Source organism: Calliopsis andreniformis, unplaced genomic scaffold, assembly GCF_051401765.1.
Source record: "Calliopsis andreniformis isolate RMS-2024a unplaced genomic scaffold, iyCalAndr_principal scaffold0048, whole genome shotgun sequence".
In the NCBI taxonomy this organism is placed as follows: domain Eukaryota; kingdom Metazoa; phylum Arthropoda; class Insecta; order Hymenoptera; family Andrenidae; genus Calliopsis; species Calliopsis andreniformis.
Window position 1 is genome coordinate 819,901 of NW_027480457.1, and position 133,087 is coordinate 952,987.

Here is a 133,087-nt window from a genome sequence, read left to right on the forward strand (position 1 = left end):
GAAAAATAGAGAAATCAGGAGAAGAATATTGTTGCGAGCACCGGGTACATCTCCATGGCCTGCTACGCTCGCAACGACGAATAGGAGGACGTTCGAGGAACAACTGTCAGACAGAATTCTGACAGCTGTCAGGAAGTGAACACCACGAGTTAAAATACGAGTCGTTTACATTGTATCTAAGATTAGTAATACTACGAATAATGATAATATTTGTAAATAAACAGACTGTGATACAGTGTAGAATTAATTACGATGCCGCGACGCGTTCGAGATTGCAGTGCGCGCGGGAGCCGCCGGCGGCTCCCCAAAAACGCAACAATGGTGTCAGAAGTGGGATTCGGGCCCCTTCTGCACGCTCGCGAAAGGGGACGGCCGACGGGGCATCCTTCAACGTGGGACAGGGGATGGTCGACGTGGCATCCCCCAACGTGGGACAGGGGATGGCCGGCGAGGCATCCCCCCACGTGGGACAGGGGACGGCCGGCGAGGCATTCCCCTACGACGGACCGGGGTCGGCCGACATGGCGATCCCCTACGAGGGAGAACGACCCATGCAAAGGCTGCTCGAAAGATTTCAGCAGGCGCTTTCAGAACAGCTGGAGGAGCAATGGGAAAATTCAGAGCGACGTTGGACCGAGGAGCGGGCACGGTGGCAAACGGAAAGAACAGCGAGGGAAGCCTTCAAGAAGAAGATGGGCGCACGAGTCGATGATTTGCATGGACAAATCCAGGTGCTAATGCAAAAATTCACTAGGTTAAGCGGCGCCGAGTCTCGTGTCGGGGTGGAGGGGGGACACGGGGCGGCCGTGCAAGGGGTGGTTAGTAGTGTGCCCTCCTTGGCTGCGGCGGCCGTGCAGGGGGAGATTAGTAGTGTGCTCTCCTTGGCTGCCCCGGGACCTTCGTCCGCCGCGAATCACCCTTCGCCGGTCCCTCTGCCTTCGTCCGGGAGTGTTACTGAACACCGCGTGCCCTTGGGCTTGGGGTACGCGGTGAAGCCGAAAGCGTATAACGGGAAAGAGTCCTGGGAAGAATACAGAGTACAATTTGAGGCTGTGTCTCGGGCGAATGAATGGGACGGGGCCAGGAAGGCTACGGCCTTGGTCGCCTCCTTGGAGGGTTCGGCGTGGGCCATTTTGACGGCTCTGTCTGCTGCCGAGTTAACAAATTACGAGTTTCTAGTTTCGGCCTTGGAGCTCCGCTTTGGAGCTAAAAATTTAGCTAGTTTAAAGTACGTGTTGTTTCAAAATTGTCGGCAGCGGAGAGGGGAGTCCCTGACGTCGCTGGCCAGGGAGGTGGAGAGGCTGGCGGGTGCCGCGTTTCCGGAATGTCCTGCGGAGACGCAGGACAAATTGGCAGCCTCCCAATTCATCACGGCCCTGGAGAGCGACGAAGTCAGGAGATCGCTGCGTCTGAGCGGCTTCGCCTCGTTGGGGGCCGTAGTTTCCCGGGCCCTCGAGGTAGAGGCCATGGAGGCACTGGCGCGAGACGAGGCGCGACGAACGGCACCCATACGAGGATATAAACCGCTCGCGCGTTTGGAGTTACAGAGTAGCAAAAGAAGAGACCCGGACCGGAGTCAGGAGACTACGTCAGCTATGAAGAGGAGAGCAGAAGATAAGGGAGCATGCTGGAGCTGTGGACAGCAGGGCCACATGCGTAAGAATTGCCCTGAAGCCAAGCGCAGAAAGGCGGGAAACGCGAAGAGGCCGGCGTGAGGAGGACCAGCCTGGCCTACGCGACAACGCGTCCCCCCATCGTGGGAGTTGTCTCGTCAAGAGAGACGAAGAGGACATCACTCATGGACACCGTGGTCGAGGGACACATTGAAGGAACGGCCTGCCTCATCGTCCTCGATACCGGCTCCTCAGTTAACCTCATAAGAAAAGGAGTATGTTCAATGGGGAAGCTGAACCGTACGAGATTGAGGATTCGCTCCGCCGTGGGAGAAGACATGCCAGTCTTCGGGAAAGGAACCCTTCAACTACAGTTGGGGGACTTTCTGAGCGAAGAGGAGTTCTTCGTTGTAGCGATGACGGAGCCATGTATTTTAGGCATGGCATTCTTAAGCAAACACCGGTACCAAATTGATTTAGCCCGGCGAGTGGTATGCCTCACAGGAGGAATTTCGGTTCCACTGAAGGGGAGAGAAGAGGAAAGCCGAAGACCTCAAGAGGAAAACCGAAGACTTCAAGAGGAAAACCGAAGACTTCAAGAGAATACCAGAATATCTAAAAGAACTTTTTGAGCGATATTCCATGGAACTGACAGCGAATCAGCAGAGTCGATTCGCTGATTTGCTTGAAGAATTCCATGATGTGTTTGCAAAGAACCTCGATGAGGTAGGCAGGTGTGAAATAGTTCAACACCGAATAAACACAGGAGACCATGCACCGATCAAATAGGCGCCAAGGAGATTGCCTTGGAGATTGAAGATGTTAATCAACTATTAGAAAAGATGGAGGCGCAAGGGGTAATCGAAAAGTCACAGAGTCCCTGGTTATGTCCGATAGTCCTAGTGAAAAAGAAGGACGGTTCGACCAGATTTTGCATAGATTATCGTCGATTGAATGAAGTTACGAAAAAGGACTCTTATCCGCTGCCGAGGATTGAAGATACCCTTGACGCTCTGGCAAACTCCACCTGGTTCTCAACAGTTGACCTGCAGAGCGGATATTAGCAGATTGTCATGGACAAAAGGGACCGGGAGAAAACAGCTTTTTGCGTGAGAGCCGGACTATGGCAGTTCCGAGTAATGCCTTTCGGACTGTGCAATGCTCCCGCGACGTTCGAACGACTGATGGAAACAGTTCTCCAACGGTTGAATTGGAGAATCTGTCTGGTATACTTGGACGACATCATAATCCACGCGAGGACCTTCGATGAGGAAGTGGAACATCTACGCCAAGTATCTCAACGTCTTCGGAACGCGAAGTTATTAATGAACCCGAAGAAGTGTGATTTCTTAAAAGGGGAAACAAAATACCTGGGACACATCGTCACCGGAGAAGGAGTCAGGATAGACCCTGAAAAAATACGAGCCATTGCAGAATGGCCGGTCCCAGCCAATATAAAAGAATTGAGAAGTTTCTTAGGATTCTGCACCTACTACCGGAAATTCGTGAGGAATTTCTCGGATATTGCGAAGCCGCTGCACCAGTTGACGGAAAACAAACAAACCTTCATCTGGACGAAACAGCACCAGAAGACTTTCGAACGGCTGAAGAGTTGTCTAATAAGCTCTCCCGTTCTCGCATATCCCATTGAAGGAGCGGATTTTATTTTGGACACGGATGCCTCAAACGTGGCCATTGGAGCAGTGTTATCACAAGTACAAGAAGGCCAGGAAAAAGTAATAGCTTATTTCTCCAAAGTCCTGGGGAAGCCAGAAAGAAATTACTGCGTGACCAGAAGAGAACTGCTTGCGGTAGTGAAATCCGTGGAACACTTCCACCACTACCTCTATGGACGAAGGTTCCTGGTGAGAACTGACCACGCAGCGTTACGATGGCTAATGTCCTTCAAGCGTCTTGAAGGGCAAATCGCTCGATGGATAGAGCGATTACAGGAGTATGACCTCGAAATCCGACATCGAGGAGGAAAGGCGCATGGGAATGCAGATGCGCTGTCAAGAAGACCGTGCGCAGACACACATTGTAAACCCTGTAGCAGAAGAGAGGAACAAGACCAGAGGGAAACGACGAGGATTTTACGGACGGCCTGTGAAACTGGAAACGTCGAAGACTGCGGCAGCGATTCTACTGGATCACCTGTCGACAGGATGTCGTGGAGTGGTGCCGGAAAAGTACCATTTGCATGGCGAAGAAGGGACCGCGAGAAAGAGGAGCCGGCGTGATGCAGATCTACAACGTTGGAGCTCCGTTCGAGAGGATTGCGGTGGACGTCGTAGGACCCCTTCCGAAGTCAAGTTCTGGAAATCGGTTCCTGCTGGTGGTTACCGATTATTTTTCAAAATGGCCAGAGGTAATCCCTATGTTAAATCAACGAACTGAAACAGTGGCCAGAGCATTACTAGTGCACGTCGTGAGTTGACACGGAGTGCCCTTGGAAATACACTCAGATCAGGGGAGGAACTTTGAGTCCACCGTCTTCAAAGAACTCATGAAATTGCTAGGAGTTAAGAAGACGAGGACTACACCCCTGCATCCGCAATCTGACGGTATGGGGGAACAGCTAAATCGGACCTTACTACAATATCTCTCCATGTTCGTCGCCGAACATCAAAGGGATTGAGATGTGTGAATCCCGATGTTCCTGTTGGCATACAGGTCAGCCCGACATGAAACCATCCAGATGACACCGTCAATGGTCCTGTACGGTCAAGAGTTGCGTCTTCCTATACAACTGTGGAGGGGGCTACCGCCCCAAGGAAATGACGCCCAAACGGAGTTTGTTTCCCAGCTCAACGAGAGGATGACAAAAATGCATGAGTTTGTCCGACATCGTCTGTGTTTAAGTAGCGTCAAGATGAAGGCCTGGTACGACAGCCACGCTAATACCACCACTTTCGTGCCAGGTGAAAAGGTATGGTTGTTCCAACTGCGACGAAGAAAGGGCAAGTGCCCCAAGCTACAGTCGGACTGGGAAGGGCCGTATGTCGTTGTAGAGAAATTGAACGATGTAATTTATTGAATTAAGGGCACCACCCGAGGCAAGTGTAAAGTAGTACATGTGAATCGCCTCGCGAGATTCAGCGAATAATCCATTTCCCCAGCAAAGAAGAGAGATATCTCCGAGAGAAGAGGAACAAGAAGAAAGAAGTGCTCAAGAAACGTCAAGAGGCAAGAGGAGCTGGGGAAAGCAGGAACAGAGCTGAGACGCGGGCCCCTGGTGAACACGGGGAGGGGGGAACGCCAGGGGATCGTTGGCCGGGTCTCTTCGGTAAGACGACCTAACCCAGGTCCACGCAGGCTCCTGGAGGGTTGCAGAGGACGTCGCGGCCTTGAGTTCAACGGGCAACACTCCCTCTCCAGGCAGGGAGGTGTCCGAGACGAGCCCACAAATTCAAAGGACTCCAGGATCACAGTACAGGAACGAGAAAGGATGGGGACATGGAAAGCGGAGGAGTATTTTCGCCGGCAAGTGCAGGAAGAAGGACCAATAGAAGAAAGAAGAGAACCGACAACCAACCTCGTCTAAGAAGAAGAAGCGCCATCGCAGAAGGCTAGGGTGAATCTCCCTTCTCGTCTCCTCGTTCAACCTCGCCGTCCAGGGGTACAACGGCTACCATCGTGTGCCGCCCGGGGTTCGCAGTGCGGATCGGCCGACAGCGGGTGAGGGACTTAACCGTACGCAGGTCTGCTTCCCCACACCGGAGAAGTCTCGTTTTTCCGGGAAGGCGAGCCTCCGGGGCCGGTCCCTGGATATGTGGCGCACCTTCGGATCTATAAAGAGGTCCCCTTGCCATACGGGGAATAGTGATTCCCTGGTGGGAAACAAGGAGGTGCGTCCGGCCGAGGTATGTTTCGTGGAGAGAGACCGTAGGGAGCAGGGCCCGAGAAAACAGCAAGAAAGAAGGACGCAAGTATCAAGAGGACGGGCGAGGGCAGAAGAGCGAAGAAGAGGAATACGAAATTGGTCTTAGCACACTGCGCCTCGCCAGGGTTTTGGCATGGTTTTTTCCTGGGACCGTGGACAAATGTCGAGGCGCAGCCTGGGAAAGGCCATGCAGGTATAAACTTTCTTGTACCTCTTTTTCAGGCAGAAATACAGATGCCGACTTGGAAGCCTGCATTGAGCGCGATCGGGACGCCCGCTTTCCGAAGGAGGGGAGCAGTGTTGCGAACACCGGGTACATCTCCATGGCCTGCTACGCTCGCAACGAAGAATAGTAGGACGTTCGAGGAACAACTGTCAGACAGAATTCTGACAGCTGTCAGGAAGTGAACACCACGAGTTAAAATACGAGTCGTTTACATTGTATCTAAGATTAGTAATACTACGAATAATGATAATATTTGTAAATAAACAGACTGTGATACAGTGTAGAATTAATTACGATGCCGCGACGCGTTCGAGATTGCAGTGCGCGCGGGGAGCCGCCGCCGGCTCCCCAAAAACGCAACAATATTATTTACTGTCAAAAATTTGAGTTAAACATAGAGAATTTTCATAAAATTTTGGTTTTTTTAGTATCATGTCTAAACGAGTTTGTTTTTTGACATGCAATACATCGTTTCTTATAGATTTTGTCACGCTGCTTTCAAATCCGTTCGTAAAATTTATCTAGCACTTCAGGATTTAGAGAAAAATTGTTTTAACTGACAAATTTTGATTAAATTTAGTTTTTCGTTGAAATAATTTAATAACATGTTAATTTAGAAATGTATGCATACTATATTTGTACACTTCAAATGTAATTTAAAGGATGAAATACTCTTAAACATCGACATTGTGTGAAAAAAACAAACAATTATATTTCGTCGGCGCTTGACTCCTCGCTGTTGCTGCCAACAGCACTTTCGGTTTGTATTTGGCTGTGAAATAATTTAAAATAAATATTAATTTTTCAATAATCTGGCTTATATTTGTGTTCAAAATAACGTAAATATGTATCCTTTCTATCTTACCTCTCATCAACGAATTTTCTAATTTCAGATGGTATGGGACGTTCTTTAAATAACTTTAAACGATTTTCTATTAATTCTAACGATATTTTTGGATCTGTTAAATATATTGCACGATTAAATGTATCCAGCAATCTATTTTTTGTCATATTTTTCTGGTACTCTTATGTTGGCTGATAGTGTGCATGAGAAAGCGTGTTCTGAGTGAGCACTTGAGAAAATGTAGCAAGTAAAGGTGGTTTACAAATCATTATTCTTCAATAGTTATTATTTACTATAAACAAACAATTGGAATTGTTCCATAAGTTATAGTTTAATCCACTAATTTTGCACGAAAGTACCTTACTTGAGTGAGAATTAGGCATTCCCTCATAATTTGCAAGTGCCGGGTTCGAATCTCGTGGTAGCTTTTAATTTTTTTTTTTTCAATTTTTATTTTAACTAATTCTAATTTTCGTATACTTTTTCACAGATTACAATTATACCACTCAACTCAATTCACCAATTTATTATTGGGACTAATTTTGTCAGTTCGAAGGTCATTTACTACCATCTGTTCCCGCTCCCGCTCCTGCTCCTGCTCCCTCCCCCTCTCCTGCTCTCTCCCCCACTCCTGCTCCCTCCCCCGTTCTTGCTTCCTCCCCCGCTCTTGTTCCCTCCCCCGCTCTTGCTCCCGCTGCCGCTTCCGCTCTTGCCCCCGCTGCCGCTTTCGCTCCTGCTCTCGCTCCCGCTCCCACCGCGTCTGCTTTAGAGAAAATTGCGAAATATAAAAAAGAAGTAAGTGGAAACATAAATAATATAATCACATTTTATAATGAAGCGCAAATAATATAATAATTGCGTTTATTTTTTCCATTGCAGATAAAGGATCTGAAAAAGGTCGTATATGGAGGCTGGTCATCATGGCAGGGGGGGGGGGGGGGGGGGGGGCTGGTCGGTGGGGTTGCCGACGGTTCTTGGGTTCGCGGTTCTGCCGGGATCCCTAGGGCTTGTTCCTCAAGGAACTTGATCATCATTAACGATATTTCAACGTATCCCAAAGGATTTTTCAAAATTTTGAAAATTGTCGATTTTACAGCTGTTTGAAGTTAAGTGCTAACTTTTTTAAAAAAAATTATAGCTATTGAACTTGTAAGCGGATGGAGATGAGCTTTACAATGCTTATAGAAAAAGCATTGAAGTTTGTAAAAATAATTATTTCAATTAAAAGAAATTCTTTTTTAACTATTTTTTTGCAATTATTTTAATGTAGGTGTTTAATATGGTGCGCGATTTTCAAAATTTGAAAAAAAAAAGGAGAATGTACTTCGACCCTCCTCCTTGATGGACAAACTTACAAAAATATGGACATTTTAAAATTGGCCCTGTACAAATTGTCGAAAGTTGACGCCGTGTCGAGTCGCACCGCCGCATCGGCCGCGTCGTCGCTGGCAGCTAGGACGACTCCAGCAAGCGAACGTGCGTTATTTGCGATCAAGGCGGCTTCATCCGACATTATTCTATATTCTCTCGAAGCATTTGCAAGGTTTAATACAATCAATAAATATTGATAAGTCACTCTTTGTAAATGGTATTTATTGTTCAAAACATAAATATAGTTTCTTAAATCTTTGCTTTCATTTCGAAGATTTTAGTATTATGGTAGAATTAATTTCAATAGGCGGCTCAGGGTCACTCAGCCACTCACGCGCCTTTCTGGTGGGTTAGGACGCACTTGCCGCGCGTGTAAAATATCCGTGAGCTCACTTCTCTATGCCACCAGAAAGGCGCGTGAGGGGCTGAGTGACAGTAAGCCGCCTGTAGAAATTAATTCTACCATAGTGACAGTGAAGTGCAATAAAGTGCGTGCTTGCGTTGCCGTCTACCTGCTATTGGCAGGTCCTAGCCTGCCTGAGTTTCATCCGTCACGAACCAGAATCGACACAGTGACACATTGGGGCATGTGTTCAAGGAGCAGGTGACTCTGTCCGAGTCGGTGAGTTTTTATTTTTTTTTTTGTCTATGACGTCCCGGCATTTTTCAATATTTTTTCCCCGGTTTTTATTTTTTACAACCTTTTACAATTGACCTAAAAATCTAAAAAAATCACATAACATGTGTCTCAATAGTTAACATGTCCCTGATTTTTTTCATAATTTTTCATCCAATAGTTTAGAAGAAATTGAGCATTGACGTAAATATTTTGAGTTTCTTGTACAAGCCTCGAGCACGGCGAGTAGTAAATACTACGCATAGCTTGTGTACCGTCCCTGGTCGGCCGAGCGTTCGCCATTCGCGCTCTCTGATTGATCGGTGTTTTTCGTTAATAATTTCCCGGAGGAAATTTTCGTTAAGGAAAAAGTTGGTTAGAATTACCCCAGGAATCACCCCTTCTCGGGAGTTACACTTATTCTGGGACACTCTGCATTCAACATTTGATACGGAACACGAAATGTGCCATCACCTATCCAATGAATTAAAAATAATTTTATGTTAGTATTGAATTGAAGAAAAATTATTCAGTAAAATTTTACATGTTACACAAAGTACAATATATGTATTCGCAGGCACATTTTGACCTCATTACATAAATACTATTTTAATACAAGCGATGCTATTACATCCACAATTTAAAGATTGGTTTCAAGAATTCGAAAAAAAGCAAGAAGCAATCAATTGCTTGGAAGAACACATTACGCGTAGAACAGGAAATAATAATAATAATAATAATAATGGATATAAAAAAACGTAAAATATAATGATAATGGTACGTACTACAATTATCTTTTAATTAATAGGTTTACAATTTCCAAATATATGCTTTTATTAATAGAGTACACTTTATTGTATAAGTAAACCAAAATCTAAATTATTCAAGTTTTTTAACAGTAAACTTAACGCTGCAGAATGCGGCACAAATCGTACGGGGGATAAATTTATTGAACGGAAAGACGCGGAAATGAGAACGTGATAAATATTACGTTTAGGGAAAGCAGCTTCGATAACCTTAACCTTGACATATGTTGTCAAGGGCACCCTCCTGTGTGACGTTGAAAAGGTTTTAGCCATCGTTGGTTTTTGTTAAAAAGTTATTAACAAAATAATTATCATCAATATGCTACTTTTGATAGCCATTTCTATATATTTTCAACACTCGTTAGGTCCAAGTTAGGGGTCCAAGTAACGGGATTATATATATATTTTTTTATCAATAGATAGTACGTTTCAAGACGAATTCAGTAAACATTAATGTATACACCTTTTTTCAAATAGTTTTTAAGATATTACGCGTAAAAGTTTACTGATTTTCGGTGGAAGAAACTCTGCGAGACCAGGAAGCACAGTAGGGAGTCTCGACTCTCGACCATACTTAAGATGCTACGGGTTAAACCGTGCCTCTTGAAACTGATACGAAGAGACTGTGGTAGGAACGGCAGGCCTAAATCTTCCACCAAAAATCAGTAAACTTTTACGCGTAATATCTTAAAAACTATTTGAAAAAAGGTGTATACATTAATGTTTACTGAATTCGTCTTGAAACGTACTATCTACTGATAAAAAAAAATATATATATAATCCCATTTAAAAAACCAAACTTAACTTTCATATCTCTGTAAACAATAATGATAAAAAAAAATTGTTACGGCCAATAAATCAGCCCCCTCTTGCCATTCAATTTCATATAAAAACTTTTTTCGTATCTTTAATAGGTTAGCAAATAATCGACTGTCCAGGATTTCGTGGGACATACTGTATATGCATATTGACAATAAATATTTCACCAAACCTTATTCAAATCCGAGGCGAGCTCGCTAGACCCTTTGTGTCCCATTTAAATTCCTCACTAACAGCTAAAATCTTTCAGCGTACGAATCTCAGAATTATTCAAGCTAAACATCAAATCGGGTAGTCTATTACAGTCATGATCAGCGACGCAGGTCTGTGAAGCTCAACTTCTCCTCTTGACCTGGTCCTGCCTCTACCTTGCCCCAGAAGGTGGATTTCACCGGCACATATCGCTGATTCCGACTTTAGGCACGTATTCATTCTCTGCTGTAACCAGATAAAAAAATGGGAACAGGCAAGAAAGTGAGAAATAAATGCGGCCGTATCAGTAATTTATGGTTTGTCGCATTGCCTATTTCCTTGTTTACTTGCGCTTGTCTATGTTGCCGCGACGAAATGAAAAACATAATGAAAATAGCAATGACCAACAATACATATACAGTATTTTCGTGATAGTGGTACTAATTTTGGAACTGATCCGGTACCACTATCAAGGAGGTATTATGAATTTCGGCGTCAAATTACTTCAAAATGAGGGTCGGCGGTTTGCCTTTTTTGTAGAAAAAAACAGTAATTGGAAGAGAGAGAGGAATTGAGAGTCTAGGTCCTGAAGAGGTTTAAATGCCTGCGTATCAGTGAGACAAGACTAATGTAACGTCATTAGAAAGTATAAACTTTTTATTTTTGGTTTCTTGTGAATAAAAATTTCGTCGACATATTGGGGAGAATTTTCTGATTGAAATATCAAACATGATATGATTTGAAGTATATGCACCGGTTGAGCAAATGTTAACATTTGTTTCATTACATACGTATTGCTCTTTGTAATTTACAAATGGTCCAAATTATGTCATGCTTGGTTTCTTTTTCGCTTGCTGTAACATTGAAGCTAAAGAACTTCTAAGTGACAGCGGAAACGAAAAGCAAAACAGTTCAAAGAGTACAAATTCAGTTTATGAAATCGGTAACGTGTAGGGGAAACGATTTTGCGTTTTTGATTTCCTTATGTCTTCTACTCACATTGATAAATTCATTTTTTGTGTTCGGAAAATACTCTCATACAATAGTAAGTAAATATGATCGAAATCATATCATGCTTGGTACTATTTTAATCAGTTTGTGAAATTGATGAAAAACTAAAAATAAAGAAATTGTCATAGTACATTAATATTGTCTTACTTATACACAACGCAGGTACACTAGTGCAGGCGAATCAACACTAGAATTTTACCCAATTCAAGGGGTCCCCCGTTAGGAGTGGGAATAGGCCCGATAACACTAACGCGTAGCTCTAGAGGCCCGCTATCAAGAGTATACTGTCGGATAAGTAGTACACTATACAGAAATGTGACTACTTATGAAAACAACACTGTGTTTGTTCTGTCTTGTATGTAGTATATTTTAAATACAAACAAGTTAAAGGGATAAAAAGTAACAAACATTTTTATAAATCTACAAAACAATATTTTATAAATTATAATATATTATTTTAATAGTTCATAAAATTGAGTACATCTTAATCTTCATCTAAATCTGTAATAGGTAATCCAGCACATTCACTATGCCTGATACCAAATGAATACATAGGCGCCCGTCTACTACCATCGTACTGTGGATAATATTGTGGTCCAGGACTAAAATCTATGTCTGCCATGGGGGATCTCCACTTCAGACTAAATGCTGGAGCACTACGTCTTACAATATCAATATTTACATTTCTATAAGCTGCTGGTCCAGGGCCTATATGTTCTTGTTTTATGTCATGATAGCCACCTCTATAATATAGAAATATAATTCATTTTTATTATTATGAAAAACCTAACTTATCTACTGAATATTTCTTGTTATTGAGAAGTGATTCTCTTGTTAGAGGTCCCAAAGCTGTAGCCGCAATTCACCCAATCGTAGCATGGTCGTAACATCATAAGCGAATAAATATCATCTTTGCGTCGCGAAACAATGAAAACAAACAATGCGAGATTTTTCTAAACAGAAGAGTAACATTCAGCGTCACTTTTCATGTTACCACGTGCAACAATGTGTCTCGTATGAGGGTCGCTAGAAGTCTGACTTAATTAAGGAGCTCAAATTAGTACCTGCCGAAAGTTGAACAAATATTGGTGAGGAACAATCTTCTTCTGAAAAAGATCGCATTTTTGCTCCAATTGTACAAAGTGATTTCTCGTATGTCGAGGAGCTTTTAGACTTCGTGTCTTTACGTGGTACAACAACAGGTGTAGATCTCTTCAGTGCAGTAGAAAACACTATTCGAAAATTTGGCACTGCCTTTTCCAAATGCTCTGCAGTGGTAACCGATAGTGCGAAAGCCATGACAGATACCAAGATAGGACTCTATGGGCAACTTAAAAATCGCAATTTCAAATTTGCAATGATACACTGTATCATTCATCAGGAATCGTTATGCGGAAAAGAAATTAAATTATCTTTCGTCATGGAGCAGGTTACAAAGATAATCAGTTCTATTAAGGGCGGCAATAAATTTCTTTCTCATAGGAAATTTATTGAATTTCTTGAAACGTAAACGCTGTTTATACTGATGTTCACCCTCGTTGCAAAGTTCGCTGGGTCAGTGCAGCGAAATCTTTAACCAAATTTTTTCCTATAAGAAAAGAAATTTTTCTTTTTTTGCAAGAAAACCCAAATATAAATTCAGTCGAATATTCTTAATTGTTAACAGATGTGAGCTTCTTTTGTGAACTCTCATTTGTAGTTGACTTCACTAATCAGTTAAATATACATATTAAATTTAAAATTGCAAAAGCCTACCCAAAGAATTTCACAATTATATAGTCACATCTATTCCTTCCGTAGAAGACTAATCGTTTTTTAAAAACATTTCGAAAAAAAAAACTTTTTCTTTTTTTTTCTTTTTTTTCTTTCTCTCTCTTTTTTTTTGAAGAACTAGATGAAGGATATAAATACTCAGCATGGGGCGAGAACAAAAAATATTAGACTCGATAATGGAACGGAATTTACTTTTCAGTCATTTAAAAGTTACTGTAAAACTAAAGGTATTAGATTACAGTATACGAACATATACACGCCGCAGCAAAACAGTACATTAGAAAGGATGAACTGGACACTAATGGAAAGAACAGGAGCAAAATTTATTGAGACAAATTTGGCTAAGTATTTATGGGAAGTCGCAATCAGATGTTCATTGTATGAACTCAATAGATGTCCATCAAAAGCAAATTCAAATATCACACTTGCAAAAATATGGTATGGAAAAATGATATAACCAAATTAAAAATTTGTAGGAGTAAGGCATAAAGAGTCATCTTACCGAGACATAGCAAATTGGATCCAAGGGTTAATCCAGGAACAATGGTTAACGTATGTTCTGTTCTGCGCGCCTTCTCTCGGTGGTGTATAGCGTGACTGTGTTCTGACATTTTGTATCAACAATAGCACTATTCATTATATTCAGTCGTTATATTTACACAATCACGTGTGTTTATTTTACTGCATCCTACAATATTCTAACAAAGTATCACTTTTGGATCTAGTAGAATAAAACCTTATTTTTCTTACTTGTCCATTTTATGAAATTGGATAGTTGATAGGAAGAAATAGATATACATATGTTGAGTTAAAAAGAGATAGAGGCAGGTTAGAGGGAGATAGACAATGGCAATACAGCACGAAATGGTGGACCTAGAGAGGCGTCAGTAGTGTAACGTCCCTAAAGCGATGCTACGTTTCCATGGAAGAGCGGCTATCCGATGGACGAAAAGTAGGGTTCGTGTGGCGTGCGGTTAAGGAGTTAAAATCCAAAGCTTAGATCTTTCTTGACATTAATTTATTCAGTAAAACCCTATTCTAATTCTAACGTAAATACAATACTAATGCCTATTCTAATTCGTTAAATATTTATAAGAACAAATAAGGTTAATTATTATGTACAGACGAGGTTATGTTGATCGTAATCGTTATGGGATATACTTCTATCATTTATCTCGATAACGCGAGAGTTAGGTTATGTGTCTATGCTTAAAATTCGTAAATAGAAGTTAGGTTATGTGTCTAAGCTTTTACATTCGTGAACAAGAGTAATTATGCTGTTATTAATTATTAATCCGTATTAATTGCGGTAGAGGATCCTCTATTTTAGACGATACGCAGTGTAAGTGTGTGTGTGTGTGCAATAGATCTTGTCTCGTATGCCCTGGTCGCTGCCGAAGTTATAGGTGGCTATAACCTAAGAGCGGTCTCAAGGTTTCATGAAACATATAATCTTTGCTTGATTGCCTAAGCATCCGTAAGCCCTTCGTTATCTTTTCTACATCAGTCGCTACCTTGGAGAAAAGACTCTTCAGGAGCGGTCTTAGAAATGCGTCCGACTAGGAATGGCTTCTAGCGCTTGTTGGCAAGCGATTCGTCTGCCTACGGCAAGCACGAACTCTATATTAAAGGAGCATCAATTACTATTTGGTAGAACGGTCGCTACCCCTAAAGGAGCGGTCTCGATCTTTAGTGTATCAGCTACCTCCAAGATGTCGCCCGTACTGCACTTGCTTAGAATCGTCGTAGTGCACCTGTCATAAAGTTACTCAAGATTGAACCTGTAAAGGAGCATCGAATACTCTTGATCTCTGGAAAACGGTCGCTACCCCTAAAGGAGCGGTCTCGATCTCACTGGACGAGTATCTCAGCTGCCTCCCAGATCTTCGTCTATTCGGAACCTGATGCCAGAGAGAAGTGTGTTCCTGCTGCTTTCGCAGCTCCTTATATACCCGCCAGTCGGAGTTCGCACATGCGCAGTTGTTCTAATTCTAATGGCGCTCTTATTCTAATAGTGACTGTTTTAATATGAAAAGGTACGAAATATGTTATACTTATATGAGAATGTAATTAAAATCTATAATATATAATGTGTGTCGTAATACAAAAATGTCTATTAGTAAATGGATGAACAGAATACGCGCTTATATACAGTAATAAGATAGAAATAGAAAGAGATAGACATATTTACAATAAGATGGAGAGAGACAGCGATAGTAGAGAGAGATAGAGTGAAATAGGAAGAGACAGAGACAGAGTCGTGGGGCGTTACAGTAGCGTAAACTCGAATTTGTTCGAGACCATAATTTCTGGTAGCCTTTTTTTCTGTGGCGTTGCTGAATTCTTTATCCCGGCTGTACATTTGTCGCATCGACAATTTCCCTTAGAATTAGGGGAATTAGCAGCACTGGATCCAAAGTATTTTAAAACTTTCCAAACTTGATGACACGGATCTCCATCCGACAGGTTCTTATGATTTATAAGTGATGGGACTGCTAATCGGGTACTGATATTTCTGTCTATTTGAGCTCGGATTTCTTTAGGAGCAGTCTATGATCCAAAATTGTTGGCCGGGTCGGGGTTATTGGGAAAAATCGAGAATTTTCGGCTCACAGAAGGGGCTTGACGGTGATGATTAAAATTGTCTTTTGTTTCATAGCCTTCGAGAGAGGCTTTGGTTTCGGGAACGGCAGCTGCGGTTCCGGGAGCGGCTTTGGTCTGGAGGGCCGTTCTGGTTTTGGAATCGGTCTTAGTTCCAGGAGCTGTTTCTTTAAATTGAAATCTGTCAGTATATAAAAAAAAAGAAATTGAAAAAGTTTTAAATAGTGGTTATCAATCCTAGAACATATTCTGGGATAGGAAAAATATGAGCATGTATCTGGATTAATTCTTCCAAAATTTCTAGTTTAGTAAGAGAAGTGCGTTGTCTCACTATACGACTCAGCATGTTAACGTCTTCTTCAATGCTGTGCTTTCTTGCCCTCTTCTTATACTATTTTTGGAAGCTACTAAAAAATTTCTGGGGCTTCTGGTTGGTTCGGTTGCTTTTCCTGCTTTCTGGTTGATCTTGTTGTGGTTTTTCGTAGGGACTCTTGATATGCTGAATTTCTGCGCACGGCACACATCTACCCGTTAGCCGTCGGGTGCACCTTGATTGCGTTATCTTACGAGCACATGTCGCAACGACGTTGCAGAGAGGTTATAGGGGTAAAATAAATAAGCGGAGCTTTTCTTTTTTTTGTCTCTTTTTTCCTTTTTCTCTTCTCTTCAGCGCAAAAAAGATAATGGCTATATTTTTCCATTTACTATTTTCTAACCGGGATGGGCCTCCCAATCTTTAGGATAGGGACATCCCTGTGGTCTAGGTTGCTAAGCGTTTGCTGGCATTCTCCGCAGTCTATCATCATGAGAAAAGCAAATAAAATTCGACAACGGAAATGGTATATGGTCATGCTTCGTTTGGGTACTCTGTGGTTTTCCTTCCATTTACTATTAAACATGGTTCACAGGTCACCCCGAAAATTTTTTCATAAAAAATACTTCCGCTACCGCTGTTTTCTTGAGACAGAAATAGTGCTCAAGATGCAAAACCATACATTATATTTTTATATTTCTCTAGAGAATAATGTATTATACGTCGTACCCTTTTATTATTATTATTATTTTTATATTCTATTCGTGGTTTTCGCCCATTTTTTGGCTGTTGCAGCAATTTTTTGCATTTTGGTTAGTTTCGTTATCTTACCTTTTTGCATCTTAGGATAGAACAACTTTCTTGATCCTGTTCATATAGACATCCTTAATCTTTCTCGGTCCAAAAGAAACTTTTACATTACTATTCTCTATGACATCGGCAGTCAGGTAACACAAACATGTTCTCCAACATTGAATATCATGGGAGTGAATCTTCTTATCGTAGTCGTATTTTTGTTTATGCTCTGATTGTTCGGAATTAGCTCGTGATATTTCTCGACGGAAATGTAGGTTGAAAATTAAATTGTCTACATAATCGGAATAGATGCCTAGGCTATCGTTCGGCAGAATACTTTAGGGTAAACATGCCTTTCTGACGAAAACAAGTTCGTGTGACGTAAATTTTGTTTCTTCGTGTGTCCTGGTGTTATAAGAAAACATTATCCGTGCTTCAAATACTCGATGAAGACATGATGATTTCTTTCGATGGAACCATTTGATTGCAGGTGAAAAGCGAAAGACCGCTATTGCTTGATCTGGAAAAACTGTGCAAATTTCCTCAAAAGGGATCCTTTTAAATTAGTACCCTGATCGGTTAAAATTGTTTTTGAGCCCCAAGTTCATATACAGGGTGTCCCAAAATTATGGTAAAAGCGGAAACATGCATATTCCTGGTGATAAAAGAAATCGAAAAGTCCTTTACCGTTTTGAGATCCGAGACTCCGTTTCCGAGATATAAGTAATTGAAGTTTCAGAAGTCGACTTCCGGGGCGCGCAGTTTAAATCCCAAACGTCAGTGCGCGCGAGCGTGCTAGTTGACAGTACTACTCTACTTGTTTCGGACGTCCTTTTCGCGTCATGTACCACTATTATTAAACTATCACTACACTAAACTATACACTACACTTTAGAGTAAATGTTCAAAAACGTCTCCTCCAGTTTCAACACACTGTCTCGCTCTTCTTATTAAGGAAAGGTGCACACGTTGTACAATTCTTTCTGCCCGCACTTCGGCAAACGTACTAATTATGCGATCGCGTAGCGTATTTTCCGAATCAATTTCGACTGCATAAACTTTTTGCTTAATGTACCCCCAAAGAAAAAAGTCAAGCGGGTTAAGATCAGGAGATCGCGGTGGCCAAGGGATCGGTCCCGATCGTCCTATCCATCGTCCTTCAAACCGCTGATTTAAATATTGGCGGACTTGTTGACCGAAATGCGGCGGAGCTCCATCCTGCTGCAATAGCATTTGTTGCCTAAAATTTAGGGGCACATCCTCTAATAATGTAGGCAAATGGTTTTGCAGAAATTGTAAATATTCTGCTGCCGTTAATGATGGCGATAAGAAAAATGGTCCTATTATTTCAGTGCCTATAATTCCAGCCCATACATTTATTTTAATAAATGGAATAGGAAAAGGGATAATTCACGCCGGCTCACACGTGTACGGGGAGGAGTAGGACTGTCAGGTGCACTGACACTGAAGACCTGATTTTGGACTATGTAGAAGAAAATCCAAGTACCAGCGTCAAGTAATTGGAACAATTGTTTGGGGTACCACACTCTACCGCTCATCGCATATTGAAGGACTCCGGTCAGCGATTGTACCATATTTGCACGGTACAGGCATTATTGCCTACCGATTTACAGGCAAGGCTATTATTCTGCCAATGGGTAATCATTGCCTACGAAGAAAATCCCGAAATGTTGAATAACATTTTATGGACGGACGAGAGCACCTTCACCAGGTCCGGTGCATTTAATAGGCGAAATGAGCACCTTTGAAGCTATGGCAACCCTTTTGCGACCAGGAGCCTTTCCTTCCAATACCGTTGGAAAATAAATGTATGGGCTGGAATTATAGGCACTGAAATAATAGGGCCATTTTTCTTATCGCCATCATTAACGGCAGCAGAATATTTACAATTTCTGCAAAACCATTTGCCTACATTATTAGGGGATGTGCCCCTAAATTTTAGGCAACAAATGCTATTGCAGCAGGATGGAGCTCCGCCGCATTTCGGTCAACAAGTCCGCCAATATTTAAATCAGCGGTTTGAAGGACGATGGATAGGACGATCGGGACCGATCCCTTGGCCACCGCGATCTCCTGATCTTAACCCGCTTAACTTTTTTCTTTGGGGGTACATTAAGCAAAAAGTTTATGCAATCGAAATTGATTCGGAAAATACGCTACGCGATCGCATAATTAGTACGTTTGCCGAAGTGCGGGCAGAAAGAATTGTACAACGTGTGCACCTTTCCTTAATAAGAAGAGCGAGACAGTGTGTTGAAACTGGAGGAGACGGTTTTGAACATTTACTCTAAAGTGTAGTGTATAGTTTAGTGTAGTGATAGTTTAATAATAGTGGTACATGACGCGAAAAGGACGTCCGAAACAAGTAGAGTAGTACTGTCAACTAGCACGCTCGCGCGCACTGACGTTTGGGATTTAAACTGCGCGCCCCGGAAGTCGACTTCTGAAACTTCAATTACTTATATCTCGGAAACGGAGTCTCGGATCTCAAAACGGTAAAGGACTTTTCGATTTCTTTTATCACCAGGAATATGCATGTTTCCGCTTTTACCATAATTTTGGGACACCCAGTATAAAAAACGATGAACGTTTTGACAATATCTTTGAATGTGGGCTCCATTAATAATACCATAACGGAGTCTTTAGTGAGGTTACCTTGGATTGTAGAAATGTAATTACGATTTCTTTCTGTGTAGGTAAGTGGTCCTAAGATATCTATGGAGATTTTATCAAATGCATCCACATTAGGGCTGCTGGAAAACCCGAATATTTGAGCAGCTCGTAATCCGAACCGAGTTGAAACTCAGTTTCCGAGTCGAGCGAGCACTCGACAGAGGCGACCGGCTCGAACGAAGCAAGCGCACAGTGGGAAGAAACGCTGAAAACGCGATTTAAAATTCTTACGTACGTATTTCATTGTTTATCATTATAAAAATGGTCATTCTAGGGGTTTTTCGGGTCGTAGAATCTAATTCTGGGGTCGAAAATTTGATTACATTAAACTTCAGTCCTATAGGTGGGAGGAAAAGTCGATAAAATAATTTTATATTTTATTTAATAGTATCATCTGATTCGGTTAGATTGTTTGAAATTGGATACAATATCAAAATTAGAAAAAATAACATAGTTAGCCTTTTAATTAAAAAAAAAACGTACTGAGCGCGAGAGAAGTTATTAGTTTCAATCTATCAAGAAGTTAATAGTTTCGAAAAATTTGTTATTTAAATATTTAAAAAGTTTTCATTCATCTATAACTATTGGGAATATTAAGTCCTCTATTACCTTACTTCCATGGATAAGGATTTTATGCACTGATACTGGCATATAGTACCAATTATAAAGCGTAACATATGTTTCACAGATTTCCTGACACAGTTTGTCAAATTCTTCGGTTCGGATTTCGTATCCAGAATTAATTGTTCTTAAAATTATGGCACATTTTTTAATTAATTCTTCGTTGATGTCAATTATTTCCGCTGATACTGATGGATTATTGAAAAATCTCCTTGCCGTATTCCCACATCGACAGTACATCAACAGTAAGTCCCATTTTAATGCGAAACCTTTGTTGCACAATTTTTTTTCTTTCATTAAACATGTCTTTATGGTTTTGTGTTACTTTCCAGGTCTTTAATTCTATCCTATACGAAATATGAAGGAACCATTCAAAGAAGCGTACATACGCATGTACAATAATACGGAAGTGCCAAATTTGTACATATCTGCATTTTCAACTCTTTCATTTACTGCTGTAATATTGTTTATTTGTGAAATTGTCGCATGGCAGATGTAGCATTTCATACTTGAAGTGTTTGATAAGGCGTTACAAACCTTTCCATCTACCATAGTTAAAAACAATGAATAATTCACAATTCCCAGTGTCGAATGAAATGAATTCAGATCATTAATTTGTTTTTGAATGTATTCCTCCTAATTTCTTGTGATTTCAGTGGATTCATGTACCCACTGTATTCGCACAGGTCTGCAAAACCTCTTTAATAAGGGTCGGGGGTTCCTCCAAATTGTACGACCTGTCACGGATTCGACTAATCTGAGAGAGACCATAGAAATAATAAACACATTGCTGCTGTCTTCTAGCTCTGCATCTTGATATCGTTGCTTGTAAGAAGAATATCCGGAACTCCCGTCGAATCCTCATTTACAGTATAACGTAAGGGCATTTGTAACTTCCTCTCCTGAAATTGTTTTTACTATGCTCTCACAGGTTTGGTTCAATAATTCTTGCAATGGGACATCACATTTACTTTCCGTTATGCTAATTCCTTTTGGGTAGTATTGTTATTTGCATTGTATAATTTTATAACAAGATGGATATAATTTGCTTCCATGAGACATAGCAATAGACCTCAGATTACAATACGTTTCTTTAGTCAAATTATGAGATAATAAGACAGATAAAGTTTTGTTAGGGGAGGGTTATGTGGGCAAAGTGAATAACGTAGACCGTAATTCAAGAATCGACAAACAGTGGAAGACTATATTTGAACTATGAGAAATACATGTTGCGCGTATCGTGGTTGTTACGAGATAGATGAACGATGCTTGCAAGAGAGGCCGCGGCAGTGCTCGAAGATACGGGAGTGGTTCCCTATGATGCCGCTAGGTGCGCAGTGGTCCGGCATGAGAATGTGACGTGAAGGCATCCTCAACAAGCTTCTTCAGGAGTCATAGCAGTTGGCTTCATTCCGACATTTTTCCAAATTCTTAAAATTCGTTCAGATCTTGTTGGAGTTGTTCCTGTGCATTATAAAAGTAAAGCTGCAGAGGCATTATCGCCTACCGCGCGCAATTTCATAGCAGTGGCATATGTAACTTCAACATTGGATGTTGAGTTGTGAAGATTTTCAGTTTTTCTTCGTTTGGTAACTTCACTGCATTCCTCAAACTGTTTGCTTGGACGTCCCTTTTGCTGTGTTTCTCTCGCTTCATTTGATGAAGTATCGGAGAATTTGAAAGAATTGAATTACAATCAATTTCTTGTGAGAGCCAAACTTCATGTTTTTTTAAAAACCGATCATTTTTGCGATGGCACTGATTTCAAAATCTAAAGTACGGTTTATTTACTTAAACCGAGTTTTTACGGTTTATTTACTTTACGACTTAAGAGGTCATCAATCGAATTGTAATCTCCAATTAAAGCTACTCGAGAAGCTTGTCCAAAAAGTTTAGTTTTAATTAATTGTACCAATCCGTACTCCGCATTTGGAGCAATCATTTGCCTTGTACTGCGACAGCTTTTTGCAAATTGATAAGCGGCTAAATTTCTGTCATCAAAAGAAGAAACTGTATCTACAGCATTTCTAATGCTCATATCTGGAAAAGCAGGTGTATTCTAATCAGCTGTTGCATTGCCAATGTTCATCTACAACCGCTCCAAATAGGTGACCTACATTCAGATTGCCGGGCGATGCCATTATGATAAATAAAATTTAAATTGCGCAGAGAATCAATTCTCGTTGCCATAACTTGTTCATTAGTACTCACTTTTATGTTAGAGTAGGTTCCACAAAGCTATTATCCTTAGATATTAAGCTTATTGTGTGCTGAATTTACCGAAATCACATGCGATTCTATATTTTCAGTTACACGGGGTGTGAAGTATTCTAACGGATGTGAACGATCCAATGGATGCTGCCGTCAAAAATTATACAGGGTGTTAAAAAAAAATCATTCAATATTTATATGGTATATAGGATACATTTTACTGAGTAAAAAAGCTTTAGTAAACATAGGTCGAAAGGTCAACCGTTTCTGAGATATAAACATTTTTGTTTGCTAGTATCATGATTGACTTACTACTGAATTTTCGATGTTTACAGAAGATTTTCCACGTGTCCACCTTCCATTTCTACACACGCTTAGCATCTTCGTTTTACAGAGTCGCGAGCTCGCTCGAAAATTCCACATTTCTGTCGAATTGTTTGACAAGCATGGCGGTTTCGGTTACATAATTCTTCTAAATCATTTATCGGCGAGGAATACATTAGGCTTTTTAAATATCTCCATAAAAAGAAGTCCAAAGAGTTTAAATCGGGGGATCGAGGAGGCCATGCAACTGATCCACCACATCCAATCCACCTTTGACCGAACACCATGTTTAAGTGGTCTCTCACATTACGCACAAAATGAGGTGGTGCCCCATCATGCATGTACCACATCGATAATCTTTCTGCCAAAGGCATATCATCCAAGTACTGAGGTAATGTATTCACCAAGAAGTTGAAATAAGCAGCACCTGATTTGGGAGTATTACAGGGCCAATAAGGCGATCTCTCATAATGCCATCCAAACATTTAACGAGAAACGGCGTTGGTGATTTGTTTGAATAAATGCATGAGGATTCTCTTCCGTCCATACGTGATTATTATGGAAATTTGTAATTCCATTTCGCGTAAATGCAGCTTCATCAGTAAATAAAATGCAAGATACGAAATTCGGATTCACAGCACATTTTGTGAGTAGTCACTGTGAAAATTCTGTTCTTGCCTGATAGTCCGGTAGAGTGAGGGCTTGTACCCGTTGGATATGGTATGGATAGAGTAACTGCTCATGAAGCGTCCTCCAGACCAGAGTAGTACCGATTCCTGTGGCATCGGATATTTTTCTTACGCTGGTTCCGGGATTTTCTTCTACAATCCTTAAAATACGATTCTCCGTATTGGGTGTCGATACAGATCTAGGTCTGCCAGAGTTTCGATGGCAAGGTGTAAGTGAGCCTGTTTCACAAAGGTGTTGGTGAAGTTTTTGAAACAGCATGTGAAAGGGAACCCTTCGATTAGGAAATTTTTCCGCGTAAAGACGTCATGCAGATAAAGCACTTCCATTAGCACGGCCATACATAAAATGCATATCTGCCATTTCTTCATTCGAATAATACGCTGACATTTTCACGATACTTTGTAACTATGTAATATCTACAATCGCCGATTCACAACTGACTGATTCTCAATGAAATCTACTGTCGGCACTTGAATAAGAACATTCAGAACGCGGTTTGTAAACACTAAAGTAAACATCGCATGCGATAGAAGCAAGTAAGTCAATCATGATACTAGCAAACAAAAATGTTTATATCTTAGAAACGGTTGACCTTTCCACCTATGTTTACTAAAGCTTTTTTACTCAGTACAGTGTATCCTATATACCATATAAATATTGAATGGTTTTTTTTTTGAACACCCTGTATACGCAATCTGTAACGTCCCTAAGACAATGCTACGCTGTCAATGGAACAGCGTAGCTACTTCGAGGTGGTCGGTTGCTTTTTATTTTTACATATTGCAACAATTAAAGAACAATGGACATTCGTCTGCTTATAACGAGCAGGAACATTTAAAAGAGCAGCATGTTCTTAATCGCTCTAGAATAGTCGCTACTCCTACAGATGTGACCTCGATCTAATCGGACTCAATACACTAGCTACCTTTAAGGTGTCGTTCGTACTGCACTCCCTTAGAATGGTCGTAGTGCAATTGTCAAATAGGTTACGCAAGCTTAAAGCTGCAAAAGAGCATCATCTACTCTTTATCTTTGGAAAACGGTCACTACATCTAACATAGCAGTCTAGATCCCATTAGATGAGTCCTGCAGCTACTTCTGAGATCTTCGTGCTTTCATAACCTCATGTTAGGAAAAAGTATGTCTCGTGCTGCTTTCGGAGCTTCAGCAAGAGTTCGCGCATGCGCAGCAGCTTGCTTTTAATGGCGCACTTATTCAAACCGGCTTTTGATAAATTACGCATTAAATATCCTATGTTTTATGAAAATACAATTAGAGAATATTGTGGGTGATATAGTAAAAAATACAAAAATAATAATGGGCTTTACAATAAGTTATACAGCGGGTAATATTAGTAACACAATATTATTGTTGGCGATGGCGTAAGGAATGGTGGGCCTAGAGAGGCATCAATAGCGTAGATTGCACGGGGCGTTACAGGGCATGTATATGTCCTATGTACATTCTTTTCCACATGCATGTTCTTTTCATTCCAAAGATCTTGAAAATTTTACAAGTGTTATCGTAAGAGATACAACAAAATGTATCGAGACTTTTTTTTGTATTCGTCCTCCTCGATTTATATATATTGCAAAATGACAAAATTCTCTTATTATTAGTTTAACATATAAACATGTTAATTTTAAAGCATTAATACTGCAAAACGAAGGCAGATTGGACAATATGTTATTGGACAGTTAATAATTAAATTGAAATATCCTATCACTCCTTGAAATTTGGAAACGTATACATGTTACAACTTATATACATTTCTACTTCAAATATGAACATATAATACCTTCTTTATATGACGTATTTAAAAGTCATAAGAAGTAAACTCTGATCTTCACAAGGCTGTCAAAAAACTGGTATACACAAATATACTCTGACTTGTGTTGCATTCGATGATATAATGTCTTATTTTGTTGCATGCAAAGTTTCATGTGGATATTGTTGCCTAGTCACGTGTTATTTTTTTTCCATCGGTTGAAGCATGTCAACGTTGACCCGCGCGCTATTCAATATCGGCCTCTAATTTCACCATAATGTTACGACCGGATGGATTGTGGCTATTGCTTTTGGAGCTTCTAACAAGAAAACTACCCCATTTAATATCAGGCTCTTTATACTATACCTTTAATAAAACAAAGTTAAATAATATAAGGTGTAGCTATAACATAAAAAATATTTTATACACTTTATAAACTTATACTAGCTTGTACGTAATGAATTATGCTATTTTGAACGAAAGAAGATATATCTTTTCAGAGAAACATCCTAAACATACAGAGTGGTAAAAAAAGGGTTCATGACTTCAAGGGCTTATATTACCTATTAAGAGGCACAAAAAATGTCTAATCAATATAGGCCCTACAATCAATCCTTTCGACGTTCAATTAACTTTTGTTATTTAAGAATATTCAATATTGTAGATGAGTCTCTTCGCAGCAAATGGAATCTAAGCAGTAAATAACTAACTCGGTTTAGAGATATCAATTCAAACTTGTCAACACGAGGTCAGTAGTATCAGCAAAAATTACTTCATGGACACAAACATAGCACAAATTTTCACAACTCATTTAGTATTAAGTGTGATAAGCACTCGGGTTATTAACACGAGAACTCTGGAGGTTAGTACGTGCGTATTTTTAACCATATGTCAAAACTGCAGGTTTTTGAAAATATACGTAGCATGTATTTACATATTTCTTTAGGTGTATTTAGCATTAACTAAGAAATGGATAACGTTTATAAAAAATAATATATCTGAAAAATATAATTGTATCCGTCATTTTAACAGCTCTCATAACTCTAGTGTCAACAATGTGGATATGGATAGCAATACTAAAGTAGAAATAATAAATGTGCATTTTATATATGGTCTATTTAATGAAAATGTTTCTTTAGCTCGGCGTTTATGGTACGTTTCCTACATTATTCACAATATTCATTAACGTGTATGTGAATCTGGTTCTTTTGCGTTAAATCATACTGTCTCCATGCGACCACGACGTGCTTTCACCGCTGATAACGAAGAACGTGTTGTAAAAATGATAGAAAAATATCCAAGAGCGAGCTCACGAATGATTTTAATGTCTATAAATACCAATCATCCGTTGGTTTTACGAACGCTGCATGAAGAATTACTCCACCCATACCATCTTCAACACGTGCAAGCTTTAAAACCTACTGACTATTCGGAAAAATGAACATTTTGCCAATGGTTATCAACAAAATGCATTGAAAACCTGATTTCGCTTTCAACATAAGCAGGCTGGGTTTACAGGAGATGAGATTACAAATTTCCATAACTGTCATGAATGGTCAGTCGTAAAGTCTTATGCTATTATCGATTTAAAACACCAAGAAAAAATTTATGTATGGAGTGGAATTTTAAACAATTACTTTTGATTGAATTTTTACATGAACTCCTGTGTTCGGAGAGATGCATTTGGTTTCGATATACTGGTGCTTTACAATACTATTCAGATAACATGATGTTACACTTAAATGAAACTTATAGAGAAAGGTGAATAAAATAAGAAGGTCCAGAACGATGGCCTTCTCTGATCACTTGACCTGAATCCTTTAGATTTCTTCTTGTGTGATCATTTAAAATCAACGGTTTACTCGTCGTCGATAAATAATATGTTGGATTTACGATCATGAATAAAAGATACGTGTTGTACAATACAAGGCACAGACGTAATATATGACAATCTACTGTTCGCGACACACTTGAATGCAATCGAGACGACATAAAGACAAGTAGAGTTCCTCACTTGCTTCACCAATTCCGATATTCGATACTCCCGTAGTCACAACGTTTCAGCTCAAGACGTCACACGCTGACATAGCAGTAGGATCCGTGATAATTACGTGCAATTTTCCTGGTTAGTGTCATCAGAACTCATATATACGTTTTTAATTGAGTTATAGTGGCACATACATTACACATACGACTGTACCGGTATCATTACACATACTTGTTATAAAAATGAAGGTGCACTTCATAGGGGGAAACATGATTTTCGTGTAGCTTGTGTTAGAACTTGTGAATTTCAACAGGAATAAGTTCAAATAAGACTATTTATTTTCTACTACTTTATATGATTCACACTTTCTAACTTAAACAACAATTAAACATTCAATGTTTCGTATATTTTATGATTCTTACAGATATTTCACAAGCACGCACACATATTTTTTGTACATTTTTCAAAAGAGCCCTTAACGGAAGTATCATCCACGCCATTAACAAGGTGTGACGTCACACCTTCGTCAATTTCGTCACTTCCGATCTCACATTATTTAACAGCGTGTGCAAGTAGCGTCAAAATATAAATGGCTGCGAAATAAGTACATTTTTCTTTTTCTTTATGTGTAAACGGATTATGCATTGATTTATGTTCAAGTGATACATATGCAAAAACATTGAAAGTATACGACTGATTTACAATGTGTTATAGCTCGCGTTATGCTGACGCATAACCGCGCCAAACTGCCTAACTTTACGCAAAAATGGTGAATTCCAAGATATTCGACAGAATGTGCTGGATTTGGCCTCCTCGTTTTGTCTTTCGAAAGGTTGCTGATCGCCAAATAGATCGATGAGTTCGACGCACTTAAACATAGCCCGTCTTATCATACAGATCACGACAGTATCAAAGCTAATCAGTGCGTAAATAAACAGTAGTGCTGGCTAAGGACCATAAAATTCTATTTCATTCCCATCTAACGGCAATCGGTGGTAAAACACGCTAACTCTTGCAAGCAGACAACAGAGCGGCAACACACGAGGAAGTGATTAGTATTGGCATGAAAATAATAGATAATCTGTTCAATATTATTATACTCTTTAAGCCTGTACACAAGTAAGAAGGAAGACGGACCTGTACAGGATAATTAATATCAGTAGTATCGAAAATTATTGACGGCCTTATTGATCGTTTACAATAGATATTAAAGAAATGTAGATTAAATATCGATGAAATTTTGATTTCTAAGAACGTAGCATCGGCGAAGGGTTGGCGAAGCTGAAACAGTTAGCTAACGAATATTTCGATCTGAACTGTGAGCTCCCGACTCCAGGCCTTGACGAGCCTATGTCGAGGGGAGAGCAATACCTTGTCGTAACGCTAATGTGGTGCAGTGGACTGTATTACCGACGTTTCTTAACCTGGAAGAAATTGTCGATAGTCGAGTGGATAGAGAGAAGGTGGGCCTCTTCTCTTCGCTTTTGCACCTTATAGAAAGGCTCGCTTCGTACGAATCCCGATGAAAGCGGGGATTCACGAGCGCGGAGACACGCTATAGCTAGCGATTGCCAGTTCTGGTGGCTGATGACGGCCAGAGGCTCCACGACGTCGTTCACTTCACTGTATGCATCTACTGATCACACGGGGGTTGCTGCTAAACGGTGTGGTAGAGCACGAGTAACGCAGAGGTGATAGACACGCGCGTTAACTCTCTCTATTGTATTCCGTCGTTCAGGGATCTACCAGGAAGAGGTCTTGTTGCTCCTTGACGAAGACGAAACTCAGAGAATCAGGGCAGACCCCGATTCCAAGAGCGCAAATCTCGCTGAATTATTACCTTTTGACGAACTAGGTGCTCTGTCGTGCGTATAATACGTATTAAATCGAGCAGAGCAACTCCCTAGTTGCAGGGGACAGATGTTCAGCTGTAAAGCAAGTAGGATTTCAAGCGTCTGGCGACCAAACTACTTGAAATCGTGAAGACTGGCTACGCTGATGTTGCTTAACGACCTGTCGAACTGACTGGCCCAAGACTCACTGCCGAAAGACGACTGCTGCGAGAGCCGCGTGTGTCTCCGCAAAACGCGGAATTCTAATGTCATACGATTCACTCTCTCTCTCCTTCAGGCTTCGATGTCCCCACTCAACATCGGGCCTGGAGTTCAAAATCGTTGCTCAACAATGCTCACCTTGTTTGAACTTCAATTGTAGCGATTAAAAACGAGTCATACGACAATTTACCGTGTTTTGTTATAAGGGGCAACGGAATTTCCAAGCGAAGGCGACCTTCGGTTGGTCACGTATGTCAACAGACCACGAATCTCGCGGACGAGCCAAATGCCCGTTACATAACCGCCTTTTAAACACTTAGCCTTAGGCTTTTAGCCGTTCTTTTTCTTTGTGTAACATAACCAAACAAATGTAAAACAGCGGTTAAAATATTTAATTAACCACTACTTCCTCTTGTCAGTTATCCTAACTTAGTAACAAAAGAAACAACATTAGAAAGATACAACCAAATACAAAAGAAAAACGTTACGCATTATGGTCCTTTGCCTGGATTGTAATCTACGGTTTAATTTTATCAGCGACAACGACTGTTCGTAATCATTTGGCTCGTTTTCGTAGATCTTCTACGCTATAGCGATCATTTGGTAACACCGCTTGAACACGGAACGGCCCCTTGTATTTCGGAAGTAATTTCCTTCTACCCCCGTTGAGGGTTCACTGGTTATACGAACCAGCACCAGTTCGTCCACAGTATATCTGCGAGCTTCTTTTCGCGTTCTATCGTAACGTTCCTTCTGTGCATTCTGTTCTTTGGAAATATGCTTCGCAATATCTCTCTTTGGTGCATCCAAATCCAAACGGTCCATGTTTTCTCGTACAGCGTTCATTACCACTCCTTCTGCTACAGTTACGGTATCATACCCAATCAACGCTTTCATCGGTGTTGTATTAATGCTTTTATTGTGCATAGTATTTATAGCACTTTGCACTTTTTTCACCTGAACGTCCCAATCTCTTGGATCTTGACCTGCGGCACTTGTTGCCAAAGCATCAACAATAGTTTTATTGTAGCGCTCACATTGGCCGTTCGCTCTTGGCGTAGCCACTGCGTTGAGTACGTGTTTAATACCATAAACCGAACATAGGGCGACAAACCTGTTTGGCACATCAAACAAGTAGTTGGTTCGAAGTGAACCGTACCGTGGTGCCGAGCTCCTGCCGCGATAGTCATTTAAAATTGCCAGCGCATATTTCTGCTTAACCGCGGTTTTTGTTCATAGCACTCCAACTCAAATTCTGGACATATTATATGTATATACACAGATTTTCCACAGGATAAATAAAATGTTTATTTGTTTATTAACTTTTCAGTTTAGTTTATTAACATTACTTAGTAACATTATTTAGTAGAAATTAAAAGTATAAATATTTGCCAAATTTATTTACAAAATCATTAAATTAAAAGGTTAATCAATAAAAAATTTAATCAATAATTTTCCCGAGTGTGATATAGTTCAAAACATCGATCAATGTAAAGACCTACGTGCTGACTGACTTTGCGCTGACGCTGACGCGATTGATACAAGAATTCTTCTGACAATGAAACGTTAGCTTCATCGATCATATTAGTGAGAAACACATATACGCGTTTCTCGGCTCTATCAGTTGTTTTCGCGGAACCCATATTTGAGTTCCTCGGCCATCGACATGCATTTAGGTGGGACACATATATGCGTTTCTCGGCTTTATCAACTGTTTTCGCCAAACGCACATATGAGTTCTTCGGCCAATTTGATGATTTGCGTAAAACGCATATATGCGGCACTCGTCCGCAAAGAGTTAAGTTTAATAGTACTGTTGCGAGCACCGGGTACGTGAACAGTGCCTACTGCGCTCGCAACACGAATAAGAAGAAGACGGTAGAAGAATCGATCAAGAGAATTCTGACAGCTATCAGAGAGTGCGGATATACAGCCGAAACTGAATTTATATACGAGTATTATAAATAAAACCACCTTAATGAAGTGTTGTAAATAAACCGTCAGTGTATATATTCAGTGTATAATATCAGTTTCAGTGTAGCATAGTAAATTACGAACGAAATAGGCGCGTTGCGTGATGTTGTGGCGGTTGAGAGATCGTAGTGCGCGCGGGGAGCCGCCGGCGGTTCCTCAAAATCGTAACAGTACCTTTTCCGTATAACGGGTTTTCTGATTCTTCACCGGCTCGACGATTGTAAATTTGGTGAACGCATCTACTATCACAAGTAAATATTTATTCCCGTTTCGACTTGTTTCAAACGGTCCTACGTGATCAATGTGTAACGTGTGCAATGGAATCGGTATCTTTTCTATCGGATTCAACCTACACTGCTTTTTTCCTGAAGTATGTTTGTAATACGCACAGCTCAAACACGCTTTCACGTATTTGTTGACGAATTGTCGCATACCAGCGAACCAATAATTCCGCTGAATCCGTTTCAATGTTTTTTCCGAACTTAAATGCCCAGAATCGTCATGACACTCTCTGCAAATCTGTAATCTAGCATTTTTCGAAACAACCCAAGCTGTTTTGTTATCCGGTAGACATCGATATATAGTTTATTTTTCTTTAGCGTGTTAGATGCGTCAAGGGTTCCACCAGAGTCGCAATAATCCTTATAAATTTCCTAAAATAACTCGTCAGTCCTAGTAATTGACGTACCTATTTAACATTTTCAGGTAGTGGTATTCCTCGTACGGCATCTATTCTCTGCTGACCAGGCGTTACCCCTTCTCTATTTATTTTCCTACCCAAGTATTCAATGGTCTCCCGAAAAAAGGAACATTTCTCCAACTTGAGTGTCAATCCATGCATTCGAAAAGCCTCCAAAACTTTTCGTAATCTGTCGACTCCTTCTCCTATAGTATTCGACGGTATTATTACGTCATCTAAATAAGAAAATGCTATCGCCCCTTTTAAGGGTCTAAGAACTTTATCCATCAACCGTTGAAATACTGCCGGCGCGTTAGTTAATCCGAAAGGCATCCTTAGGAATTGATAGTGTCCTTCCGGTGTAATAAATGCTGTCTTTACAATGGACTGCTCCGCGATCGGTACTTGGTAGTAACCCGACGCTAAATTCAGACCAGTAAAAGACTGATTTCCTACCAGTTTATCTATTTGATCGTCAATGAGTGGTAAGGGGTATTTATCTTTTATCGTTACTGCGTTTAACTTTCGATAGTCCACACACATTCTATAGTCTTCGGTTTTCTTCTTAACAAATGTGATTGGACGGCGAATTGGACTCCCTAATAATGCCATTATCCAGCAATTCCGAAATTATATCCCGTACAACTTTTTTTCAAATTCTGCGAGGCGATAAGGACGATACGTAATAGGTTCATTCGTTAAACATCTAATCACCATCGATGCTGCATTTGTTCTACCCAGATCGTTCATCGATGACGATATGCAATCACGGAATTCTCCGATTAACTCAAGACATAACTTACGCTCTTCTTTTCCCATATTCCCCAAATTCAAATTGGAAATAATTGAATTTTTATCGATAACGTAAACTTCCATTGCAGCGGTTACCTGAGGTTTTTTACAGTTTTGTAAATCGTTAAATGTAGGTTGATTTCCTCATTTCAACATAATAACATGATCTTGCTAAGGGAAATCTCTTCCAAGTATTACATCATATGCTGTATACTCATCCGGAATAACAAAGGAGTCTACATCTGCGACGACATTCTCAACCTTTATCGTAATCGTAATTAAATATCGTGTTTTTTATGAGCTTCGTCTCAATAACAAATTTCTTAACTACAGATAAATGGACTATAGTACATGCACTTCCAGTATCTACTAAACTTTCTACTTTATGCCCGTTGATACGAACATAAATTTGATAAATATTACAATTTCCTTTTATATTTTGTATAATATTTACCCCTTTTTGCAAACAATCCTCTTGCTTATGTCTTAATTTCTTACACAAGCTATATTCTACCCTTGGCTTCCTGCAATCTCTCGCTACATGCCCCGGTTTCCCGAAGTTAAAACAATTAATTGGCTCATTTCTTTTAACCTGCTCCGTAGCTATTGTTTTGGATGTAGCTATTGTAGCCGGATGAATCATCCGATCGGTCCTCGACTTTTTCTCCTCTTTACCAGGCAATCCAGGCATATTCCCCATGGCACACATGAATGCATATAACTCGTTTGCATCCGTGTGTTTTGCAGACTTCAATGTTCTAGCTATCGTTTCATTCGGAATACCAAAGATGATCACGTTGACTACCTTTTCGTCCATTAAATTAATATCCAAATGTCGAACCAAGTTCATCTTTTGGAAATAATAATCCCCCAGAGAATGTCCAGGTTTTGCCTCGTACAGATCCGCATTCCTAAGTTACCGTGAAACCGGCATTGTCCAACGAAACTATGCTACTAGACAAACTTTCGTTTCCGCCCAGGTGGTAACAACCTTCATACCGTATAATAATAATACGGTATAATAATAATACCGTAATGTCTTCTTTGGACGGATCATACACCGGAATTAATTGTTCATCACTCGGATGTGCATAACTTGGAGATTTCGCACGAGACGTGGAACTACGCGCACTTCCAGTCGCCTGCTCTAAGCGATCAAAACGATCATCAACGCGTACGTTACGGAATCGCGAATCGTGTTTACGCGGACTACGCGATCGTTCCCGTGAAGTGCACTTCCTCGTGCTGCGCGAACGCGATCTCGATTCTCGCTGTCGTGGAGTACGCGATCGTGCCCGCGATTGCGATCGTTTGAAGAATTGTTCCAACACACTCTCCACTTTTCCAAGCCGTACTTCCACAGAGTTATGTGCACTCGCATCAGCACCATAACCATCCTGATTACACGTTGCACAATTCATTATAAATGATCCAAAATTCACAGTTCCACAATAATTCTAAATACAACTACTGTAGTCCACCAATACGGTTCAATAGTTCATACTCGGTACTCAGCACTTATTGTCTATGCACTATGCACGCAAGTATGTCCCACATCTGATTCGTAAGACGAAATCCGGGAATTTCTTGCAATAAAACTCAAGACGTTTTTAAGACTGCACGTTTACTGCACACGGCAAAAGTCGGTACAAGAATAGTCTATTTGGCCGTCTCTTAGCTGTGAGGACACCTTCGTCAGTATCGCCCCTTTCTATGTTTATGGTACCCTTAGAGATACCCTACTTGACTGCCGATGGCGAAAAGCCCGTTGACAAAAAGCACATGGCCTGTTTTAGTCATTTGTTTGCCTCGATTTCCTAATACCTCTTATTAAAAACATTTTTAACAATGCTATTACACTTCATTACGAAAAAGTAATTTTATTTTTAGACAAAAATTCAATTCTATTCTATTGTCTTTATTATGATTTGTTCACGTAATAAACTATAATACATTTAAAAATCATTTACTTATAATCATATCAGACTGTTTTATATATAAGTCTGACAAATATAGTCTTTTGGCAAAACCAGCTACGGGTCATTGAGGAAGTAGCTGTATTCAGATCACCGAGGTGCAGCATCGTAGGCCTACGTAACGAGGAAGGATGGGTAGAGACTGCTCAAAGCTTTAAAAGTGAGATAATAGAAATGTATATGAATTATACATAATATTTACATTAAAAGAACACTAAACCCCAATCAAGCAGAGTCCTATAATAATTAATTATCAATTCAAAAATAAAGAGGCGAGTTAAACATATTTTTTCAAATACCAAATATGAATCAAAAATTGTTTAAATATTTGAAAAAAATGTTTAAACAATATTTTGTGCTACTAGGGATATCAGTAATTATACTAAAAAATTGCTAGAATAGGTTATTTTAAAACTAGTTATTTGTGGATTAACACATCACTGTAAAACACGGTCCAATTACACTGCCCAAGAAATTTTAACTTTTTTTCGGACTTGTAACATTCAATACTCGTTTCTTATAGATTGTTATGCGCTGAATGCAAATTTTAAACTTTGACCAATTATTGTGGTTAAACTGTAATAGTTATTCAGTTGATTTCTGTGTCGGATTATTCTAGGAACATTCCCGAATACAATGATATACATTATTACTGGGTTATAAATATTTAAATATGTTTAAACAAAAATCAAAGGCAAAAGGACACCCGAAATGCACCAATTTTGGCAGATATTTTTCAATTTATTTAAAGAACTAAGGGTCTAGGAGAAAATTTGATTCCACCACGCGATGCAGCAGACATTTTTCCTTCGGAAAGCGTCGACAGAAGTTGTAAGTCCCGTTACAAGAACAGAATGTTACAAGTCCAGATGGCTGTTGCACAGTGTTATTAATGCAAATACAGACTATATGAATATGTGCAATATTGTTATATATTGTTATAAATTCATATGATATATACTAATTAATGCATTTCTAACTATTAAAAAATACTGACGTTACTGCATAGTAATAAATATACTTTCCTTTCATTTTTATTTTCTACCTGTATTCTCAATTAGTGCTACACATGTTTAAGAATCATTAGTGTTTATTTCGTACACGAAACGATAAGTACCATTTATAATCACACATTCACTGGCCTAAGACTGGTTGATGACGTATTTCAGCTGTTCCGTGTATCGATATATTCATGACCATTTCGTCTTTGTGTTTTAAAGGATTAGAGAAATGAATATGCGTGAATGTGTGTATGCCGGGGGCACGGGAATACGTAACAATAAGGAATTAGCAAAGAAGTCTAGCTGTTTCTCTTTTATGCACAACAAGGTGCTGGTGTAGAACGATGTGTAGCGCACGCTAATGGACTGCACTGTCGGTTCTTACGTTTCCGTGTGTGTCAAGCGCGCGCCGGGCTCTGGTAAGTGGCGCCACAGACTCTCATTCTTGCGAATACGTTAACAATGTTATAGCCCCCTAGATAGAAAAAAAAGGTCAACGCAGCGCAATCAACACATGATTTTGCTCAAAGTACTCTCTAAATTACATAAAAATACTTGAATTCCATGGCTGTGAATTGCAGATTGTTCTACTTTGCAACGCTCATATTAGTAAATATCAGCAGAATTTCGTTGCATCCGAATTGACTGCATTTCGTTGAACGTTTTTCTTTCGAACGAACCCTTTGTCAGCTCAAAATCTTTTTATATACGGATGAAAAGTTGCACAGTGTAAATTCATTTCTTTTTGCCTAATTTTGTTAGTAATGTTACCGCCCTGACATATTCGGATCTAACCCCGAATGCAAACAAATCTATTGAAATCATTAAAAAACGTCAAGTGCAGTAATTTAATCTTTTATCAAAATTTTATCAGTATTGTAGTCTGAAAAATTATCACTTTCAATTTTATCATTGGCAATACATATTTTTGGTGCTAGTTGTAGACGTTATACAAAACTCACGTTTGACTCCATGGTGTACGTCTTCATTTTTACAATAAGAAATCAACTCACAAATATCGTTGCTTATACTGCAGGTGGTAGTTTACTTGAGTAATAAATACTTGGTGAACCCTTTTGTAAAGAAAGTCAGCAATAATAATAATAATATAATTGTCTTGTAGTGATAAAAACATAAGTCAGAGGTAACGAACGTTTTCTCTGCTGCAGGCCGCTATCATACAATTTGCGGTTAACAAACGTGCCAGTGCAGCCCTCGAAGTGCCAGTTCGTCACGCCAATATATTTAATAAAATCAAAGTTTGATATTTACATTTTGCCAGAAATTGTAGCATAACGTAACTCATCTGTTAACACATTTCGGATTGTAATGATATACGATTTTTTCCTTAATATTATTATTACATATGTAACGACCCTCTTTCACGGTCTTCCCTCTCACTCTATCTATTCTATCTCTCTCTACCTATGCTACCTGTCTCTATCTATCACCATCTCTCTCTATATTTATATCTTTCTAATACTTTATTATTATATTACTGCGTATTCTATTATCTTAACACTAATTAATATTTCTGTACCTTATTTTTATATCATATATTATAAGTTTCAATTATATGTTAACATAAAAACAACGTATATCGTCCGATTTCATTCACGATTAGAATAAGACCGCCATTAGAATGTAAGACATTACGCATGCGCTAACTCCGACTAGCGGGTATATAAGGAGCTGCGAAAGCAGCAGCAGACACACTACTCTCTGGCATCAGGTTCCGAACGGACGAAGATCTTGAAGGCAGATGATATACTCGTCCAGTGAGATCGAGACCGCTCCTCTAGAGGTAGCGACCGTTTTCCAGCGATCAAGAGTATTTGATGCTCCTTTACAGGTTCAGTCTGAAGTAACCTTATGACAGGTACACTACGACGACTCCTGCGAAGAGCAGTACGGGTGACATCTTGGAGGAAACTGATATACTAATAGATCCAGACCGCTCCTTTAGAGGTAGCGACCGTTCTACCAAATAGTAATTGATGCTCCTTTAATATAGAGTTCGTGCTCGCCAGAAGCAGACGAATCGCCTGCCAACAAGCGGTAGAAGCCATTCCTAGTCGGGCACATTTCTAAGACCGTTCCTGAAGAGTCTTTTCTCCAAGGTAGCGACTGATGTAGAAAAGACAACGAAGGGCTTACGAATGATTAGGCAATTAAGGCAAAGATTATATGTTTCATGGAATCTTGAGACCGCTCTGAGGTTATAGACACCTATAACTTTGGCAGCGACCAGGGCATACGAGACAAGATCTATTGCAGACACACACACACACAATACACTTCACCATGTATAGAGGATCCTCTACCGCGAATGATATAAATAATCACATAACCTAACTCTCGTTCAACGACATATGTATTTTATTTGCATAACTCTTGCGTTATCGAGATAATTGATAGATAATTATAATCACATTCAATATAACCTCACATATAGATAATCACACACAATATAACCTCATATCATCTTATGATTTTATATAACCAAATTAGAATAGTTATCAATGTTGTATTAACGTTAGGATTAGAATAAGTATTGTTGAATAAATTATTGTTAAGAAAGATATAAGACTTGGATTTTAACTTCTTAACCGCACGCCACACGAGCCCCCACTTTTTCGTCCGTTGGAAAGCCGCTCTTCCATGGACAACGTAGCATCGGTTTAGGGACGTTACACATATAACAAAGACGAATTAGAATAACACAGATCCTTACTTCACGCTTATATCGACACAATTTCTTTATAACAGGGCCCACCAAGTATTTCTTAGTCAAGTAATTGTAGCATTAGCAATGATGTTTGTATGTTGATTTCTTATCATAAAAATCAAGGCGTCAAACATGAGTTTCGTGGAGCATGTAAAGTAGTACCAAAAATGTTATTTATGGGTGATACACTGTACCGGGAGAGATAAGATTAGAAGTAATATTTGCTGCAATTACAATATTGGCAAACTTTTGGTAAAAGGTTAAATTATTGCACTTGGCGTTTTTCACTGATTTCAATGGGTTTGTTTGCCTTAATGTCGTACCTTATTATTTGTTTTGAAAATTGATTGATTTCTTGTAGAGGATTGGTTTGTGTAGGGGACGCATATACTTGGTGTGCTTTGTGTACCTTTTTTTTCATTATAGATTATAGGTGACGTTCGGAACGGAACAGAAAATATCGAGCGTGGCCGGCCGAGACACCGAAGCATTACGGTTGCTCGAGATCTTGACGTTCGTAGGATTTCGTATTACCTCAGGATTTCGACTTGTTTCGGGATCAAAAATGGCAATTGGTGATTGCCACATCTTTACGATTAAGGTTCGATATGGAGTCTCGTTTCACATTTACCAAGATTCAATTGCTTTTAACTTGTTTTTTAACTAAATGTGTTCATCGCAATGATAAGGGATCCACACGTGATCAATAATATTCATCAATCTTAATTTGACATCAATATTGTCAACCTCTTTCAATACTTAAAATAATGGTGTCAATTAGTATCGTTATCAGTCCTTCCAATATCGACCGCACATGATCAATAATATTATCAATATCCATGAACATTAATCTTACAAGAGAACTACGTTAATTAGGCATTTTTTGTTTCTCTTGATAAGAGCTATAAACCCTTGAAGTGTTAGATCCTTTCTTACTATTCTTTATATTATATTAGCATTTTTAACTTTATATTATATTAGTATTTTTTAAAACAGCAACTTTTGCACAATACGTATTAAAAACAATAAGCAAACAATACAATAGTTCTTAAAGTATCAAATGTCTAAGTTGTTTAGTAAACAAAAATTATTTTAGTATAATCATTTAATATAAATCAATTGTACATACATAGAGAAGGCTCCTTGAGCTGGCTTGTCAGGAATTTTAGGCCCAATACATGATGGTAAACTATATACATTTGGACCAGGACCATCGTCACTAATTTTGGATCTACTCCTAGACTTAATGCTATAAGCAGGTGGTCTGACACTATGATTCATTGGAGGACACAATTCTGGATAGTGTGCACCTGGTCCTGGTCCTATATCTCTTACTGAAAAGTTATAAAGAACAAGAAGTTATTGTGTAAGTTTTAAATTATACATATTGTACATATTAAATGTATATACATGTATACATATTACATAGTATATGATAGTGTACATGTTACAAATTTTTATTTTAAATTAATATTATATTATAATAGTATATTCAATTAGATTTATTTCATATAGAAATCAAGATATAATTAAAACTTTAATGATTACAATTAAAAATAGTGGAATAATTAAAGCTAGTGGAACATATAGAAAATACAGTTGCTGACAAAATGATAAGACACCCCTGTACATGTAAAAGATTTCATATATATTTGGTAAAGTTATTAGAAATAAACTACGTTATAAATAAGGCACACCATTTCAAGGCTATACGTCAATGTAAACAAACAAAACTCTGGACACTGTTGTCTTGAAACTGTATCGTTTTGAAACTTCAAGCAAACAAAATGTTAATGCACTTGAATTAATGTTGAAGGTTGTTGTGCTAACTGTTTATTTTCTTTAATATCTGTACAGTTTAAGGTGCTAGAGTTAACTACTGTTGATCGCACCTCATGTCTCCTCGAAAACTGCACTCGGAAACCGTGCGCCCTCTTTTTTTTGTTTCGCGCGCGAGTTCTGACCAATCAGCCGACTTGTCGACTTACATCCGCACCCTCTATTTTCTTACTCACTAAGCTAAACTTAAGAAAAACCGCGGGACAACTTGGGGGAAGGCACCCTCATAGAAACCCCGATGACTCATCGGAATTTCCTCTACGCCCTCGCTCAACGGCGCGGTTGACCTTGAGGTCCATCGCCGGTCACGTGCTCGCGGACCCAGCACCGTTGGGCCTTTCAGAATTTCAGGGGTTTATGACGCCTGTATTAGCTACTGAGGCCTAAAACAAAACTCGACGGCAACATGCTTATAAAAAAGAAAGTAACGAAAATTACTTGGTTTTCTCAAAAATAGCTTTCCATAGTTACTGGCGTCCTAAACTATGTCATCATTTGCACGCCACATGTTTCCATTTGTGTGTGCCGATGTGCGCTATAGTCTGTTGAAGAAAGTTAAAATATACAAGTTTGCGCAAGTCTATTTTATAGAAGTTACTTAGCAATAGTTAGTTTATTATAGTTATAAAGTAAACTATGGGACGAGGAAATATGTTAAATGAAAATGAGAGAATTAAAATACTCCAGTTAAAGTGCAATGGAAAAAATCAACTACAAACAGCAAAAAAGAATTAAAAAGAAATTGATGTGTCATTTGTTGAAATGAAATAAAAACACCATATAACTGCATGTCTTCCGTGACTGCTCGGGAATCTTCGGCGCGAATCGGTTAACGGCTGCATGAGCGTTGGCACGCGGAAAATTGGTGCGAGAGAGCATGGATGATCAGCGTGCGAAAAGATGTGCAAGGACGAGTTATGCGAATAAACGTTCAGTTGTAGTCAATTATTAAAATACAGTGTGTGATCTTTGGAAGCCCCGTAAACCCAAAAACATGGAAAAAGTAAATTGAAAAGAAGACTTGCAGCCCTTTCTTCAAGGGAGAAAAGATTAATTTTAAGAAAAACATTAAACTCTGAACTTACACACTTAAAACGAATGAAATCTGCCATAAAACTGCCACTAACAGAAAAGCATAAGTCTACTCGGTTAAGTTTTGCTACAGAACATATTCACTGGAAAGAATAGTGGAAATGAATTGTATTCGCAGATGAGAAAAAGTTGAATTTGAATGGTCCAGATGGATACAAACAACTATTTCCATGATTTATAAAAAAAGCAAAGGCCTTCTCAGCAGAGGAAGAACAGAAATAAAATTAATCCATGACCGTAGGAATACTATTGGTTACTTTAATTTAGTTAAAAAACAAATTCAGACTTAGGCTTGTAAAATTTCTGAAAGAAAATAAATATTTCAGCAGGATAATACAGCTAAGCATTCCGCTCACATAGTGAAAAATTATTTTGAAGATGAGTAAATGAAGATTTTAAATTGGCCTGCAAGGTCTATTGACCTGAATATTATTGAGAACATTTGGGCAAGATTAAGTGGATTATTGTATGCAAGTCGGAAACAGTACCTGAAACACACAGTGCCCGAATCAAGATCAGTGACTTTAGAAGCTTTAGAATACTTGGATCAAAATGATATAAAACACCTGTATAGCAGTTTACCAAGAAGAATAATTGAAGTGGTGCAGCATAAAGAACAGTCTACACACTATTACAACTTTTGAAAAACTATTTAATTTGATTTATTTTAATACTTTTGTTCTTTTATATATAAAGCACCTTATCAGAACCTTATCATTTTGTCTACGCTAAATTTTTTTTTTTTTCGGTATAAATAACGAATGGATTGAACGACTTATTTAATTTTCTGGTGTATTAAGTGAAAGTTAGTACCTTGTTTTTATGCATATTTACATTCCATGTATATATACAAATAGATAGAAATCTTAAGTCTTATTGTTTTGTCCACCAATGTATACAGGGTGTCCCAAAATTGAGGGACATCGCCAAACATGCAATTTCTTCGTGTCAAAAGAAATGGAAAAATCTCTTACCATTTTGCAATCTGAAGCTTTGCTTCCGAGATATCAACCATTAAAAATCAGGGGCCCGACTTCCGGGGAACGCAGTTTAAAGTTGAACTAGTGAAGTGTAAGACAGGGTACGCTCGTACGCTCATACAGAAGGCACACGTTGATACAAGCTCACACATATTGCAGAGTTGATTGGGCTAGTTTAAACGTATCTAAATATTGACATAGATTTTCATAATATTCTTCACGTCAAAATGACACACTGTTTTGACATTAATATTTCTACACCCAGTCTTTCTGTAGTAAGACTAAACTTTATTTTACCCTTTTTAGGTAAACACTTGTTTCATTTTAAATACCTTTAACACTGAGTTCATAACAAATGTTCAAAAAGATCTCCTTCCGACCATATGCTTTTTTATTCTTTTTATTGTAGAATTGGATGCATTTTCACACAGACATTCTTGTCATTTCTCATGAATTTCTCTATTATCCTTTGACGTAATGTTTCTTCAGTGTCTATTTCGGTGCCGTAAACTTTGTGTTTAACGTACCCCTAAAGAAAAAAATGTAAGGGGGTAAGATCAGGAAATATCGGTGACCAGGTTACTGGTCTCGATCATCCTATCCAACAACCATCGTAATTCCTGTTTAAAACTTGCCTTATACATTGTGCAAAATGGGCTAGAGCTCCATCTTGTCGGAATACCATACCTCCGCACATTTAATGGAATATCTTCCAACAGCAGTGGCAGATCGTTCTTGATGTATTTAGATTATTCTCAAAAATATTTTATTTCTTATTCTAAGCTACCGTATAAAAATACCAGTATAGATAGTGCACGCCACATTCGTTGTACTTGTCCCAACCGTATCGACATATCGATGTCATATAAACGCGATAGATCGATATTATACAACATTTCTCTAATCTTAAAATAAAATAAATTAATCTAAGATCAATGAATTACAAACACAAAATCATTCGATTCAAACCTTGTAGGTTTTTTAACAACTCTTCCTGATCTTGTCGTGTAATGATAAATACAAGGCATGAGCGAAAGAAATGGTTAGCGCTTGGAGGTGTTATTTTTCTCGTTGTCAAACAGTTTCTGACTTTCTTGAGGTCGGCTCCTCCAAGTTACCCACTCGTGTGACCGAATTTCACGGAATTTCGACGTTCGTCGAAGCCTGTACATCTAAAGTAAACACTTGCATCGATGTGACTTCCGTGGTCACGCAGTCGATCTTCGTGCTGGGGGATAAGTCCCGGAACGCGATATGAGGTGGTTATCCTCGTTTAACGCCTGCTCCACCGTTGCTTAGTCTATCCCTACGTAATCATGGTGGAGCCCATGCTCACCTCCGCAGGTGAGTCGTTCGCCTCCTCCCAACATCGAAGACGTCCACTTCCAGATATGGCAGCCTCCTCCCACGTCCCGGAGGCGTCATTATCACTTCCTAGGCTGAGCGTTCCTAATGTGCTGCAGTCAGTCAAAACTAAAGCATCCTCCGTAAGCGAGATGCGCTGGATCTGATACTGGGCCACCAGTTCATTCCCGCCAATGATGTCATCACTAGTCACCGCCAAATCGCTGTTGACGATTCTCCTCCCATGCGTGGAACATGATGATGGATAACGTTAATTCTGCTATTTCGCGATGGTGCGCATCAAAGTACCGGTCTTTTCGCGGAAATCCGCGTGATCGGCTTTGTGACATGCATGTATGTCACTGTATAGAAAAAGAAACTTTTTCTGTTTTTTGTGTTCTAATAAGAATTTATTCATAAATGATCATTTAATTTATGGGGAAAATATTTAAATAGACACATACAAAAGGACAAATAAGTCGGTTGAATATTTTCAGAATTATCTTCTACGATAATTTGGGATAAGTAGTTTTGAAGTAAACACGTTCAAAATGTTGGGTATATTAATATAATATCCGAAAGTTACAGCTATATAATATCGAAACTTACAGCTGTTTTGCGTTAATCTGCTATTCTAGCCCCATAGAAATTTTTGTCGAAATCTTTTGTAATAAATGAAGTTGTATAAAATTTTTGTTAAAACTGATTGTTGTAGGAATGCTTTGTACATTATGGGGGAGCCATTAAGGGGGGATGATTCTTGGAGTGTTTCTAAACAACTTTTTTCTTTGCGAAAATATCCTCTGAAGCTTAGTTAACGAGATATTAACGAAAAACATTGACTAACCACAGAGTGTTCAGCCGACTAGTGACGGTGCACAAGCTACACGTAGTTTTTGCCTTCGCCGAGCTCGAGCCTTGTACAAGAAATTCAAGGTCTCTACGTTACTCTGTTACGTCATTATGTTATGAATAAGTAAACATACATTGTTCTCGTCGAAACTCACCCATTCGGAGAAGAATTCATCTGCTGCTTGAACAGCTGCACCACTGGGTCGCGCTGCCGATCTCGGTCGTTGAGGGATAAACGCTCTATTGTAATATAGTGTGTGTATTTTAGATTTTTAGATACACGTTTATATCTTTCATTAAAAGAAGTATCATTTTTAGAGTCACCATGATGCACAAAGTCCGACCGAGCAAGCTCCCCGCGGTGTACATCGGGTAACGCTAATGCCGGCGGCGCATAAGATTTCTCGTTTAATATCTCCAGATTGGTTAGCGCAAAATACATGTGTAGATAGTGTTTTGAAAATGTTTTAACGTCAACTATATGAATATAAAATAAAAAATATAGCATTCCATTAAAAAATGTACCCGTGACCTTCATACAGTTTTTCAAGGCCATCACAGGGTCAATTTGATATAGACATTATATGTGCCCCTTCGAACCCTACAAGTTTTGTCTTAACTATTTTTTTGTATCACCAATATTTCTCCAGATGTTGAAGCGTTCATAGATAAAACATACACATTGTATATGGAGAAGAGAAGAGGACAAAGTATAGAGCCTTGCGGTATTCCGGCGCGAATTGCTACTACCTATTTTAGCAAAGAACTCTCTATTTTTAAGGTAGTTATGTAATAGATGAATAATCCAGTTTGGGAAACCCAGATGAATAAGTTTTACAAGGACTCTTTTGTGCCAGACTGAATCGAATTCTTTCTCCAGGTCAAGGAGTAACATGTGTTCCGTTCGAAGAGGCAATCACGTTTATTGTTGCCAGATGTGGGAATCCGAGTTTCTCTTAAATACCTTGTGTATTCATCCGTACTTTAAAAAATTCCACATCTGGCAGAATAAAGTAATTTCGTGCTTTCCTCGAGCGGAGTTCCTCCCTAATAACCACCGAGGGCCGTATTGCCTAGCAATCGGTGCCTTCGCTAGCTCATCCTCTTCGGACTCTCAGAGGGTTGACGCCAACTTGCAGGACAATACGGCCATAAAAACATCCGGAAAAACAGAGGAGATGCATTCAAGTCTTGGATAAGAACGCAAGGAAAGAAGAGGCAGAGCCGTCTGAACTTCACCGCATTTAGAGTCGTCGTGCGGACTCACTGTTTTTCATTATAACATTTCGCTGACGAGGTCAATCCGGAATTTGAAATAGCCACTCAAGATTAATTTGGCGAGCGGCAAGACGAGTGTCGCGAGTAAACGATTAACCGCGAACCGAACAACATGGCAGCAATCCAATTGATGTTTAATTCATGTGTGATGAACTGAGACACCCCTTATGAGCTGCTGGATGGTTGAGTGTTTGTGTTTGAATCCAAACTGAAAATGAGGTGTGAGGGTAGTACCTTTGGACAGCATAGCGGAGAAATTTGTTCATCGTCGCAGACAACGGTCATATTTGCCAAACAGATGTTTTAGGACCTTTGGCGATTGACCTTCGAACGATATTTCCGAGGACCTGCGAGGCGTCTGTTTTTCCGCTAGGTCAGGAGACTCTACGCTGTCACTAAGGGGTTCTATTACTCCCACCAGTACGTCATTTTTAGGAATTTGACCTGGCCGTCCATGGTTAAGAGAGTGAACAATCGTGTTGTCAGGGAGTTCAACTTGAGCGTTGACGTGAGCAACACGTCTTGCAAGTTCCACGTGTAACGCGACTTAAATAAATCTATTTTGTTGATTTTTAAGTACGTGCTTTAATTTTCCCCGAACACGATAATCCCACAGAGGTATAATTTTCTTACTGTCAGCATGTGTTGTGATCATTTTTGCTATTATTTTCTCATATAATAATGATAGAACCTAATTTTAACTGCGACGGCTTCTACCTTTCCGGTGTTAGGTAGTGGATACAGTATATATGTAAGGCTTTTATGAACAAATATACATACTCCCCCGTAACCGGAGTTGTCAGGTCTATCGGCTCTTACTATCGAATAATCTTTAATATATAGCGATGTTCTAGGAGTAAGCCAGGTTTCTTGAATGGCTGCAATGGAGATATTATTTTGATGAAGAAAAAGTTCTAACTCTGGCTGTTTGGGAGTTATGGGGCAAGCGTTCCATGTCATGAAAGCTACTAGCTTTAATAGTAAAGCTAATGGATGAGAATCTCTATACTTCATGCATTTCTCCCTTATATTACAGTTAGCTGACGCGTGTCCAAAAGATTGGCAACGAAAGTACTGCGTATATCTTCTGGTATTGTTAGATTTTTCCCAATATACCCTAAGATAAAAAAAATGACTAATTTTATTTATTTGCGAGTAGATTGTGGTAGCTGGAAATGAGAGTTTGTAAAGTGAGAAGTTTGATGATGACTCCCCTTTAACTTGAGAGCAACTTAAGGGCATAAGGTCTTTCAGTTTAACTCATCAATGATTTCACTTTGAGTCAGCGACGGTAGACCTTTTAGAATTACCGTGAGTGGTTTTTCGGATTTTAACAAATAAGTGTGGAACTGTAGGCCTCTAGCTATTAGCGTTTTTTAAACTCAGTATAGTCTTGTACCTCATGAAAATTTAATCTAACCTGATCACCCAGGAATTTGAGATTAAATTTATCTCCTATGGAATTATTTAATTGCTTCGCTAAAGAAATTACCCCGTGGGCACCAGCATCTCTTGAAGAGGGGAGAGGAACGCTCCTGTGGGGAGGGTTTCTGTGTTACTACTGTCGGAGGGATGACAGACTTGTTCCTACATATCCTTGCTACACTGCTTGAGTTGTGTTCATTTACCTTCTAAAAAAACTCAGGATTAAGGAAATCAAATCTGTTTTTAACCAGAATATTTGGCATGTATGAAGTGGGTCGAACTTCAACGTCCATGTTACCACTATTCCCTGAGTTTCGGGTCTTGTCATCCGCTTTCCCTTTCTTACTGATATTGCCGGTCTGTTGACTATTAGCAGTACCAATGCCCGAAATTTTTAGCATTGAAGACGTCCCAGTCTTCAGTACCAATGGCTCCTTCGAACTTGCGGAGCAATACCTGTGATCAGAAACGGTAACATCTACGAGACACTCGTTACTGTCTCCTACACTAATCCGTTATGCCTTTCCTTTCCCTCACGAATTTGTCTGCGATTTTTTTCTATTACGTCACCTGACAAAACAAACTTGAGTATTTTGGCGATGTGACACCCCTAAGAAGTCACACCTAGAACGATGCGAGGGCAGGAAGAAAGAAACTTCGAAAAAAATCGTCAGTATCGATCATGATTTCCGCCCCTGAATGGTACAACGTCTTTTTTTTTCTGCCGCGGAGTGCCGAGGCAACGTGGAAACCGCGGAACGAAAGTACTGCGAACAGTAATTGAATACACCGCTGCAAACCGTCAATTTCTTCCGCCGTATGGCGAATCGATTATATGAGACGGGTAGCGTACTGGTTCCCATAAATCGAGAACACAGACGACCAATCCGATCGCGCCATACGGAGCAAGTGTTGGAGGCTGTAGAACGAGCTTGCCACCGCAAGCATATGTGACATAAGCCGCCAATTCGAGTAAGTACAATAAATTAATACCTATAATATATATAATACTATTTTTTTTATTCTATCTTACTATTAATTATGTTTTCTTCTCTATCTTTATACTGGATAAATTTATTACGTAACTCTTTCACAGTTTATACTTTCTAATTTTTTTCTTCATCAATTGGCTTTTGCCCGCATACAAATAAATAAATAAATAATTAACTAAATAAATAAATAAATAAATATGTTCACAACTATACGATCCCAGAATGCGCTCGACGGATCGCAATAAATTGAACTTAACCAGGCAATAAATTTCTTCTAAGTCTAAATTTACTGCTCCAATTAACTAACAAGGGAATTACCTGAAGTGATAATCTTCGATTTTGATGTAACTTTGTAGGTTGGTAGAGAAGCCAAAAATATTCGACACGTATTTTTTTATATCGGCTATATTCGATGTTAAAGGGGTGAAAACCGCCCCCAAAGTCGGGGGTGGAAAACATATTTGGTTTCCTATCTCAAAAACTATTAGGTACAGAAAAAAAGTGTAAATTGGGCGATTACGTATTTTTTTAGCAACGAATCCATCTGCATAAATAGTTTTTAAAAATACCGATTTGTTTTGTTACGAGCTGAGGGCTAGGTAGTCTGACCGAGGGTCAGGGTTTTTGGAATTTTGTTATTGTTTCGTGGACGAATCAAGGAATAACTTTGCACTCGTTGGGAACCACTTCACGGATGTGGACGAACCAGTGCGCAACGGCCAACACCGGGAGCCACCTTAGGTTTAGGTAGGTTTTCGTGAACGAACCAACACTCAACTTGGCAAGTATCGGGAGCCACTAGGATAGAATAAAGACTGTGGACGAACCAGCGAATAACTTTGCACTCGCCAGGAGCCACGGGATGTGGACGAACTAGTGCGCAACGGCCAAGACCGGGACCCACTAGTAAATTAGAAAAAGAACTTTCGCAAGGATTGCGAAGCTATTAGTATAGTCTCTGAACTTTCAAATTTATAATATATCTCGAGCATCAAAGATATAATATTGTGGGATCGTTACGCGTTCACTTCTTATTGGATTTAGGAAAGGTTTTGGTTGAACTAAGTCCAATTTAACAAACCTTATAAAAATATGTATTATTACGAGTTTAAATTTGACTCAAAGGAATACCAGTGTTTATGAATTCAAATGTCGCGGAACTAAGTCCTCTCTCTCTAGATTACGCACAAAAGTATGTGGGGGACGCGTCGTTAAGACGCGTAATGCTCGATCTTGCTTACAGTTTAAGTCACGTACTACACTCGAACTGGATTGGAAATGAGTTCGCTAGACCGAATTTCTCGGCCTTTTTATATTCAAAAATCTATAGGAAAAATGGTGGGGATTTGACTGTATCGCAGAGTTTCCGAGAAAAGTTCGATGATATTAAATTCAAGGAATTCTATTAATTGGATGCAACGGAAATGCCTATCGGTCCTTGCCTGGTGACTTCCAGGCAAAGTCAAAGGTCTCGGAAGGAGCTTTGAATTGAGCCCTTTCATAGTTGCTTTACGTAACTCGTCTGGACTCGTAACAGTTTGAACAATATATTGAAAAATGTCATATTTTTGTTAATTTTTCAGGTAAAATGTTAATCGATTTTCTCGTAAATTTATGTGTATATACTGTATGCCAAAATACAAGATACGGATATTTTGGAATTTTGAGTTTTTGCCTTATAAGCAAAATAATTACATTCACAGTTTATCCGTGTTTTCTGTGGAAACGAGTCCTGAAACGAATTATTCCGGGAAAATTATATATTTGTATGATGTTTTCACCATTATATTGTAATATATGTTGTAAATAGTTCAGTGAAACGTTAAAAATAAATGCACAGCTGATGATGATCAGCGCGAGCGCGGCGAAAAACTGTTGGCTGAAGCAAAAATTGTAAACTTATTTGCATTACTGTTTATGTTGGCTTGAAAGGTTTCTATAATTTCTTGAATTGTTCAGATTTTTATCGCCGCTGAACTACTCAGGGGGTCGGAGCAGATAACTGTCATAAAAAGGATAGAAGGCTTAAAGCGTCAGTTACCTGTAACTGGCTCACGACCTTAAGCCTGCAAGTATCAGTATTACTTACTACGCCCTCCCTACTTTAATGAGGGCATAACGACGTGTCTATTGAGTGTGGTATCCTTTGTCCATCGTACATAAATTTGATTAGTTTATATTTACTTCTCTCTTTTTGCATATTTTTGTACATCCCGTTTATAGCATACTCATGATATAATTTCTCCTTTTTCCTTTAGTTCTTCTTGATTACTGCATTTAAACTATTTTGGTTATTAATAGTTCTGCTTTTGCATTCGCTATGGAGATCGACCCCGTGAATATAATTAATTTACTAATAGAAACTAATAGTTATAATTCTAATTCAGTGTGATCCCCCTTAATGCCAAGGAAATTGAGTTGGCTTAAAATATTATTCATCTGATTAACGGTTACAGACAGGCACCATTTCTAAATATAGAGACTGATTGTGAGCAGGAGTTAGTATTTGACGACCTGACGGAAGAGACAGAATTTGCATTATCAAATGTGGAATATGAACAAGAATTAGATTATTCTAATACTTCCATAGTGTCTACCGATGACAATCAGGAGAGAGAGCAGCAAGAAGTAATAGAATTAGAATACAAAAAGAACGCTGTTAATTTTTGGAGGAGTGGTAAAAAGGGACTAAAATCTTTTAGTGCTATTCAAAATAGATATAAGAAAGTGAAAAGTATGCAGCAATTGTACAGGTGGGAAAAGCAGATCACAAAGGGTGGACATCGTTTATATAAATTAAATGCTATTACAAACGGAACGAGTGGAAAATTTATAGATGCTAGAGATCGAAAGACAATAGTACACGACGCTGATTTAAAGCGATGGACATTGTAGGAAAATATTAAAATGAATTTAGAAGGTTTTCAAGTTGCTAGTCATTGGCTCAACAATTTTAAATATAAATACTGTATTGTTTCAAGGAAAACGACCAAATTTCTTTCGCAAAATTACAGCAACCAGATAGCCGAAACAACCGCAGCTGCAGATAACTTTGTAACATTAGTTAAGAAATACTGTAGCACTCACGGAGAATAAAACATATTCAACAGCGACCAAAGTGGTTTTCAACTGGAAGTCCATACTGGTAGATCCCTGTCGTGGAAAGGTATAAAGCAAACAAGAGGCGTTAATACATTCAATGTCTTCTATGACACATAATTACACAATTCAACCTATAGTCTCAGCTAATGGCAAGTTACTATCACCACTTTTTATAATATTAAAAGAACTAAACGGCGAATTAGGATCTCGATTTCGAGAGACAATGTTTCAAGCTTCAAACGTTTTTGTGCAGGCTTCATCTTCAGGGAAATAAACTAAAGCAATTTTAAAGACATGGTTACAGGAGGTATATTTTTCGCATACTTCAGAAAAATCTGTACTTCTCATAGATTCGTGGAGTGGCTATGATGAGCACATGATGCACAGTATTATCCCAGCAGGAAGGACATTAGAGTTACTAAAAATTCCAAAAAATACAACGTCTATTATTCAACCATTAGATGTGTCCGGCTTTCGTATTTGGAAAAATTTCGCTACAAGAGTTTCGGATTTAATCATAAGTTTAAATGTACAGATAAAACTACACCACAGAGACACCATAATAAAAATGCAGTCACTAATTGATAACTAGTTATCAGCTCCCAGGTCAGGCCATTATTTAAATATGCTTCGTTTCAGAGCGGTTACACGGATAATAAACCAGAGCAATTTGATAATGCAGTAGATTTCTGTTTCAAAGAGATATGTAGCATGATATATTCCCACTGCAGCGATGTGACCTTCTTAAAATGTTCTTGGTGCCTTGAACATTTATGCTTTCGCCATTTCTTTTAAGATTTTCACTGTTGTGAAAATAATGTTACTTGAAATCATACATTAATCAAATCTCTTTACAGAATAAAGGATACACTGCAGTCGACCTCGTCCTCCAGAATAAAATCAGCTCCTTTCAGAGCTCCACGTTTTCAAACGTAGAGGACATTCATATTAACAGAATATAACCATGGGTTATAAGTCTGTGGAGTGTGTAATAGTCAACTCGCCCTTGCTTCACTGAATTCGTTGTTAGTGTGTATTGTCTTTAGTTTTCGTAGCTTCCTCTTTTCTAGTTTTGCTATTTCTAGACTGCTTCTTTTCCTTCAACTTTCTCTCCGGTTTTCTCTCCTCTCCGTTTTCCTTCTTCGTTTTTTCTACTATCGCTATCTTTCTTTTCGTGTAGTATTTAAGTGCGGAATATTCTAAGCGCGGGACAATTTGCTCGGAGCAGCCAAGTCGGAACGTTTTAAGATTCCTGTAGCTGTTATCTGAGTGTTACAATAAAGTAATTGAGAGCGGAATTAGTTGGAGTCCTTTTATATTATTCACCTCAAGTCCTATTGTCTTCATACTTGTAGGCTTAAGGTCGTGAGCGAGCTACAGGTAACTGACGCTTTAAGCCTTCTATCCTTTTTATGACAGTTACCTGCTCCGACCCCCAGATTAATTCAGCAGGGATAGAAATCTGTACAATTCATAAAATAATAGGGACCTTTCAAGCTAACATAAACAGCAGTGCAAATAAGTTTATAATTTTTGCTTCAGCCAACAGTTTTCCGCCGCGCTCGCGCTGATCATTATTAGCTGTGCATTTGTTTTTAACGTTTTACTGAACTGTTTACAACATATATTACAATATAATGGTGAAAACATCATACAAATATATAATTTTCGCGGAATAATTCGTTTCAGGGCTCGTTTCCACAGAAAACACGGATAAAGTGTGAATGTAATTATTTTATTCATAAGGCAAAAATACAAAATCTCAAAATATCCGTATCTTGTATTTTGGCATATAGTATCTACACATAAATTTACGAGAAAATCGATTAACATTTTACTTGAAAAATTAACAAATATACAGTATGTCCCACGAAATCCTGGACAGTCGATTATTTGCTAACCTATTAAAGATACGAAAAAAGTTTTTATATGAAATTGAATGGCAAGAGGGGGCTGATTTATTGGCCGTAACAATATTTTTTTATCATTATTGTTTACAGAGATATGAAAGTTAAGTTTGGTTTTTTAAATGGGATTATATATATATATTTTTTTATCAATAGATAGTACGTTTCAAGACGAATTCCGCAAACATTAATGTATACACCTTTTTTCAAATAGTTTTTAAGATATTACGCGTAAAAGTTTACTGATTTTCGGTGGAAGATTTAGGCCTGCCGTTCCTACCACAGTCTCTTCGTATCACTTTCAAGAGGCACGGTTTAACACGTTGCGTGCGGGGGTAAAAAAATGGTCGAAAAAGTTTTGTCCGATTGTATGCTAGCGCGCGGCAGCACCGCCGGATCAATACTTCTCCGGGGAAACGGGCTCAACTCGATAGATCTACTCTGTCGCGCGTCGAACGTGTTAACCCGTAGCATCTTAAGTGTGGTCGAGAGTCGAGACTCCCTACTGTGCTTCCTGGTCTCGCAGATTTTCTTCCACCGAAAATCAGTAAACTTTTACGCGTAATATCTTAAAAACTATTTGAAAAAAGGTGTATACATTAATGTTTGCGGAATTCGTCTTGAAACGTACTATCTATTGATAAAAAAAAATATATATAATCCCATTTAAAAAACCAAACTTAACTTTCATATCTCTGTAAACAATAATGATAAAAAAAAATTGTTACGGCCAATAAATCAGCCCCTTCTTGTCATTCGATTTCATATAAAAACTTTTTTGGTATCTTTAATAGGTTACGAAATAATCGACTGTCCAGGATTTCATGGGACATACTGTATAACATTTTTCAATATATTATTTAAACAAATAGGTATTTTTAAAAACTGGTTATGCAGATAGATTCGTTGCTAAAAGATACGTAATCGTCCAATTTACACTTTTTTTCTATACCTAATAGTTTTCGATATAGGAAACCAAATATGTTTTCCACCCCCGACCTTGGGGGCGATTTTCACTCTTTTCAGAGCCACATTGTTTTTAAACGTAGGAACGAGCTCGTACCAAAATAATCCGCGAGCGTGGGGTTTTTAATTCGGCGAGTTCCCCGGTTGTCAGTTGTTAGGAGGTCTTTTAATGAAGTGGTCAGGTTAGTGACCACGGAGTGTGATCAACATAAGGTGTATTTCTGAGGTGCCGTATATGTGTGATCAGCATATCGTATGCTACCACTAGTTTATCCCTCAGTGACCGGGATCGGCAGCACGACCCAATGGAGCAGGTGTTCAAGCAGCAGGTGAATTCTTCTTCGAATGGGTGAGTTTCGACGAGAACAATATATGTTTACTTTTTTATAACATAATGACGTAACAGAGTAACGTAGAGACCCTGAATTTCTTGTACAAGGCTCGAGCACGACGAAGGCAAAAGCTACGTGTAACCTGTGCATCGTCACTAGTCGACTGAACACTCTCTGGTTGGTCGATGTTTTTCGTTAATAACTCGTTAACTAAGCTTCAAGGGACATTTTTGCAAAGAAAACCGTTTAACGGTTCCCGCACTTTGTTTAGGACACTCTATATACAGTGTGGTCCGTCTAACTGTATCATCTGCAATATCTCGCTTATTTTTAATAATTGTCAAAAATGTTTCAGATACAAGTTGACTGATTTTTAAGGTTTCGTAATTTATCATAACTGGCTTTTTCGTAAGTGAACGCATAGGGGAACGCATCAAGGTCAGCAGTATATTTTTAAACAAATTCAAATGTTTTTTAAGACACTAACTGACTATTTCCTACAAAAAAGTATTAACTCTTTTATACGGAAATACTATTAGCTTAGGGAGTGGTAATGGTTTTCCTATATAAATGGGTTAATACTTTTTTCCTAGAGCATGTCCAGTTTGATCGATTAATGTATTAAAGAATATACGAATTCATTTAAACAACATTGGAGACCTTCATATGTTCTCTAAACATTTACTTATGAAAAAGGTAATAATGTGATAGTATATATCCCTCGGAACCATTCAGCGTGTATTTTAAACATTTTTTAATATTATCAAAAACAAGCGAGATATTTTAAATGACGATCCGACTTCGACAGTCCCGAGGAAGGCAATAGTAGTCTAAACCTTATATATTACACTGTTATTTATCCCCGGCAGCGTGGCTGGGACGTAACATACTTTTAGGTAGAATTCCTTATTCTACTGGACTTTATCATAAAGAAGCGAGCTTCTCATTTAAAATAAATGTATTACCACTCTAGTATAAGATTTTTGTAACAATACATCAACAATACACCAACGATACTCGAAATTGTAGAGATGAATAGGAAGGATAGTTTAGTAGGACACCTTGTATAATAGGTGGTATCGTAGACGTATTTTGTTGTTCACTGTCATTACTAACGCCAATGACGAAAACATAATGTGTTTTCTACATCCACCTCTAGAAAATTGCAGAGGGCACACAAAAACCAATAATTTATCAGGAAGTCGGTATATCAGAACGTAAGACACAAAAGTCCATTAAATATCCGATTTATCCTATACAGGGTATCCCAAAATAATGGGACAATCCGAAACTTGCTTATTGTTCATGCAAAAAGAAATTGAAAAGTTCCTTACCATTTTGCAATTTGAGGCTCCGTTTCCAAGATATTAGCATTTGAAAATTGGAAGTTCGACTTCCAGGATAAGTTGTTTAAACGGCAGACGGTGTTGACGCAGCGACATGTGTTCGTAGTTCATAATGTTATACGAGAGACCCGCGTAAATGTACGCAAATTGGGATACGTTCAGAGATTACATGAAGGGTTCTTATTATTCTTTCCTCTCACTAAGTTATGTTCTTCTACCTCCCAATCACAAATATGAGTTCTTCATCAGATCTATCACATAAACAATCCATTCTGCTTGTCCCTCTAACGGGGAACAACTCGTTCAGCAGCAAGGCGCAACCCGGCTCCATAGTAGGACTCAGAGAGTGAAAAGGCTAAACGACTCCGTCATGTCTCTCTCAAAAAATTGGAACACTCTAATGAGTGAGGGGACTTAATCAATTATAAAAACATGTCGTCCGTGGCAGGAAAACTTTTAAAAACAAAAAGAAGGCTTGCTTCAGAAAATTTGCCGAATCCATCAACATTCATACCAATCCCTCCTATGTCTGGAATACATGTAAAATATTTAAGTGTTCCAAACAGGATTATGAAACTGCCTTAAACAAAATCAGTCCGGCTTGGGTTCTAACTAATCTATCTCGTTTCTCATCCCACCAGGAAAACGAATTCCTTAACCACTCCTTCGACTCTATTGAATTTAATATTGCTCTGGATTCAAAGAGATCCACTTCTGCCCCGAAGATTTGCAATTTAATGTATGCCGCTCACGAATTCCCGCAAAATTGGAAGCACTCTTTCATCCATTTTATGAAGAAGGCTGACGGTTGAAGTATCAGACCTATCTTCTTAATCTCTTGCAGTTGCAAGTTGTTTGAAACTATGGTCAAAAATAGACTGGAATGGTGGATTGAAATCAATAATTTTCTTCCTCCTAGCTAACATGGTTTCAGAAAGGGCAAATCTTGTATTGACAATTAAGTTCGTCTCTCACTGGAATCTGATAAAGCCTTCTCTGAAAATAAATTCCTACTTGCCATGTTCCTAGTTGTAATTGGAGCGTCCGACAAAGTTAATGTTGACATCCTCATCTCTAAACTTACTCTCCTGACCTGCCCTCTGTCGTTTCTTCACTTCATCAAGTTCTTTACTCACGAGAGATTTGTTATTTCCGAATTCAATAGTGAGCCCAGGATCGTGTGTAAGGGAGTGGCTCAGTGGGGAGTTCTCAGTCCTCTCTTATATATTTTACATTTTTTATATTCATATATGTTACATATATTTATATATTTTACATTTTTTTAGCGACATTACCAAAAATGTTTCCCGCAATATATATACCTTACAGTTTGCTGACGATATAGCTGTATATACGAAGTCCTCCTCACTAGATTATGGTGTTTCTTCGATTGAAAATGCTATAGAGTCGATTAACTTTAACCTGTGTGATCTTGGCTTAGATTTACCACCCGGAAAAACCAAATTCGTCTGTTTCACAAGAAAACGAATTCTTTCTGGATTCTTAGAAATTAAAATCGTCAACTGTTTCATAAAGGATTGCCCCTCAGCTCTTTTTTTTTACATTTGACCGCGATTTATCCTTTAAATCTTATATCGACATTATGTCGAAAAGATGTTTCAGAACCTTAAACATTGTTAAATGTCCACGAGGAACCTGGTGGGGTTCCGATCCGGAGACCCTTCTCACTCTATATAAGCGTTTCTTTCGTTTTGTTCTTGAATAGTCTTTTCTATAGTAAACGTATATTTTCTATACTAAACTTTCCTACTAGTAAACGTTGGTTGGAAAAACTTGTAAGATGTGGCTTCGACTACCGTATCTGTACCCCTACCAATATTATTATGGCGGAGTCCGGTTTGTTGCTTCTGGAGAGCAGAGCCAGAAGAATAAATAGTAATCGCAGGACAACTGGTGTATTTATCGTCATAGTTTTGATACAGTTACCAGTTCTATTCCCTTTGATGTCAGTCTAGGACATAATGCATCTTCTTCTCACGATGCCAACTTCACTTTTCAGTCTCGCATTAATAACCGTTTGAGTCCCAAGCAGCGTGATCGCGCTCTTCAGAAATTGTGTTGAAAAATTCCAGTACATTTTAAGTGCTGTAGAAAATTGACGGTGCAGTCACCGACTGTTGAAATAGCGCGCTCAGATTTACTGACGCACGTTCATCACACAGCTCCTTTTTTTAATGTAAATAATACAAATAAAATATTTTTGTATTTCATTGTTACCTTCTCAATAATTTTTATCGAACAAAACTTGAAATATTTATAAACTTACAATACACATATATAATAATATAGATGTATTTCATAAAATAACGAATTACAAATTAAAAATATTTTTTGTTATGAACAAACAATTTAAATGCAGAGTAACACTTATAATTTGTAACATCGGTGTTCATCAAAACATATTGAATGAATTCCTTTTTTACATTGCACACAGATTAAATGTGATCTTTTTACTTCATTTGTGGTGCTACAGACTACACATCGTCGCAAGTTACGTTGTGGCAACTTTACTAAACCAAATGGTTTTTCCTTTACATGACCATGTGCTTTCTTTTCGTTCATCCACTCACACTGAATTTCAAAAATAATATTCGAAATAAAATCTAATCGACTCATTGCTTTACTGTCAATTCTTTCCTTATTAATTATGTATGCATTTAAAACCATACGGCTGATTATGTTAAAGGCTACCTTTTTCCAATATTTAACTGTTCTTCGTTCTTCGAGATAGGTATACAGCATTTTATCTGATTCATCAACACCACCCATGAAGGCATTGTAAAACTGAATGATAGAGGGTTTTGTCGAATGTATTTCTCTTCCATTTCGACTTTTTATTATTGTCAGATTTTCATCTTCTGCTTTCATTGAAATTAATAATACAGGATTGTTTACACTTTTTTTCGCGATACGCACAGAACAGTACTTCATTCTTTCGAAAATATTTTACCTCATTTACATTAACTTCTTTCATGTTATCGGGAATACATTTCTCATTTCTTCTAATAGTTCCAGTTAAATAGGTATCCATAGAATATAAATATCTAGCTAAATCAACGCTAGTGAAAAAGTTGTCGACAAAAATGTGATGCCCCTTATTCAAACAATTGGTATCTTTTAATAAATTTACCACAACAGCATATCCAAGTCCAAACTTTTTTCTATCACTAGTAGTTATTAGTTTTGCACCTTTATAGGAATAGAACGCCAAACAATATTTTGAAACTGAATCATACAGCATCCAGTATTTTATGCCCCAACGATGATGTTTTTTATTTGGCAAGTGTTGGGTTATGCTAGAATGACACAGAGTTCTAACTAATGACTCATTTAATTGATAATTCTTTATGTGGTTTATAATGTAATTTAAATACTCTGTTAGCATGTTCAACAAGTGGCTTAAATTCTGTACAGGTGAACTAGGTGGAAAGCATACCTAGAGAAACACTTATTGAAGAATACGTCCGATTCCTTTGCCAACTGTAATAATTGTGACGGCGCGATGTGAAAAAAAACAAGAATCATGTTATCTCGCACATATTATATGTGCAGAATATAAATTATGACAAGCGCTATCGCGCCGATTGGGATTTGTCGACATAAAATAGAAGAAGCGCTATCGCGACGCTTGGTTTTTTTCGTATTCATGTAGAGAAAGCGCGGTCACACTGTTCAGGATTTTTTGACAGTGTGTTTTCAATAACCCTTGGGATTTAAACGAATAATCTCAACGCCGTATCCATCTTTACGGACGGCAGCAAGATTTCTGACCCTGTTGGTGTTGGTTCGGCTTGTATATGCTCTGAACTCAAAATATGCATAAAGCGAGCTATTAATCGCAATGCTTCAATTTTCACGGCAGAGTGTATTGCTCTTAATAATGCTCTTGATATCGCTTATTCCACACGGGCCACAGTTTCCTTATATTCTCGGACTCCCTCAGCGCCTTGTCGTCACTGTAGTCACATAAGCTTAACATCAGAATCAATCTATACATTCTCGAAATCAAAAGAAAATTCTTTCTCTTTCATTCTACTTCCAACAATAGATTCATCAAATTTTTCTGGGTTCCATCACACGCGGGAATTGAAGGGAACGAAAGTTGTATGCGTCATACGACTTGTTTGTACTTATTTGTATGTTCAGCTAGATAAGCCCTTTTAAGGGCTTACATGCTTTAATAAAAGAAATAAAAAAAGAAAGTATGTGGCAGGTAGAGCATAGTCTGAACGTGTTACGGTTTTCAGTTCATCGCATACTATAAGAAGAAGGGCTTTATCCGTATCATTTGTACCACGTCCAAGCTTGACAATCGTGCGATAAACCTGTTAGGTTAGAGTTTTGCACGTGACTGTTAAATATATACAAATATAATCGACACATTTTAAATAAGATTTTGTGGACAGGCGAAAGTACATTTACAAGAAATGGTGCGTTCAACTCCCGAAATTCGCACGTGTGGAGATATGTAAACCCGTGCGAAACTCACACAAATAATTTCCAACATCAATGCACCGTCAATGTGTGGGCAGGGATAAATTGTGGAAAACTTGTGGGATCGTTCTTCCTCCCTCACAGATTGTCCGCAGAATCGTATCTGGATTTCGTTATGAAACAATTACCAGGATTATCAGAAGATGTTCTGTTGAATATTAAACCACACTTGATTTACCAGCAAGACGATGCTCTTGCTCATTTTGGTCAACATATAAGAAGATTTTTGACGGAAACGTATGAAAATTAGTGGATAGGCCGAGGAGGCCCAATACCTCGGCCACCGCAATCTCCGGATCTTACGCCATTAGATTTTTTCTTATAGGGCTATGTTAAGCAAAAAGTACACGCTACGGCAGCATATATCGGATGCGTTCGATCAAATAAAGACTGAAGATGTGTGCGGTCGTGTGCATGACTCCTTATTAAGAAGATTACAAAAGTGTGTAGAAGTGCAAAGAGATGTGTTTGAACACTTTCTATAAAATAATTAGTATTTATGTAGTGGATTTAAGAACTATGAAGATGCGTCAGCAGACGTGTTTGAACATTTTCCTTTTTTTTCTTTTAACAATTAGGTAATTAAATATACTAAACACTATACCTTAAATGTAAATGGATTAAAAAGCTATGAATGTGTACAGTCAACTATAAACTTTGTGTGAGCGTGCATCTACGCGAGTCTCTTGTGTGACATTACGAACTACGAACGCATGTCGCTGCGCGAACACTATCTGACGTTTGAACAGCGCGCCCCAGAAGTCGAACTTTCAATTTTGAACAGCTAATGTCTTGGAAACGAAGTCTTAAATTACTAAATGGTGAGGGAGTTTTCCATTTTTTTTGGCACGAGGAACTTGCATGTTCCGGGATGTCCCTCTATTTTGGGACACCCTGTATACTCGTCTGTGGTCCCAGAATTATTAAAAATCCGGTCTGAGAAAATAGGCCCCATAATAACCGACGGGAACCCCCCCCCGTACTTCTGAATTAGAATCCTTCTATATTCATGCTAACAGAACTAAGAAGAATCATAATAAAACCGGCATAAGAACTATGTTATATAAAATCGTAATTGATATAGAACTGAGAAATAACAGTTATATAACGAATAGAGAATCGATATTACATCGGCAGAGCCGAAGAATCGAAACCAAAACCGATATGCTTGGAAATATCGGCCCTATACATGCTATAACAGTCATTCAGAATAAGAGTTATTCATAACTGTTTCAACCAGAACCGATATACAGTATTTTTGCGATAGTGGGACTTTGCAGCGTTAGTGGGACTTTAAGATTTGGGACTTGGCGGTGGAATTCTCTTGAAATGGCTAGAATTAGGGGTTTCAGCTTTCCATCGTTAAGCTATCTCGCTTCCGTATAAGTAAGATAACACTGATGTTTAGCATAACTTCTTTATTTTCAGTTTTTCGTCAATGAAAATTTCACAAACTGACTCGCGAAATTTTTGCAGGGAGTCGAAATCGATATGATTACGGTTACGGTAATGGTCTATGAAAAATAGAAATGTTATGTTTAATCTTCAGAATCGAAGTGTATGAGAGGCTTTTTTCTCAACATTACGGTTGAAACCGAAATTCAGTCAAATGTCACGATTGCGGTACCTGTCTGCGTGATGAGAGAAATGCCATCTTCTATTATCGAAATACATCATCGCTTACTTTACGAATCTTGTTCCCGTACCGTAATTCCGTAGGACCGAAATTCTACTTCTAATGTCTGTACAAGAACATTTGGTGACCCAAAGCGGTTGAGTATCATAATCTTGAAAGGTTTCATTTTTGGTTGTACATTTTTTGTTATGCGAAGTACAGCCTGTATGAATTTTATAAATTACATATCTTGGGATGCTTTGCAACCATTTGAAAGGTGGGCACTTCTCAATAATATATGAAATTAAAATATAAAATACCTATTTTGTAAAATACAACAAGAACTATGTATAACTTCTGATACAAAAAATCAAGATCAAAGATACACTAAAGGTCATAGAAGATATATTTTTTATAATGTACAAATATTGTACAAGAAACACACCATACATCAAATTATTGCTGAATTTCTTTTGAACTATTTGATAAAAAATTTTGAAAAGAATCAGAAACACGTAAGTTATCGAGCCACATATTATGGAATTTGTTCAGATTTTTCAAGAGAAATTCAGCAATAACTTGATGCATGCTAAGTTTCTTGTACAAGCCTCGAGAACGATGAGAATAAACGCTACGCGTAACTTGCGCCCGGTCTGGACGGCCGAACGCTGGCTAAAGACGCTCTCTGATTGGTCGATGTTTTTCGTTAATAACTTGTTAACAAAGCCTCAGCAAACATTTTCGCTAAGGAAAAAGTTGTTTAGAATCACCCCAAGAATCACCCCTTAAATTATCGGACACCTGTTATCGAACACCTTGTATATGTACCTATTACGATATGGAAGAAAATTTAGTTGCCATTGAACTATACGAACTGTATTCAATGCAATACAAAAAAAGAAAGAATGAACGCGACAATAATCCACGTGGACGAAACAAAAATTATTTTATCACCTCTTACCCTGAGATTAGTGACCTTCCGACTACTGCCAATGAGATGTGTTAGAAGGCGATTAACAGTTATCGTTTCTCAATAATAGTGCTCTTATACCCAAAAAATAAACACCGAAAAAATTAAAAGTTTTCCCTTCTTGATGAAATTCTTAAAAATGTGAACATAAGTATTTCCATACACATTTATAATGTATTCCCAACCCTATTTATAACAAATAAATAAGTTCTGGCTGAACTAGAGAGCTCTTTTACAAGTAAGTATAAAATAAAATAAATGCTTTTTTCCTTATGACCTTCATTATTATTTTTATAGAAAGTTATAGTTCTCGTTGCATTTTACAAAATGGTCATATTATATTACGTTATTGAAAAACAGCCGTCCCCTCCGAATGACTGAAAAATTTCCCAAGGCGTTTAATTTGCAAAATTCATGTAGGCCGTACTCTATGTAACGAAAATGAAACATTTCAAGATTATGCTACCCGCAAAATACGGTCATAGATATGCACTGTACAGATATTACAAGTAGAATTACGGTACCAGAAAAATAACTGTAAAAACACCGATAATGTATTCAGGTTTCTATTTCAGTTTCGACTTACTGGATTTTTTTTTATTAAAATGACACCAAATATGATATATGTAATTTTGACCATATTTTCTTGTTAATAAATGCTAATAATTTATTCTCTTTCAATATTATTTTTAATAATATTCTAAAATCGTCTTGTTAGCCACATATAATTTAAGTTTGTTAGTATGAGTAGAGTACATACGGAAATCAGTGAACATGAAAACGTTTGCTCTACACGTTACGGTTTGATAAAGCGGTTTTGTCCACTTTTGACTGTATTACTTACTTTTTGTTGTTGTTTATTTAGAGCAGCGAGTATGTACCTTTAAGGCGAGCAAGCGGTTTCAAGGCCGACTTTAGCAGCGTAACAGCAGAAAAGAGAGCTGTCGAAACTACTTTAAGGCCGTTCATCAAGGAGTGGGGAAGCCGTTCGGGCTAGGCTGCTGACGAACTCACGAGCGATTTCGAGCATTGCCAGACGCTCGCGGATACTCTTCTTGAGCATCACTGACGTAGAGGTTCTTTTGACCAGATGTTACAGTCAGTGAAAACGACAACAAACATGACATAATTTGGACCACTTGTAAGTCACGAAGAGCGATATGTATGTAGATAATGAATGAAATGTTAACATTTATTCAACCGATAAATATAATCAAAATCATATCATATTTGGTGTCACTTTAATCAGAAAATTCTCACCAATATGTTAGTGAACTTTTCATTCACAAGAAATCAAAAATGTAGAACTTTATATTTTCCACAGACATTTTGTTAGTGTTGTCTCACCGATACGCAGGCATTTAAACCTCTTCGGGCCTAGACTCTCAGCCCCTCTCTTTTTCAATCACTATCTTTTTCTGTAATGAAAGTAAGTTGCCGAACCTCACTCGATGTAATTTGATACCAAAATTCGTAGTGTCTACTCGATAGAGAAACCGGGCTAGTCCCAAAAGTGGTACCTCTATCGCGAAAATACTTGATAACATTTTGAAATAATCATTTTCAGAACTGTTTCTAACTGTTTTGAAACAGTTATTTTTAGAACTGTTTCAACCACTGTTGGTAGCTTGAGCACTAGTACTGCTTCGGCATCTCGCCCGATTTTGCCCCGATCCCAAAAACTCGGGATTTCGCATACCTCTAGCAATTACCGACCTCGAAAACCTTAAATATAAATAAACCCAGATACCCATCCAACGTCTGTAATATCGACGTTCATGTAAATAATTGAGCTATAATACGTTGTTATGGACACATAAAAACGGTATTCACTTTTGAAAGGTTCTCTGCCTGCTATTGTATATGCAGGTGGATTATCTAATCCATAATTTGTAATTCCGGCAACATTATACTGTGGTCCAGGACCAATACTCCTTGTATGTATATGGGTACGCTGTCGTATACTATACGCTGGATTCCTGTGTCGAGATGGACAATGTTCTTCATATCCAACTAGAGGCCGCAACTTATATATCGGACCAGGGCCTATGTATATGAATGCAAACAACTATTACATGAACTGGTGATTAAATTATATAAATTTGAGATATATTATTAAGTAGTAAGTAATTTGCTTAATATTAATAATCAGGTTAACTGATATAGTAATTATATTATGTTCTTACATGCACTGGAAGTTAATAAGTAAAATAAATAATACATAAAATTTAATTAAATTTAATATTTATCATTTATAATAAAACTGAACATGTATGAATTAATTAATACATAAGAAAAACTATAAAGTTGAAATAGTGTGATTTTAACTAACATAAAATAAAATCAGTTATGCTTCTAAATTAAATCTTACCTTTGATCAGGCAACTCAATATCTTCTGTTTATTTTCTTTATTTTCCATTTTGTGTCATGTAAAATTGAGTAATAGTAATAAAAAAATAGCAAAAATCTGTAAAATACAAGAACAAAAGTCATTAAAAGTTTAGACTTTTAGAAACTACATTCACTGTATTTATAACATAATGTGGCATTACATTCACAGTTAACATTTATAAATAGAAAATAATGATTGCTGGTAACATAATGCTAATATATAATAATTATTGTATTTACATATATTACCTAAAGATATGCAATATGAAAACTATAATATGTAGCAACTATTGAAAATAACTTGTAAAACTAAAAGATATCATGTGACATAAACGTGCACATACATAAAAATTAATTGTAATGTGTAAACTTACAATAGGTATAAAAGACGCATTGCTAGTTTAGCATGCATGTACGTTGTCTCTAATGCATTACTTTTGCAAAACGAAAACAGGTTGGACATTATGTCATACAACATTTTGCGCTCGAATTTGGATCCCCTACAACCCTTTAAATATCGAAGGCTACGTTTGTTACATTCTGGATTTATTCTAATGTTACAATACTGTAGTATTGACATAAATATTATTAACAATTTACTGTTTAACATTTGTACCTGTTATCAACCAAATTCTTAATTCATGAATAATGAAAAAAGGAAAGGGAGAAAGTAAAAGAGAGAACTATTTCGTTTGTTTCGTATAAAATTCTGATGGTATTTGGTAGAATCCATTTATTATATTACATTTAGAAATAATGATCGTTCATTATATTTTAAAATACCCAAATGTAGCTATAATATACCACTAATGCATATTTAAAAATTTTTAAATATTGTGGTTATATTTAATGTGTTTTTGTAATCGATATAATTAACTAGCTAGCAAATAAAATCTGCCATAAACTGTTATGACATCATTCTTATTATCCAACATAGCTTTAACATGGTCCATAATTTTATTTCCTTGGTTTTGATTATTTAATTTATCTAATAGGTACTCAACCAATGAAAACGAATTTACCTGAAATACAAATACCTACATTAGTTTCAATATTGTGACTGTGACATGAAAATTTAGTTATATCACTTTATAAAATCTTTTATTGTACTTACCTGCTTTCAAATAGCAAATTCAAAATGCGCATATAATTGCACAAGGTTGTCTCCTTTCTGAAATGCAGGATATTGTACATACTAAAGCTACTAATTTAATTGAGAATTGTTAATAAGCCTGTCTTACAAAGACTTCTGCTTTAAATGTCAATGAGTGGAAAAACTTGTAAGCTAATAAATAATGCCTAAATGAATAAAATTATGAAATAAACATGACAAATTAGATTGAAAACATATAAAGTATTTTATTACCTTCATCCAAAATACGCAATCAATAATAATAATAATAATAATAAAAAAAAAAAAAAAAAAGGATAACCTCTATCTCTAACCCTAGTTCAGTGCTGTAAGAATTGAGGATTTCCTACCGTAACGTCGTCTGCCTTAGAGTGAGGAATCTGAGCATAGGATAGTTTCACACTATGGAAGAATATTCTTTAGTAGCTTCGTGAGGGATACAGCGTTGTAAGATTTTTTTTATTGTATATTTTGGACTTTTTAATCTATTAACAAATTTCCAAAATATTTTTGTTACAAGTTTCTAATAACCTAGTGTTTTTTTTACAATTATAGGTTCCGTTGGTATCTTATAATCACATTCATATTTATGTTTCTAATTTCGATTACACTTTTGTGTAATTCATTTTCAGTTAGAATTGTTAAGTTTGAAACTGCCATTATTTTATTGATATTTAAAGGTGGTTTCTAATTGGCTTTTTATAATTTTGGCAACAGCTCTTTTCTTCCATTCTTAAATCTTGGGCAAGGTCAAAGAACATAATCTATGTATTCGGAAGGGTAATTGCATCCGCATTTCAGACTTTGTATGATTCCTATCCTTGCTAAATATTTCTTTGTATTCATAAGACTTATTCTTAATCTTCCAAACCTAACTATGAAAGCTCTTGTAATTTCTGTTATATGAAACCATAGTTTTTTTCTGAGTGCATAAAATAGATTGTAGTATGGTTTGTCTTTATTTATAAATTGTAATTTGAAAGTATTTTCGCTTTCTTTCCACATATTTTTGGTAAATAATTCTTTAGAGTTAGAGAATGCTGCTATATTCTTCCTTTTAGTCTATTTTTGTAGCTTCTTTTCATAATTTATCTGCATATTCATTCTCTGAATGCCACAATGTGAAGGAATCCATAAAGAAGCTATCTTATAATTATTATTGGTTCTAATATTATTGAATTGTAGTATCTTAATCCTTCTTTTTATATATTTGTTAGTTCTAATATTCAAACTTATGTTTTCTTATGTTTCACTTAGCGAATTATTTGATTTCCTACCGTAGCGCTATCTGCTGCAAGGTGTGGAATCACAGATTATGATAGCTCCACTCACTAAAAGAATATTCTTTGGCAGTTTCGTAAATGATAATGAGGGATATACAGGATTTGAACAATCATTATCTCAGCGCTACGCTTATTATAATTTGGTACTAAATTATGTAGAAATATAGGTTAACATTCATTCTGGGTCGTTCGTCGTGTTCAATTAATTTGTGAGATTGATGAAAATAATGTTGTAATGTTTGAAGAATTTAAATAACTGTCTCTGTCTCTTCCTATTTTCACTCTATCTCTCTCTACTATCGCTGTCTCTCTCCATCTTAGAGTAAATATGCCTATCTCTTTCTATTTCATTCTTATTATTGTATATAAGCGCGTATTCTGTTCATTCATTTATTAATAGATATTTTTATATTACGACACACGTTACATATTATAGATTTTAATTACATTCTCATACAAGTATAACATATTTCGTACGTTTTCATATTAAAACAGTCACTATTAGAATAAGAGCGCCATTAGAATTAGAACAACTGCGCATGTGCGAACTCCGACTGGCGGGTATATAAGGAGCTGCGAAAACAGCAGGAGACACTTCTCTCTGGCATCGGGTTCCGAATAGACGAAGATCTGGGAGGCAGCTGATATACTCGTCCAGTGAGATCGAGACAGTTCCTTTAGGGGTAGCGACCGTTTTCCAGAGATCAAGAGTACTTGATGCTCCTTTACAGGTTCAGTCTGAAGTAACCTTATGACAGGTGCACTACGACGATTCTAAGTAAGTGCAGTACGGACGACATCTTGGAGGTAGTTGATATACTAAAGATCGAGACCGCTCCTTTAGGGGTAGCGACCGTTCTACCAAATAGTAATTGATGCTTCTTTAATATAGAGTTCGTGCTTGCCGTAAGCAGACGAATCGCCTGCCAACAAACGCTAGAAGCCATTCCTAGTCGGACACATTTCTAAGTCCGCTCCTGAAGAGTCTTTTCTCCAGGGTAGCGGCTGATGTAGAAAAGATAACGAAGGGCTTACGGATGCTTAAGCAATTAGGTAAAGATTATATGTTTCATGGAATCTTGAGACCTGCTTTGAGGTTATAGCCACCTATAACTTTGGCAGCGACCAGGGTATACGAGATAGGATCTATTGCAGACACATACACAACACACTGCGCCTTGTATAGAGGATCCTCTATCGCGAATAATATCACACAACCTAACTCTCGTTCAATGATACATAACATATTTGCACAACCCTTGCGTTATCAAGATAACTGATAGATAATTATAATCACGTTCAATATAACCTCACATTTATAAAATCACACATAATATAACCTCATATTATCTTATTAATATTTAATCAGATTAGGATAGATATCAATATTGTATTAACGTTAGGATTAGAATAAGTTTTAGTGAATAAATTATTATTGTTAGAATCGCTTAAAATAAGTGATCTAACGGAGGTCCGGATAAGGTGAGAGTGAGGGTATAAGAAAGAAACGGGTACACAAATTCAATTTTAAGTCGGCCCTTAAAAGGACTTAGTAACGACCTTTATTTGGATTTTTTTCCTTGGGGGCTAGGGCTTGCTCCGGTCCTCGGCGGCTCCAGTGGTCGGTGGTAGATTGGAGGGCCCTTGGTGTGATGGCGACGTCGGCTCAAACTCTTCAGCGACGTTGGCATCTGAAAAAGAGAAATAGCGGCGGAACCGCGGCGGTAAGCGAGAGTGTAAATCAAGCTGTACCGAAGATTCCCGACTCCAGGCTTCGATCACGAGCCTATGTGGAGGGGATAGCAATACCTTGCCTGTAATACGAAGGTAATGCAGTGGACTGTATTATCGACTCTTCTTCTGGTGCGAAGAAAAAGTCGATGAGTGAGCGGCTGGAGAGGAGGGGGGACCTCTTCTCTTCACCTTGCACCTTATAGAAAAGCTCGTTTCGTACGAATCCCGATAACTTGGGGATTCGCGAGCGGGGGGACACGCTATAACTAGCGATTGCTAGTCCTGGAGGCTGAGGACGGCCAGAGACTCCGCGACTCCGTTCACCTCACCGTGTGCTTCTATTCGTCACACCGGGGTTGCTTCTAAACGGGGTGGCAGAGCGCGAGTAACGCAGAGGTGATAGGCACGTACGTTAGCTCTCTGTGTTGTAACCCGTCTCTCAGGGATTAACCAGGCAGCGGCCTTTGTTGCTCCTAGACGAAGACGAAATTCAGAGAATCAGGGCAGCCCTCTATTCCAAGAGCGCAAATCTCGCTAAATTGTCACCTTTGACGGACTAGGTGCTCTGTCGTACGTATTATACGTATTAATCGAACAGAGCAGCTTCCTAGTCGCAGGAGACAACGTTTCAGCTGTGAAAGCGAGTGAGATTTCAAGTGTCTGGTAACCAAACTACTTAAAATCTTGGAACTGGTTATGTTGATAGGAGCTTGACGATCGGTCGAACTGACTGTCGCAAGCTAGACTGCCGTAAGACGACTGGGGCGAGAGCCGCGTGTTTCTCCGCAAAGCGGGGAACGTGCTAATTTTTACCACTATGCGGCGCTCACCAATTATCTTTTGTTTCGTTCTAATGTAATACGATGTACTCTCTCTCTTCTTCAGGCTCCGATGTCTTCACTCGACATCGGGCCTGGAGTTCAAAACCGTTGCTCGACAATGCTTACTTTGTTTGAACTTCAATTTTAACGATAAAACGAGTCATACGACAACTGATCGTGTTTTGCTGTTAGGACAATGGATTCTCCAACCGAAGGCGACCTTCGGTCGATCACGTATACCAACAGATCACGAATCTCGCGGACGAGCCAAATGCCCGTTATATAACCGCTTTTTAAGTCCGCTTTAGGGACATTACACATGGCTAAACGTATATTAATACAGTTATAGTGGTAGAGACGTCATAAATAGGATTATGAATTGTTACGCCCTTGGGTTGTGTTGTCTCATGTACAACCGAATAACAGTGTTTTAAATCTTTTTGTTACTTCGAGACCATCTCAAAGGTCTTTTGTGATTAGCTTTGAACGAAGTTGCGAAGGTTTTGTGTGCGTATGAGAGGAACCGTCAGCCGCGTAATTTAAATCTGCAAATAAAGTAAGAAAACACGATAGTGTAGCAAAGAGAAGACTAGCTTTCGCAATCGTGAGCGGCACGCTACGCTTTAACTTTAATCGAATCCTGCTTTAGCAGTCCCAGTTTTCTTTCGGGCTCCGTTTGACGAAACAGCATTACGTTCAGACTTCGCTTAAAGTCAGAACTCTTTTCGCACTTCGTGTACTGTATTTAGCAAATGAAATCTTGCAGTAAGAATTATGCATGTTTGTCAGATTTATTCTGCTGATTCTGTCTGTCCGTTTGGTCGGAAAGACATTGCATCTTACCGAGGACTCCTAATATTGTTAACTACAGTCCACTTGAAATAAACTAAACGGTTCGGCTAAGCCCAATATTCAACAATAAATTATGCCTCTTCTCACTAAGCGAATCTTTACCCCTTCACAATTAACTCCGTGTTCGGATTCCATTCTCCCAGACTCAAACGTATAACAACTGATGTTTGATTGTCAACAGTATTTACTGTTTTGTAACAAACCGGCAGTGATTTCGCCCTCACATGCGAAGAAATCGAGTTTTCAAAAGAGAATTTTTCAACTAAGATAATAAATAATGAGTGATAGCTAAATCTGAACAGATGGTATTGATCTAAACCCCTAATTCATAACCCTAACATCAAACCCTTAGATTGAATCCTCGCGCCAACGACATGCAACGCACGTGCGCACACACAGCAGGACGCTTCTCATTACGCATGCACATAAAATCAGTACGTCACCGAAACGACATTCTATGGCGTGCGATGGAGCACGCATTGACGACACGACGATCAAGCAACGACATCACAAACCAATCGGTGAACGATACTCCCAATACGCCTGCACGAGCATCATCAGACACATGCGCCAGGACCTCCGAACCAAACAAGAACGCGTATCCTGCGATGACTCCGGAACACGTAAGCGCAGTAAGATGCTTCTCCTACAACGAGGGGAGTCATCAAGCCCAAAAGAAGGAGGCAGCTTATAAATAAGGCAGTACCAGCACCAACAGAGACATAGATTGAACGAACACTGTAGTCGTACGCAGCGCAGTTCTCTTTTTCCGAATTTCAACCTCAACTTCCAAATCCATACCGAGGCAGCTTTAACCAGCTCCTTGGTTCTTCCAAATCGAGAAAGCTTTGACCAGCTTCTTGATTACCGACTGAGGCAGTTTTTACCAGCTCCTTGGCTTTTCCTTGATCCACATTGACATTGATCATCACTGCCATCTGCTCGAATTATAGATCATTAATATTCCGTCGATATAGAAACTCGCGACAATTACTATTTCACATGCTAATAAGAGTCTCTTTCGTTAAAAGATTGAAGGTTATATAGTTTTAAGAATAGTGTTAAGTATTTCAAGTTTGTACAACTCGAACTCGAACGGTTGGACAAGTTAATAAATATTGTTAGATATTATTTTAAAGAGGAATCATAATCTATGAAATTTATTTCTTAATCGCACGCCACACGAATCCTACGCCCTGTTCACAGGTAAGCCGCTCTATATGTGAACGTATTATATATCACGAGACACGGTCTGTTACAGTTTTATCAAATCTAGTAACGTTTAAAAAACCTTTGAAGAAGGCTAAATTAATTTTTAATTATACCATCGAAGAAAAGTATTAAAATGTTTTACAGTATTTTATAGATAGAGTGACGTAGAAGGAAGAGCATTTTAGTGAAAGAAGGTAAAAAAAGTCACATACAATACAATACGTTACAATACGTTAAATATTGTATTGTATTGAGTTGGTGTTACAATGTATATTTTAAGTATTTGGATATTTGCATGGTAAGAGCTCGAGCTAGTTATTTCAATTCTTCAAACATTACAAAATTATTTTCATCAATTCTACGAATTAATTGAACACAGTGAATGACACAACATGATCCTCGCCCACGTTTCCAAAATTTTGTACTTTCTCAAAAGTAATACTGTAGGATGTGAGCGCTGACGCGAGTGCGAGTGTGTGTTTGAGTGTGTGCGTGTGTGTGTGTGCGCTAGATGTATGTGTTGTTTTTGTATACGCCGCGACATCATCATCGACGCGTAACGAGCGGTTACGCACCTAATTTGAAAAGGACACCGAGAATAGGCGGGAATATGCGAGAATATGCGAGAACTTTCGATCGGCGGAAAACAAAAGGCCGCACCCGCGGCGCGCGGGGTCAGAGCTACGCGAGTCAACGAACGAGTACAGAAAACGATACGGAAGATCGATCACGACGACAACGGCTTTGAGTTCACGAGACGAATTTCGGCTTAACGGCGGCGCTATTCTGGGGTTTGCTAATCGCATACGCATATTTATCGCTACTTTTCTGTCGCGTGCTCGTCCCAATAAATAGATACAGACAATTCTATTCCTACAATACGTTTGGTACTGTTTGGTACGATATGTTGATTGGCAAAGGAGTTCAACATCTGTTGCACATATTGCCTGCCAACTATCACGATGTCTTTATACAATAGAAACAATAGATAAACGGCTGTATCGGGTTCATGCATACGCTGTCGATAACATAGGCATATAAGGTACAATTTAATTATCTAGTAAAACGAGTGTATTGCAAATACCACGGAAACTAAGGGCAGCCACTTATTATGTGCAGAGAAAAAAGTTGTTCAAAATCACCTCCTTTATGACATACTTGAAAATTATCAAAATCGGTGAGGAACAAGTATATCGAGAACTTCAGTAATAATCTGTTATGAATCGGGTTAAATCTAATCTATTACGACCATCGCATTGACATTTAGAAACACCAAACTAGGAACTAAACAACTTTATTTACAAGGCAATAATGCTTTTAGAGATTCGTATCGATACGTCTCCGCTCTTTGACAGCTGTTAAAAGATGTCTGCTGAATCGATACCGAAAACGTCTTTCTCGACCGTTTTCTCATCCTTCGTTGCGAGCACAGCAGGCAATGACCATGTACACGGTGCTCGAGCACAGCAGGCAATGACCTTGTACCTGGTGTTCGCAACACTGCTTTCACTCCTTTGAAGAGCAGGCGTCCCGAACGCGTCAAGTTTGGGATTTTCAGGCCAGTGTCTGCACTCATGTCTGAAAAAAGAATATGAAAAGAATTATACCTGTATGGCCTTTTTTTAGACGGCGTCTCGACATTTGTCTACCGTTCCAGGGAAAAACCATGCAAAAATCCTGTGTGAAGCGCATTGTGCTGGGACCGTCTTTCTCTTCTGAGCAACCATTTCCGGCTCATCTTCCTCGTGCATCCTCTTAATTGTTGGGTCTCGTGCCCTTTTATTTTGCTACCTTCTCGGTTCCTACTATCTATGATCCCTCCCAAAGAAGCAGTCTCCGGCTGAACGCACCTCCTTGCTTTCCACCGAGAAATCACCATTCCTCGTATGGCAAAGGGATCTCTATACATGGTGTCCCACGCAAGGTGGCGGAGCCGTTAAGGGAAAATTCCTGGGCTGCTTCCGACCAACCTTAATGTTAATCAATTGTTCTCTGAAGCTTTGTTAACGAGTTATTAGCGAAAAACATCGACCAATCAGAGAGCGCCTATAGCCGACGGATGGCCGTCCAGTGACAGAACACAAGCTGCGAGTAGCGTTTACTACTCGTTGTGCTCGATTCTTGTATAAGAAACTTAAGGTTTCTACGTTGTTGCACAATTTCTCTTAGATTATTAAATAAAAAATTACGAAAAAAAGCAGGGACATGTTATCGCGACATATATTCTGGAATTTTTTCAGATTTTTAAATTAATTATCCAAGATGTGAAAAATAAGAAAACAGGGAAATAGAATTAAAAAATGCCAATTTAGTATTATAGCAAAACTGGATTTATGATCATATTAATTCAATATATAAATATCAGTAATACCATTTTGTTTCACACTTTTTAAACTTGATACGCCATAGTAAAAAAAATAAAAAGCAATGTTTTCGTAGTTCCTACAGATTGTATATTATTTTACTGTATATCACAATATTTAAAATTGTACAAAAATACTTATTTTATAAGAAATGAACGAAAATTGGACGTATTAGTTGCTGTAATCGGTAAAAAGTACGGAAAAATCGGTTTTTATTTTTTTTTAATTATTATTTAAAAGTGGAGCTGTAACAAGTTTTTGTCTCATCCGCGAAAACCGTTGTTGGTTAGTATACATGACGTACAGAAGGTGTCCTCGGTAGGAGATTCCGTCGCGCTCATAACAGACATGAGAGAAACGACGTATGACTCTTTTCGATAATTACAGTTGAAGTCAATCGGGTGAACGATCTGTATCAGTTCTTCGAATTTCAGGCCCGACGTAGAGAGAGGCAGAGAGAGAGAGAGAGGGAGAGAGGGAGGGAGAGGAAGGGAGAGAGGGAGAGGGAGAGGGAGAGGGAGAGGGAGAGGGAGAGGGAGAGGGAGAGCACCGCGTAGCGGCTAATTGACATGTCACGTTTACGCGAGACGTTTACCGATTTCCGCTAATCAGTCAGCAAATATTCGCTCTAGATTCTAGAGTACACCTCGGTGAGCGCTTTTCGGCTATCAAACCGCTCGAGGACCGCTACAGTACAGAGACGGACACACGGAATTAATAAGTTTCTTTGGTTCCTGGCGACTGTTATTCGACGTGGGAGCATCTGGAACCAGTCCTTGGATGGCCACTGGTTAGCGGTTCACTTGCAAAGTACACTATCGTGAGGCAGGTGTTGCTCATTCGTCATTCTACTCCCGCGCCTTCACAAAACCCCCGTGTGACGAATGGATTAACAAGCGTCGGGTGACCGCTGTGTTGTACAGCATAGTCGAGATAGGCTGCCGTTATCAGCCACCACAACTAGTAAGCTAGTAAACGAGATTTTCCCGGCTCATGGAGCACACGTTTCACTGACCTTTTATTCCTATCGGTTCTCCATTGAAAAACACATTGCGGCCTGAGGACGAAGTCCGAAGACTGAGCTGTTGCCGATATTATTTACGGCGTATTCAGGAAAACGAAAATTTTATATTTTAAATTCTCTAGAAATAATGAACATACAAGGTCCGTTGAAAATCCACGCCTCACGAGGAACATTAACACTCAAATGCGGTACAGCGTAAATGTTTGGTGTGCAATTTTGACAAACTCACATTTCTCTAACGGAACATTGACCGGTTAAAGGTATCTAAACTTTCTGGAATCCGACCTACCAGTTCTCTTACACGATACAGAGATTCCTCTAAGTAAACGGCAGAACATAAAGTACTTTTAACAAGTCGGTGCTCCAGCACAGAATTCACAGATAGTTGCCACACATTTAAATAAAACTTATGGAGCGAAATGGATTGGTACACAAGGGCCGATTTTATGTCCACCGCGATTACCGAACCTCACATACCCTGACTTCTTTTTATGAGGATCTTTAAAAGATAGAGTGTATTCGCACTCCATTACTAATCTTAAGGAGCTCCAACAACGCATTCAGCACAAAATATCCAAAATTGCGGAAAGGGATATCAGAAATATGTTGCGCAACGTTAAGAAGCGGATGGAAACATGTTTGGACTCCAATAGAGAACTGTTCGAACACTTGTTGTAACGTAGGTACCCCAAAACACTTGTCGAGAGATCGAAATAATTCAGAGAACTTTCAACTTTGATAATTTCCTAACGAATAAGTTTAAGGCACGAGCATGTTAGCACTTTTATTAGAGCACAAGAAGCTGCATAGATTGGTGCAGTCAAAAACATAGGTTTCCATTAAAAAAAAAAGGGCAGTTACATTTTTCTGATACACTGATGCAAAAGAGTGCATAAACATAGTTGCATATTATGCACTGTCTGATACCAATCAACTTTTACTTATAATATCATCTATTCCAAATTGTTTAGGAGATACAGCCTGCTCCAGCTGCGTGGAGCACCCTGTATAAGCTTATATCTTATATCACTTCAATTTCATAAATAAAAAATTTTTGAATAAAGTAACATTTATCTTAAGAATTTTTTTCATTTTGTATGTGTATTCCTGTAAGACATATTTTCTATTGTATTGTTTCGCGGTCGCGTGGGCTGAAAGCAGGTGAGTTCACGACGGTTATCAGGTGGTGGGAAGTGCCAACGCTGGCAACAAACTTTAGAAGTCGGAACAAATTCTGGCTGGTAGCAGTCAGAGCGAATCGTTCAGCCCCGTCCAGACAGGATCGCCGCGAATGCGAACATTGCTGAGAACACCCTGAGAGGATAGACAGATAGAAAAACGTGCTGCAGACAGAGTTAGAAGATTCCGGGGATGACCGAAAATTTGCAAAAATCCTCGAAGTGCGTATGCAATGTTCGAAACTGACTGTACGGTTCGCGTTTTCGTCTCGCGAATCTCGGGTTGTCACTCGCCAAGTTAATATTGAGTAACTGTTTCAAATTACTTCGGATAGTCCTCGACGATAAAGTGTAATATGACTAAAATGGAAGAGTCCGATTCTATGACTCGTTAAGTTAAAAAATCGACAAGTCCGAACGATGACTTGCGATCCCCTGTCGTTACGTTTAGAAATCAACTCGTCCGAATGACGACGTTTTATCTTCTCTTTTCGATTTTTTTGGAGTTCGCTCTTCATCCCCTTACAACCCCCAAAACGCGCGACTCTAAGGGCGTCACCGATTTTGCACGATGAAACAAAAATCGATATTGATTGGCCTTCGACCGAAAGAAGGAAGATCCTCCTTGTCACCCTGACGGGGCAAAGGAACCGCCCCCGTTTTCCTCGCGATGAAGGTGGAGGAGACCTCGCCTTCATGTCGAAGGCCGCGAAGATTGGGGAGGAAGAACGAACCCCGGAATAGCGTGGCTCGAGCGGGCCCACGCGCGTATTTTCCGAATATTTTTATGGCCGTATTGTCCCGCTAGTCAGCTCCGATCCTACGAGTCCGAAAAGGATGAGCTGGCGAAGGCACCGATTGCGGGGCAATACGGCCTTCGATGGTTATTAGGGAGGAACACTCGGCTCGAAGAAAGCACGAAATTACTTTATTCGGCCAGATGTGGATTTTTAGAAATATGAATGAATAAGCAAGTCCTTAAAGAATTCGGATTTCCACATCTGGCAGCAATAAATGCGTTTGCCTCTTCGAACGGAACATGCTCCCCCCGTTGATCAATTAAGTTGATCAATACCTTACTCGATATTCTACAATAATTCGGAACTCGAACGGTCGTTCCGTTATGCAATGTTAAACGGCGTATAATACAAAAATATTATTAATATTACTTATCGCTAAAATATCGACTAATAATTGTCTTTATCCTGATGTCACATTGTGGATTGGAAGGGGTGCCAGACGTTTAACATTTCGACGGTAAATTCCGGTTGACGTCTGAACGGTGACCGTACGAATGATGCCATCTTCGCCCGGATGGACCTCGATGATTCGCCCGAGATTCCATTGCAGCGGTGGCAGATGATCGTCCTTGAGAACGACAATGGTTCCCATTTTGATTTCGTGCGAACCCTTTGTCCACTTATGTCGAACGTTTAAGTGGTTAATGTATTCCTTGTACCACCTTGACCAAAAATCTTGTTTCACCTTTTGGATGTGCTGCCAATTTGACAGCCGATTCGTCGGTGTAGATGTGAAATCAGCTTCTGGCAAGCTCGTTAATGAAGCGCCGATCAAAAAATGTCCAGGAGTCAGAGCGACTGGATCGTTTGGGTCAGATGATAAAGGAGTTAAAGGACGGGAGTTCAGGATAGCCTCGATTTCTGTCACAAAAGTAGTAAATTGTTCGTACGTGAATAATTCTTCACCGACGACCCGCTTCAGGTGATGCTTAAACGATTTCACGGCTGCTTCCCATAACCCGCCGAAATGAGGTGACAAGGCTGGCATGAAATGCCAAGAGATTTCTTTTTCATCAAGAAATCGACGCATCCCTTTGTCGTCGCGTAGGGTTTCGTGAAGCGCGGTCAATTCATTCTGAGCGCCAATAAAATTTGAGCCGTTGTCAGAGTAGACATTACGACAAATTCCTCGTCGTGCGATGAATCGTTTTAACGCGGCGAGAAAAGCTTCGGTCGTTAGATCGCTCACGACTTCTAAATGAATAGCCTTTGTAGCGAAACAAATAAATACCGCGACGTAAATCTTAATTCGCGTACGGTTTCGATAACGCTTTTCTTTTATGTAAAAAGGTCCACAATAATCGACACCGCAATTGTGGAACGGTCGAGTTTCGGTGATTCGATTAGCTGGCAGATTACCCATTACGTAATTTACCGTAGGTGGGTTGACGCGAAAACACTTGACGCAATGCCGGACGATTTTACGTGTAATGTTTTTACCATCGATAGGCCAATACTGCAGTCGTACGGTGTACAGTGTTGATGTTATGCCTGCGTGATAATTTTGTACATGTGTTCGACGAATAATTAATTCCGTGACATGATTATTTTTCGGCAATAGAATTGGATGTTTCTGAGAAAACGGTAAATTTGAATTTCGAAGTCGGCCTCCGACACGCAAAATTCCCTTATCATCTAGAAATGGATGCAACGATAAAAGCTTGCTCTTCGGATGTAATTCTGTATTGGCCTTTAAATTTTGAATGTCCGATGAAAATGTCGATGCTTGAACTGTGCGAATGATACAGTCGTTTGCATTTCGGATTTCATCGATTGTAAGAGGTCCGGTTTTCCGGTTACGAAATCTAAAACAATATGCGATTATCCGACGGAGTTTGACAATACAAGAAAACCGGTTAAAAATCTGGTCGCTAGTTTCGGTGGATGTTGCTAAGCACGTGATTTTTCGCGATTCTGGAACGTCTGACGATGACTCGAACACAGATTATGGCCAATCCGATTCAACGCTAGTGAGCCAATTAGGTCCGCAGTACCAAAGTTTGTTGGTCAAGAATCTTGATGCCGTGATCCCTCGCGATGATAAGTCGGCCGGGTTGTCATTAGATCGAATATGTCGCCAAATTGAAACCTCCGTTTTCGTTTGGATTTCTGCAACTCGATTTGCGACAAACGTTTTCAATGTACCCGGTGGCCTTTGTAACCAATTCAACACAATAGTTGAATCTGTCCACAGACATACGCGATCGATGTTGCAATTTAACGCTTCGCAGACCGATACATACAGTGACGTTAAGAGGGTAGCGCCGCATAATTCCAATCTTGCGAGACTGACAGTCTTCAAAGGTGCGACTCGCGATTTCGCACACAGCAGACTTGATTTTATATGACCTCGCTTATCGATGGATCGAACGAAAAAGCACGCGCTATATGCGCGTTCGCTAGCGTCGCAAAATCCGTGTAACTCGACTCGGTGACCCATGCGTTGCGCAACATGACGTTCGAATGTTACGTTATTTAATCGCTAAAGTTCCTCTTCGTAAGTTGTCCATTCCGTATGGAGGTTGGTCGGTAAAGACTCGTCCCAGTCGAGTTTCAGTTGCCAAAGTCGTTGCATGAAAATTTTTGCCGTGATGGTAATCGGTCCGAGCAAACCTAGAGGGTCAAAAATCTTCGCAATTGACGACAGTACGGTACGTTTCGTGTGTTTCTTCGACGATGGGAGATTAACCGAATAATTAATCGAATCTTGGCGTGCGTTCCACGTGATTCCAAGCGTTTTGATTCCATCGATTTCCCCGAAGAACTTGGGATGTATCTGATCTTCAGACAATCCTGATAGTAGGCGTGGGTCGTTCGATACCCATTGACGAATATTAAGGCCTCCACGTTGAAGGAGATCGATTATCTCGTTTCGTAATCCTAATGCTTCATCGTAGGATGATGCGCCGGTCAGAAGATCGTCCACGTATAGATCCTGCTTCAGGATACTGGCAGCCTTCGGAGAGCTGTTTCTCTCATCGTCCGCGAGCTGATGTAAACATCGGATAGCGAGGAATGGAGCCGATGAAAGTCCGAAAGTGACAGTATTTAATTGATAGGTTGATATCTCGTTGCGATCGTTCCTCCACAAAATCCGTTGATAACGCCGATCTTCTGGTCGTACGATGAATTGTCGGTACATCTTCTCTATATCACCGGTTATCACGTATGCGTGTATACGAAACCGTAATAATAAAGAAAAAATATCGTCCTGGATGGTAGGACCCACGAGTTGCGTATCGTTTAATGATATTCCGGAGGTGGTTTTCGCTGAGCCGTCAAAAACTACCCGAATCTTCGTCGTTGAACTTGTGGGTTTCATGACCGCGTGGTGAGGCAGGTAGAACTCGGGTGCGTCAGATGCGTCTACCTGGCTCATATGGCCAAGTGCAATATACTCTTGAATAACGGCTGAGTATTCTTGTATCAAATCAGGGTTGCGTAGAAACTTGCGTTCTAATGCTAAGAATCGATTCAACGCGTGCGATCGTGAATCTCCCAGATTCTCTTTATTTCCGTTGAACGGCAGTGCAACAACATAACGTCCTGTTAAGTCGCGTCGAACGTGGGTCGAAAAATGTTTTTCGCAAAGCTGTTCTTCCGTGGAGAAATGCCGCTGTCGTGGACCTTCTTCAATTTCCCAAAATTGTTTCAGGTCGAAGTTCACCGCGGTGACGAATATCTTCCGAGTTGTCCGTGGTTGGATGGCTGGAACACTCCCCCCGATGATCCATCTCAGTTGCGTCTTTTGTAAGACGAGAACCTCGTCGCAATGTTGGTTGAGATGGATTTGCCCGATGCTTAGACAGGTCAAAGTCGGACCTGTCCCGATAAGCATGTCGATGGCTGCGGGTTTATGAAAATTCGGATCTGCCAACTTTATGTTAGCCGGGATCTGAATCGTCGTTCGATTAATTTGTACGTTTGGCAACTGACTCGAAATCCGCGGGATTACAAAAAAAGTCAGGCTGCGTTGATAATTCGATGTCCGTGACTTGATTGTTGCTTGAACGAGTTTGCTCGTGACGGTATTCAACTCGTTCAATGTTTCGATGGCCACGTTGAGCTTCTTTGTGGGAAGCCGTAATTTTGCCGCAAAATTTTCGGTGATAAAATTTGCGTTTGAGCACGTGTCCAACAGGGTCCTACCTTCGATTAACCGTTGGTCGCGATCGAAGACGGTAACGATGGCGGTAGGCATTACTCCGTGGGTCGATCCCTCGGCGCTAGACGTACTCTTGGACGCGAAAATTCGGGGACTGTTGATTGTTTGGTCTAGTCACGAGTGTTGCTGAGACGGGGATGTTGATCACGACGCTGCATCATAATGCAATCGCGTGTTATGCATTTGGTTACAGACGCGACATTTGCCTGCCTTGCATTCCTCGGTCGTATGATCGTCCAGCAAGCAATTAAGACATAATCGAGCCTTTCGCGCTGCCTCAATACGTTTTTCGATTGGGAGGCTTACAAACATTTTACAATTAAATGTCGCATGCGGTCCATTGTTGCAGATTTTACAATTGTCTGTTGCTTGTGTTCCGAGTTTCTGCGATTGTGCAGCTCGCGTTTCTACACGTCGCAAATTTGACGGTTGTGAGTTCGCGTTGGTAACAAACGTCTGTTGGCGTTGATTTAATCGCGATGATGACGGTGGAGGATTACGCATGCGATTTGTTTTTACCGACGTTATCGGTGTTCGCTCGTGGTTCTTAAACGCGTCCGATTTAAAATTCGATGTGTGCTTCGCATACGACACAGATTCGTAATCCTTGCACTGATGCGACGTTATGTGCAAGAACTTAAAAATGTCCTCAATTTTGGGTACCTTAGTATCGGATAGCGTTCGCTCCCAGGTCTTGCGCGTTTCCTTCGACATCCGCGAAATTACGATACTCACGAGGATATCATTACCGATATCTGCCCACGAACGTCCCAAGGCTTGCAACGAACGCACGTGAAGTTGCATATAACTTGCGAGATCTCGAACCGATTCCGATGAATCGTCTGTCATCATGGGGGTATCGCGTAAAAGCGCGGCGTGACGCAGAACGAGAGCACGCTTGTTGTCGTATATCTCGACCAGATGTTTCCACGCGGCTTCGTAATTATCCTCGCTAATAGTAAATGCGCCGATAGCTATTTCGGCTCTTCCGGAAAGAGACAGTCGTAAATAATTTAGTTTTTGTATATTACTCAATCCGGGTTGCGAATGGATCATCGTATTGAACGCATCCTTAAACGTTACCCACTTTTCGATGCGGCCGTCGAACTTGGGTAAGTCGATTTTCGGTAGACGAACCGGTAAGGAAAACGATGAGCCGGACGGCGCTGGGGAATCACGTACGGATGGATATCGTTCCGGAATATTCGACGCATCTTGCAATGACCTTTGTAAAACGATCGCGGCTGCTAATGCATCATCGTATGCATTCATCACATCTTCGCGCTCGCTCTCTATTTCTTCGAAATTGTCTTCAAGCAGAACTAACTCGTCTATATTCGCATTGAACGCCGTAAACAAATTCCGTAATCGTTCGATCCGCTCTTGTAATTTTACACGTTCTTTCTCCGAATCCATGTATTTCTCGACAAAATTACTTAAGGACGTAACTTGTGCCTTGAAATACTTTCGTTTCTGTTTCAAGTCACGTATGCGTTTGGTGACTTGGTTAGCATTTGCCTCAAGGTTAGCGGTCGCCATGATTTAAGCAAAAATCGAGGTAAGGACAGAGGAAGGAATCAAAAACGAAAAGGTGTCGATCGGTACTTCGTGATTACGAGCCTACCTTGACGTAGTCTTGCCTGGTTGCACTGATGCCGAACGTTGGTGCAGACGATGACTCCAAGCGAATGGATGATTTAGCTTCCTCAATCCCAATGTCCAATAAGTCCGGTGGGTTGAATTCGATTGTCCGAAGTTGACTTCTCGAAAGCGTCCAAGTCGACTTGACTTTCAACCCAGTGATGTCCAGACAAATGTTCAATCACCTTTACACTTTAACTGTATCCGGCTCGAAGGACCATAAAATGTACGGTTCGCGTTTTCGTCTCGCGAATCTCGGGTTGTCACTCGCCAAGTTAATATTGAGTAACTGTTTCAAATTACTTCGGATAGTCCTCGACGATAAAGTGTAATATGACTAAAATGGAAGAGTCCGATTCTATGACTCGTTAAGTTAAAAAATCGACAAGTCCGAACGATGACTTGCGATCCCCTGTCGTTACGTTTAGAAATCAACTCGTCCGAATGACGACGTTTTATCTTCTCTTTTCGATTTTTTCGGAGTTCGCTCTTCATCCCCTTACAACCCCCAAAACGCGCGACTCTAAGGGCGTCACCGATTTTGCACGATGAAACAAAAATCGATATTGATTGGCCTTCGACCGAAAGAAGGAAGATCCTCCTTGTCACCCTGACGGGGCAAAGGAACCGCCCCCGTTTTCCTCGCGATGAAGGTGGAGGAGACCTCGCCTTCATGTCGAAGGCCGCGAAGATTGGGGAGGAAGAACGAACCCCGGAATAGCGTGGCTCGAGCGGGCCCACGCGCGTATTTTCCGAATATTTTTATGGCCGTATTGTCCCGCTAGTCAGCTCCGATCCTACGAGTCCGAAAAGGATGAGCTGGCGAAGGCACCGATTGCGGGGCAATACGGCCTTCGATGGTTATTAGGGAGGAACACTCGGCTCGTAGAAAGCACGAAATTACTTTATTCGGCCAGATGTGGATTTTTAGAAATATGAATGAATAAGCAAGTCCTTAAAGAATTCGGATTTCCACATCTGGCAGTAATAAATGCGTTTGCCTCTTCGAACGGAACACTGACTGCACGGAAAATCGCCGACGCAGCGAATCGCCTAGCTCGGTATCCAAATAGACCGAACTGGCGTTATCCCATATGCTGCGACGGCTATCTTCAGAGGAATGAAAATAAAGCTGTTGTTTGTATACAAAATCCAGGTTACAACTACGTAGAAATACGGTACAAAGTTTTATTTATATCAAAACTATAACTGAAAACGGTTACTGGCATACAATGCAGTAATCATTAATACCAGTTGACTTAACAAGATTCGATAGAAATATTTTTAATAACAATGTATATTGTCTTTTACATTAAAAAATTTGTCTTTTACTTACTTTCAATCTGTGGCCATTTTAAAAGCATCTTTCCTAAAAATAAATGAAACAGAAGAAGTAAAAATAAACCTATTTTTTGAATAACAAATGACCGATACTTGTGCGTGTTTATTGCATTTAATTCATAATCGCTTAGCGCGGAATACGCCTGAACATGGTAAAGGCAGGTATCGGACCTATGGTCGGGGGTGCGAGTTCTACTGTTATTATGCACATAGCAAGCGAGAACGAGAGCAGCAGAGCATGGATTTACAAAGGAGAAACTAAGCTCGTCGCATCGGCCCTCGTATCATTAACCGCTGTCGACTTCTCAAAACAAACCCGAGCTCTGAACTAGTGTTGGAAGACAACGAGTCTATAGGCAGAAATTAGTGCATCGCTTTCGCCAATGAGTCAAACTGTTTACACATCTCATGGAATTTTCGATCCAATAGGAGTGTAACGCCCCACGACTCTGTCTCTGTCTCTTCCTATTTCACTCTATCTCTCTCTACTATCGCTGTCTCTCTCCATCTTATTGTAAATATGTCTATCTCTTTCTATTTCTATCTTATTACTGTATATAAGCGCGTATTCTGTTCATCCATTTACTAATAGACATTTTTGTATTACGACACACATTATATATTATAGATTTTAATTACATTCTCATATAAGTATAACATATTTCGTACGTTTTCATATTAAAACAGTCACTATTAGAATAAGAGCGCCATTAGAATTAGAACAACTGCGCATGTGCGAACTCCGACTGGCGGGTATATAAAGAGCTGCGAAAGCAGCAGGAACACACTTCTCTCTGGCATCACGTTCCGAATAGACGAAGATCTGGGAGGCAGCTGAGATACTCGTCCAGTGAGATCGAGACCGCTCCTTTAGGGGTAGCGACCGTTTTCCAGAGATCAAGAGTATTCGATGCTCCTTTACAGGTTCAATCTTGAGTAACTTTATGACAGGTGCACTACGACGATTCTAAGCAAGTGCAGTACGGGCGACATCTTGGAGGTAGCTGATATACTAAAGATCGAGACCGCTCCTTTAGGGGTAGCGACCGTTCTACCAAATAGTAATTGATGCTCCTTTAATATAGAGTTCGTGCTCGCCGTAAGCAGACGAATCGCTTGCCAACAAGCGCTAGAAGCCATTCCTAGTCGGACGCATTTCTAAGACCGCTCCTGAAGAGTCTTTTCTCCAAGGTAGCGACTGATGTAGAAAAGATAACGAAGGGCTTACGGATGCTTAGGCAATCAAGCAAAGATTATATGTTTCATGAAACCTTGAGACCGCTCTTAGGTTATAGCCACCTATAACTTCGGCAGCGACCAGGGCATACGAGACAAGATCTATTGCACACACACACACACTTACACTGCGTATCGTCTAAAATTAGAGGATCCTCTACCGCAATTAATACGGATTAATAATTAATAACAGCATAATTACTCTTGCTCACGAATGTAAAAGCTTAGACACATAACCTAACTTCTATTCACGAATTTTAAGCATAGACACATAACCTAACTCTCGCGAAGTATATCGCATAACGATTACGATCAACATAACCTCGTCTGTACATAATAATTAACCTTATAAATATTTAACGAATTAGAATAGGCATTAGTATTGTATTTACGTTAGAATTAGAATAGGGTTTTACTGAATAAATTATTGTCAAGAAAGATCTAAGCTTTGGATTTTAACTCCTTAACCGCACGCCACACGAACCCCACTTTTCGTCCATCGGAAAGCCGCTCTTCCATGGACAACGTAGCATCGCTTTAGGGACGTTACAGACTACGTATACACTTTTTGGTGACAGCGGTGGGATATACGAAGCGTAGAACCGCGTGTAATTTCGATAGAATCAACCCACGATAAGCTTAATATCTTAGGATAATAAAGCTTTGTGAAACCTACTCCAAAATATAAGTGCGTACTATCGATTAAGTTGTGGCAACGAGAATTACTTCTCAGCGGGGCTTATATCTAACTTGGCATAATGGCATCGACTAACAACCCTGGCGTAGATAACCTAGCGAACGATTTGGAGCAATTACAATTAAACACTGGTAATGCGACGCCTGTTCATACTACTCCTCCTTTTCCACATATGAGCATTAGAGATGCCGCTGATACAGTTCCTTCTTTTGACGGTAGAAACTTAGCCGTTTATCAATTTGCAAAAAGCTGTCGCAGTGCTAGGCGAATGATTGCTCCAAACGCTGAGTACGGATTAGTACAGTTAATAAAAAACAAACTCTTTGGACAAGCTTCACGAGTAGTTTTAAGTGGTGATTATAACACCATTGAAGACCTTATTTCCGTGCTCAGTTCGCGTTTCGCTCCATTACACTCGTCAATACAATTATATGGCGACATGTCTAAAATTGCTCAGATGCCAAATGAAGCCGTCGTAGATTATAGTAGTCGCGTTTCGAACATTCTACTACAAATAAGGAATTGTAACGAGATCGATGTACCCGATCATACCGCGCAATACAATATAACTGCGGAACGCAACGCTATCAAGCCTTTCTTAACAGGGTTAAAACCCGAGATATTTTCCCGTATGCGATATTGTGATTATAGTACTCTCGACGCAACTATTAGCGCAGTTATTAGGGCAGAGGCCGAACATCACGAAAATCAAATGCGAATTCGAATGGCAGAAGGTCTTATTCAGAATACCCAATGTACAAATTGTTTCGGCTACGGCCATAATACAAATACTTGTAGTAGTCAGCCTATGGGAAATCAACAACAAGTTTCTCGAGTAGATTGGCAGATGAAACACTGTCAATTCTGTCAGAAGAGAGGTCATACAGTTCAAGAATGCCGAAGTCTAAACCGTCCTCGAAGAAACGTTCAACTTACAGACGTTCCTACATGTCAATTCTGCAAATTTAAGGGACACACAATTGAGCAATGCAGGAAGAAGAAATACTTCGACCAACGGGAAGCTGCAAAAACCGCTAACCAGGAGAGACCTCAAAGAGAACCAGTACAACCAAGAATGGTACGTAGACAAGCCATACTTAAACTCGCCACAACACAAATAAGCAAAGCTCCAAGCATTAATCTCTGTGGTCCAGAATTCGACAATGGGCGAGCAACCTTAATGGTGGATACAGGCTCTGACTTAAATGTCATAAAAAAGTCTGCCATCTCTGCTTATGCACCTATATCAACCAATCTCATCTTCGATCTCAACGGAATTACGGAAGGACGACTTACTACCCTAGGGTATATAAAAGTAAAGACTTTAAATACAGAAATCACCTTTCACATCGTTGAAAACCTTCCTATACCTCAGGACGGCATACTGGGAACCGAATTTTTTGGAAGTAACAAGGCGACCATCGATTACACAAAATCTGCAATAACATTAGGGAATGAGGTATTACCCTTTGCAGATCCAGAAACTATTACAATTCCCGCAAGAACAAGAAGTCAAATCTACGTACGCGTCGCTAATTTACAAACAACCACAGGGTATATTCCCAAAATGAACATACATCCCAACATCTACATGGGAAATGCTGTAGTAGCAAACCATAATGGCACCGCCTATCTCTTTGCTATTAACTCTTCAACTGAAGATATCGAAATTCCAGTGCCCACGGTCGAAATACAGCCTTTTGAAGAGGCACCTTCAGCTGAAAACTGCACAAGAGGATATAAGGACCCGTGTCGAGCTTACAAGGTACTCCAACACATGCGCCTAAATCACCTTAACTCTGAAGAAAGAGCCAGTGTAGAGACCTTGGTAAAGCAACATGCAGACAGATTCTTACTTCCTGGAGAAGAGCTACAAGCTACAAACAAGGTGTACCATAGGATAATTACCGAAAATGAAGTTCCTATACACGTTAAGCAATACCGCTATCCTCAAGTACACAAGGAGGAAATAAAAAATCAAGTAAATGACCTTCTCGATAAGGGAACTATTAGACCCTCTTCCTCCCCATATAACTCCCCCGTCTGGATCGTTCCGAAGAAGGAAGATTCCCAAGGGAAAAAGAAGTGGAGGATGGTTATCGACTTCAGGAAACTCAACGAAATAACTATGGGAGATGGTTATCCACTTTCAAATATCGCAGATATATTGGACCAATTAGGAAGCGCCAAATACTTTTCTGTATTTGACTTGGCTTCTGGATTCCACCAAATCCCCATGCACCCTGAAGACCGGCACAAAACCGCCTTCTCCACCACCTACGGGCATTATGAATATGTACGGATGCCCTTTGGTCTCAAAAATTCTCCTGCAACCTTCCAGAGGCTAATGGACGAAGTTCTAATCGGCCTACAAGGGGTAGAACTGTTAGTATACGTCGACGACATAGTCCTCTATGCAAGTTCACTTAATGAACATACAATTAAGTTCAAGAAACTAATGAAACGTTTACAAGAGGCCAACCTCTCACTACAACCAGAAAAATGCGAGTTCTTAAAGAAAGAAGTCGCATACTTAGGGCACATCATCAGCGAAAATGGTGTTAAACCTGATCCAAAAAAGCTGGAAGCCGTAAAAAATTTTCCAATTCCCAAAACACAGAAGAATGTAAAACAATTTTTGGAACTGTGCGGATACTATCGTCGATTCATTAAGGATTTTTCTAAAATTGCTAGACCTTTAACAAACTTAACAAAAAAGGACTACACTTTCGAGTGGACAGGAAACCAACATAAAGCATTCGAATTTCTACGAGATGCACTTTGTAAAGAGCCTATCTTACAGTACCCTGATTTTAACAGGATGTTCAACATAACAACAGATGCATCTGGCTTTGCTGTAGGTGCTGTTCTCACCCAAGGAGAAATCGGTAAGGACCTTCCCATAGCATATGCATCCAGAGTCCTGAACGATGCCGAGACAAGATACTCTCCAACAGAGCGAGAATTACTTGCTGTAGTATATGCTGTGCATCACTTTAGACCTTATGTGTATGGCAAGAAATTCCTTCTCATCACAGACCACAAACCATTAGAATGGTTACAAAATCTGACTAACCCAACGTCACGGTTAATGCGTTGGAAACTAAAACTAGCTGAGTATGAGTTTAAAATCGTTTATAAACCTGGCAAATATAATACTAACGCCGACGCCTTATCCAGGAATCCGACTTCACTTCCTGTATATGCAAAACGAGCAATTACTCACTCAAGCCCAGATTCGGATGAATTCAAGAGGAAAAAGGAATTTCACCAGTACAGAACCCGTCAAAGATCAACATCTCGCTCTAGCTCTGACCATGGTCACAAAAGGAAAAAAGAAGTTCACCAGTACAGAACACGTCAGAGATCAACATCTCACTCTAGCTCTGATCCTGAAGATCACAAGAAGAAAAAGGAATATCACCAGTTCCCAACACGCCAGAGAAGCACCACAACTTCAGCATCTGGGAATCCAGCCCCAAAGAAACAAGCAAGAATATATTCAAGCGATACAGATAACGAAACAGAAGTAGAAGTTAACGAAAAAAAGAAACAAAAAAGGAAAAAGAGCCAAACAACTTCCTCCTCCAACCAACCTGCACCTAAGAAACGAACAATTCAAGTGGAAGTCCATGAAACCCCAAGATCACCTCCTGCCAAAAATCCTAGTAAACCAACTCCCCTTAAGCAAAAACCAGAACCTACTGACTGGAATGAAATTATGGAAGCTGACGAGGAAACAATAGTCCCCAAACATCAATTTAGAGACCCACCAAAAATAGATTCTTGCTCAAAAACTAGTAGCAGTACAAGTTCCAGCGAAGCAACACTTACCGCACCTAAAAGGGAACCAGTGTCAGACTCTAGTGGTACATTAACAGCCCCCGTATCCCCTATAAGGATCAGCAAGAAGGAACACAGAATACTTACCCCTCAAGTCTATGGACCAGTGCAGAAGAAGCCAACAAAAGAAGTGCACAAGAAACCAAAAGTTGTTAGTAATGTGCCTGTAGGAGTTAATATTCAGGAGTCCAACGATCACCTATTGATGAGGAAGGAAACTATAATAATATTCATTAATGAGAATGGCAAACCATTAGGAACATTAGGGGAAGAATTAATAAAACAGAAAAAAATCAAACCATGCAAACCACTGCAAGCAGGACAAATAGTAGAATTAAAGAAAGGTAGGAACACTGTCTTTGGTATAGTCACTACCAGCAATCCTTCAGAAGAAACCCTCCATAAGGTATTGAAGTCACTAAGGATTAAGCTGCAACAAGAAAACATAATGCAAGCATGCATATCAGGAGAAAAAGGAAAAATTCCGTGGAATAAATTACAAAATTTAATCCGGTTAAATTTTCTGCAAACAAATATGAAGTTTATTTTGTGTAAGGGCACCATCCAGATTCCACCACAGCAAGATCGCCTACAAATCATGAAGGAAAACCATGAATCACCAATAGGAGGTCATAAGGGTATTAAGAAGACTTACCATCGCATCAGAAGTCAATACTACTGGAAAAACATGAAATATGATGTTACAAATTTCATCAAAACTTGCCTACAGTGTCAAAGAAATAAATTAGTTAGAGTAAAAAACAAGGAACCAATGATAATAACAGACACACCTGTGGATGCATTTGACAAAATTTCCATGGATATCTTAGGACCACTTCCCTACACTGAAAGGAATCATAGTCACATTCTGTGTTACATCCGGCCTTCACCTGGTCCCCTTTTCCGTTGTCAATAAGCGAGAAATGCTGATGCATTTCACAACATTGTTATGCGAGCGAGTATAACCGACACCGCCGAGCTGATGTAAGAAAATAACAGATAAGCGTTTTCCTTTTGGGTATTACGAAGAATGACCCAAAAGGAATATTATAAAGAGCAGGCGAGCCAATCGATCGACGGTCTTTTGTTGGAGTCATTTAGAGTCGTTAGAGTCCTGTAAATCAGGCTCAGCCACCCGGAGATCAGAGCGAATCTCTGACCATCGCCGCGACGCGAGAATTGTAACATCGTAACAGTGAGGGCGTAACGCGTAGCAACGGAATATCGCGTAAAGAGTCGAGGGGAATAGTTAAGAATTCCGCGCAGTTCGAATCCGCCATCTCTTGACCGCGTAGAGTGACTCCGCGAAGTACAAAGTAGAGAAGTGCGCGAGACGAAGGAACTAGCAACGCGAAGCAACCCCCAGCGACCGGCTACACAGGCGAGGTGGCGTCCGCAACTTTATACTCACAGACCTAAGAAGAAGGGGGTTGGTATGTAAACAACGAACCACCAAATACATTTACCATTGTTAAAACCAAACAAGCGATACAGTTCACTTTCCATCCTCCCCTTCCCTTATTTATAAGAGAAAGTTTACTCAAGGTGTGCTTTAGCACTTAAAAAGAGCAAGAACCCCTAAGGTTGATCTCTGCCGCTCGAGATCACCACCGTTTAGTTAGGACGTAACATCTGACAATCCAAGATAACCTCACAAAATACTCCCTTGCAGTCGCATTAATGGCGACCACATCTGAAGATGTTGCCAAAGCGTTCACTGAACATTTCATTTGCAGATTTGGTAGCCCAAAGGCAATATTAACAGATCAAGGCACTAATTTCACAGGATCCCTTATGAGGAAATTTGCACAAGCCTTCCACATCAAGCAATATCGAACCTCCGCTTTTCACCCTCAGTCGAATGGTTCCATTGAAAGAAGTCATCATGTTCTCATCGAATACTTGAAGCATTACGTATCCAAGGAGAAACAATGGGATCTATGGTTACCTCAAGCAATGTTCTCCTATAATACAAGCACACACGAAGGAACAAAATTCACTCCGCACGAACTTGTCTTCGGCAGAAAAGCGCGCTTACCCTCAAGCATTCCTTCAAATGACAGTTTAGGCACTTATACAGATTATGTAGACAATTTAATTTCCAAATTACATTCCATTCGGGAATTAGCACGAACTAATCTCGAACAATCAAAGTATAGACAAAAATATTACTATGACAGGAAAATTCATCCTGAAATCTACAAAGTTGGAGATTATGTGATGCTACTCAATCCGCGACGTGATAAACTAAGTAGCGAATACAGAGGGCCTTACCAGGTCATTGAAATCCTAGAGAATAATAATGTAAAAATTGCTATAGGACCGAAACAACTTAAGGTTGTCCATATGGACAGAATTAAGAAAGCCCATCTACCTTAAAGCACACACAGGCATTAAACCGCCATTAGTACAAGCGGAAAAAAAAAAAAAAAAGAGCACGTCAAGAAAATTCAAATAATTCGGAATAAGAACGGCAGACCGTAAGTAGAATATACGTATAAGAAGAATAAAATAAATAAAATAAATAAAGATATAGGACATACAATTTTCCAGAAAAAAAAAACATGTGCGGACACAGGCAGTTTTTGTACAATACTAACGACAAAATATTGAGAACAATGGACCTGTGGTATAATGTATACTGCATAAAGGGAAGGATCTATACGGACGTAAATGGGAATGACTACTGCCGCCAGTGCAGTACAAATTACGACATAATAGAAGTGTACCACACGCACCACCTGAGCGTAGACTACGCTAGCAGATGCAAAAGGTGCATTAAATTAATAATAGAACCACAACCGATATATTATTGCACGGACTGCCGAACAGCGTTCTTTCGAGCATACCACCGCAGACAGAACCGCCAAAGAATTATGTAAATATATATATGTAATAATAATAATAATAATAATAATAATAATAATAATAATAATAATAATAAATAAATAAAAAAAAAAAAAAAGGGGGTTTCATTTATTTCATCCAAATATCCATAACCTTCTTGGAACATTATTGCAAAACCAAGATGGCGCGACCAAAGTGCGCCCCACGACCGATAAGAAGCAAATGCGCAAGAGGAAAATTCAAACGATATAAATACTCCTGCGCAAAGCTGCAATCGCACCAATAAGTAAACAGGAAAAACAAAGGGACCAATCAGAAACCTACAAGATTTTTCAACAGCTTCGGAAAAGGGTATAAAAGAACGAAAAAAAAATCACAATCGCCACAGAAGAGAACATCATGCCGAAGCGAGCAGGCAAACGAAGAACCTACAGAGCTAACCTGGAAAGAATCATGGATAATTTACTCCAGATACCCGCTCCCATTCTCCCTATCCCAGAATCCGTCTTAGGACCTGTAACCATTAACTGAAAATTTTCTTTATTCTTTCATTTTAAAAATACTAATAGCCTCTAATCTAACGAAGCAGCACCGAGAAACGCAGTCAAAGCCGACTGTGCGGAGCAATGTGCCAGTCGATCCGGGAACCAGGATAATGGTAGCATGAGCTGTTCCAGGCCTTTATCCAGAGGGCGCCCCAGTCCTTGTCCCAACAAAAGCAGCTGCCCCTGCAGAAGACGCTCCAGCCGCCTAGCCTCCAGAGGAAACCTGGTCCCTCCCAGTCACCCCGACCCGACCGATAACCCCGGACCCTGGACCCCTCCCAAAACCCACGATCCCGTACCGGTTACTACAAGTGGACGTTCCAGAGCCAGACTGGAACCAATACAAGAACCTACCCCAAAACGACCCCCGAAAAAATTTGTGGCAAATAGGAAGCCTATTTGGAACCGGAGCTGCGGGTCCCCCAAATTCAAATGGGAACTGCAGGTGCGCCCGATGCACGAGGCCACCAAAAGAAGACCCATCTCAGCGCAGAAAGACAAAGGAAATCCCAAAAGTCTTGAAAAAGCAATGGGTAAAATCCAAGTCAAGACTCGATCTCTCGAGGACGAGAGATTCCGTAAGGGGGGAGGTGTAACGCCCCACGACTCTGTCTCTGTCTCTGTCTCTGTCTCTGTCTCTTCCTATTTCACTCTATCGCTCTCTACTATCACTGTATCTCTCCATCTTATTGTAAACATATCTATCTCTTTCTATTTCTATCTTATAACTGTATAATAGCGCGTATTCTGTTATCCAATTACTAATAAACATTTTTGTATTACGACACACATTATATATTATAGATTTTAATTACATTCTCATATAAGTATAGTATATTTCGTACGTTTTCATATTAAAACAGCCACTATTAGAATAAGAGCGCCATTAGAATTAGAACAACTGCGCATGCGCTAACTCCGACTCGCGGGTATATAAGGAGCTGCGAAAGCAGCAGGAACACACTTCTCTCTGGTATCAGGTTGCGAATAGACGAAGATCTGGGAGGCAGCTGAGATACTCGTCCAGTGAGATCGAGACCGCTCCTCTAGAGGTAGCGACCGTTTTCCAGCGATCAAGAGTATTTGATGCTCCTTTACAGGTTCAATCTGAAGTAACCTTATGACAGGTACACCACGACCATTCCTGTGAAGAGCAGTGCGGGCATCTTGGAGGAAACTGATATACTAATAGATCGAGACCGCTCGAAGAGGGGTAGCGACCGTTCTAACAAATAGTAGTTGATGCACCTTTAATATAGAGTTCGTACTCGCCAGAAGCAGACGAATCGCCTGCCAACAAGCGCTAGAAGCCATTCCTAGTCGGGCACATTTCTAGGACCGCTCCTGAGGAGTCTTTTCTCGAAGGTAGCGACTGATGTAGGAAAGACAACGAAGGGCTTAAGGCAAAGATTATATGTTTCATGAATCCTTGAGACCGCTCTGAGGTTATAGCCACCTATAGCTTTGGCAGCGACCAGGACGTGCGAGACAAGATCTATTGCAGACACACACACACACAGAATACACTTCACTTTGTACAGAGGGTCCTGTACCGCGAATAGTATAAATAGTTACATAACCTAACTCTCGTTCAACGACATATATATATCGTATTTGCATAACTCTTGCGTTATCGAGATAATTGATAGATAATTATAAATACGTTCAATATAACCTCACAAATAGATAATCACATATAATATAACCTAATATCATCTTATGATTTTATTTAACCAGATTAGAATAGTTATCATTGTTGTATTAATGTTAGGATTAGAATAAGTATTATTGAATAAATTATTGTTAAGAAAGATATAAGCCTTGGATTTTAACTCTTTAACCGCACGCCACACGAACCCCCACCTTTTCGTCCATTCGAAAGCCGCTCTTCCATGGACAACGTAGCATAGGTTTAGGGACGTTACACTTACCGATACAATGATCTGAAAAGCAACTTCAGATAGATCATTGATACGGTGTTTTGGCATGTGTAACGTCCCTAAAACGATGGTACGTTGTCCATGAAAGAGCAGCTTTCCAATGGACGAAAAGGTGGGGGTTTGTGTGGCATGCGGTTAAGGGGTTGAAATCCAAGGCTTATATCTTTCTTAACAATAATTTATTCAACAAATACTTATTCTAATTCTAACTTTAATACAATATTGATATCTATTCTAATCTAGTTAAATATTAATAAACTCATAACATATGAGGTTAGATTATGTGTGATTATATGAATGTGAAGTTATATTGAACGTGATTATAATTATTTATTTCGATAACGCAAGAGTTATGTTATATATCGTTGAACGAGAGTTAGGTTAGGTGATATTATTCGCGGTAGAGGATCCCCTATACAAGATGCAGTGTGTTGTGTATGTGTGTGCAATAGATATTGTCTCGTATGCCCTGGTCGCTGCCAAAGTTATAGGTGGCTATAACCTCAGAGCGGTCTCAAGGTTTCATGAAAGATATAATCCTTGCCTAATTGCCTAAGCATCCGTAAGCCCTTCGTTATCTTTTCTATATTAGTTGCTACCCTGGAGAAAAGACTCTTCAGGAGCGGTCTTAGTAATGTGCCCGACTAGGAATGGCTTCTAGCGCTTGTTGGCAGGCGATTCGTTTGATTCTGGCGAGCACGAACTCTATATTAAAGGAGCATCAATTACTATTTACTAGAACGGTTGCTACCTCTAAAGGAGTGGTCTCGATCTTTTAGTATAGCAGCTTCCGCCAAGATGTCGCCCGTACTGCACTTAATATGGGCTCCTCGCCACAGGCGGCGCCGCGCGTATACGCGAAGTATACGAGAGAGTGGGGAGGAGACGAGAACGCTCTCGCTCTCCGGCCTCCGACGTGTGCGGACGTGTGCACAACATGGTGCAAGAAATATACAGAGTCTTTATAAACCAACGTGGTGTCGTTTATTTACTGCCAGTCAAGTCGGCAATAGCAGTTTAATAGGCCTGCTACGATCGCCCTTCCACAAAGCCTATATTGGTCACCCCGACGTGATCCCGTTAGCGTCGCAACCGACATGTTCCTGTTAGCGTCGCAACCGACGTGATCCTGTTAGCGTCGCAACCGACGTGATTGGAAAAATTGATTTCATCAGATTCATCGGTTTCAACTGGGCGATTATGCAACGACGCGATACGTTGCAACCGACACGTGTTCGTCGCGTTTGACGATGAAAGGCAGTTTCGACTACTTGGGTCGGTGCCGGAGAATCAGAGGAAATTTCTGATGGCAAGGACTGCTACAGAGAAGCTGTATCTTGTGGCGTGACCCGTCCACGCACGCACTCCTTCAACGACAGTGTGGCGTTCAGCTGACTGGACTTCTGCAGGATTCATCCAGGCTGCAGCCAGCGCAGATAGTCGCTTCACCGTTGAGGCGCCACATCGTGTACCAGCAGCACGTGGCCTTTCATCGGCCGGTGCAACACGTGGCCAGCGGAATGAGTCGAGGTACATCGCCAGCGGTGCTTTCGATCAGCGAGGTCTTCCAGCAGCGCAGTGTGTCAGCGTGCTTCGAGGCGTTTCCCTGTGAGGTATTTTGTTTTTTTGTGAAGGCTTTACGGCGCGAAGACAGTAAATGATGAACCATGCAGTTAAGACGCTTTTAGGTTGAGGCGTGGTAGCCATGTTGTGTATGCAACATTCAGCGTCGTGAATAGGGCGCCATTTTGTCGTGTGTTAGCGAATGCTTCTGCGCATGCGCCGCGTTTGAATCGAATCAGTGTTCCTTGGTCGGCGTGTCCTGCGCGATCAGTGCGTAGTGTTTGGAATGCCTGCGTCAACGATTTCTGCTATTTTTGCGGTGCCGTAGCCCACCACAGCGTTGTATGTATGTACGGATGTGTGTAGATGAACCGTGAAATACCGTGGGCCCCCACCAATGAATTGCTGCGTACGCCGGTTAGGCCGACTTCCCCGCAGAAAACGCGTGGCGGAAGGAAGTACGGTCACACGATGGCGAATCCGAATAAGGATACAGCGGTTGCCGCTGACGGTGCGGAAGGCCGTGATGAACAGACTCGCGACACGGAAATTCGGGCTGATCCGGTAACGCGACGGGAATTTTCCGAAATGCAGAATCTAATAAGCAACATCGCGCGGTTGCTCGAGGAGAGGTTGGCTGTCGGCGCACCGGGGGAGGTTAGGACTGTTCTTCCGGTGACGGACAACGCGGCAGGCGTGCGCGTAGTGGGCAATGAGTCCTTGGAAAGGAATCCGGTTATAAATCCGATTGCTCAGAGCTTTCCATTCCCTGATCCGTCAGAGGTGAATCGACGGAACGCGAATTTACCGGATGCTTCCACGGGAGAGCTTCCTCCCGTAAGTCAGCCGTCGCGGACAAGCGATCCCCTTGCTCGCTCGTACCTTCCATTCCCTAGCACGACGTTTCACGACATAAAGTTCCAAGCGTTTTGGAAAAGTGTACCTCCCGCGTGGTTTTCCACTCTCGAAGCCCAGTTCGAGGTTAGGGGTATTGTCGACGATGAGAACAGGTATTGGAACCTGATGAGCAATTTAGGAGGCGACGCAACTCGCGAGGTTACGGGCGTGCTGAAAACGTTAACCCCGGTTGAAATATGTTGCGGTTAAAGACGCGCTTTTAGAGGAATTTACGGAGACCCAACAGCAGAAGCTTGACCGGTTGTTTAAAGACGCTGAAATGGGAGACCGGAAACCGTCTGTTTTTCTTAACGATATGATGGCATTAGCTAACGGCAAAGTGCCGTGTGAAACGATTCTGACCGTGTGGAAGGAACGGTTGCCGTTAGATATTCTAATGGTTCTTCCCGAGGACATTGATTGCTGGAACGAGGTTAAGACCGTACAGCAGGCGGATAGGTTGCATGAACTTCTACGTAGAAATTCGCCAACAGTAAGTGCGGTTGAACAACGCGTGACGCCGGAAACACGGAAGTTTCTAAGCTTTTATCGCGCATTGACATGTTAGAGAGGCGCTTGAGCAGATCGAGCAAACGTTCCGGATCCAAGTGCAATTATCGCGAATTGTCGCGGGGGCGCGAGGGAGTTCCGCGTTGGGAATACGTACACGCGCGATCCCCGAGTCAAAATAGACGCGAGTCCTCTTCTGAACGTAAGAAGTCTTTCTGTTTTTATCATGAGCGATTCGTGGCAAGAGCTCGCAGGTGCAATAAACCCTGTACTTGGGTTGACGACAGAGCTCAGCCGCAGGAAACCAGCAGTGACAATCTCACATCGGGAAACGGGTAGTGCCAGTTGTCGCGGAGACAGACAATTCCGCGGGAAATCCGTTCGTCTCCAACTTACAGACCGAATCTCTGGTCAATGGTTTTTAGTAGACACGGGAGCCGAAGTCTCTCTTATTCCAGCCTCCAGTAAGTTGAAAGGGGCACCGCTCGAGTTGAGATTATTCGCGACTAACAATACGCGTATCAACACTTACGGTTCGCTGCACCTTGAGCTGGACTTCGGTTTTCCCCAGCCGATCGCGTGGAACTTCATCATCTCGGATGTTCCGTACGCGATTCTCGTCGGCGACGCCTTACGACATTTTCATCTGCTTCCTAATTTAAAGATGCGCAGGCTCATCAATGGAAGTATATTCGTGTCTACTCCGGCAGTTCCTAGGTCAGTCGCGGATCTTTCCATTTCTGTCGTCGATCCAAACCATACGTACGCGCATATTCTGGCGGGGTTTCCGCGAGTGATCGTGATAGAGCAGCCTAACCCCATTCATGAACGCGGGGTATTTCATCATATAAAAACTAAGGGCCCACCCTTAGCGCAGCGAGTCCGCCGTCTGGCACCCGACAAACTTAGAGCTGTCAAGGCTGAGTTCAAGCGATTGTGTGAATTTGAGATTTTGCAGACCCTCGAGAAGCTCGTGGGCAAGTCCCATTCACCTTGTGCCGGAGAAGGATGGGGAATGGCAGATTTGCGGCGATTATCGCCTTTTGAATTCCGTCACGATGCCCGATAGATACCCAGTACCCCATCTGCTCGATTTTCCCGCGTTTCTCCATGGGAAAACAATTTTTACGTCACTTGATCTTCATAAAGCATTTCACCAAATTCCGATAGCACCCGAAGACATGCCCAAAACGGCAGTAATAACGCCGGTAGGTCTGTTTGAGTATTTAGTTATGAGTTTCGGTTTCAGAAATGCCGCCCAAACATTCCAGCGCTATACAAATAAGGCATTAGGCGATCTAGATTTCGTGTTTACATTCGTTGATGATATCCTCATCGCATCTTCTTCTCCAGAGGAGCATGAGCGTCATTTGAGAATCGTGTTAGAGCGCTTGCAGCAATTTCATTTACGGTTAAATACCGAGAAATGCACCTTCGGAGTGCACGAGCTCACATTTTTAGGGCATGTAATAAGTGCCGATGGCTTTAAGCCTACGGAGGGAAAAGTTGAGGCAGTTCGTAAGTTTCCTAAACCGCGTAACCATGACGAGTTGCGTAGGTTTCTAGGCATGGTTAATTTTTACCGCTGGTGTGTTCCTCACGCAGCGGAAACTAAGCGTCCGCTGAATGAATTCCTTCGCGACGCGAAGAAAAAGGATAAACGTCCTATTCGGTGGAATCCCGCAGCAGAGGCTGCATTCGAAAAATCGAAAACCGATTTAGCCGATGTCACCCTCACGGCATTTTCGGACGAATCCGCAGAGATACGCGTAGTAACCGACGCGTCCGATACGGCAATGGGTACAGCGTTGGAGCAGCGTTCTAAAGACGCATGGCGTCCGCTTGCCTTCTGTTCGCGCAAATTTACGCCGGCTCAGTTGAAATATTCAACGTACGACCGCGAGCTCACCGCGATCTTTGAGGCCTTGCGATACTTCTACTATTATTTAGAAGGCGCGCAGTTCAAGATCTTCACAGATTATAAATCCCTGCTGTACTCCATGCAGCAAAGTCCGGAGAAATCCTCATCGAGGAGAATTCGGCAATTATTGTATATCGCGCAGTTCAGCGCACAGATCTGCCACATATCTGGCTAAGGTAACCCGGTCGCGGATTCATTGTCGCGTATCGACGCATCTACACTTCCAACTATGTTCGACTGGAGTAGTTCCGACCTAGCAGCACAGCCCGACGTTAGGTAACTTTTAGCTAGGATCGATGCGTTCAGGCTTCCGACGCTGTTTGATATAGGTCACTTGAGCGCTGAGCAGGCGAAAGACGATGAGTTAAAGGAGATTCTCAGCAACCCTGATTACTCACTTCAGTTGAAACGACTGACCTGGGGTCAGAACAAACTCCTTTCTATCGCGATCTGCACGAGCATGTGATTCGTCCGTATATTCCACCTTCTTTGCGTAGGGAAATCTTTGATCTTTTCCATACATCTTCGCACGCCAGTGCCAAAGTCACGGATAGGCTCATCCGCCAGCAATACGTTTTGCCGAATATGTGTCGAGACATAGCCGCATGGTGCAGGAGTTGCCTGCAATGTGAACAAACCAAAGTCACGCGACAGAACAAGTTTCTACCGGCACATTTCGTTGCCCCTGATGGACGATTTTCGCATGTCCATATAGATATAGTAGGTCCACTTCCTGAGAGCCAGAATTTTCGTTACATTTTAACTATGTTTGACCGGTATTGTCGTTGGCCAGAAGCAGTTCCGCTAGTGGAAACATCTGCTCAAACCGTGGCGCGTGCCTTCTACGACACGTCGATATCCCGTTTCGGTGCCCCAGCGGTGGTCACAACAAACCAAGGCCAGCAATTGGAGTGGCAGTTTTTCTCAGCTTTACTCAAACTCATTTGGTGCAAGCGTATTCGCACCACGGCCTACCACCCGGCCTCGAACGGCATGGTGGAGCGGTGGCACAGGGATTTGAAAGCTGCCATTATGTGTCAGGCAGGAGATGATCAGTGGTCACGAGTTTTATCTACAGTCCTGTTGGGCTTACGTACTCAAGTTAGACTCGATACAGATGCCAGTCCGGCAGATTTTGTATACGGCACACCTCTCCGCATCCCAGGAGAATTTTATGCCTTCGGCAGTTTCGAAGCAAACCCGCAAATCTTCTTAGAAGAATTCAGGTAGTATATTCAAAAGGTGCAACCAGTTCCAGTTGCACACAAATGTGCCGTTAAACCGTTCGTTTACAGGGACTTAGCCTCACGTTCGCACGTATTTATCCTAACAAAAGCAGCTAAACCTCCCTTGGAGAAACCGTACACAGGACCGTATAAAGTAATTTCGCGCGACTTTAACGCGCGAACGTTCGTCGTCAATGTTTAAGGCAATCCGAAGACCGTGTCGATAGAGTTATTAAAACCCGCTTTTCACATTTCGGAGGAGACCACCGACGCGAGTTCACAGGCAATTTCCGGCACTAACCAGCCGATGGCAGTGAACCATCGTTTTCGAGAGAATAGATTGATAAATAAAACAGCCCGTAAACGTACCTTCTAGCTAGGTTGCCACTCTTTAATTCATTTTCGGATAATGAACTAATAGTTCCGTTTTTAAAATGTTCACAGATTGAAAGTAGGTAAAAGACAAATTTTTCAATGCAAAAGACAATATATATCACTATTAAAAATATTTCTGTTCAATCTTCTTAAGTTAACTCGTGACTTAATTATTACCTACAATGTTTTTATTAATTCTAGATTCCTGTATCCGTCTACAATTGCAGTTTTGATATAAATAAAACTTTGTATCGTATTTCTATGTAGTTGTAATCTAGATTTTGTATATAAACAAAAATTTGCTTTTCATTTTGCTGAAAATACCGCGGTCTGCCCAGAGCTGGCTACAGTGGGGACCACAACCAGAGAATGTCGGGTGTGTTTTCCCCCGGTGTTTCATGTGTGCCCAGAGATCCACTTAGTAAGCCCAGTCAGCATTATGTAAGGATGAACTACTTATGGGTGCTATATCTGTAATATATGTGCTGCGGCCACAAGAGGGGGATCTTGTGAATCATGAATCTGCGATAGTTAAAATGTCCACTAAATAATTACAATTAAGTTTTGCATATTTTCTAATAGCTACAGAAGCACATATTAATATAATTAAATTAGATGCATTCCACAAAAACGTTGAAATAGCGCTTCACGAATTAGCAATACTCACATGTATCATTTCGGAAAAATTAGAAAATTTAGGAACTACAGGTATTACATTACAATATAATCCAATTCGATTTCATGTAGTAAAATCACAATTGCCGTTAAATGGTAATGATATTTTAGGACGGGCCTGGGCACATTTCATTTGAAATAAGATAACAAATAATTATTTGAAATAATCAGATTATACTTTATTATTTTTGTATTATAAATAATATAGAAAACTAACTTTATTTTGTGTTTAGTTCAAATAAATTATTTTGAAATTGTTTTTTATTTCAATTACATCATTCAAATAGAATAACAAATAATTTGACATAAGAATTATTGAATTAATTGAAATTGAAAGTAATATAAATTAATAAAAATTTTTTAATTTATTATTCGTAATTAACTTAAAATTATTGAATTAAATTAATTATACTCAACTAAATTTAGTTATACGTAATTTAACACTAATTAGACTTGGAATGAAATTTTTATAATTTAACTGCGTTTGCTTTCAAAATTGTTCTCGCTTGAAACAGTTCATCAGAAAGACATCCTCATTGTAGTAAATCTACCATTGTAGCTGTTACGGTTGGTGATGGTTAGGCCAACCGAAATATACCTTTTCGTTGTCACACCGTCAGGTGTGAAGGAGATAGGATTTTGGCGGCACGTTTTGCCGACATTCTTAGAATTCACTAATTCGGTGCGAAGTTATTGAGCTTAACGCTATTTTGCAATTGAGTGCACGTGTACCTAGCGCAAGCTATATCATTATAAACTAATATACTCACGCTCTTTATAAGTGACTAACCGAGCAACTACTTTATTTTATCTTGCAATAGCAGAACGGTCTTTAGATAGAAGGGAAGCTTGGTCATGATACATGAGTATATCTAGTATATCAATTAATTAATTATCCAGAAGGATACTGGTAAATGGGTTAGGAAATTATCTAGTCCCACGCGGTCTCTGCTACATGTAACTATTTTCCGAGAGGTGGAGGCTTGCATTTGTATTGTACTTGGAGGAGTTTAATAATTAACTCAGTATAAATGAAAAACCAAAAGGAAAATAAATATATTCTCAAAGATCTGATACTTCATAAACAAATATATTGTTAACCAATTCGTAGAACAGAAAACATAGGAATCATATATATTTAAAAAAAAGAAAACAGAAGGGGAACGCATTACACGCAATGAGCACACAATTGTAAAGTAATATGATACATATAGACGCAAAATTAGTATAGTGTTGCGAGTAAGAAACAAATAGATAATATGATACAAAAGAAAGAAAGAAATAGAATAGGTAAAAAATATATATGCAGGGTGACTCAAATGTCCTTGTTGTTTTTTAAAATATGTCAAATATCTCAAGGAGAAAGTTGAATGGCTCAATGGAGCTCATACAATACCAAAAGAACTTTTATTTTTTTGTCATTCTTTTCAGAAATATCAAGGTCAGTTATATTTTTTTTAATGGAACCACCCCTTTTTAAACAATTACAATGATAGTCCCTTTCATTAGTAATTCAGTGACTATAATTATTCGAGGTCATTCAAGGTCATGGAAAAATATAACAAATAATAAACATGATGAATATAAATGATATGATTTTCGTAATTGTAAGCTTTTTTTTTTTTTTAACAGCTAGAACTGATACACCAAAGCTGATTTCCAATTCCACGACTCAGTATTTTCTCAATCACGCCAGTCTCGCTCTTTCCAAGACGAGCCCTGACACAACGCACCTATCTCGCGAACTTCCTGTCTTCTTGCGATACACGGCACACATGGCACACTCACTCATACATACCACTCACTCCTACCGCCACCTCGCCGTCAGAATTTCTTACAGTTCGGCCAGTCCTGACATTTCGTTCAACGACTAGGCTGGGGTTTCAACGTACCTGACCTTTCTGGTTCGTCGTAAGAATCTAAGGCTGGTAGATCTTTTGTTTCAGCATAGTTTTTGTTAAACTTATTCCACGGTTTCAGTTTGTCTACTGACAATATAGTATTGTATGGTTTCTGGGTTAGATTAAATCCTGGGATATCAGTGATCACGTAACGATTCTTGTTAAATACTTTATTAATTAAGTAAGGACCTTTATATCTGGGAAGTAACTTTGAATTTACCCCGGGCTCGGCATTCCGCTGCCTAACCATTACAAAATCACCAACCTTATAAACTGATGGTTTTTTATGTCGGCTGTCATACTTCGCTTTGTTGCACTCCTGTATCGTTCTATTGATAACGACGGCATTTTCCCTTAACGCCTCTCGATCTTTTACTAAATCACGATTCACTCTATTTAACGCATCGAAAAATTTGCATAACTCATCGTCCGCCTTGTGCCGCTGTTCGTAGCCTAGCAGAAGTTTGCTAGGTGACGTGCCGATGGATTTGTTGAAAGTGTTATTGATAACATATTGAACATGGGATAAATATGTTAGAAATTTACTAAAATTATATTCTAACTCTTGGGCGCTTATTACAATAATTATAAGCTAACAACGAATTCGTTAAATCAGGCGCAAGAATTCCACCGATGTTATTAGCAGCGATGCTCGAGCCAGAAGGAAGGGCTCTACGCGTGGGGTCCCTTTCCGCACGCAGTTTCGGCTACGTTGCCGAGGTGCGTTGTCTCCCTGGGTTTTTCCCTGGGTTTTCCCCCGGGGTTGCCGCTTGCCCTCGCGGGGTACATTTCCGCCTCGGTGGTTGCTTCCGGGGAGTGCCACTCAGGTCGTTTAGGCGGCAATTTTGAAAATATCTTACATTCGGCCATCCTGACGATACGTCTGTCCTCAGACGCTCTCTCTGTAAGATAATCGAAATTTGCGTCAGTTTCTTAATGAGCAAAATTGTGGTATTGACTACGTATACCGAGAGGAAGATACTTATCGGTTATGGGTGGGTGAATAAGTAGGTTTCGATCACGATCGGTCGAAACCAGAGTCGTTGACTCCCATATTGCACGCAACAGTTATGTGGCGCATAATAAGGCGTGCTCACTGAAGAGGACACGTTCTGCATTGCGACGTCCATCGTCGCCCTGATGAGCTGAGCGCTACAACGCTCGCTGCAATGGTGAAATCCACCGTAGTCCTAATGAGGTGAGCGCTACAACGCTCGTTGTACTGGTGAAATCCATCGTATCCCTGATGAGATGAGCGCTACAACGCTCACGGCAGTAATGATGTCCATCGTTGCCCTGATGAGGTGAGCGCTACAACGCTCGTTGCAGAGAGAAGGCACTCCCATGCCTTGTTGATGCTCCTTTTATTCGGTTATTTTGACCTGACGCCCAGCGTCATTCAAAATGAACCTCCGACTGCCTCAACACAACACCCATTGCTTGTTTCGGTCAATCGTTGTTCGCTGATTCTGCGATACCCAGTATCACATCGGAATCAGCTTGACCTGGGACACCCAGTGTCCACGCTCGGTCCACGATCTAGGGCACCCAGTACCCATCTTCGGCCAACTCGCTTATGATCTAGGGCACCCAGTACCCATCCTCGATCGCTGCGTCCAGACCTAGGGCACCCAGTACCCGGTTGTACTTTAACAGTACGGAGTACCCAGTACTCTACTGTTAAAGTTTCTTCCAGTTGCGTGTGTCGCGCTGGCACAACGTCCTACGTTGCCTCGTACGACGTCCCTCGCAGCGAAGTACTCCAGGTACTGCTACTCCAACGTCGTTGCGTTTGCCCAACGTTCCGCGACACCACAGCTGCTCATTGCGGCGGCTGCTCGCAACCACTCCTCCCTTGTTGTCACTTTGTCGCCGGTCGCTGTTTCTGTACAACATAAGTAATAAATATAAATAAATATTAACAATAATCATTGGTATCTCCACGCCACTGGGCCTGCCAGTTCCCTATAAACGTGTCAACGTTCATCTCCCGCCATCGTCGCCTCCTTGGATGGAAATCCAAGGCTTGATCTTATCCGCTGCCACTACTATTTTCGTTCTTCGGTCCCCACTGCGAAGATCCTCCACCTCGTACCGGTCATTTGGAATGGCAACCTGTATGCGGAAAGGTCCTTTGTACTTCGGGAACAGTTTGCGGCTACTCCCGGTGGCTGGTTCACTGGTGACCTGCACCATAACTAGTTCTCCAACGGCGTATTTCCTTGCATCTCGTCGTGCCTTGTCATAGTACGACCGCTGCTTCCGTTGATCGTCCGTGATGTGTTGGTAAATCCGCTCTCGTAGTTCCGCTAGGTCTAGACGATGAATTTTTCGCCGTATAGCATTTAGAATTCTGCCTTCAGCGATGCTTGGTGGTTCGCATCCGATCAACGCCTTCATTGGTGTGGTCTTTATGGTTTTGTTATGGGCCGTGTTTAGCGCGCTTTGTATTTTTTTCACCTCCGCGTCCCAGTCGCGAGGGTCTTTTCCTGTCGCAGTGGTTGCAAGGGCATCCACGATAGTCCTATTGTACCTTTCGCACTGTCCATTCGCCCTTGAAGTGGCGACGGCGTTCAACACGTGCTTTATCCCGTACGTGTTGCAAAACGTTCTGAAGCTGCGAGATGTGAAACACGTGCCGCGGTCGCTGATGATGCGCGTTGGTGTTCCGAACAGATACATCAGATTAAGGAGTGTCCTGACCGCGTACTTCGTCTTCTGACTCTTGACGGGTTCAATTACTACGAACTTAGTGAACGCGTCAACCACTACGAACAGGTATTTATTATTTCTTCTACTACATTCGAATGGGCCTATATGGTTGATGTGTAGTGTATGGAAGGGTGTTGGTATCTTCTCGATTGGATTCAGCTTACATTGCTTTTTCGTCGTCTTCTTCTTATAGTAAGCGCAACTGAGACACGCGCTCACGTATTTGGCAACGAACCTACGCATACTGGCGAACCAATAGTTTCGTTGTATCCGCTCCAGGGTCCGCTCAACACTCGGATGTCCAGCATCGTCGTGGCATAACTTACAGATCTGTAATCGAGCGTTCTTGGGTACTGCCCATGCATCCTTCCTTCCCGGTAGTCGACGATAGAGTTTGTTGGACTTCAGGAGGTACTCACTGAAGTAGTGTTTCGTTTCCGCTGTCTTCTTGTTGTTTTGGAGTATCGTTCGGATACGTGCTAACTGGTTGTCCTGCAACTGAGCTGCCACTATCCACTCGTCCTCCGTGATGTCAGTGCGTCCACGTGAGCCATTCGAGTACCTGGTCGGTATTCGATATTGAATGTGAACTCCTGCACTTCTAACCACCAACGTCCGATTCGAGGCAAGAGATCCTTTTTCGAAAAGGTCGTCCTAAGTGCATTGCAATCTGTGATCACGGTAAATTGTAGTCCTAATAAATATACGCGAAAATGACGTAATGCCAATACTACCGCCATTGTTTCCAACTCATAAGAATGATAACAGCGTTGGTCCGTTGTTGTTTGCTTACTAAAATACGCGACGACGCCTATGTTGCCGTCTTCCTGTCGTTGCAATAGTATGGCGCCGACTCCCCGAGAACTCGCGTCTGTATGCAATTCTGTTGGTCTTGCCGGATCAAATATCGTTAGCACCGGTCGCGAAGTTATTTCTTTTTTTAATGTGCGGAAAAAACGTTCTTGCTCTTCTGTCCATTGCCAAGCAACGTCTTTTCGCGTTAAGCGCGTAATTGGTTTCGCTATAGTTGCGTAATTTTTTACGAACTTTCGGAAATAACCAATGAGTCCGAGAAATTGTCGCACTTGTTTGACCGTCATAGGCGCCTCCATCTGTAGTACGGTTTCGATTTTCCTTTTGCCCGGTTTAACCCCTTCCTCGCTTATCTCCCGTCCGAGATAATCAATCGATGTTTCAAAGAAGGAGCACTGCGATAACTTAAGCGTAAGTCCGTATGCTCGGAGTGCTTCCAGGACCTGCCGTAGCCTCTTCAAGCCCTCTTCCGTCGTTCTTGATGGAATGATTATGTCATCCAGATACGGAAACGCAACGGTGTTTTTGAGGGATCCCAGGACCTTGTCGATTAATTGTTGAAATACGGCCGGCGCATTCGTTAATCCGAATGGCATGCGCTGGAACTCGTAATGGCCGTCTGGTGTAACGAACGCAGTTTTCGGAATCGATTCCTCTGAAACAGGGACTTGCTAGTATCCGGACGCCAGATCCAATCCTGTGAAATATTTATTCCCTCCAAGTCCGTCGATTTGATCGTCGATTCGTGGAAGTGGGTAGTTCCTTTCTTTTGTGATCGCGTTTAGTTTGCGATAGTCGACGCACATCTGGTAATCTCCCGTCTTCTTACGGACCAGCGTAATCGGACTCGCGTATGGTGAATTTGATTCGCGAATAATACTGTTTTCGAGTAATTCGTTTATCATTTCGCGTACGATTCTTCTCTCTGCTTCCGCCAAGCGATACGGATGATATACAACTGGTGTATCCGTTAAACACTCGATTTCGATGCATGTCGTGCTCGTTTTTCCTAAGTCGCGCATTGATGAAGACACAATCGCGGAACTCATTAATTAGAGCGATGCACGCTTCACGTGTCCTTTCGTCTATGTTGTCACTAAATTTCAGTTCGGTAGACGCATCGAAATCACAAATGTTTATATCCTTTACGGATCTGGTTTGCGTGTGTCCGACTTCCGGAATTTCTTTAAATATTAAACTGTTCCCGCGTTTAATCATTACAACCTTTTCTTGAAGTAGAAAATCTCGTCCGATAATTACTTGATAGGTCGTATATTGGTCTGGAACGATATACGACTCTACTTCTGCGGAAACACTTTGGATTCCGATAGTTATACGAGCCATTTCATTCACCGCGATGGTTTGTCCCGCAAACCCGCGAAGTGAGATTTGATTCGTGGATTTCGTATTAAGTCCCATACTTTTTGCCAACGATGTGTGCATTACTGTACACGCACTACCGGTGTCTATTAAACTGCTGTTGACTCTTCGGCCATTTATGCGAATACTTAGTTCATACAAATGAGAGGTACGTTTCAAAGACTGAATATTATTTACCTCTTTACAATTCCTTGCGTAATAGCCCGTCGCTCCGCACGAGAAACATTTTATCGGCGAATGGTCCATCCGTGGGGTTTGCTTTTGCTCCTTTCCCCTCTTTCCACTGTGCAACGTCGATGACGATGGTAGCCATGGCCGCGATGGTCCCGCTGTTGGCGCCCCTGGTTTCTTCGGCATTTCTCCAAGATTGCGCATGAAGGAGTATAGCTCGTCCACGTCGGTGACTTTGGCTGGCCGTATCGAACGGGCTATGGCAGCATCCGGTATGCCACCGATCACGGCATCAATTAAATGCTCATCCAGGATCGCCAACTCGAGTTTCCGCAGCTTCTCGAGCTTCCGAAAACAATAGTCCCCGAGCCTTTGCTGTGCCAGGCTGTGGTCACATCCTGGCGTGCGTCGAACCACCTCCTAGCATGTCCTTTCAGCCGCGTCGTAATCAGCCGCATTACGGCGTCATCGCTCCATCCGTATTTGTCGGCCAGAGCGTCCACTTGTTTCACCCAACGTTCGATGGTTGGGTCCTCCACTTCCGGGACATAAACTGGTATCAATAGTTCATCCCCCGGTCGAGTGAGACAGGGCACTCGCGAAGACGATCGCGACCGTTGTCTGCCCAACTTCTCCACCAATTGTTCCAATCGATCCAACCACTGCACAATGGGGTTGAACGCCGTGGGTGGTGTGCGAGCACGCGAATCCGACCGCGAACGTGAGCGTACGCGCGGCGGAGAGCGGGAACGTGGACGCCGATGCGGACGCGCAGAAGAACGCGCACGCGAGCGTGACGCGAGGGCGAGGGAAAACGCGTACGTAAACGCGTACGTGAACGCGCTGTACGGCCTAGCGAGACCACTATTAATCGCTCTAAACGTTCTAAACGAGCGTTCTGCTCCCGCACACCCTCTTCGATTGTATCCGAAAAGAGGTCGTGTCGCTTTTTTGTTGTTTCGTTTTCACGACTGTCGTTATCAGGACGAGAGTTACGGCCCATCTTGTCACTTATTAATCACTAACTTATACACTATTATATACAGAATATATGCACAATAAAGTCACTGTCTCTTCCACTATATACACTATATATACGCAACCCACAGCGAAATAGCGTTTCTGTCGCGTCACCGTGAGCGGAATATTTTGTTGGCCGTTCCACACGAAATCCGCGAACGCGGCACAGCACGTGGCTGTATCCCACTTCTGATATGTTAGAAATTTACTAAAATTATATTCTAACTCTTGGACGCTTAGTACAATAATTATAAGCTAACAACAAATTCGTTAAATCAGGCGCAAGAATTCCACCGATGTTATTAGCAGCGATGCTCGAGCCAGAAGGAAGGGCCCTACGCGTGAGGTCCCTTTCCGCACGCAGTTTCGGCTACGTTGCCGAGGTGCGTTGTCTCCCTGGATTTTTTCCTGGGTTTTCCCCCGGGGTTGCCGCTTGCCCTCGCGGGATGCATTTCCGCCTCGGTGGTTGCTTCCGGGGAGTGCCACTCAGGTCGTTTAGGCGGCAATTTTGAAAATATCTTACAAATATTTTTGCCGTTTGTCTGGCGAGACTACTAAAAAGTAAATTAGCGAAAGCGCTAAGGTGCTTTTTAACCCCTTCCCGTGCCATTTAGCTCGACGAAACTCGGGCCCGAGCGGTCCGCATCAACGCGCGCTAAACAGACCAGACTGATGTTTGTAAACAGTCGCAACTCTACAAATCCTCCACGGTATGATATGTCTTAAAACATTCCAACAGATGTAAAGCCACTTGGCATTTCGAGCATTCCCACTTCGTTGCGCTTCGTATTTTACGTTTATAACAGACTTTGCACATTCTTGTTGGATGCTTATTTCGAGGTGTCGTTTATTCGACTATATCGAAGTGTAAATTTTAATAATTGAACTGCTTCGTAACAGCAACGATAAGAATCGTGACTAACTGTTCTGAGGTACTGAGAGGAACTAACATTCAGTCACGAGCATAACGGGCAAAAAATCAGTCCGCGAGCTCGGCTTGTTATGTTTACGTTTGGCCCAAGTATCTGGTGGCGAGTCAGACTCGTGATATTTATGTTTGCCCCAAGTATCTGGTCGCGAGTCAGACTCGCGATATTCATGTTTGGGCAAAAATCTTCATCGCAAGTCTGAGTCGCTAAAGTATGGGAAGGGGTTAAAAATCGGTTGACACGCTCAATCTGACCGTTTGCCCAGGGAGAGGCAACTTTTGCTCTGCGAAGTTTTGAAATTTATTGGAGGTAAATCTGGTGCCCCGATCAGTCACCATTCGAGCCGGTATACTGAATAAATGAAATAAATTGATTTCGTGCTTAACTATTTCCTTTGAATTAGTTGCCTTGGTAGAGTACAACCATACAAATGTTGTACAAACATCTATAACGGCAAGAATGTACTTGTAACCTAACTGTGTTCTCTCTGGTGGCCCGAAATTATTAACGTGGAGCGTATTCAACGGGCTAGTATCCTTTTCTACATTTTCCAATTCACCTTCTGCTTTCCCTGTTATCAGAGAATGAGTTATGCACTTAATGTAATTATCGATGTAGTCATAGACCTTCTGCTTCATACAGGGGAACCAATAGTGGTCCAAAATCGCGCTTATTGTTTTGTCGATTCCGATATGCGCCATCTCATCGTGATAGACTTTAATTACATTGCTAATCATGGTGTCCGGGACTACAAATAGTAGTTTGTCGTTTAACTGACGTATAACCAAGCCGTTTGCGATTGTGAAGCGCTTATGATCCTCAAATTCTAACATTTTCGCTCATTTCGGTCCGTTAACTGCTTATATTGTAACTGATCTTCAAAATTAATTTCCTCAACTAACATTAACTGCCGGCTCAGCGCATCTACACGTTGCATTTTTTCAGCAGGGCGGTGTTCGATTTTAAATTCATAGTTTTGCAGGGCTAACGTTCATCTGGTTATTTTTGGATTTATATTAATGCATTTCATTGCTAGGGCTAGAGCATTGCAGTCGATGATTACTTTACAATGTATCCCGTGTAGATACACGTGAAATCGTTCAAGTGCATAAACGAAAGCTAGGGTTTCGAGCTCAAAACTATGATAATTCTGTTCTGCCGCTAACGCAGTTTTACTAAAGTAAGCTACCGATGCCATTTGTTTATTTGGTTGCCGTTGCAATAAAATACCTCCGAAACCCGAGGAACCATCCGTATGCAATTCCGTTTCTGCCTGAGGATTATATATGTGTAGGACTGTGTTGGAATCGCTTAAAATAAGGGATCCAACGGAGGTCCGGATGAGGTGAGATGAAGGGAATTCGAAAGAAACGAAAACACAAGTTTTATATTTTGTCGGCCCTTAAAAGGGCTTTTGAGCGACGTTTATTTAACGTTTCTGGGGGCTGGGTGCTGGCTCCGGTCCTCGTCGGTGGATCGGATGGCCCTGGCTGTGGCTGGTGGTGACGCCGGCGCTCCTCTTAGCGACGTTGGCGTCTGAAAAAGAGATAGCGGCGGAACCGCGGCGGTAAGCAAGAGTGTAAGTCTGGCTATACCAAAGATTCCCAACTCCAGGCTGCGCTCGCGAGCCTATTTGGAGGGGATAGCAAAACCTTGCCAGTAACGCAAAGGTAATGCAGTGGACTGTATTATCGACTCTTCTTCTGGCGCGAAGAAGAAGTCGATGAACGAGTGGCTTGAGAGGAGGAGGGACCTCTTCTCTTCGCTTTGCACCTTTTGGAAAGGTTCGTTCCGTACGAATCCAAGTAATTTAGGGATTCGTGAGCGGAGGGACACGCTATAACCAGCGAATTGCAGGTCCTGGAGGCTGAGGACGGCCAGAGGCTCCGCGACTCCGTTCACCTTACCGTGTGCTTCTATTCGTCACACGGGGGTTGCTACTAAACGGGGTGGCAGAGCACGAGTAACGCAGAGGTGATAGGCACGTACGTTATCTCTCTCTGTTGTAACCCGTCTCTCAGGGATCCAACAGGCAGCGGCCTTTGTTGCTCCGAGACGAAACGAGACTCAGAGAATCAGGGCAGGCCCCGATTCCAAGAGTGCAAATCTCGATCAATTGTCTCCTAAGACAAACCAGGTGCTCTTTCGTACGTATTATACGTACGAATCGAGCAGAGCTTCCTAGTCTGTCGGCGACAGAGGTTCAGCTTTTGAGAGCTAGTGAGATTTCAAGTGTCTGGTAACCAAACTACTTGAAATCTGGAAACTGGCGAGCTGAGATTCGCTTGACGACCGGTCGCACTGACTGTGTCAAGCTAGGCTGTCGTAAGACGACTGGGTCGAGAGCCGCGCGTGTCTCCGCGAAGCGGAAGACGTGCCAAATTTTACCACTACGCGGCGCTCACAAAATTATCTTTTGTCTCGTGCTAATGTAGTACGATGTACTCTCTCTCTCCTTCAGGCTCCGATGTCCCCACTCGACATCGAGCCTGGAGTTCAAAACCGTTGCTCGACAACGCTTACTTTGTTTGAACTTTAATTTTGACGACAAAAACAAGTCATACGACAGCTGATCGTGTTTTGCTGCTAGGACAACGTATGCTCCGACCGAAGGCCACCTTCGGTCGGTCACGTATACCAACAAATTACGAATCTCGCGGACGAGCCAAATGCCCGTTATATAACCGCTTTTTAAACAGACTGGATAAGACGTTAGCTCTGTTTTCAACAACTCAAATGCCTTTTTGCATTCTTCATTGAAAGCAAACGGGGTGTTTTTCTTTAACAAGGTGTATAACGATTTCGCTTTTATCGAATAATTTTTTATGAATTTCCAAACGTAACTAGATAGACCGATAAACCTTTAGACCTCCCTACTATTCCTTGGTTCGGGGTAGTTTAGGATAGCTTGCGTATGTCGGTCACTCAAGGTTAATACTCCGTCGGAAATATAATAGCCAAGGCATTCAACATTTTCCTCCAGAAAGGAACATTTACTCCCATTGAGCTCTAGACGATGACGTTTAAGCATTATGAGTACTTCGCGTAATACCTGCAAATTCTCCTCTACTGTGATGGTAGGGATCATAATGTCATCAATGTAAATGAGAATTTTCTTTTATCTAATAAGTGAATCAAAAATTTTTAGAATATATTTCTGAAATTCGGCAGGGGCTTCACACTATCCAAATGGCAGTTTTACAAATTCGTACTAGACGCTGAGAGTGGAAAATGCGAAGTATTTCGTAAAATCTTCATGAATTGCGATTTGGTGAAACCCATCCTTGAAATCAAGCATAGTGAAATATTTTTTTCCTTATAAACTATCGAGATGATCTTCGATCCGTGGGAAGGGGTACCATTGTTTACTGACTTTTTCGTTTAATGGACGCAAATCAACACATATATGCTTCTTTCCGTTTTTCTTGTCGACTAGTACTACACGTGCACAATATTCGGAAATGCTAAGTTTAATAATATTTCGTGTCAACAAATCGTCTACGATTTCCTGTAATTGGCGTTTCTCGGCACATGACATTCGCCTCGGAAGGTACGAGAAAGGAGTAGTATCCTTTAAAACAAGCTTAACCTTATAATTATTATCTACGTACTCAACATTCATGTTCTCACATTCATCCGGGACCGATAACAGTTTATCTTTCGTTTTTACATCTATAGCATTATCCAAATTATCTACTATATTATCAAACCTATCTCGGGGCTCAACCACATCAATCGCTAATATATCGTTTTCCAACGCGTGATTTTCAGCCTCATTATTATATACGAGACGGTTACGACCGTGACAATAAATGAGTTTAAGATTAGCTGAATCTATAAAGTCGCGGCCGATAATGATCCGGTAGGAAGTAGTATCGTCTGTTATCACGTACAGTTTAATGTCAAAGGACTGACTCGGCAGGTCATCGAGACAGATTTGATCATAAATGTAGCCAAGCATAGTAATTTGAGAGTTATTCACGCCCTTAAACACGCGATCATTAGGATTTCGTAACAAATTACAATCCCTGAAATACTGGAAATAAACCGATTCTGTAATCAGATTGTTGCGGATTGGCTGTGTGGGTCGGCGGCGGATGCGCACAGAACCAATGCGCAATCGCGCGACCGGCAACGTTCGATGGCGAGTGAGCTCCCGAGTCGGCTGGCCGATCGCTGAGTCAGATGTCAGCACCGTCCGGCGGCGATTTGGGTATCGATTATCGATTCTAAGATTAGCCAATCAAAATTGAATAATAGAAGCATCCCGATCGATCCCCTTTTCGCTCGCCAGACGGACTGACGAAGAGGCCAGCGGACTCGTGTGTTGTGTGCGCTCTCACTCTGCTGTATCGAATAATCTTCTCGCGACGTCGTGCGTCTTTTGACTAATCGCGAAAGAAAACGCTAAATCGCAATTGCGGAATCCGTGTTCTCAATTCCGTGAGAAACATTTTTGCCAACGCTGTTTAATTCAGTTTTACTTGTTTAATTAAAATCCTTTGTACAAGACTTGTTTTGATTACATGTTTAAGTTTTTTTTGTACAGTTAAACACACGATAACGAACCCGTTGAGCGAAATAAATACTTTAATTTCTAAGCTAATTTTCTTAAAACTATCCGTGCTGAATACAGATTGATGGAACTACTTGTATCTATCTGTGCCCTTAACGATACGTCACCGTTGATCGCTCTGGTTACTTCTACACATGAGGATCGTTGCTGCGGCAGGCTCTCCCCGTTGACAGCAGAGACCTCTCGGGGGTTTGGTCCTCTCGTCTGATCTGAAGGAGTCGGTAGAGGGTACGCCATCTTGTTCGGTTTCTGTATCCACTGCTGATGTGCCCTTCCATTCCGCAAACAAAACACGTTAACTATGCGGCACAATCTCTTGGCAGGTGCCCAGGTTTCTTGCATCTGAAGCATGTGACTATCCTAGGATTGCTATTCATTACTTCGTCCTCCATGCGTTGCTGAACCACTCTCGGCTTGGCGACTTTGCTGTCATCCGTAATTCGTCTGGCGTGGTCTAGGAAATTTGACAGTTTATCCAAGCGAGTATCAATGACCATTCTGCGGATGTTTCGTTCCTGTACTCCAGCCGCCAACAAATCTATTTGGTCCTTTTCCGATAAGTCCTGTGCTTCCATCAGTTTTAACTTATGTTCCGCATATTCTATAAATCGCTCCGCTGTGTGATTCCAGCTACTGGCACTGATCCGGTTAACGATTCCCGCGAAAGACTCCTTGATTTCAGAATACTCACTCAGTGTGCTTCTCAGCAAACTCCAAGAGGAGATGACGGTATTAGGTTGCCTATGGTACCAGTCCAAGGCCCGACCCTAGAGTTGGTTGGTTGCGGCCAACAACAAAGTGTGGTCGTTGGTGTCGTATAATTTAGCGATGTATTCCACCGGGTCTAGCCATTTCGTGACACTTTCATTATCTTCCCCAGAAAAGTCCGGTAGTTGCTTCAAGATAAACTTGACATGATTTCAGTCACAGCTGTGCTCTCTACTGTCAAAATCCATGGCAATGCGCTCCTTCCGAAGCTCAGTGAAAAGTGACTTAATCACGAATTGATTATTCTCGAGTGTTCCGTTCGACGAGGCAATCGTTGTTATTGTTGCCAGATGTGAGAATCCGAAATTCATTTAGACAATTGTCTATTGAGTCGTCCGTTCGAAAGTTCCACATCTGGCAATTCATAAAGCAATTTCGTGCTTTCGTCGAGCAGCGTGTTCCTCCCGAGTTATAAACACCGAAGGCTGTATTGCCCCGCAGTCGGTACCGTTACGCCAACTCATCGTCCGTTCGAATTATCGGAGGGTTGACGCCGACTCGCGGGACAATACAGCCATAAAAACATCTGGAAAACACTCGCGTGGGCCCGTTCGAGCCGCGTTATTCCGGGATTCGTTCTTCCTCCCCAGTCTTCGCGAACCTTCGACCTGAGGGAGAGGACTTTCCACCACCACCGCCACGGAGTGTCCAGGGAGAGTCCGTTCCATCCCTATCGGAGCGAATGGGGATCCTCCTTCCTCAGGTCGATAGACAAATCGATTGCGAGCTTTCGTCAACGCCCAAAAACTTTGACACCCCCGAACGCGCGAATCGGGGGAAGAAGAGCTGAGGAGGAAGCGAACTCCGGAAACAAAAATCAGAAACGATTCGAACCGATCAGGAGAAACGACTAGCGAGTCAATTTTTAAGACATCTCCGAAAAGTCCCAACCAATTCGTGGGAACTTAGCATCACGGAAACGTGTAGAAAACGATTCGAGACTTCGAGGAAGTACAACCGAGAGGTTTCGCGACTTATTTTTTCGACCCCTCTATCAAGCGTTCGTGATAGAGTTAATCAGTTATTTCAAAATTAATTTCGCGAAATAACGCGTTGATACGAACATCGGTCGGTTCGTCAACATCGAGTATCATTTGTGTGGTTAGCTACAGGATCTCCACAATATTCACTGACTGCGGGGCTGCCACGTGGGGTACAACGTCGGCAGTATTTCTATTATTGGTATTGTCGGCAGGATGATTTGGTGGCGGGGTCGGAATAGTTTTATTTGTTAACCCAACGTTTGGGAGTGGTGCGTTTTTAAACTTCTCTAGGTGCTCCGACAACCGCTCTATCAGGCGTGCGCGCGTACCAGATTCGTGCAGCCCGTGCTCTCTGAGACATTCCTGTAACTGCACATCTGTCAGATTCGACAGCTCCTCTTTCTCCATGACAACCATATAGATAGTCAACAACGATTACAGTCTGACACAAGAGCCACGGTCGGTCGTCGCGCTACCGGTAAACTAGACTGTTTTGAGTACTGTAACAACCAGCTGCGATTTCAACTACGAAGAAATCGAGTTTTAAAAGACAATTTTCCTTTAACATTTAGTAAATAATAAATGATAATTAGATCTGAACAGTGGCAGTGATCTAAACCCCTAACTCATAACTCTAATCTCAAATCCTTAAATCGAATCCTCGTGCCAGCGACATGCAACGCGCGTGCGCACACACAACAGGACGCTTCCCATTACGCATGTGCACAAAATCAGTACGTCACCAGAGCGACATCCTATGGCGATGGAACACGCATTGACGACAGGATGACGACCGGATGATGACAGCACGAGCCAATCAACAAGCAACGCTCTCTATATGCTTGCGCAAATGCTACCAGACGCATACGCCAAAACCTTGGAACCAATTGGAAGCACGTATTTGAAATTAGAGTTATGAGTTAGGGGTTTATATCACTGCCACTGTTCAGATCTAATTACCACGTATTATTTATTAATTGTAAAATGAAAAATGTCTTTCAAAACTTGATTTCTTCATAGTCGAAATCGCAGCTGGTTGTTACACTAGCATAAACTGTTTCGACGATTGATAATCGGAGTCGGTACAGTGACCTAGTGACACAGTTTTCAACGTTAATATCTTCAACGTTAATTCTCCAATTTTCCGATCATTTTTTTGTTGCATTGTTTTTTCGTTTATACGTTATGCGAATAGGAAATTTACGTATTCCTTGTCCTCTCACATCAAGTAATTATTATTGTTGATTTTCCTTAAACAAACAAAATGTGTATTTGTGTTTTTACGTTGGACGTAGTTTTCCTCGATTTTAATTAATTATTCATTTCAAGTGATAAACAAAAAAAGAACTCGGTATTATTTGTTATGTCGCTTTCGGTTTTCATACTAATACTATGTGGCGGTGACGAACTGACGCCCACGTCTTTGCCAAGTATTTAGGTTAAGGTCGGAATACGACGAATGAATGAACGTCTGTTAGCGGTTTGTGAGCTTCGAGAGGATGTTTAGAAAATTGTATCGAGTGTCACGCTGGATGTGAGCGTTTGGGTTAGAGCGAAAGCGAACCGGTGAGAAAGAAGGAAGAATGGCTGGGAAGAATAAGTCAGTGTGTGAGTGAGTATGAAGAGAATTCGGTTTGGGACTTGGAAGAGAGCGTAGAATGTGGACACGCGGGCTTCGTGAGTTCAGTACTGCGGTTAATAAAGTCGAGTCGTATATGACCAAACTGTGTAAGTCACCTCCTCCCGTTTCCAGTCATTTCTCCACAGCTATTTCCTTCGATGCATGCCGACTTTCTTGTTCGGAGTACAACTGTAGCACCTAGCGCGTACCCAACGCTACCGCGGTCGTTCGGGCGGCAAACTCGTGCGTTCATTGGTCGGTGTTTTTTTATTAATAACTCGTTAACGTGTAACAAATGAGAGGGAGACTGCGAACTCCCTACTCGAGACCGCCTCAGGCGGACGTAGTTCAGACCGCGGCTGCGAGACGGCCACTGCGGAGTCTCACGATCCCGCGAGTGAAGCCGCGACATCGCGGAAATATACAGCGGGCAAACCGCACCGGGAGACAGAGCGTTCCAGCCATCAAGCGTGCACACAGCGAGCGAGCACCGTGATAGCGCACAAGCTGGTTCTCTCTTTTTTGTAACCGACTGCCCTCAGTCCTCCAACGGACCCTTGGAGGTGGTGTCTAACCGTTCCTTGTGCTAATAACTGTGATCTTCGACGGGAGAGTTCTCTCTCCGCGTCACCAACCTCGGGTCCCTTGGCCAAGGTCAACGGGTGGCGTAGCCGCCGTAGTCTGTAGCGCCACTCACCGACTCCGATCCTGATGATCCTACTCCCCTACGTACTGTAAATACCGAGTGGAGCAGCGGCTCCCAACGCCCGCCGACACCGCCGTTGGGACATACGTTCCCCCACCGCGTACCGAAGGGAGCAGCGGCTTCCAATCGATAGCGACCGTCTAGCCAGGGAGCTACGACTCCTGACCCGAGCGACTAAGCGGGGAGCGCGACTCCCCACCCGACCGCGTACAAGGAGCAGCGGCTCCTACACCGTGTTGTGAATGAGAGGCGTCCGGCCTCACGCCGTGCGTTCCACGAACCTCAATAAAGACTATTCTTAGCCGAGATTTAAGTGACTCCCTTCATTCGCTACAACGAACCCGGCGCCTGACTGAGACGGCACCTTCTTCCTCACTTCCGCCCGGCGACCACGCCGCAGCGTGATCACAAACGAAACTTCATACTAACATTTTCGCTAAGCAAAAAGTGGTTTCAAATCACCCCCTGAATCACCCCTTTTAAGGAACTACAACATTCTTTTTACACCCTGTATATATAGTGTGTATGTTTTTATCTATGAACGCTTCAATATCTGGAGAAATATTGATGATACAAAAAAATTGTTAAGACAAAACGTGTAAGGTTCGAAGGGGCACATAAAATACCTATATCAAATTGACCCTGTGATGACCTTGAAAAGCTGTATGAAGATTACGAGTACATTTTTTAATGGAATGCTATATTTTTTATTTTATATTCATATAGCTGACGTTAAAATATTTTGCGCTAACCAATCTAGAGGTATTAATTGAGAAATCTTATGCACCGCCGGGATTAGCGTTACCCAATGTACACTGCGTGGAGGTTGGTCGGTTCAACTTTGTTCATCGTGGTGGCTCTAAAAATGGTACTTCTTTTAATGAAAGATATAAATGTGTACCTAAAAATGTAAAATACACACACTATATTACAATAGAGTGTCTGTTTCGAAGATTCTTTCGCCTTATCATAAATAAATTTCTTCTTTAGACACAGCCGCTAGCTTGTGCCGTCGTATCTCAGGGGCTAAACGTGTTGTATACCTGAAATGTCAATTTGTCATCCACTCTTACGCACTCCACTCAAGCGCATGTGTATGAATAACAGCAAAAATGTTAAGATAATGGGGAAAAGGAATTTTTAAGAAGAATCGAAAAGTGTATCATATTTGATAAGAAACACGTTGAAGAGCAAATGAAAACTTAGGTACGACTTCTTATAAACATACAAACCAATGAAAATGCACAAATGGCTCTTTTTAGCGTCACCATGATGTACAAAGTCCAACCGAGCAACCTCCCCGCGGTGTCCATAAGGTAATGCCAATGCCAGCGGCGCATAAGATTTCTCATCTAATATCTCTAGCTTCGTTAGTGCAAAATACATGTGTAGATAGTGTTTTGAAAATGTTTTAACGTAAGCTATATGAATATAAAAAAAAAAGTATAGCGTTCCATTAAAAAATGTACTCGTGACCTTCATACAATTTTTCAAGGTCATCACAGGGTCAATTTGATATAGGCACCGTATATGCTCCTTCGAACCCTACAAGTTTTGTCTTAACTACTTTTTTGTATTACCCATATTTCTCCAGATATTGAAGCGTTCATAGTTAAAACACACACTGTATATCGATTCTTGGTTGGTCATGAATATCTGAATGTGCCCACGATATAATATTTAATTAATTTTATAATGTATCTTTTTTTATAATTTTTATAATAATGTTTTCCTTTCTTTATGTTATACAGTATCATCTGATGTGAATATTATTGATAATTTCTTAGCAATTCATAAATTCAAAGAACATATTTATATTCAAAGACATATTGAGTCAACTCATTTATTTTCCAAGTACGATATAACTATAAGCCTCTACCTTTCAAGGAGTAATCACGTGTGGCGGGGCCCGTATGGGACTAGATGATTTCTTAACCCATTTACCATTATCCTTTCTGGAAAATTAGTTCATAAGAATAATAGATATACTCACGTATCGTGTGCGAGCTTTCCCTCTCCGCATAATCTCATTATTAGTGATTGACAAAACAGAGTAGTTGCTCGATTAGTTACCTAGACAGAGTATGAGTATACGAATTTATAAAATACATCTTGGGTGGTATAACCATCCCGTAACAAAACTGTAAGTAACGAGCGGAGTTCATCCTCCGCTCGTAACAGAATAACAACGTAAATGTTTGAGGAGAAGTACTTCATTATCGTTACCAGTAAAAAAATTCTGAAATGATAGTTCTTTCTCAGAACTAGCTGCAGTTATTCTATATTCTACAAATGCTTTTATAAAATTTGAACCATTATCTGCCACTGTGGCAATAATCTTAGACATATTGCAGTTATAGTCAATGTGAATTTTTTGTAATATACGCGCCAGTCTATCAAAAGAAAGAGTGCCACTGAATCTATGACAGACTAATGCTACAGACTATTGCTACAAAAAATTATTTGATTTTAAATGGAACTAACGATATACCATTTGAAAAATTATTTGACAAATAAAATAATATATTATGTTAACAATTATTTTTTAAGTAATTTATTTACGTAATGCCCAATACTGGTACAGAGTATCTCGCATTTTCGCGGACATTCTTTAGGAGTCTGTTATATAAGTAAAAATGAGTAAAATATGATATTGTTGGATGTACAAACGCACATTATTGTGCATGCGTGTGTGTTTGAAAGCTATGCTGCTGTGCCCTCTCTGACTATGTTTTTGTTGTATTGTATTCAACTACGCTCTTGTACCACGTGCGTCTCACGTGCTTCATTTTTCTTTATAATATGTATTAAGCTTTTACTTGTGTTACTATCCTTTTTGAAAGTCAATAAGATCTGTATCATCATTGCTATTATTCAAATAAATAACCAATAGATATAACAAAAGGTTCACAAATGTTTTTTTAAGAAGTTATAATAAAAAATATGAAATAAGGAAAACATGTTAATGGTATTTCTCTCAGTTCAATTCAGGGCGAGACAAAATATGTAATGTTTGCAATGCATTCAAGGTAATTTTAAATGTTCGTTTAATTTCAGTTCCGAAAAAAGTCAATAAAACTGTTTTGCGGTTAAATGAAATATATTTTACTTATACGAGCGTCTCAAACGCATCACAAAAAATGATACAGTAATCCAATATCAATATCCGATACAATTATGGGCAGTTCGATACTCCCGAGATCCTAATCAGACCCAATGTGAAAGAGACTCTCGGGAGCCAGCTCGATCCCGCCCGACTTTTGCTGACCTGACCAGATGCTCGGGAATCCTGAGATTTCAGAAACCAGCACACCCCTACTACTCATACTATTTCATCAACTTAAATATATTCAATTCAATAAAAATAGGAATAAAAATGAAAACTGACTAGTTCTTTGAGGGAAAACGAATTTTCTTTATGTTCTGTCTAGATTGGAATAAATCACTTTTTTTAAAAGCTCCCGCATTCTGTTTTCTAAATATTTCGGGCCTTACACAATTATTTCTCTCTTTCCTTCAAAGGCCACATCAAAATGCCACCACAGACCTATCGCAAGCACTGTAACTGCTTGCTTCTGGATTATAGACAATTCTAACTACCTGGTGTTTGAAACCCGGTCGACTAAATAATACATAGTCTGCTATTTAACTATACAGTATCAGGTTAATTATCGGTAGGATGTCTACTGAGAGATTTTCCTGCGTCGAGCTGCCGTGAGCTCGAGGCAGAACGGCCTGATAACTTCGCTGTATCCGCCCTGCAAGTCGCTCGGCAAAAGAACAAATTGTCCAGATGGGCGCCAGGCACTTTTATGCCAACTACAACGAAAAACTAACGACGATATGAGACCCTTGCAGTGCGGGTACGGCGGTAATCCTCGGCTAGCTCGGCGGAAGAGGAAGGGTCGTGGTCCGGACACGCAGAGGAATCGAGCCTTCACGGCAAGGCAGAGCCGAAACGCTAATTATCTTCCACAGATGTTTATTAGATTTTCGGCACCGTGCAGACGGTACGGTTACTGAATATTACAGGTGGTCAGTACAAAAACAAACACGTGTCCTAACAATTCCGGCACACGCAGACTCGCCCGTTACAAAGTTGTGTCGATCGTAATGACACCGGAATAAGCGATGCAATTCGACAAATCACACAATACCGCGATATCAGAGACGCCCTGGAGGAAACCCGAATTGCGCCTAGCACTAATGGCACTCCGTGCCCGGTAATTAGAGACCAAGGTAATTTAAGCAGCTTCCTCTAATTCTTCGCAATCCTAATCGTCAGTCGTTTCGGCAACGAGTAATATATATATTATTTATATATATATATAATTTTTATATATATAAATTTATTTATATATATATTACGAATGAAGATGGATGGGCCTTCAGTTTCGTCTATCTCCCCATGAGCCTCCGTGGTTCGTATACTATCTACCTTTAAAGTTTTCAATCATTTTTCTTTATCATTTTTACTAAGCCATCCGTATTCTTTGCTGGAATTTCGTATTTTTTGGGTGTACCGAGTAATCCAAAGCATATCTTGATTACTATAACATAGATACAACTATTTCGGAGTCAGTGAATGCTTCTTAGTACTTTTACATAAAATTCCTTATTCTACTGAATTTAGCCATAAAAAAATAAGCATCTTATTTAGAATAAATATCATCACTCTGGTATATATTTTCAGCAACAACATATTTTTTGTAAATAGTATTTTCGCTTCTTATTGAAATTATAGGGATAAATAAGCAGCATAGTTTAATGGGACACCTTATATACAGTCAACCCTCCTATAACGCGGTGAGTGCGTACCGCGTTATATGGAAACCGCGCTATAAGAAACTCGGATTTAACCGTACAAACCAGGCTAATTCGTAGCGCGTTCTATGGAAACCGTCTACCGCGTTGTATGGAAACCGCGCTATAAGAAACGCAGAATTAGTACAAATCACATTATTCGTACCGCGTTATATGGAAACCAATAAGGACAAGATAAATTATAAATTATTTTTATTGAATTGAAGAGTTTATATAAAGAAATGATACCAAAACTAAACTGAAAAACTGTTTTCCAACAAAAACAAGAAAGACTTTTGTAAAATTTAATCTTTCAACACTCATCCTCGCTGTCAGATAATATGAGTCGCCTAACTCGTCTTCTTGTAATAGGCAAAATGTCTTTCTCACTTGGCTCATCTTCACATTGGTTTTCGATTGTAGCTTTTTTTTCTAACTCCACTAAAACCTCTCTATAGGGAGCTAAGCAATTTCTTAACTCTCTTTTAAACTTTGCGCTACGCACCGTTGAATGATCAGTTTGAATGAAATGGAGTTCTAATTCTTTAGCCAAATTTAGCCCTTTTTTCACATCTTGTAAATCGACATTTGGCACCCATTCGTTTTCCTTATTTTCGTTTACCAATGGATTTGAGGTGGGTGCATCAATTAAATCCATCAGTTCATCCTCATCTAAAGTTTCTTCCCCGAGTACGAGTTCTCTTACATCCTGATGGTTTGTTGTAAATTCTTCATCGCCTAAACGAGAAGCAATGTTTACTATTTCTGTAACTGGGAGTAAAATTGTAGAATCATCTTGTATTGTTTGAACCATTTCAGGTAAAAGGGGTTTCCAACACGCATTAAGGGCCTAGGATCAGATATGTCAGGGCGGTGACATTACCGACAAAATTAGGCAAAAACAGAGGTTTACGCGCTGTCGCTTTACGTCCTTATATTGGAAGGTTTTGAGATGGAAAAGGACTCATTCGATAGAGGAAGGTTCAATCTAGCCCGCTCTGGTCATTATTTAATCAGCTTCTGCTGATGTTCAGTAATATGAGTGTTCAAAGTAAAGCAAAAATCGACAAATTCACAGTCATGAAATCTAAGCATTTTTAGCTAATTTAGGGATTGTTCTGAGCGAAATCATGACCAGAGCGGGCTAGATTGAACCTTCCTCTATCGAATGAGTCCTTTTCCATCTCAAAACCTTCCAATATAAGGACGTAAAGCGACAGCGCGATTTTGCAGTGCTTTTTGCGAGGTTAGAGATAAAACAGAGTAAAAAAGTGACAAGTTTAGTTCCGCTTGAACAGACCAGGCGGCGCCTAATCAGGAGGCCCGTGCTGCCCTGAGTTGGCACGCGAGTTTCGAGAATTTGACGTACCACTACACATGCAACTATACGAGCTGCGTGTTTCGTTCATGTCCCACAAGAAGTCCCATGAAAACTCATTCCGAGTGACATTGTAAGGTTCGAACAGAAAGTGAGCTCGGCGGTTCGGACCGCTTCGGACGGCTTCGGAAAGATTCGGAAAGAAGCTTGAAACGCTTCGGCAAGCGCAACACGGCACAAGCCGTGAATATTTTTGATAATATAGATATTTTCACGTTTCGACTCGGAAGGAGATTATTCGGTGAGATCTTCAAAAATTTTTATGAAATTTTGAGGGATGAGTTTAAAGATCAAACGATGACATTCTCTGTGTATTTTGTATGAAAAATTAAATTAAAACAAGTTTATGTACAAGCTGATACAATCGAGAAAGAGCGATTCTACATGCAATAATAAACTAAAAATAAAGAATATAAATTGTTTATAATATTTATATGTTCTTAGATCTGGGTTAGGTCTGGGTTAGGTCTGGATATATACAAAATAAAAGGAGACGTTGCTAAAAATACATTAATTTAATATATTTATAATCATCAGAATCACGGTTGCCGCTGCGACCCCGACCGCGGCTTCTCCCATACTTTCATTTACGGACTTTCTTTTTAAAATCCCAGAACTGTAATATGAAAAATAGACACATGTTATTCACGAAATTTACTTCGTTCTTGAACAAAAAATGAATAGATAAATTACTTAGCGCTTTAGCATAAGATCGCCTATGATCTACGTATCTTTTGTCGTCATGCCTCCTCTAAAGCTTGCACCGACTCCGGCGTCGGCGTCGGAGTCAGCGTTGGTGTGGGTGTCGGCGTCGGCGTCGGCGTTGGCGCTAGCTTTAGAGGAGGCATGACGACAAAACGTACGTAGATCATAGGCGATCTTATGCTAAAGCGCTAAGTAATTTATCTATTCATTTTTTGTTCAAGAACGAAGTAAATTTCGTGAATAACATGTGTCTATTTTTCATATTACAGTTCTGGGATTTTAAAAAGAAAGTCCGTAAATGAAAGTATGGGAGAAGCCGCGGTCGGGGTCGCAGCGGCAACCGTGATTCTGATGATTATAAATATATTAAATTAATGTATTTTTAGCAACGTCTCCTCTTATTTTGTATATACCCAGAGCTAACCCTGACCTAACCCAGACCAAACCGGAAGGAAAAACGAATAGGAAATAATTCGCCACATATACAAAGAGATAACTAAAATTCGTTTACTGTTATTGTTTGTAAGTAAATTAATATGAAATCATCATGAACTTGTTTTAATTGTTTTTTAAAGGCTGGTATCAAGAACGTAGAAAGTGTAAAACTTGTAAGTATATGTCGGCGCTTGATGTTATTCAATCAGGACACCATATATAAGAACTAGATGTTATTGTTTTTAATGTTATCGAGCGTGAAGTTCAATGGAGGCAAGGGAACAAGACAAGATCAGAATGCTGTGATCTGTATGATAAAGTCGTGTAGTCACGAAAAGGCAATATTATAAAAAGAGTAATTAGAACTATACAGACGTTGTCTTATTTAATATACTCGACATATATCATCTTTTACATTCAAGTTACATAAACTCGAAAAGTAATTTTTATTAAACTGATTTAGTTTTGCAGATAAACCAGAGTTTCCACTCGAAATATTTTACGAATGACTCGTGCCGCTCAATGTCGCTTGCGGGCGACTTGGGCCAAACCACAATAGCGTTTTAGAAACGCGAGAGTAAGATTTGACATTTGCCTTCTCTCTCGTCTTTCCGAAGCTATCCGAAGTAATCCGAAGGGCCGAATTCACGTACATACGGCTCGTATAGTAGTGTGTATAGTGGAGGGGGAATCATAGTGTGGCTCCATCTCGCATTCATTAGGCAGCCACATGTCTGTGGATAATATTATTTCTGTAAAGAAAACTGTAACGGCAGATACCGACCAAGAAATCTCGTAAAGTCACGTGACTACCCTAAGCCCTTAAGCGTTGATGGTTTAATTTCCGCGCAAGCCGATGACACGGTTCTAATACAATCTAAAATAGAAAATTCCATCCAAACTTGAGTAAGGGTTTTATTTTCACTACTTTCTAATCTGTCGAAAATGGTTTGGAAAACTTGGCGTGTGTAATACATTTTTAAAGTTTGAATGACTCCTTGGTCCAAAGGTTGTATTAATGACGTGCAGTTAGGAGGAAGGAAGACAATTTTTACATTTGGATGATCCAGTTGTATGTTGTGGCAACCAGCGTTATCAAGAACCAATAAAACTTTGAAATACAAATTTTTTTCCATCGTATGGGTTTCTACTGCCGGGATAAAACAATTATAAAACCAATCCTTAAATAAATCTTGGGTCATCCAAGCTTTCTTATTAGATCGCCAGAACACAGGCAATTCGGTCTTATTAATGTTTTTCATAATACGGGGAGTTGAAGAACGATTTATTCGAACTTATGGGATGCTGTTGACGGAAACCGCGCTGTAAGAGTATCGTGTTATAGGAGGGCTGTCGCATTTTCAGCTTCGCGTTATATGGAAACCGCGTTCTGAGAGTACCGCGTTATAGGAGGGTTGACTGTATTGGGTGGTATGGTAGGAACATTTTCTCGTTTGCCTGCACTATCAGCATGAAAAGAATACGTTTCCTATATCCACCGCTCAAAAATCGCAGAGGACGCTCGAAAACCAGTGGTTTCTCGAGCCGTCGGTATTTCAGAACGTGAGACACGGAAGTCCATTGAATATCCAGTCTATCCTGTATGCTCGTCTGTGCTACCGCTACCAGGCAGTTATACCGTAAACAGATTCAGGCAGTTATCCAATTTTTACAGTACAGTGTTTCAGTTTGCCTTCCTTCCACGCATCTTATGCTCGGTCTCATTCCCGAGATTTCTTGATATTTTCAACTACATTTCACTGTATCTTTCGCTCGATTAGTAGCCAACAACAGTGCACTAATAAATACTTCTTCTTTTTTAGTTTGTTTCAAAACACTAAACTGTTTGAATTTTACCTTATCGAAACAGATTAAAGAAATGCCTTCAATGTACAAAATGAGACCAAGCACTGCAGTATTATTCCTGCACAGACGTAAATAATCTATGTAAAGTAATAAATTACCCTTATTATTACACATTTGACATAATGTAAATGTCGTAGAGATTGCCGGTGACCGGCACTTTAAATTTCTAGTTTTTCTAAAACATTTACAATAAATAAACTCTAGATTAACGTCAATGAAGTATGAACACTTCTTTTTAGTTTTAAGGAGATGTGTACTAATAATGTATTTAAATAAATGAAAGGACGTCGAGAAATCATACATAACAGTCAATGTCTCAAAACGACATGCATACGTATAATAGGTTATTTGTCTAATAATAATGATAATAATATTACAATACATTGTAAACTATAATAATATTAATGATTACGCATTTAATTGTAAAAGATATGGATCCAGATTTTGACGAAAAAAATAACAAAGGTATACAACACAGGTTATGTACTGCAGATAAATAATTCAATACAGTCAATTATTATTTTACATTTTCTTAATCAATTACATAATAGTTAATATTGTTATAGTTAATAATGTATCATAACATAATACGTAATCAGATTATGATTTAAATGCTATTTTTTAAACATAATAATAATGATTTATTTAATAACAATCAGTCGTGGTCTTGTCGTTCATCTATCATTTTTATCAATCGCTCTTTTAAAGAACAAATACGTCTTAAAATACGTCTTAAATGTTACGTTAAAATCTGTGCGTACCATTAGTGAAATTGTCAGTGGTTGACCAATAGCATTTTTCAATACGAAATGACCTCGCCAAGACCAGCACCATTACGTAAAATGATTCATGTCTCTTATTTCGCATCACTGAAGTGAGATCTATGCATACACAAAAGTATATTCAAATTTGAGCGTACCACTTGTGGCGGTTCCCTCGCGAATTATTCGAATGTATTTTTCCTTGATTGTCTACCGGAATACGTGAGAATTTATCTGATAAGATGTTACTATGTAAAATTTCTGAATTTACATACTTATTTACATTTTCTAATTTTTTTTATTCTTTGTCACAGAATTTGTTCCTGTTTCTCTTACATCTTTTAAAAAAATTTCTGTCACTTGTTGACAATCTATGTAAGATGCAGGATGCCCGAAACTTGTAATTAGAAATTCCTATTTTTCTCCGTTAAAGGCAATAGATCGTGCTCCCCAGGTTTGTGTCATTCTTTACACTTAATACATCTGTGTTGCAGAGTGCAGTTTAAACCGTACGTCTAATCTTTGACACTTTCTACACTAAATGAGACCTACTTTGCGTAATTTTTGCCAGTTTATTGTCGAGTATAATAATAATTTTATATTATTTAATTTTTTTATTTTGCTTTCTAGTGAGAGTTTGATGAAAAAAAGTAATAGCTTCCTATTTCCTTTAACAGATTTTATAGTTTGGAATCTAGAAACACTTAAGAACTTGAAATCTTCAATATTTATATTTTCTTAAAATTTTTTAATAATACATTTTGTGTTTTTTCAATTTTAGGTGTAAATGTGTAGAACTAAGAATTTTTTTTTTTTAACAATTCGCAAACTTTTTTAAAATTAACAATTGAGTTTACATAGACTGAATGTTTGCTACCATTAATTTTCTTAACATAAACACAATATTTTCTAATTAATTATTAAATCTGCTACGTCTTTAGCTACGTGACCTAATACAGTAATTGGCTGTATTTTTGTTATTTCAAAGATTGGTTGTAGTTTATTTAGATCAGACTTTACATTGAAATCTGTACTATCGTTATGTTCATTTGGTTGAATTATCGTCTCCTTCGATGTCGTTTTGTTTCTCCCTAGTGTTGCTTTTGCCGTCTTTTTCTATTTGTTTGTCCAAGATAAATTCGTATGTATATTGTTTACACTTGTATGTGTGTATGAAGGTCATTTAAAACTAGCAATACAAGCAGAAAGGGGGTGATTCTAAATGAAAAAAATAAATCGAAAATATGCAATTAAATTTTCTGATATCGAGATGCGTTTTTAAAAAAATTGATTTTCATTTTTAGCCAAGGACAAGAATGCCGAGTACAATTTCAGATATTTTAGAGTAGATAGAGAGAGGGGTTTGTTTTTAGTGTGCAATAGAAAAAGTTAATAGTCAGACTGTGAGTGTTCCCTTTACTTCGTGTTCCTTTCAAGTACCCAAAATTGCACTTCGGTACACGTATATCAGATCACAATTAAAAATTAGTTTTCTCGAAGACGAGGCACAATAGGAATCAAAAAATTTTATTTTATATTTCTTTTTTTTAAAGGCAAGATTTAACAAAATAATAATCTCGTACTAGTTCCTATCAAAAACAACATTTATTTTATTTTCAAAATTGTGTTCCTGAAGTTGGTTTGAGTTATAATTTAAACACAAATGAAATGTATGCTGTAATACATGTGGCTTCGTTATTAGTAAAGATATACTAATTCAATATATTTTGAAATAAGATTCAAGGGTTTTGCGATTCGAAAATAGAATATCAAAGTTAAAGATAATTAATCTTATCAAGTCATATTTGTCGAAATTACATTCATGGTGTAATATAAAGTACACAGTAAAGATACGTAGTCAGATTATACAATAAATATGAAAAAATTATTTCATATCTGAAATTAAGGCTGTGCATCTAATAGGCCTGGGCATTCTTTAAATAAAATATTTGAAAAATATTTTAAATAATATATCATGCTACTTAACTAAATGTTATTTTAAAATAATTATTGTTTAGTTTATTGGAATATGCAAATAATTTTCCTTCGAATTAATTCATTATTGGCCATTAAATGAAATAATTTATTTAAATTAATTACTTGCGTTTAAATAAACGATTGTTTGGATGTTTTGATGGAGATTGGTACAGATCTGTGAAGATTGTCTTAATCTGTCATGTTAGATCTATCAGAATATAAATACATTATTTGAAAATGATTTTTATACAAAATAAAGTTACTTTTTTACGTTATTTCTAAAATAAAAACAATTATTATTTCAAAATGTTACTTTTTACTCTTGTTTCAAAGAAAATTTACTTAAGCCTAACTTTTGATACATTAGAATAAGGCAAAGAGAAGTTAACTATTACGTCGTGTCAACGTCAAGCAAATGCTCTGGTATGTAAGTCATAATGCGTAAAAGGAAA

General features: G+C 40.1%; 2 protein-coding genes and 1 long non-coding RNA gene across 4 annotated transcripts; all 3 read right to left on the bottom strand.

Annotated features, from left to right (window-relative positions):
• Positions 1-11,865: 11,865 nt before the first annotated feature.
• LOC143187527 (ciliary microtubule associated protein 1A-like) lies at positions 11,866-65,337 on the bottom strand. Its single transcript, XM_076391744.1, has 4 exons — positions 65,289-65,337; positions 64,751-64,963; positions 39,492-39,696; positions 11,866-12,124 (listed from the first exon to the last, which is right to left on the bottom strand). The coding sequence occupies exons 1-4, from the start codon at positions 65,335-65,337 to the stop codon at positions 11,866-11,868; spliced, it is 726 nt and encodes a 241-aa protein (XP_076247859.1).
• Positions 65,338-66,097: 760 nt separating this feature from the next.
• LOC143187545 (uncharacterized) lies at positions 66,098-66,878 on the bottom strand. Of its 2 annotated transcripts, none has more exons than XR_013003224.1 (3): positions 66,792-66,878; positions 66,424-66,480; positions 66,098-66,331 (listed from the first exon to the last, which is right to left on the bottom strand). It is a non-coding gene; the product is annotated as an uncharacterized LOC143187545 (long non-coding RNA). The 2 variants fall into 2 exon arrangements; XR_013003223.1 differs by lacking the exon at positions 66,792-66,878 and adding an exon at positions 66,676-66,735.
• A 6,823-nt stretch (positions 66,879-73,701) lies between these two features.
• Positions 73,702-74,252, bottom strand: LOC143187477 (uncharacterized). Its single transcript, XM_076391690.1, has 2 exons — positions 73,993-74,252; positions 73,702-73,921 (listed from the first exon to the last, which is right to left on the bottom strand). The coding sequence occupies exons 1-2, from the start codon at positions 74,250-74,252 to the stop codon at positions 73,702-73,704; spliced, it is 480 nt and encodes a 159-aa protein (XP_076247805.1).
• Positions 74,253-133,087: the final 58,835 nt, after the last annotated feature.

Coding starts and splice junctions, on each gene's coding strand:
- LOC143187527 (XM_076391744.1), bottom strand. CDS start 65,337: ATGGAAAATAAAGAAAATAAACAGAAGATATTGAGTTGCCTGATCAAA. Junction 64,964..65,288: donor ATTGAGTTGCCTGATCAAAG/GTAAGATTTAAT, acceptor TCATATACATAG/GCCCTGGTCCGATATATAAG. Junction 39,697..64,750: donor AGGCAGAGAACCTTTCAAAA/GTGAATACCGTT, acceptor ATAACTTTTCAG/TAAGAGATATAGGACCAGGA.
- LOC143187477 (XM_076391690.1), bottom strand. CDS start 74,252: ATGTATAGAGATCCCTTTGCCATACGAGGAATGGTGATTTCTCGGTGG. Junction 73,922..73,992: donor CATGGTTTTTCCCTGGAACG/GTAGACAAATGT, acceptor TTCTTTTTTCAG/ACATGAGTGCAGACACTGGC.